This window comes from Caretta caretta, chromosome 24 (genome assembly GCF_965140235.1).
Source record: "Caretta caretta isolate rCarCar2 chromosome 24, rCarCar1.hap1, whole genome shotgun sequence".
NCBI lineage: Eukaryota > Metazoa > Chordata > Testudines > Cheloniidae > Caretta > Caretta caretta.
This window is the reverse complement of record NC_134229.1, coordinates 17909650-18048326: the sequence shown is the minus strand read 5'-3', so window position 1 is coordinate 18048326 and position 138677 is coordinate 17909650. Positions and strand designations below refer to the sequence as shown.

The 138677-nt window shown below is 50.4% G+C and overlaps 7 protein-coding genes and 1 long non-coding RNA gene across 8 annotated transcripts; 6 read left to right on the top strand and 2 right to left on the bottom strand.

Moving 5' to 3' along the window:
• Nucleotides 1–5684: 5684 nt before the first annotated feature.
• LOC142069988 (uncharacterized) lies at nucleotides 5685–11403 on the bottom strand. Its single transcript, XR_012665946.1, has 2 exons — nucleotides 11319–11403; nucleotides 5685–6047 (listed from the first exon to the last, which is right to left on the bottom strand). It is a non-coding gene; the product is annotated as an uncharacterized LOC142069988 (long non-coding RNA).
• A 67-nt stretch (nucleotides 11404–11470) lies between these two features.
• On the top strand, nucleotides 11471–15456 carry LOC142068335 (phospholipase A2 inhibitor and Ly6/PLAUR domain-containing protein-like). The gene is made up of 5 exons (XM_075122861.1): nucleotides 11471–11553; nucleotides 11994–12110; nucleotides 12570–12722; nucleotides 13147–13287; nucleotides 15140–15456. Exons 1-5 carry the CDS (start codon nucleotides 11505–11507, stop codon nucleotides 15280–15282), a joined length of 603 nt encoding a protein of 200 aa, XP_074978962.1. The 5' UTR covers nucleotides 11471–11504; the 3' UTR covers nucleotides 15283–15456.
• Nucleotides 15457–24522: 9066 nt separating this feature from the next.
• On the top strand, nucleotides 24523–28530 carry LOC142069987 (phospholipase A2 inhibitor and Ly6/PLAUR domain-containing protein-like). Its single transcript, XM_075122863.1, has 5 exons — nucleotides 24523–24627; nucleotides 25068–25184; nucleotides 25644–25796; nucleotides 26221–26361; nucleotides 28214–28530. Exons 1-5 carry the CDS (start codon nucleotides 24579–24581, stop codon nucleotides 28354–28356), a joined length of 603 nt encoding a protein of 200 aa, XP_074978964.1. The 5' UTR covers nucleotides 24523–24578; the 3' UTR covers nucleotides 28357–28530.
• Nucleotides 28531–37549: 9019 nt separating this feature from the next.
• LOC125625593 (phospholipase A2 inhibitor gamma subunit B) lies at nucleotides 37550–41743 on the top strand. The gene is made up of 5 exons (XM_048827862.2): nucleotides 37550–37710; nucleotides 38151–38267; nucleotides 38727–38879; nucleotides 39304–39444; nucleotides 41417–41743. The coding sequence occupies exons 1-5, from the start codon at nucleotides 37662–37664 to the stop codon at nucleotides 41629–41631; spliced, it is 675 nt and encodes a 224-aa protein (XP_048683819.2). The 5' UTR covers nucleotides 37550–37661; the 3' UTR covers nucleotides 41632–41743.
• Nucleotides 41744–44502: 2759 nt separating this feature from the next.
• LOC125626078 (uncharacterized) lies at nucleotides 44503–79683 on the bottom strand. Its single transcript, XM_048828768.2, has 9 exons — nucleotides 79325–79683; nucleotides 77970–78164; nucleotides 74211–74287; nucleotides 72830–73183; nucleotides 71570–71908; nucleotides 70731–70930; nucleotides 70122–70227; nucleotides 67843–68527; nucleotides 44503–48971 (listed from the first exon to the last, which is right to left on the bottom strand). The coding sequence occupies exons 3-9, from the start codon at nucleotides 74266–74268 to the stop codon at nucleotides 47759–47761; spliced, it is 2955 nt and encodes a 984-aa protein (XP_048684725.2). The 5' UTR covers nucleotides 74269–74287; nucleotides 77970–78164; nucleotides 79325–79683; the 3' UTR covers nucleotides 44503–47758.
• Nucleotides 79684–87009: 7326 nt separating this feature from the next.
• Nucleotides 87010–93950, top strand: LOC125626079 (uncharacterized). Its single transcript, XM_048828769.2, has 5 exons — nucleotides 87010–88322; nucleotides 89617–89669; nucleotides 90992–91195; nucleotides 91773–91881; nucleotides 92503–93950. The coding sequence occupies exons 1-5, from the start codon at nucleotides 87032–87034 to the stop codon at nucleotides 93948–93950; spliced, it is 3105 nt and encodes a 1034-aa protein (XP_048684726.2). The 5' UTR covers nucleotides 87010–87031.
• A 13102-nt stretch (nucleotides 93951–107052) lies between these two features.
• Nucleotides 107053–110882, top strand: LOC125625605 (interferon-inducible GTPase 5-like). Its single transcript, XM_075122864.1, has 2 exons — nucleotides 107053–108161; nucleotides 108613–110882. Exons 1-2 carry the CDS (start codon nucleotides 107408–107410, stop codon nucleotides 109194–109196), a joined length of 1338 nt encoding a protein of 445 aa, XP_074978965.1. The 5' UTR covers nucleotides 107053–107407; the 3' UTR covers nucleotides 109197–110882.
• A 14992-nt stretch (nucleotides 110883–125874) lies between these two features.
• LOC125625602 (hyaluronan synthase 1-like) lies at nucleotides 125875–129562 on the top strand. Its single transcript, XM_048827874.2, has 4 exons — nucleotides 125875–126576; nucleotides 127444–127669; nucleotides 128120–128252; nucleotides 128877–129562. The coding sequence occupies exons 1-4, from the start codon at nucleotides 125875–125877 to the stop codon at nucleotides 129550–129552; spliced, it is 1737 nt and encodes a 578-aa protein (XP_048683831.2). The 3' UTR covers nucleotides 129553–129562.
• Nucleotides 129563–138677: the final 9115 nt, after the last annotated feature.

Below are 138677 nucleotides of genomic sequence, written 5' to 3'. Positions count from 1 at the left end.
TCTAACCTATATGCAGGGGCGGCGAGTTGTATGGGCTCATGGTGCCTGGGCTCCAGCAATATTCAGGGCCTGGGGGCCCGGCTCCACCAATGTTCGGGGCCGGGTCTCTCTCCCGGCCCCGTCTGCCGCCCCCACGCGCCTCCCCCGAGTGTCCCCCGGCCCCCAATTGCTGCCCCTGCGCACCTTCCCCGGGGCCCTGGGCGTCCCTGCCTCTCGGCTCTGCCGGCTCCCGGCATCAACTGCGGCCGCAGGGTTCCCGTGCCCCCCATCCTCCAATGTCGGGGCAGGCTGAGCCGAACCCCGCCCCTCCGCCTGGGACCCTTCCCTTGTCCGGTGGGACCCTCCCCCAGCACAGGGCCCCGCCCCGCCCCCCGCAGTCACCGCTCCTGCCCCACGCCGGGCAAGGGGCAGCCCCATCCCTCACCCCCAGTGAGGCTACAGTGAGGGGCAGCAGCAGGGGAGGAGGCCACGTGTGATGGCAGCCCCCCCAAACCGGCAGCCCCCACAGGGGAGGCGAGGGGACTTCCTGGACCTGAGAGGGGCCCTAGGAGCACATGCAGTGACAGTGGTGTGGGGTGAGGGTGCTGCTGGGGGGGGTGAGGGGGGCCCCTCCCCCAGAGGTGACTGCTGCCGTTGGGGAGAGGGCTGGGGGGAGTCCTCCTCTCTGGCCCCAGCCCTGGGGCAGCCTGCCTGCACCCCAAAGTCATCCTCAGCCCCGCCCCACCCCAGAGCCTGCACCCCCAACCCTCTGCCCCAACTCTGAGCCTCTCCAACACCCCAAACTCCTCATCCCCAGCCCCAGCCGGAGCCCTCACCCCCCTGTGCCCCCACCCTCTGCCCCAGCCCTGAGCCCCCTCCTGCATCATGAACCCCTCATCCCCAGCCCCACCCCACAGCCCTCACCCCACACCCCAACCCTCTGCCCTAGCCCTGAGCCCCCTCCCACATCCCAAACCTCTCATCCCCAGCCACACCCCAAACCCCTCCCTCCGCACCTCCTCCCACCCCCAACTCCCTCCCAGAGCCTGCACCCCCTCCCACCCACAAACTACCTCCCAGAGCCTGCACCCCTCACCCCCTCCTACACCCTCACCCCCAGCCCAGAGCCTGCACCCCAACTCCCTCCCAGAGCCTGCACCCCCCACACACACCCTCTCCAGCCCCCAAACTCCCTCCCAGAGCCTGCACCCCCCACACACACACCCTCTCCAGCCCCCAAACTCCCTCCCAGAGCCTGCACCCCCCCACACACACCCTCTCCAGCCCCCAAACTCCCTCCCAGAGCCTGCACCCCCACACACACACCCTCTCCTGCCCCCAAACTCCCTCCCAGAGCCTGCACCCCCCCACACACACACCCCCTCTCCAGCCCCCAAACTCCCTCCCAGAGCCTGCACCCCCCCACACACACCCTCTCCTGCCCCCAAACTCCCTCTCAGAGCCTGCACCCCTCACCCCCTCCTGCACCCCCACCCCTTGCCCCAGCCCAGAGCCTGCACCCAGCACCCAAAGTCCATCCCAGAGCCTGGACCCCAGACCCCCTCCCCCACCCAAACTCCCTCCCAGAGCCCAACCTCTCACCCCTTTTGCACCCAAACTCCCTCCCAGAGCATGCACCCTGCACCCCTCCTGCACCCGAATCCCCAGACCTCCTCCCCGCACCCAAACTCCCTCCCAGAGCCTTAGGCAGGTGGGGGGCAGAGTTGGAGGGTGTAATGTGGGCACCACCAAAATTTCTACAAACCTGCCACCCCTGTGTATATGGATTAGCTAACAGGACCCTGTTTTGTGCTGTGATTATTATTAAATATTTAATTTAATAACGATTTTATATTATTTTACCAAAGTGATCTGTAACGCAGAGGTAAGAGCATTTGCCCGAGACTTATACTGTTTTAGCAAACTCCGTAAGTGGCAATGCACAATGAATGCAGGTAAAACGATCACTCCCTAAACGGGAAGAGGCGTTAGTAGCCAGGAATAGCCACTGCGTGACACACGAGGAAGAGCAGAAATTTGGAGTCGTGACAGTACAAGTAAGTTTTTTATCCCCGAATGTCTGATTATGGGCTATCACAGACTGCTACCGGTCACGCTGATAGTCAGTGACGTGACCACCCTTTGGGTCGTTATGAAATGTAGCCCACAGAGCACATAACCAATGGCGGTTAGCTTTATTGCGCTAAGCCCATAAGGAAACAGGGGAAATGTTCAATACGATCCCATCACATTGTTACATTTACCTTATAAAAAAGGGGGATTTCCAGAGTTCCACCCTTGTAACAATCTATTTATACTCGTCCTGTTTACAGGTACAAAGTACAGTTTGCACCCATCAAACGTAGAGTTAACCCTTCGCTTTCCCCCTTTTTTCCCTGGTACCATGGGGTCCCCCTGACCTCTGCGTTCCACTCACCTGCATTGCAGCTGAGCCCCCTAGGTCTGCACAAGGGTAGAACAATCGGTGTCTTGCCCTCTTCCTATGGGCCACTCCGGTGCAGGCCTGTGAGAATAGCTCCCGACCTGCTGCTATGATACAATACTCCTCCGCCCTAAGCCTGGCAGCTCTCCTGTCTCCTTCAGCCAAAGCGAACTTCAGCTAACGCACGGAGCTGTGGGATCCTTCGCGCAGGTGAGCAGGGTCACAGGAAAGGTGGAGGCCAGTTTAGGTTACGCAACTGCTGTAATGTTTGTGCTTAATGCTATTTGTGCATGATGCATGCTAATCTGTATCTATAGATATAGTGCGTAAAGCACCCATTATTAACAAGGGATCTATATCTGTCTATCTATCGCTGTAGCTGTATCTACACTAGCCAGCATATATTGGTTAACAGGACTGCCCCTCCGTACTACAGGTCACCCTCACTACTAGGCCTCACCACTTTTTAAGCTTCTTAAGGCCGGCATAAGGACCAGCTGGCTCCTCTGTCTCATTGTACTCGTCCTGGCCGTCATGGCGACCCACTGGAGTTGCGATGTCAAAAACCATGTGCTGACACGTCTTGCTGCCCCCCCCAATGGTAGAAGAAGCCACACGTGGTACCCTCCATGTTTGCGTGGCTGAAAGACCAACACGTATTGGTGGCATATCTGGGCCCTACATTGTTCGCCTGCATCCCAGGCTTCCGAGAGCTTCTGCAACTTTGACTTAAAGTCATTCCCAGCCTCACCTACATTCAGATCCTCGAGTTCTTCGGGCCAGTCCACGTCCCGAACTAATTCCCTTCAGTTTGCCCTTTTGAAATCAGGGGCCCCCATGGTAGCCCTGTGTTTGTTTATCCTGCCACTCTGTTTGAACTGAATTAGTTGATCACTCAAAGCAAGCTGTTTTCTCCACCCAGTTCTTCTACGAGGTCCTCTCTACTCACCGGTATTTGAGATAGGTCCTTGTAGATGCCATCTTCCGGGTATCCTACTGAATGGACAGTAATTGACTTATTCCATATTTGTAGTGTCAGGATCCCATATTGGTAAAGACACATACACGGAACCCGGATTGAGCACGGTTGTCTTGACTAGCATGAGCTGGTGGTGCCATTGACCCCAATGAGGAATTGGGCTCAATGGACTTTGTTTGTATGATTTAATGCATTGCCCATTCACAATAGTCTCTGCTATACACCGAACAAGACCGCTTGGCTAATTGCTCATCTTTAATAAGATCAGACAAGTTTCCTTTTTCGTTATCCCCTGATGGGCTGGCTATGGTCATTAGCAAATAACTCCCATAAGCACCTCAAATAATTTCTCTGATGACACAATTTATCTTTGACTTCACCTTATTTATTATAATTAATTTGTTATTTTTTACCTGGGTTTGGTTAAACGGCTTAGCAATGTCATGCGTATTATACACCATCCTCGTCCTCAGTAGCCAGCGCCTCAAGGCCATCAGTGTTCGAAATAGTCAATGTGCCTTTTGATATTTTCCACATCAGCCCTGTCCCAAATGGACATCCAAGATCCACATCGTCCTGAAATGGAACCAATAACTCCACGTGAAATTTGGAGTCACATAGCAAAGAGGAACCAGACTGTGGAATAATCTCTTGCCCTTAAATTGAGGTTTGTGCTGGTTCCTGATAAGATGCTACAATATTAATTAATGAAGAAGTATAAAACCATGACACATTTCCTTTTCCACAATAACCCAGTTCATCCACATTCCAATGCAAGCAATTTAAAACCACAATTCTATGCATAACCTCACTGTGCTTCATAAAATACATTTAAAGAACAGATAGACCTGTGTTTATAGTTGATTGCATTCTTAATTGTCCATACATGGTCGGTTGAAATGTAGTTGAGCATCTGTTATTTGTAGGTTTATTTTTCCTTCTTTCAATGCCTGGAGATTTCTTCCCAGAGATTACCATCCAAAATCCAAAGGACCAGGTCACTACTCAGTTCCAGCTGGTGTGTCTAATACTGGCTAATAGTCTCCTAGCCGGCTTGCCAATTATTAATTAAAATTAGGCTTGAAAGGATTTGATTTGTGTCGGTAAGTGTTGATAAAAATCTATTGCAGTGTACACACATAAACCGACAAATAATATTTCCACTGGGCATAATCAAAATGTAAAGGTACGTGGAGTACAAACCTGCTGCTTGGTTTAGATTTTTAAATCAGATTTTTTATAAATGGACCAGTGAACAAATAGAACAAACAGGTACAAGTTCGTGATTTAAGGCTATTTGCTTTGTGTATTTTGACATGTGATGTTGCCAATTTCTGTTTGAACAGTTATGACTGTTTTAACTTTTTAAATCTCAGTGTCTATTGTCATGAAACAATTGTCTGATCTCCCATTATTTCCCTCAACTCTGAACATTTCAACCCATTAACATGCTCAGGCTTCAGCTGATGGCCATATTTGGGGTTGGGAAGGAATTTTTCTCCAGGGAAGATTGGAAGAGGCTCTGGGGGGGTTTCGCCTTCCTCTGTAGCATGGGGCATGGGTCACTTGCTGGAGGATTCTCTGCACCTTGAAGTCTTTAAACCACGATTTGAGGACTTCAGTAGCTCAGACACAGGTTAGGGGTTTGTTCCAGGAGTGGGTGGGTGAGATTCTGTGGCCTGCGTTGTGCAGGAGGTTGGACTAGGTGATCATAATGGTCCCTTCTGACCTTAAAGTCTATGATTCTATGAAAAAATGACGTCCCACTCCTCCATTTCTGTCCCCTCCCCCTCCCCATTCTTTAGCCACAAACTGGGGGGGGGGGGAAAACAAGAAAAAAAATTTTTTTAACCCCACATTTTTTTACCCCAATTTTTCAAATCAAAGCACTTATGCAAAATGTCAAAGAAACCAAAAAGTGTGTCCCTTCTTGAGACTTGCACGACTATTTCACAAAAAAACATTTACCAATTTTGAACCTTGTCTGCTGGGCTAAATGGTGCTGTCACCAAGCTCTTGTGTCACAGTCTTCATGGGTAGATCCCGAAGCACTTGAGAAAGGGAGAGAAGTATCGTATCACCGTTTTATAGATGGGGAAACTGAGGCACAGAACAGTGATGCAACTCATCCAAGGTCAGCCAGCAGGCCAGTGCCAGAGGCAGGAATGGCAGTGACGTGGGCTGGGGCTCAGTTTATTACTTAACTCACGAGATCAAATAATACAATACAGCTAGTTATTATTGCTGTATTACTTTATGAAGGAACAAAATATGGACACCGTGTAGAATCAAGCATGTGGGTTTATTACACACAGCGCTGGCGGAGTCTCACCGTGCTTATTAGGCTCAGAGACACCGCCAAACAATTGATTACAATGGATTATATGGATTTTCCATGGGCGGAGGGAAATGACGGGGTAGGCAGTCCCAAACCCCTGGGTAGGTCTAGCAGCAAGAGAAGATAAGCACGGTAGCCAATGGTCAAAAGATTACATAATGTCTCCGCCCACAGTCTCAAGTTGACAAATTAACATTTAGCATTTAATTAGTACTTTAATAAATGTATTAGTATAAAATATATGTTGAATTCTGATTTGGGGTCCATAGGAAGGAAGTAGCTCCTTTGATTGTCCAACAGATACATATCTAGGGGTAAAAGCAAAGAAACAGTGAAAGTATATGGCAATAAAGATTGTCTTTCAAGTTGCTTATTTGTGTCTTAAGGCAGGCATTGGTCCCTGGTTTTTAACCATCAGAGGAGTGAAATTTTGGAATAGCCTTCCAAGGGAAGCAGTGGGGGCAAAAGATCTATCTGGCTTTAAGATTAAACTCGATAAGTTTATGGAGGAGATGGTATGATGGGATAACATGGTTTTGGTAATTAAATATTCATGGTAAATAGGCCCAATGGCCTGTGATGGGCTATTAGATGGGGTGAGATCCGAGTTACCCAGGAAAGGATTTTCTGTAGTATCTGGCTGATGAATCTTGCCAATATGCTCAGGGTTTAGCTGATCGCCATATTTGGGGTCGGGACGGAATTTTCCTCTAGGGCAGATTGGAAGAGGCCCTGGAGGTTTTTCGCCTTCCTCTGTAGCATGGGGCACGGGTCATGTGCTGGAGGATTCTCTGCTCCTTGAAGTCTTTAAACTATGATTTGAGGACTTCAATAGCACAGATTTAGGTGTGAGGGTTTTTTTTTGTAGGAGTGGTGGGTGAAATTCTGTGGCCTGCGTTGTGCCGGAGGTCAGACTAGATGATCATAATGGTCCCTTCTGACCTAAATATCTATGAATCTATGAATCTATGGTTTAAAGACTTCAAGGAGCAGAAAATCCTCCAGCACGTGACCCGTGCCCCATACTAAAGAGGAAGGCGAAAAACTTCCAGGGCCTCTTCCAATCTGCCCTGGAAAAAAATTCCTTCCCGACCCCAAATATGGCGATCAGCTGAACCCTGAGCATTTGGGCAAGATTCACCAGCCAGATACCCAGGAAAGAATTCTCTGTAATAACTCAGATCCCACCCCATCTAACATCTCATCACAGGCCATTGGGCCTATTTACCATGAATATTTAAAGATCAATTAATTGCCAAAATCATATTATCCCATCATACCATCTCCTCCATAAACTTATTGAGTTTAATCTTAAAGCCAGATAGGTCTTTTTCGCCACTGCTTCCCTTGGAAGGCTATTCCAAAACTTCACTCCTCTGATGGTGTGACGAAGTGGGACTGTTCTTAACGTTTCCTCTGAATAGTGTGGGGTGCCTCAGTTTCCCCTAGGCAGTTCTTAAGTATCTAGGGGGTGGGGTAAGGGTGTATGATCATTGCAGAGCCCTAGAGGGCAGGGGTGTGCAGGGGTCTGGACACAGAGAATGGCCGACACCCTGTTTCCTGGCAACTGATGGCCTGGGCCCTTCCCCCCTGCAAGGTGAGAGCTGAAGGGTTGGAGAACAAAGGAATCAGGTGACCACCTGGCCCGGGAAAGGAACATAGCCCAGAGGAGGAGGGGCTGGAGGGGGTTTTTCAGTTTGGGGCTGGCTGGGACATGGAGTGAAGTGCAGACGTGGTTGTCTGGCTCACTGCCCCCCAAAATGGACCCAGCTGAGGGGTCCCATTCTCTGCACCTGCAAGCTCTGTTTTAGACCATGTTCCTGTCGTCTAATAAACCTTCTGTTTTACTGGCTGGCTGAGAGTCACGTCTGACTGCGAAGTTGGGGTGCAGGACCCTCTGGCTTCCCCAGGACCCTGCCTGAGCAGACTCGCTGTGGGAAGCGCACGGAGGGGCAGAGGAGGCTGAATGCTCCGAGGTCAGACCGGGAAGGTGGAAGCTGTGTGAGCTGTGTGTCCTGAAGACAGGCTGCTCACAGAAAGGCGACTGCCCCAGAGTCCTGCCTGGCTTCATGGGGAGCAGTTCCAGAGCATCGCCCGGGGACTCCGTGACAGATGGTTAGAAACCTTCACCTAATTTCAAGACTACACTTCCCAATGACCAGTTTATATCCATTTGTTCTTGTGTCCACATTGGTACTGAGCTTTAATTCCTCTCCCTCTCTGGTATTTGACCTTCTCCGGGGGTGCAGCAGTATGGGGGACTTGAACCTATGATCTCAGGCTGAATAATCACGCACATGGCAACGATTCCAGCTAAAACGTCCGCTTTAAGAACTGTTCTTCCACACCTGTTATATGATAGAGCCACTAGAAGGTGCTAGAGATCACCAGCGTGATCTATGTTGGTTTGGGAGGGTTTGATTTGTATCGGTAAATGTCGATTTCACCGCACACACATGCATGCCCCTCCCGCAGCGGAAAAATATTTCCATCGATGATGACAGACATTTACAGCTCAGTAGAGTGAGGGACATGCTGCTTGAGAGAGTTGGATGTTTTGACACGTGATGTCGACAATTAAAGGGCCTAATAAAGCTCTAACTTTCCGAATCTCAGGGTCTGCTGTCATTAAATATTCATTGTTGGACACCACCCCTGGTTTTCCCGCAGCTGTGGAAATTTAAATGGATTAAAAATTGAAATCAAAAATGCTTAAAACACCCTATCATTTCCCACAAGCATGAACATGTACGTGGACAAAAATTTAAAAAGAAAATGCTTAAACCCCATAATTTTACACAGCTGTGGAGATTTTAATGGAATCAATGCCTAAAAATCCCATACGTTTGCACAACTGGGAATTTAAATGGATAAAAATTGAAAAAAGAATGCTTAAAACAATACTTTTGCACAACGGTGGAGATTCAAATGAAAAACTGCTCCACACCCATAATTTTGCACAACTGCAGAAATTTCAGTTGCTAAAAATAGGGAAACATGCTGAAATATAAACATTGATATGATCCATCGAAACAATCAAAATAATGAAAATCCAGTTTGCCGGGCCCCTGTCTGTGTCCCAGCTCCCACTGTGTGCCCCAGCTCTGGACTCGAACCTGCTGCCAATGGACCCGCTGCAGTCCTGCCTTGATTTCCCTCGGCATCGGAGCCTACAGGTCTCTTCACAATCTCCTGGTGCAGAGCAGCCGCAAGACAGGGCGAGAGCCCCCGAAGGGTTAACATGGGTCCCGCTCCCCCAAGGGCTGTTTGCCCTGTGGGTCAGTGACCGAGGGCAGCTCTGGGAATGACGCCACCAGCGCCTGGGACTGACCCCTGTCCTGTCCAGAGACGGACACAGCACGCCTAGGGCTGGTGCCAAAGGGGCAGGGCCCAGTGGTGGGGGGATAGCGGCTCCCTAAACCCCTCCGCAGGAACCAGCCCCTCGAGGGGCCAGCGCCCCCCTGTGGCCTGCACCCGGGAGCCTGCCTTAGCCCCACTGCGCTGCCAGACTGTTAGTGGCCAAAAATCTCCCGGATTGGTTGCCGGAGCCTCTGGGAGGTCGAGCCCTATTCTGGGAGACTCCCAGCCAAACCGGGAGGGTTGGCAACCCTGCCATCCCCCAGCCACCAACGTTTCAAGGACCCCCTGGTACCCCCCGAAGCCAGGGGTCTGTGTGCGGAGCTGATAACCAGCCCTACACACTGGGGCGAGCTGAGCCGTAAACACCGAGCGCGAGTTCGCGACTGTCCCGCCCCCCTACAACAGCCGACATGGAGGGACAAGGGCCGAACGGGGAGTGGGAGACGAACGAGCCCAAAGAAAATGGCCCCCTGATGCATCTCAAGGGCGGCGTGAAGATGGCGCCCGGGAACTGTGCCCAGCATCAGCCCGTGAGTCAACGCCCTGCGCCCGGCGTCTCGGACACGAGGGTTAATCGGCGGGCGAACCAGCCGGGGGGGCCAGGCTGTTAGCCCCACCGCTCCCTCTCGGGGTCCTGAACCGAAGGGACCCTGGGGAGAGAGACCGGCCACCGGACTAAGCGTCACGGCCTGACTGTCTGCGGGGATCTCGTGTGCCAAACCCCCACCCTGCTTCACACTGGTTAATGCTGGACAGTGACAGGGTGAGGCCAATAGAGCAGGGCCCCCTTTCCTCCCATGCCAGGGGATCTGTCATGCCCCCAGCCCCCCTTCCCCCATGCCAGGGGCTCTGTGCCCCCCGCATCTCCCCTTCCCCCAATGCCAGGGGCTCTCTGCCCCCCCCCATTCCTCCTCTCCCAAATGCCAAGGGCTCTGTGCCCTCCCATCCACCCTCCCCCCAGTGCGAGGGGCTCTGTGCCCTCCCATCCCCCCTCCCCCCAATGCCAGGGGCTGTGTGCCCTCCCATCCCCCCTCCCCCCATGCCGGGGCTCTGTGCCCCCCATTTCCCCTCCCCCCAAAGCCAAGGGCTCTGTGCCCTCCCATTCCCCTCCCCCCAATGTCAAGGACTCTGTGCCCTCCCATCCACCCTCCCCCCAGTGCGAGGGGCTCTGTGCCCTCCCATCCCCCCTCCCCCCAATGCCAGGGGCTCTGTGCCCTCCCATCCCCCCTCCCCCATGCCAGGGGCTGTGTGCCCTCCCATCCCCCCTCCCCCCATGCCAGGGGCTCTGTGCCCCCCATTTCCCCTCCCCCCAAAGCCAAGGGCTCTGTGCCCTCCCATTCCCCTCCCCCCAAAGCCAAGGGCTCTGTGCCCTCCCATTCCCCTCCCCCCAATGTCAAGGACTCTGTGCCCTCCCATCCCCCCTCCCCCCAGTGCGAGGGGCTCTGTGCCCTCCCATCCCCCCTCCCCCATGCCAGGGGCTGTGTGCCCTCCCATTCCTCTCCCCCCAATGCCAGGGGCTCTGTGCCCCCCATTTCCCCTACCCCCAGTGCGAGGGGCTCTGTGCCCCCCATTCCCCTCCCCCCCAGTGCCAGGGGCTCTGTGCCCTCCCATCCCCCCTCCCCCCAGTGCCAGGGGCTCTGTGCCCTCCCATCCCCCTTCCCCCCAGTGCCAGGGGCTCTGTGCCCTCCCATCCCCCCTCCCCCAGTGCCAGGGGCTCTGTGCCCTCCCATTTCCCCTCCCCCCAGTGCCAGGGGCTCTGTGCCCCCCATTCCCCTCCCCCCAGTGCCAGGGGCTCTGTGCCCTCCCATCCCCCCTCCCCCCAGTGCCAGGGGCTCTGTGCCCTCCCATACCCCCTCCCCCCAGTGCTAGGGGCTCTAGGGTTCCTACCTCTGAGATACAAAAACCCAGGACACCCGGGATGATCCTCAGCCCGTGTCACCAGCCACTTGGGCGCTTGCACAGAGCGTCCTGGCAGATTTCCCGGGGACAGCTACCCCAGAGAAGGGGCCAGCCTGGGCAAACCTGGCACCCCTAGGCTCTGCATGCCCCCGCACTCTCCCCAGTGCCAGGGTCCCCCTCGTCCCACTCCACCGTCACCGCCTCCCAGGTGCCGGGCGCCACCCTGGCCCACGGCGCGAGTGCCCCAGGCCTGAGTCAAACCCAGGGCCGTGCACTGAGCAGCCCCCGGGCGTGTGACGAACACAGCATCCAGCCCTTACCTTCCTGGGGGGCCTCCGTGTTGACAGCCCAAGGCCATCAGCCAAAATCCTCCCCGCTTCCCATTTTGGGCAGGTTGACACCAATTGCAACATCGCCCCCGCCTCTGTCGATAACTGCCAAGCCCCGGCCTTTGCTGCGTCAGAGACCCCCGGCTCTTAGCACCGTCCGGCTGCGTCCCCGGCACCATGAGGACACCTCTCCTCTTCTGCCTCCTCTCGGCCCTGCTGGAGACAGGTGAGAACGGGCTCTCGGGGGTCTTGGACCCCTGCCCGGTGCCGACAGAAAAAGATCCACCCTGGAATAGCCGCTCTGGAGGGGAGCAGCTCTCCTCCCCGGAGTGAAATATGCCCCAGCACTGAGATCTTGCCCCTAGGCTGGGGGGCTGCTCACCACCTGTCCCGTGTGGAGGAAATTCTCCCCACCGATCTTCTCTGGGGAGATGGGGACCTCCAGCTCCCACCGAGCTCGAGGAGAGGGAAAGATTTCTCCCCCTTTCTCAGCTACCTCACTCGGTTTTGCAATGGAGGGACAGACGACATTGGCACAAACCCAAGAAATTCAGGGCCAGATCCCGGCTGGGGTCAATGGCCCGTAGCTGCACTGGAGTCAATGGGGATGGAGAGAGTGGAGTGAGGGCTGTGCCCAGGTGCATCGTGTTGCCTTTCCTTCCACAGGGACCTGTGTTTCGTGCGAGGTTTGCATCAGCGCATGTCACAGCTGTACGGGCAGTGTCCAAGTCTGCAGTGAAGATACGAATTCCTGTGGGATCATTAAAACAGAAACCGTAGTAGGTGGGTGCACCAGACCTTGACCCAGCCCCGAACACAGTCTCATTCGGAGTCAGCACTCCTTCATTCTCTTCCTAGTACCAGGAGGTGGGCATGATCTAGTGGGTTAGAGTAGGGGGCTGGAAGCCAGGACTTCAGTACTGCTTCGATCCCTGGCTTTGGGAAGGGACTGGGGTCTGGTAAATCAGAATAGCAGGGGCTGGGAGCCAGGACTCCTGGGTTCTATCTCCAAATCTGGAAGGGGAGAGAGATCGAGAGGGTTAGGTTGAGGGGTGGAAGGAGCAGTGGGTATCAGCACTCCTGGTTCTATACTGACCTTGGCTGAGTCATTCCTTCTGTATGCCATGCCTCAGTTTCCCCATCTTTAGCTTGATCATGATCACACACGTGAAGAGTTGCGATGGGGAGGCGGAGACGACGACACCAGGGAATGAAGCCTCATCTCCTCTTTCTCCCATGCAGGCGAGATTAAGAGTCCGACCTTTATGAAGACCTGTGTGTCCTCCAGCCAGTGCGGCCTCGATCCTGTTTTAATGACTTTGGGGAACGGGATATCCACGAGCACGAGCACCGCCTGCTGTATGGGGCAGGCCTGTAATACAGCCTCCTTTCCCGGTACCCAGCTCCGTCTCCGTCTCCCTGCTCCTTCTCCCTCCAGCTCTTCCCCTTCCTCACGTCCCCTTCTCCTCCTCCTGACCCCTGCAGGGGTCTCTTTGGGAGGATGGAAAAAGGATTATGAAAGAATCCTTTGGGGCGCCCCATGGACTAACACTGAGCCCCTGGCTGGGTGGAGTTTAGTGGGCGGGGCTCTAGGCTGCCCCCAGGTGTCAACCCAGCTGGCCCCACCCGGGGCGGGGTCCAGGGCTCCCTGCTGCAATCCCCTCCCCTGCCCCTGCTGCCCCCGGCTTCCTCGGAGTTACAGCGCCCCCTGGAGGGGGCCCCCGGGGCTGAGCTGTGCAGCCCCCAGCTGCTCTCCCGGCCCCGACCCGTCCTGGGTCCCGTCCCCCGAGCTGACTGCGTTTGCTCCGCTTCTTCCCAGTGCCCCCGGCTAACACCACCCTGAACGGCCTCCGCTGCCCAGCCTGCTACTCTTTGTTTTCCCATCACTGCAGTGAAGAGATCATCGACTGCCCAGGAGCCCAGACCCACTGCATCCACGTCAGCGGCACCATGAAAAGCGGTAATTGCCAATCGACTGTTTCTCCGCTCAGATTTCCCCATCCAGGAGGGAGCCACACACATGGGCAATCTCCTGCCATGGGGAAGAATTGGGCAGAGTCTCGGCACACCTGGATACTGTCCCCATGATTTCTCCTCACTGTACCTCAGTTTCATTTTAGAATTCATGAGGGTTTGAAGACAGCTGACAAGGAAGGTCTGGAAAAGCCTGCGGAGAGAAGGGGAACCAACTGAGGCTATTTTTCCTTGGGAATAAGAGAGGCGACGTGATAGAACATATGAAATTATGATTGTGATAAGGGAGATAGATAGATACATAGATAGATAGATAGATAGATAATTTAATTCTAGACCAACACCAAAAGATTAGGAGAAAATAGTTGTTTCGGGTGAAATCAAAATTAATTTTTGGGCGGCACTTTCAACAAACTGAAAAGTCAGAAAAAGTTTCATTTTGGGTCAAACGAAACATCTGGTTTTGATTTTGAGGGGTTGTTAAAGTTGTTTAAAATTTTTTTAAAAAATAAAATGTCGGAAGGAAAAGTTGTTTTGAACCAAAAGAGGGAAAAGTTTCTATTTTTTCCCCCAGAGTTTGTTTTTTTATGGGGGTTTCTTCCAACTGAAACAATTGGGCGACTTTGAATTTGCAAAATGTTCCCAAGTGGTCACATTTGCATTTTTCACTGAAAAAAAGTTTCAGCTGAAAAATGTCACTGACCACTAGAGCGGGGAGATCGAGGACTCCTGCCTGCCTGCTCTCACAGGACAGGATGTAAGCGAATGTTCAATGAAATTGAAAAGGGACAAGTTCATTCTGATGAAAGGAAACACATTTCCCAGTCAATAAACCATCAGTCCATGGAACTCCCCAGCCAAGAAATTGCTGTGGTCAAGAGTTGAGCAAGATTCGAAAAGGGATTGTGGGCTAATCAGAGAGATCAGAATAAATGATCGTAAAAATGTTGGCGGGGATAGTGGCCCTCCTCTTTCAGGTCGTGAGGGGAGCTCTAGCTCTTAGCAATCGGGACGAGACCTAGAGGAGGAGGAGATTATCCCACACGTTGGGCGGTTTTGATCCTTTCTCTGCAGAATCTAGTGCTGGCCACTGGCGGAGACGGGATACTGTCCTATGCACAGCACCCTGCACAATGGGGCCCCAAACTGCCATGCTGTCTCCAGAGCCTGCTGTTCTACAAATCAAAATAATACAGGAAAAGTGATGGCACAAACACCCTGTCCCTGGGACTCCTGCAGAAATCCCCCAGCTGGTTTGATCTGGAGGTCCCAGAGAGATTTCTTTCTTACTGGTTGTGGAATGGTACAATAGATGCCCCAACTGAGATCGGGACCTTTTTGATCCGGATGTTGCACAGACCCCTTGGCTGAGACGGGGATCCCCGCTGTGCAAGGTGCTGCATGCCCCCCCACCCTCCGGCTGAAATTGGGAGTCCCAACATGCCAGGTTCTGTACAGACCCCTTGACTGAGAGCTTCTTAGGGATCCCAGTGCTGACACCATCAGTGAGCTACACCATTGCCTGGTGAATGGTGGGGCTAACACAGGCCTGCTCCAAAGTTCATTAGGGATCAGGGCCCTACATAGAATCATAGAATCTCAGGGTTGGAAGGGACCTCAGGAGGTCATCTAGTCCAACCCCCTGCTCAAAGCAGGACTTGCCCAGGTGTCCACAGAGTGAGACTATATCAGAGCTGGGGGGGGAGACTGTTGGGGGCAGGTCTAGATGGGCAGCAGGGAGTGGCGCAGAGGAGGAGGGGGAGGGTGTTTGTATAGGGTCAGAGCCGTAAGAGGTCATAGGTCGCTAGACACTGACCCCGCTGTTTGGTCCCCCACAGGTGGGACAACCATACACACCACCATGAAAGGCTGCGCCACCGAGTCTGCCTGCACCTATAGTCAACCGTACAAACCCTTCAGGGGGTTCAGTATGAATTTCACCACGGCCGAATGCAGACCAGCCTCCCGTGTGGCTCCATAACCAACCGGACTCGTCTCTCCCAGCCCTCGTGACCGTCCTGCTGGCGAAGGTCCTCTCCTGATCCACACACCGCAGGGGGTGGGCGGGTGCCCCCCTGCCAAAGGCTCCCACGCCCCACTCGGATTCACTTCCCCTTTCGTGGGATTAACGGAATAAAACAGACAGGAGAAAATGGTCGTGTGTGGGTGTGTGTTTGTCTGTAATCATGTTGTTGGGCTCTGTGTGTATGCGTATAGTCCTGAGTCCTGGATTGTGTGTGTAACCGGGAGTCTTGGATCATTTGTCTGTGTGTGAGATCGTGAGTCTGTGCATGTGTGGGTGCGTGTCTGGGATTACATGTGTGTGTTTGTGATGATCGGGCTGATTTCTCCTGTGTTTAATTCTAGCAGGGGTCGTGGGGCTATCAGAAGCCGCACCCACCCTCCTACGGGCCCTAGAGTCATTTGGAAAAGGGGGTTTGTTTATTTGGAGGGGGGTATTTCTTAGAATATTCCAGTTTTTTTGTCATCAAACTGAAAAATGTTCAGCTGAAAAACCCGGGTTTTTTTAATCATAATTTTTTTTTTGTGGCAGAGCCCACCAACCAGGGCTGCAGACCTTAAAGGGTTAAAGAAGCTTCCCCTTCCCCCTACGCCTGGGGATGCCAGGTCAGCTCTGCTTCCTGAACAGAGCAGTTGTTGGAAAGATACCGGGCACCAGGACTGAACCTTGGACTTGGGGGGAGGACGAGCGGTGAATAAACGCAGGAGTGTTTAACCCTGGAATTAAAGGAGACACATGTGCGGCATAGCAGCTCCCTAAACCACTTTCCAGGATCCAGCCACTAGAGGGGGGAAAGACACACACTGGTATGGATCCGGGTTACATTGGTGCTACAGTAAACCACCCCACCGAGAGGGTGGGGGGAAAGTGAGTGAGCCCTCCCGTATCAACAGAGACCCACCCACCTAAGATCATGTGGCCGACCCCCTGTCCCTGCGGTGCTGCCCCTTTAAAACCTTAGATTTAAAGAAGAGAAATGATAACTTTTTTCTGTTGAGATGGCGTTAACCTGCAGAACTCCCTGCCACTGGAAACTGCCAGTGCCAGGATTCAGACATGATTGGCCATTTGGACAGAAAATGAGAGGATCTACAGTCTCATTAGAGAGATGGGTGTAAAAGGGTCACACGCCTGCCTTTTTCTGAGCCCACTGATTGCTGATTGAGGAGGTAGGAAGGAGCCCACCTGCATGGCCCAGATTATTCCATCAGTGACCTCTAGGAGGAGTCATGCACCATCCCATGGAGGAACTGGACCTGGCTTCCCGTCAGAGCTGGGTCCGGACTAGTGTCCTCCACTCACTTGCTCTGCTCTGGGATTACCCAGAAGGGGGCAGGTATGTAAAATATAGCCAGATCCCAGCGGGGGTCAATGGGCCATAGCTCCATTGGAGTCAATGAATCAGATGGGTGTGTCTGGGCTGAGCGAGAGAGAGAATAATAGACGGTCAGGTGTATATGTAATGGAGAGATAGAGGGGTCTGTTTGGGGATAGATAGATAGATAGATAGATAGATAGATAGATAGATAGATAGTGTGACAAAGTTCCTTCTCTACCTTGGTGGGTCTTGCACTTACTGGCGGATTTGCTCGCCTTGGAGCTTCACGGTAGCCCTCAGGTTGGCCGTTTTTCTGAACCCACAGTCCAGGTCAACTCTGGGCCAGAAGAATAGTCTCAGGACCCGTGCCAGGGTCTTCTCTACCCCCAAATGCCCCCCAAAAAGATGACTATGGGCCAGACTTAATCCAGCATTCCGGTGTTTTTGAGGTACTAGGATCTGCTGTACCTTCTGCCCCTGTACTGGTGCAAGCTGGTAGAAGAGATTCTTCTTCATTATGAAGCAGGGTCCTGGTCCCTGGGTTTTCCCTTCCACGAGGACCCCATCTATTTCGGTCACCTCCTTCCTAATGTTGTCGTATCTTGGGTCTTCAGCTTGGTCCCTGGTCAAAATTTCCTCTCTTGGGGTTAATCTGCCTGAGATCTAGGGGGCCAGTCTCTATTGCCTCTGCTGGTTCAGAGGTGTTAGGGTGTGGGTCAGACTCGGGTGCTTCTCCCTCCTGGGTGGCCTTCTTTTCAGCTGCTCAGGTCCGCCTACCTATGAGAGCGACCCTCTGGCTTTGGGCCAGTATTCGGGTTCTCAAGGCCTTAGCTGCCCTTCTTTCCCTTTTCCTCTTTCTACGCTGTCTGGGAGTGGAGAACAAATCTGGGGATATTTCAGAGAAGGTTGGGCGTTGATAGTCTACTGTGGATGCCTCACTACTTTCAGGGCTTCCCCCTTTCTCCAATTCCCCTACCGGGAGTAAGTCTCCAAACCCTAGGAAGTCCCTCCCTATAAGCACCAGGTATGGGAGTTTAGGGACTACCCCTGCTGCTACCTCAGTGGTGTTCCCCTAAATTTCAATTTTTACTGGGATGGTGGGGTAATAACCAACTGTCCCATGGACGCACGTTATCCCCGTACGCTTAGCCCACAGCAGCTGACTACGCTTCACGAGCTTCCCCGAGACAAGCGTGATAGCACTCCCCGAATCAACCAGTGCCGTGGTCTCTACCCCCTTTAGCTTTACTGGTCTGGTGTATACCTGTGGGGTTAGTGAGACCCCCACAAGGTGGATTAGGAAGCATGGGTCTGCCCAGTTCCCCAGGTTACACTGCATAGGCTCCTCGGTACTGGGACACTGTGCAGCTATGTGTCCCCACTCCCCGCAGGCGTAACATCTGTATGGAGCCCTAGGCCTTCCCCGGTCTCTTGGTCTGGTCAGTCTAACATCACGATCCTCTTCCCCTTCAGTGCTCCGACTCTTTGTGGCTTCTGGTGGGCCTTCAGCCCCTCTCTTTTTCCACCTGGGCTCTCCTGGTGGCCCAGTCACCTGAGCTCTAGGGCTTGGTGCTGCTACTGTAACCCGGGGTGCTTCTTCCTTAACTGGTCGGGTCAGCTCCCTCGCCGTCCTTCGCCTGTCTACCAGCGCGACAACCTCGTCGTAGGTGGAGGGATCGTTCTGGCTTACCCAGGTGCGAAGGTCTGGCCGTAGTCCTCTCCTGTACCGGTCAATGACCAGAACCTCTAGTATCTCCTCCGGACTCCGGGACTCAGTTCATAACCACTTTCATGCGAGATGGAGGAGGACATATAATTGGGACCGTGGGGTTTTGTTTTCGTGGTACCTCCACTCATGATATCGCTGGGCCCTCACTGCGGTCGTTACCCCAGATCTCTGCTTTCAGCTGGGGGTAGTCTGCCGCAGCCTCTTCAGGCAAATCATAGTAGGCCTTCTGGGCCTCCCCACACAGGAATGGAGCGAGGAGGACAGACCACTGTTCTCGGGGCCAAGCCTCCCGCAGGGCTGTCCTCTCAAAGGCCAGGAGGTATGCCTCCACATCATCCTCCCGCGTCATTTTCTGCAGCCAATTGCTGGCCCGCACGATCTGCGTCCCATCATGGCCGCGGTTCAGCTCTGTAAGGGCCTTGACCTGGTTTACCAGTTCCCGCAACATAGCCCGGTCTTGAGCAGCCCTGGTCCATCAGCAGGCGATTAGTCGCTTGCTGCAGCCGCACGGCCTCCTGTTGGGCGGGTGCCTGGACCCGGGGAGCCTCCTGCTGGGCAGCCGTGGCTTGTTCCAGTGCGCACACTACCTCCTCCACTGTGGTGGAAAAAAATAAAAATAGACCCTCTCCCCCCCCCTTTTTTTTTTTCAAACACCCTCCTTCTTCCGCTGCGCTGTGTACACCAAATCCCACTCCTGACACCAGTTGTGACAAAGCTGTGGGTATAGAGGCAATATGATATTTTCTGTGTTATTATCTATCCCCGTCCTAATGGTTCCCAACATTCTGTTCGTTTTTTTCACGGCCGCTGCACATTGAGTGGGTGTTTTCAGAGAACTCTCCACACTGACTCCCAGATCTTTCTTGAGTGGTAACAGCCAATTTAGACCCCATTATTATAGATGTGTAATTGCGATGATGTTTTCCAATGGGCATTACTTTCCATTTATCAACATTGAATTTCATCTGCCATTTTCTCGGCCAGTCACCTAGTTTCGTGAGATCCCTTTGTAACTCTTCACAGTCGGCTTTGGACTTAACTATCTTGAGTAATTTTGTATCATCTGCAAACTTTGCCACTTCCCTGTTCACTCCCTTTTCCAGATCTTTTATAACTAAGATGAACAGCACTGGTCCCAGGACAGGACAAATCCCTGGGGGACCCGGCTATTGACCTTTGTCCACTGTTAAACTGACCATTTACTCCTACCCTTTGGGCTTGTCTCCTTTTGAAATACTACCGCAGTGCATACTGAAAGTGTACCAACTGAAATAGTTACAGTCGCACTCGTGTCGCGCTTCTGTGGATGGAGGGGTTCTCCTGTGGGTGTATCGTAAACTACAGACTGCTTCAAAATTTTAGTACATTGCAAGTCCACTTGTCTTTTCTTTCAAGAAAAAGTAATCACAGCAATAAACCAGGATGGCCTCTTTACGCCTTTTGGATTGCGTACAATTTCTCTCAGTAAAGACAGTCCTTTCCACAAATAATCCCTCACCATTTGTCACAGAGCATTGCGGAAGTTGGTTGATGACACGGGGAGTAATTGGGATGAATTTCTCGGTGACCTTTTATTTTCTTTGCGATCAAAACCAAACACGACAACCAAAATGTCACCCTTTCGACTCCTGTATGGCTTTGAAGCAACATTCCCAGACCAAGTCTCAGACAATTACACGGCAGGGGTCTTTAAGAACCATCCGCTTTCAGGTGCATATGTTACTCTGTGATTGTCCATTTTACACACACAACGCCTTCTCTGTTTGTTTCCCAAGCCAACAGATTTTGAGGAACTCGATGAACAATCCTACAAAGAGTGCATCATAAATATGAAATCTAGACATGCTGTCGACATTGAATCGGCTCTTACTCATATTCCTAAAGCCCAAGAAAAGCAACAGATACAGTAAGCCAAAACTAAGACTCGTAAACATGGGAAAATAACATTGGAGGTTGGGGACAGTGGCATGTTACTGAATGCGAGAAGGAAAACAAGAAAGGGAGGGCCGCTGCCACCTACCTACCGTGGACCATACAAAGTCACCACTGCAGAGGGTAAAAGAGTTAAATTAGAAACTATCTCAGGGAAACTTTTAGGATCTATGTACAGAATCTCCCACTGAAAACTATTTAAAGAACCTCCAACAGTAACTGCTGAAAACAGATTACAGGAAAACATGGAAATGGAAACGGCTGTGGATGACACTATGAAAAGTCACCCCAGAAGAGGTAGGACAAGTGGGAGGCGATGTGTCTCACAAGTAATAAAGGAGGAGGTCACACACACAAACGAAGAGGAGTGTTTTTTGGCAGAAGTTGCAAGCAGTGATCCAATCCAAACTATGATCCCTCTCCCCCCCCCCCCCCGCCTGAAAGGAAAAGTATTTGCAAACAAGTTAATTTTTTTGGAGTAATTGACGGTAATGAATAAGTCAAGATTTCTATTTAGTTTTGGTCACAATGCAACCATCATTTGACAACATTGTACTGATTTTTTCAGAGAGCATGGAGGACTACTGCTTATACTTGAATTATGTGACTTGCAAAATAAATAAAGATGACATGATGGTAAGAAACACAAAATGGGGTATGAGAAACACACACCATCTCTCCAATGAGATATTACCCCAGGAGCTTGCTGGAATCTACCCTCCCTTTGATCAGAAACCTTTCTCAGTCAAGGCAACAGGACAAGTGCATTGTTCCCTGTGCCTGCCAAGTTGATGAACTGTAATGGTCAGAGATAGCACCAGCATAGAAGGACCTTGAAGGCGAACCCTAAGGAAATTAAGATTTTAAATTCTCCTCCACAGGTCCTGTGTCCCACGACAACGAATCCAGGCAGGGTCGTTTGGAAGCTGAACACTTGATGCTTCCGTCCCACATCACTGTCAAGTTTTAGCAAATTAGGACAGGTCAGCACATCAGAACAAGCATATGTATCCGTAAGTGCTAATGGTAACACTTCACTAACTCTTCCTACTCCACATAACAAATTCCTACAGAGAGCAGTTTCACACACCCTCGAGGGGATTAGCTACATCAGATAGTTTCTTGCAAAGTAGGACCTGTCACTGCTCCTGGTAGCACATTCCTACAGTTAGCAGTTTCACACACCCTGCGGTGCAAGAACCTGCTATCTGCAGGAATAAGCTACATCAGAGAGCAGTTTTTAAGCAAATTAGGACCCGTCCTGCTACAGGTAGCAAATTCTTCTACGTAGCAGTTTCTTACGCCAAAGGGTGTGTGAAACCTCTCTGTAGGGATTAGCTACATCAGAGAGCAGTTTTTACCAAATTAGGAGAAGTCAGCAAATAAGAACAACCTCATGTTCTTGGTGGTGATGAGGGACTTCAACTATCCAGACATCTGATAGGAAAATAACACAGCAGGGCACAGATTATCCAACAAGTTTTTTGACTATATTGGAGACCATTTTTTATTTCAGAAGGTGGAGAAAGCCTTTAGAGGAGAGGCTGTTCTAGATTTGATTTTGACAACAAAGGAGGAACTGGTTGAGAATTTGAAAGTGGAAGGCAGCTTGGGTGAAAGTGATCATGAAATGGTAGAGTTCATGAGTCTACGGAATGGTAGGAAGGAGAACAGCAAAATAAAGACAATGGATTTCATGAAGGCGACTTTAGCCATCTCTGGGAGTTGGAAGGTAAGATCCCCAGGGAAGCAAGTCTAAGGGGAAAAGCAATTGAAGACCACTGGCAGTTTTTCAAAGAGACATTATTAAGGGCAAAGTATACCACAGGAAGTCTGGCCAGAGACCACCCTGGCTTAACCAGGAGATCTTCAATGATCTAAAAATCAAAAGAGTCCTACAAAAAGCGAAATTAGGTCAAATGACAAAGGATGAATTTGAACAAATAACACAAGTCTGTAGGGACAAAATTAAAAACGCCAAGGCACAAAACGAGATCAAACTAGCTAGAGACATAAAGGGTAGGAAGAAAACATTCTGCAAATACATTTGAAGCAAGAGGAAGACCAAGGAGAGGGTAGGCCCATTACTCAACGAGGGGGGAAACAATAGCAGAAAACGTGGAAATGGCAGAGGTGCTTAATGACGTCTTTGTTTCTGTTTTCTCCAAGAAGGTTGGTGGCGAGTGGACGCCTAGCATGGTGAATGCCAGTGAAAATGAGGTAGGACTAGAGGCAAAAGTAGGAAAAGAACAAGTTAAAAATTACTTAGACAAATTAGATGTCTTCAAATCACCAAGTCCTGTTGAAATGTGTCCTAGAATACTCAAGGAGCTGACTGAGGAGATATCTGAGCCCTTAGCAATTATCTTTGAAAGTCACGGAAGAGACTCCAGAAGACTGGAAAAGGGCAAATCTAGTGACCATCCATAAAAAGAGAAATTAGGACAACCTGGGGGAATTATAGACCAGTCAGCTTAACGTGTGCACCTGGAAAGATAATGGAGCAAATAATTAAGCAATCAGTTTGCAAACATCTAGAAAAAAAATAAGGTGATAAGTAACAGCCAGCATGGATTTGTCAAGAACATATCGTGTCAAACCAACCTGATAGCTTTCTTTGACAGGGTAACAAGCCTTGTGGATGGGAGGAAGTGGTAGATGTGGTCTATCTTGACTTTAGTAAGGCTTTTCATACAGTGTCACATGATCTTCTCATAAACAAACTAGGGAAATACAACCTAGATGGAGCTATTATAAGGTGGGTGCATAACTGGATGGAAAACCTTTCCCAGAGAGTAGTTATCAGTGGTTCACAGTCAGGCTGGAAGGGCATAACGAGTGGGGTCCCGCAGGGATCAGTTCTGGGTCCAGTTCTTTTAAATGTCTTCATCAGTGATGTCGATCATGGCACAGAGAGTACACTGATAAAGTCTGTGGATGATACCAAGCTGGGAGGGGTTGCAAGTGCTTTGGAGGATAGGATTAAAATTCAAAATGATCTGGACAAACTGGAGAAATGGTCTGAGGTAAATAGGATGAAATTCAAGAAGGACAAATGCAAAGTCCTCCACTTATGAGGGAACAATCAGCTGCACACATGTAACATGGGAAATGACGGCCTAGGAAGGAGTACTGCGGAAAGGGATCTCGGGGTCACAGTGGACCACAAGCTGAATATGAGTCAACAGTAACGCTGCTGCAAAAAAACGGAACGTCCTTCTGGGATGTATTAGCAGGAGTGTTGGGAGTCAACGCCCTGCGCCCGGCGTCTCAGACACGAGGGTTAATCGGCGGGCAAACCAGCGGGGGGGCCAGGCTGTTAGCCCCACCGCTCCCTCTCGGGTTCCCAAACCGAAGGGACCCTGGGGAGAGAGACCGGCCACGGGACTAAGCATCACGCACTCACCGTCTGTGGGGATCTCGTGTGCCAAACCCCCACCCTGCTTCACACTAGTTAATGTTGGACAATGACAGGGATCGGCCAACCCCTCCAGCCTGCTTAGTCTGTCTAAATTAATAGAGCAGGGCCCCCTTTCCTCCCATGCCGGGGGATCTGTCATGTCCCCAGTCCCCCTTCCCCCATGCAAGGGGCTGTGTGCCCTCCCACTCCCCCTCCCCCCAATGCCAGGGTCTCTATGTGCCCCCATTCCCCTCCCCCCAGTGCCAGGGGCTCTGTGCCCTCCCATCCCCCCTCCCCCCAGTGCCAATGGCTCTGTGCCCCCCATTTCCCCTCCCCCCAGTGCCAGGGGCTCTAGGGTTCCTACCTCTGAGATACAAAAACCCAGGACACCCGGGATGATCCTCAGCCCGTGTCACCAGCCGCTTGGGCGTGTGCACAGAGCATCCTGGCAGATTTCCCGGGGACAGCTACCCCAGAGAAGGGGCCAGCCTGGGCAAACCTGGCACCCCTAGGCTCTGCATGCCCCCGCACTCTCCCCAGTGCCAGGGTCCCCCTCGTCCCACTCCACCGTCACCGCCTCCCAGGCGCCACCCTGGCCCACGGCGCGAGTGCCCCAGGCCTGAGTCAAACCCAGGGCCGTGCACTGAGCAGCCCCCGGGCGTGTGACGAACACAGCATCCAGCCCTTACCTTCCTGGGGGGCCTCCGTGTTGACAGCCCAAGGCCATCAGCCAAAATCCTCCCCGCTTCCCATTTTGGGCAGGATGACACCAATTGCAACATCGCCCCCGCCTCTGTCGATAACTGCCAAGCCCCGGCCTTTGCTGCGTCAGAGACCCCCGGCTCTCAGCACCGTCCGGCTGCGTCCCCGGCACCATGAGGACACCTCTCCTCTTCTGCCTCCTCTCGGCCCTGCTGGAGACAGGTGAGAACGGGCTCTCGGGGGTCTTGGACCCCTGCCCGGTGCCGACAGAAAAAGATCCACCCTGGAATAGCCGCTCTGGAGGGGAGCAGCTCTCCTCCCCGGGGTGAAATATGCCCCAGCACTGAGATCTTGCCCCTGGGCTGGGGGGCTGCTCACCACCTGTCCCGTGTGGAGGAAATTCTCCCCACCGATCTTCTCTGGGGAGATGGGGACCTCCAGCTCCCACCGAGCTCGAGGAGAGGGAAAGATTTCTCCCCCTTTCTCAGCTACCTCACTCGGTTTTGCAATGGAGGGACAGACGACATTGGCACAAACCCAAGAAATTCAGGGCCAGATCCCGGCTGGGGTCAATGGCCCGTAGCTGCACTGGAGTCAATGGGGATGGAGAGAGTGGAGTGAGGGCTGTGCCCAGGTGCATCGTGTTGCCTTTCCTTCCACAGGGACCTGTGTTTCGTGCGAGGTTTGCATCAGCGCATGTCACAGCTGTACGGGCAGTGTCCAAGTCTGCAGTGAAGATACGAATTCCTGTGGGATCATTAAAACAGAAACCGTAGTAGGTGGGTGCACCAGACCTTGACCCAGCCCCGAACACAGTCTCATTCGGAGTCAGCACTCCTTCATTCTCTTCCTAGTACCAGGAGGTGGGCATGATCTAGTGGGTTAGAGTAGGGGGCTGGAAGCCAGGACTTCAGTACTGCTTCGATCCCTGGCTTTGGGAAGGGACTGGGGTCTGGTAAATCAGAATAGCAGGGGCTGGGAGCCAGGACTCCTGGGTTCTATCTCCAAATCTGGAAGGGGAGAGAGATCGAGAGGGTTAGGTTGAGGGGTGGAAGGAGCAGTGGGTATCAGCACTCCTGGTTCTATACTGACCTTGGCTGAGTCATTCCTTCTGTATGCCATGCCTCAGTTTCCCCATCTTTAGCTTGATCATGATCACACACGTGAAGAGTTGCGATGGGGAGGCGGAGACGACGACACCAGGGAATGAAGCCTCATCTCCTCTTTCTCCCATGCAGGCGAGATTAAGAGTCCGACCTTTATGAAGACCTGTGTGTCCTCCAGCCAGTGCGGCCTCGATCCTGTTTTAATGACTTTGGGGAACGGGATATCCACGAGCACGAGCACCGCCTGCTGTATGGGGCAGGCCTGTAATACAGCCTCCTTTCCCGGTACCCAGCTCCGTCTCCGTCTCCCTGCTCCTTCTCCCTCCAGCTCTTCCCCTTCCTCACGTCCCCTTCTCCTCCTCCTGACCCCTGCAGGGGTCTCTTTGGGAGGATGGAAAAAGGATTATGAAAGAATCCTTTGGGGCGCCCCATGGACTAACACTGAGCCCCTGGCTGGGTGGAGTTTAGTGGGCGGGGCTCTAGGCTGCCCCCAGGTGTCAACCCAGCTGGCCCCACCCGGGGCGGGGTCCAGGGCTCCCTGCTGCAATCCCCTCCCCTGCCCCTGCTGCCCCCGGCTTCCTCGGAGTTACAGCGCCCCCTGGAGGGGGCCCCCGGGGCTGAGCTGTGCAGCCCCCAGCTGCTCTCCCGGCCCCGACCCGTCCTGGGTCCCGTCCCCCGAGCTGACTGCGTTTGCTCCGCTTCTTCCCAGTGCCCCCGGCTAACACCACCCTGAACGGCCTCCGCTGCCCAGCCTGCTACTCTTTGTTTTCCCATCACTGCAGTGAAGAGATCATCGACTGCCCAGGAGCCCAGACCCACTGCATCCACGTCAGCGGCACCATGAAAAGCGGTAATTGCCAATCGACTGTTTCTCCGCTCAGATTTCCCCATCCAGGAGGGAGCCACACACATGGGCAATCTCCTGCCATGGGGAAGAATTGGGCAGAGTCTCGGCACACCTGGATACTGTCCCCATGATTTCTCCTCACTGTACCTCAGTTTCATTTTAGAATTCATGAGGGTTTGAAGACAGCTGACAAGGAAGGTCTGGAAAAGCCTGCGGAGAGAAGGGGAACCAACTGAGGCTATTTTTCCTTGGGAATAAGAGAGGCGACGTGATAGAACATATGAAATTATGATTGTGATAAGGGAGATAGATAGATACATAGATAGATAGATAGATAGATAATTTAATTCTAGACCAACACCAAAAGATTAGGAGAAAATAGTTGTTTCGGGTGAAATCAAAATTAATTTTTGGGCGGCACTTTCAACAAACTGAAAAGTCAGAAAAAGTTTCATTTTGGGTCAAACGAAACATCTGGTTTTGATTTTGAGGGGTTGTTAAAGTTGTTTAAAATTTTTTTAAAAAATAAAATGTCGGAAGGAAAAGTTGTTTTGAACCAAAAGAGGGAAAAGTTTCTATTTTTTCCCCCAGAGTTTGTTTTTTTATGGGGGTTTCTTCCAACTGAAACAATTGGGCGACTTTGAATTTGCAAAATGTTCCCAAGTGGTCACATTTGCATTTTTCACTGAAAAAAAGTTTCAGCTGAAAAATGTCACTGACCACTAGAGCGGGGAGATCGAGGACTCCTGCCTGCCTGCTCTCACAGGACAGGATGTAAGCGAATGTTCAATGAAATTGAAAAGGGACAAGTTCATTCTGATGAAAGGAAACACATTTCCCAGTCAATAAACCATCAGTCCATGGAACTCCCCAGCCAAGAAATTGCTGTGGTCAAGAGTTGAGCAAGATTCGAAAAGGGATTGTGGGCTAATCAGAGAGATCAGAATAAATGATCGTAAAAATGTTGGCGGGGATAGTGGCCCTCCTCTTTCAGGTCGTGAGGGGAGCTCTAGCTCTTAGCAATCGGGACGAGACCTAGAGGAGGAGGAGATTATCCCACACGTTGGGCGGTTTTGATCCTTTCTCTGCAGAATCTAGTGCTGGCCACTGGCGGAGACGGGATACTGTCCTATGCACAGCACCCTGCACAATGGGGCCCCAAACTGCCATGCTGTCTCCAGAGCCTGCTGTTCTACAAATCAAAATAATACAGGAAAAGTGATGGCACAAACACCCTGTCCCTGGGACTCCTGCAGAAATCCCCCAGCTGGTTTGATCTGGAGGTCCCAGAGAGATTTCTTTCTTACTGGTTGTGGAATGGTACAATAGATGCCCCAACTGAGATCGGGACCTTTTTGATCCGGATGTTGCACAGACCCCTTGGCTGAGACGGGGATCCCCGCTGTGCAAGGTGCTGCATGCCCCCCCACCCTCCGGCTGAAATTGGGAGTCCCAACATGCCAGGTTCTGTACAGACCCCTTGACTGAGAGCTTCTTAGGGATCCCAGTGCTGACACCATCAGTGAGCTACACCATTGCCTGGTGAATGGTGGGGCTAACACAGGCCTGCTCCAAAGTTCATTAGGGATCAGGGCCCTACATAGAATCATAGAATCTCAGGGTTGGAAGGGACCTCAGGAGGTCATCTAGTCCAACCCCCTGCTCAAAGCAGGACTTGCCCAGGTGTCCACAGAGTGAGACTATATCAGAGCTGGGGGGGGAGACTGTTGGGGGCAGGTCTAGATGGGCAGCAGGGAGTGGCGCAGAGGAGGAGGGGGAGGGTGTTTGTATAGGGTCAGAGCCGTAAGAGGTCATAGGTCGCTAGACACTGACCCCGCTGTTTGGTCCCCCACAGGTGGGACAACCATACACACCACCATGAAAGGCTGCGCCACCGAGTCTGCCTGCACCTATAGTCAACCGTACAAACCCTTCAGGGGGTTCAGTATGAATTTCACCACGGCCGAATGCAGACCAGCCTCCCGTGTGGCTCCATAACCAACCGGACTCGTCTCTCCCAGCCCTCGTGACCGTCCTGCTGGCGAAGGTCCTCTCCTGATCCACACACCGCAGGGGGTGGGCGGGTGCCCCCCTGCCAAAGGCTCCCACGCCCCACTCGGATTCACTTCCCCTTTCGTGGGATTAACGGAATAAAACAGACAGGAGAAAATGGTCGTGTGTGGGTGTGTGTTTGTCTGTAATCATGTTGTTGGGCTCTGTGTGTATGCGTATAGTCCTGAGTCCTGGATTGTGTGTGTAACCGGGAGTCTTGGATCATTTGTCTGTGTGTGAGATCGTGAGTCTGTGCATGTGTGGGTGCGTGTCTGGGATTACATGTGTGTGTTTGTGATGATCGGGCTGATTTCTCCTGTGTTTAATTCTAGCAGGGGTCGTGGGGCTATCAGAAGCCGCACCCACCCTCCTACGGGCCCTAGAGTCATTTGGAAAAGGGGGTTTGTTTATTTGGAGGGGGGTATTTCTTAGAATATTCCAGTTTTTTTGTCATCAAACTGAAAAATGTTCAGCTGAAAAACCCGGGTTTTTTTAATCATAATTTTTTTTTTGTGGCAGAGCCCACCAACCAGGGCTGCAGACCTTAAAGGGTTAAAGAAGCTTCCCCTTCCCCCTACGCCTGGGGATGCCAGGTCAGCTCTGCTTCCTGAACAGAGCAGTTGTTGGAAAGATACCGGGCACCAGGACTGAACCTTGGACTTGGGGGGAGGACGAGCGGTGAATAAACGCAGGAGTGTTTAACCCTGGAATTAAAGGAGACACATGTGCGGCATAGCAGCTCCCTAAACCACTTTCCAGGATCCAGCCACTAGAGGGGGGAAAGACACACACTGGTATGGATCCGGGTTACATTGGTGCTACAGTAAACCACCCCACCGAGAGGGTGGGGGGAAAGTGAGTGAGCCCTCCCGTATCAACAGAGACCCACCCACCTAAGATCATGTGGCCGACCCCCTGTCCCTGCGGTGCTGCCCCTTTAAAACCTTAGATTTAAAGAAGAGAAATGATAACTTTTTTCTGTTGAGATGGCGTTAACCTGCAGAACTCCCTGCCACTGGAAACTGCCAGTGCCAGGATTCAGACATGATTGGCCATTTGGACAGAAAATGAGAGGATCTACAGTCTCATTAGAGAGATGGGTGTAAAAGGGTCACACGCCTGCCTTTTTCTGAGCCCACTGATTGCTGATTGAGGAGGTAGGAAGGAGCCCACCTGCATGGCCCAGATTATTCCATCAGTGACCTCTAGGAGGAGTCATGCACCATCCCATGGAGGAACTGGACCTGGCTTCCCGTCAGAGCTGGGTCCGGACTAGTGTCCTCCACTCACTTGCTCTGCTCTGGGATTACCCAGAAGGGGGCAGGTATGTAAAATATAGCCAGATCCCAGCGGGGGTCAATGGGCCATAGCTCCATTGGAGTCAATGAATCAGATGGGTGTGTCTGGGATGAGCGAGAGAGAGAATAATAGACGGTCAGGTGTATATGTAATGGAGAGATAGAGGGGTCTGTTTGGGGATAGATAGATAGATAGATAGATAGATAGATAGATAGATAGATAGATAGATAGATAGTGTGACAAAGTTCCTTCTCTACCTTGGTGGGTCTTGCACTTACTGGCGGATTTGCTCGCCTTGGAGCTTCACGGTAGCCCTCAGGTTGGCCGTTTTTCTGAACCCACAGTCCAGGTCAACTCTGGGCCAGAAGAATAGTCTCAGGACCCGTGCCAGGGTCTTCTCTACCCCCAAATGCCCCCCAAAAAGATGACTATGGGCCAGACTTAATCCAGCATTCTGGTGTTTTTGAGGTACTAGGATCTGCTGTACCTTCTGCCCCTGTACTGGTGCAAGCTGGTAGAAGAGATTCTTCTTCATTATGAAGCAGGGTCCTGGTCCCTGGGTTTTCCCTTCCACGAGGACCCCATCTATTTCGGTCACCTCCTTCCTAATGTTGTCGTATCTTGGGTCTTCAGCTTGGTCCCTGGTCAAAATTTCCTCTCTTGGGGTTAATCTGCCTGAGATCTAGGGGGCCAGTCTCTATTGCCTCTGCTGGTTCAGAGGTGTTAGGGTGTGGGTCAGACTCGGGTGCTTCTCCCTCCTGGGTGGCCTTCTTTTCAGCTGCTCAGGTCCGCCTACCTATGAGAGCGACCCTCTGGCTTTGGGCCAGTATTCGGGTTCTCAAGGCCTTAGCTGCCCTTCTTTCCCTTTTCCTCTTTCTACGCTGTCTGGGAGTGGAGAACAAATCTGGGGATATTTCAGAGAAGGTTGGGCGTTGATAGTCTACTGTGGATGCCTCACTACTTTCAGGGCTTCCCCCTTTCTCCAATTCCCCTACCGGGAGTAAGTCTCCAAACCCTAGGAAGTCCCTCCCTATAAGCACCAGGTATGGGAGTTTAGGGACTACCCCTGCTGCTACCTCAGTGGTGTTCCCCTAAATTTCAATTTTTACTGGGATGGTGGGGTAATAACCAACTGTCCCATGGACGCACGTTATCCCCGTACGCTTAGCCCACAGCAGCTGACTACGCTTCACGAGCTTCCCCGAGACAAGCGTGATAGCACTCCCCGAATCAACCAGTGCCGTGGTCTCTACCCCCTTTAGCTTTACTGGTCTGGTGTATACCTGTGGGGTTAGTGAGACCCCCACAAGGTGGATTAGGAAGCATGGGTCTGCCCAGTTCCCCAGGTTACACTGCATAGGCTCCTCGGTACTGGGACACTGTGCAGCTATGTGTCCCCACTCCCCGCAGGCGTAACATCTGTATGGAGCCCTAGGCCTTCCCCGGTCTCTTGGTCTGGTCAGTCTAACATCACGATCCTCTTCCCCTTCAGTGCTCCGACTCTTTGTGGCTTCTGGTGGGCCTTCAGCCCCTCTCTTTTTCCACCTGGGCTCTCCTGGTGGCCCAGTCACCTGAGCTCTAGGGCTTGGTGCTGCTACTGTAACCCGGGGTGCTTCTTCCTTAACTGGTCGGGTCAGCTCCCTCGCCGTCCTTCGCCTGTCTACCAGCGCGACAACCTCGTCGTAGGTGGAGGGATCGTTCTGGCTTACCCAGGTGCGAAGGTCTGGCCGTAGTCCTCTCCTGTACCGGTCAATGACCAGAACCTCTAGTATCTCCTCCGGACTCCGGGACTCAGTTCATAACCACTTTCATGCGAGATGGAGGAGGACATATAATTGGGACCGTGGGGTTTTGTTTTCGTGGTACCTCCACTCATGATATCGCTGGGCCCTCACTGCGGTCGTTACCCCAGATCTCTGCTTTCAGCTGGGGGTAGTCTGCCGCAGCCTCTTCAGGCAAATCATAGTAGGCCTTCTGGGCCTCCCCACACAGGAATGGAGCGAGGAGGACAGACCACTGTTCTCGGGGCCAAGCCTCCCGCAGGGCTGTCCTCTCAAAGGCCAGGAGGTATGCCTCCACATCATCCTCCCGCGTCATTTTCTGCAGCCAATTGCTGGCCCGCACGATCTGCGTCCCATCATGGCCGCGGTTCAGCTCTGTAAGGGCCTTGACCTGGTTTACCAGTTCCCGCAACATAGCCCGGTCTTGAGCAGCCCTGGTCCATCAGCAGGCGATTAGTCGCTTGCTGCAGCCGCACGGCCTCCTGTTGGGCGGGTGCCTGGACCCGGGGAGCCTCCTGCTGGGCAGCCGTGGCTTGTTCCAGTGCGCACACTACCTCCTCCACTGTGGTGGAAAAAAATAAAAATAGACCCTCTCCCCCCCCCTTTTTTTTTTTCAAACACCCTCCTTCTTCCGCTGCGCTGTGTACACCAAATCCCACTCCTGACACCAGTTGTGACAAAGCTGTGGGTATAGAGGCAATATGATATTTTCTGTGTTATTATCTATCCCCGTCCTAATGGTTCCCAACATTCTGTTCGTTTTTTTCACGGCCGCTGCACATTGAGTGGGTGTTTTCAGAGAACTCTCCACACTGACTCCCAGATCTTTCTTGAGTGGTAACAGCCAATTTAGACCCCATTATTATAGATGTGTAATTGCGATGATGTTTTCCAATGGGCATTACTTTCCATTTATCAACATTGAATTTCATCTGCCATTTTCTCGGCCAGTCACCTAGTTTCGTGAGATCCCTTTGTAACTCTTCACAGTCGGCTTTGGACTTAACTATCTTGAGTAATTTTGTATCATCTGCAAACTTTGCCACTTCCCTGTTCACTCCCTTTTCCAGATCTTTTATAACTAAGATGAACAGCACTGGTCCCAGGACAGGACAAATCCCTGGGGGACCCGGCTATTGACCTTTGTCCACTGTTAAACTGACCATTTACTCCTACCCTTTGGGCTTGTCTCCTTTTGAAATACTACCGCAGTGCATACTGAAAGTGTACCAACTGAAATAGTTACAGTCGCACTCGTGTCGCGCTTCTGTGGATGGAGGGGTTCTCCTGTGGGTGTATCGTAAACTACAGACTGCTTCAAAATTTTAGTACATTGCAAGTCCACTTGTCTTTTCTTTCAAGAAAAAGTAATCACAGCAATAAACCAGGATGGCCTCTTTACGCCTTTTGGATTGCGTACAATTTCTCTCAGTAAAGACAGTCCTTTCCACAAATAATCTCTCACCATTTGTCACAGAGCATTGCGGAAGTTGGTTGATGACACGGGGAGTAATTGGGATGAATTTCTCGGTGACCTTTTATTTTCTTTGCGATCAAAACCAAACACGACAACCAAAATGTCACCCTTTCGACTCCTGTATGGCTTTGAAGCAACATTCCCAGACCAAGTCTCAGACAATTACACGGCAGGGGTCTTTAAGAACCATCCGCTTTCAGGTGCATATGTTACTCTGTGATTGTCCATTTTACACACACAACGCCTTCTCTGTTTGTTTCCCAAGCCAACAGATTTTGAGGAACTCGATGAACAATCCTACAAAGAGTGCATCATAAATATGAAATCTAGACATGCTGTCGACATTGAATCGGCTCTTACTCATATTCCTAAAGCCCAAGAAAAGCAACAGATACAGTAAGCCAAAACTAAGACTCGTAAACATGGGAAAATAACATTGGAGGTTGGGGACAGTGGCATGTTACTGAATGCGAGAAGGAAAACAAGAAAGGGAGGGCCGCTGCCACCTACCTACCGTGGACCATACAAAGTCACCACTGCAGAGGGTAAAAGAGTTAAATTAGAAACTATCTCAGGGAAACTTTTAGGATCTATGTACAGAATCTCCCACTGAAAACTATTTAAAGAACCTCCAACAGTAACTGCTGAAAACAGATTACAGGAAAACATGGAAATGGAAACGGCTGTGGATGACACTATGAAAAGTCACCCCAGAAGAGGTAGGACAAGTGGGAGGCGATGTGTCTCACAAGTAATAAAGGAGGAGGTCACACACACAAACGAAGAGGAGTGTTTTTTGGCAGAAGTTGCAAGCAGTGATCCAATCCAAACTATGATCCCTCTCCCCCCCCCCCGCCTGAAAGGAAAAGTATTTGCAAACAAGTTAATTTTTTTGGAGTAATTGACGGTAATGAATAAGTCAAGATTTCTATTTAGTTTTGGTCACAATGCAACCATCATTTGACAACATTGTACTGATTTTTTCAGAGAGCATGGAGGACTACTGCTTATACTTGAATTATGTGACTTGCAAAATAAATAAAGATGACATGATGGTAAGAAACACAAAATGGGGTATGAGAAACACACACCATCTCTCCAATGAGATATTACCCCAGGAGCTTGCTGGAATCTACCCTCCCTTTGATCAGAAACCTTTCTCAGTCAAGGCAACAGGACAAGTGCATTGTTCCCTGTGCCTGCCAAGTTGATGAACTGTAATGGTCAGAGATAGCACCAGCATAGAAGGACCTTGAAGGCGAACCCTAAGGAAATTAAGATTTTAAATTCTCCTCCACAGGTCCTGTGTCCCACGACAACGAATCCAGGCAGGGTCGTTTGGAAGCTGAACACTTGATGCTTCCGTCCCACATCACTGTCAAGTTTTAGCAAATTAGGACAGGTCAGCACATCAGAACAAGCATATGTATCCGTAAGTGCTAATGGTAACACTTCACTAACTCTTCCTACTCCACGTAACAAATTCCTACAGAGAGCAGTTTCACACACCCTCGAGGGGATTAGCTACATCAGATAGTTTCTTGCAAAGTAGGACCTGTCACTGCTCCTGGTAGCACATTCCTACAGTTAGCAGTTTCACACACCCTGCGGTGCAAGAACCTGCTATCTGCAGGAATAAGCTACATCAGAGAGCAGTTTTTAAGCAAATTAGGACCCGTCCTGCTACAGGTAGCAAATTCTTCTACGTAGCAGTTTCTTACGCCAAAGGGTGTGTGAAACCTCTCTGTAGGGATTAGCTACATCAGAGAGCAGTTTTTACCAAATTAGGAGAAGTCAGCAAATAAGAACAACCTCATGTTCTTGGTGGTGATGAGGGACTTCAACTATCCAGACATCTGATAGGAAAATAACACAGCAGGGCACAGATTATCCAACAAGTTTTTTGACTATATTGGAGACCATTTTTTATTTCAGAAGGTGGAGAAAGCCTTTAGAGGAGAGGCTGTTCTAGATTTGATTTTGACAACAAAGGAGGAACTGGTTGAGAATTTGAAAGTGGAAGGCAGCTTGGGTGAAAGTGATCATGAAATGGTAGAGTTCATGAGTCTACGGAATGGTAGGAAGGAGAACAGCAAAATAAAGACAATGGATTTCATGAAGGCGACTTTAGCCATCTCTGGGAGTTGGAAGGTAAGATCCCCAGGGAAGCAAGTCTAAGGGGAAAAGCAATTGAAGACCACTGGCAGTTTTTCAAAGAGACATTATTAAGGGCAAAGTATACCACAGGAAGTCTGGCCAGAGACCACCCTGGCTTAACCAGGAGATCTTCAATGATCTAAAAATCAAAAGAGTCCTACAAAAAGCGAAATTAGGTCAAATGACAAAGGATGAATTTGAACAAATAACACAAGTCTGTAGGGACAAAATTAAAAACGCCAAGGCACAAAACGAGATCAAACTAGCTAGAGACATAAAGGGTAGGAAGAAAACATTCTGCAAATACATTTGAAGCAAGAGGAAGACCAAGGAGAGGGTAGGCCCATTACTCAACGAGGGGGGAAACAATAGCAGAAAACGTGGAAATGGCAGAGGTGCTTAATGACGTCTTTGTTTCTGTTTTCTCCAAGAAGGTTGGTGGCGAGTGGACGCCTAGCATGGTGAATGCCAGTGAAAATGAGGTAGGACTAGAGGCAAAAGTAGGAAAAGAACAAGTTAAAAATTACTTAGACAAATTAGATGTCTTCAAATCACCAAGTCCTGTTGAAATGTGTCCTAGAATACTCAAGGAGCTGACTGAGGAGATATCTGAGCCCTTAGCAATTATCTTTGAAAGTCACGGAAGAGACTCCAGAAGACTGGAAAAGGGCAAATCTAGTGACCATCCATAAAAAGAGAAATTAGGACAACCTGGGGGAATTATAGACCAGTCAGCTTAACGTGTGCACCTGGAAAGATAATGGAGCAAATAATTAAGCAATCAGTTTGCAAACATCTAGAAAAAAAATAAGGTGATAAGTAACAGCCAGCATGGATTTGTCAAGAACATATCGTGTCAAACCAACCTGATAGCTTTCTTTGACAGGGTAACAAGCCTTGTGGATGGGAGGAAGTGGTAGATGTGGTCTATCTTGACTTTAGTAAGGCTTTTCATACAGTGTCACATGATCTTCTCATAAACAAACTAGGGAAATACAACCTAGATGGAGCTATTATAAGGTGGGTGCATAACTGGATGGAAAACCTTTCCCAGAGAGTAGTTATCAGTGGTTCACAGTCAGGCTGGAAGGGCATAACGAGTGGGGTCCCGCAGGGATCAGTTCTGGGTCCAGTTCTTTTAAATGTCTTCATCAGTGATGTCGATCATGGCACAGAGAGTACACTGATAAAGTCTGTGGATGATACCAAGCTGGGAGGGGTTGCAAGTGCTTTGGAGGATAGGATTAAAATTCAAAATGATCTGGACAAACTGGAGAAATGGTCTGAGGTAAATAGGATGAAATTCAAGAAGGACAAATGCAAAGTCCTCCACTTATGAGGGAACAATCAGCTGCACACATGTAACATGGGAAATGACGGCCTAGGAAGGAGTACTGCGGAAAGGGATCTCGGGGTCACAGTGGACCACAAGCTGAATATGAGTCAACAGTAATGCTGCTGCAAAAAAACGGAACGTCCTTCTGGGATGTATTAGCAGGAGTGTTGGGAGTCAACGCCCTGCGCCCGGCGTCTCAGACACGAGGGTTAATCGGCGGGCAAACCAGCGGGGGGGCCAGGCTGTTAGCCCCACCGCTCCCTCTCGGGTTCCCAAACCGAAGGGACCCTGGGGAGAGAGACCAGCCACGGGACTAAGCATCACGCACTCACCGTCTGTGGGGATCTCGTGTGCCAAACCCCCACCCTGCTTCACACTAGTTAATGTTGGACAATGACAGGGATCGGCCAACCCCTCCAGCCTGCTTAGTCTGTCTAAATTAATAGAGCAGGGCCCCCTTTCCTCCCATGCCGGGGGATCTGTCATGTCCCCAGTCCCCCTTCCCCCATGCAAGGGGCTGTGTGCCCTCCCACTCCCCCTCCCCCCAATGCCAGGGTCTCTATGTGCCCCCATTCCCCTCCCCCCAGTGCCAGGGGCTCTGTGCCCTCCCATCCCCCCTCCCCCCAGTGCCAATGGCTCTGTGCCCCCCATTTCCCCTCCCCCCAGTGCCAGGGGCTCTAGGGTTCCTACCTCTGAGATACAAAAACCCAGGACACCCGGGATGATCCTCAGCCCGTGTCACCAGCCGCTTGGGCGTGTGCACAGAGCATCCTGGCAGATTTCCCGGGGACAGCTACCCCAGAGAAGGGGCCAGCCTGGGCAAACCTGGCACCCCTAGGCTCTGCATGCCCCCGCACTCTCCCCAGTGCCAGGGTCCCCCTCGTCCCACTCCACCGTCACCGCCTCCCAGGCGCCACCCTGGCCCACGGCGCGAGTGCCCCAGGCCTGAGTCAAACCCAGGGCCGTGCACTGAGCAGCCCCCGGGCGTGTGACGAACACAGCATCCAGCCCTTACCTTCCTGGGGGGCCTCCGTGTTGACAGCCCAAGGCCATCAGCCAAAATCCTCCCCGCTTCCCATTTTGGGCAGGATGACACCAATTGCAACATCGCCCCCGCCTCTGTCGATAACTGCCAAGCCCCGGCCTTTGCTGCGTCAGAGACCCCCGGCTCTCAGCACCGTCCGGCTGCGTCCCCGGCACCATGAGGACACCTCTCCTCTTCTGCCTCCTCTCGGCCCTGCTGGAGACAGGTGAGAACGGGCTCTCGGGGGTCTTGGACCCCTGCCCGGTGCCGACAGAAAAAGATCCACCCTGGAATAGCCGCTCTGGAGGGGAGCAGCTCTCCTCCCCGGGGTGAAATATGCCCCAGCACTGAGATCTTGCCCCTGGGCTGGGGGGCTGCTCACCACCTGTCCCGTGTGGAGGAAATTCTCCCCACCAATCTTCTCTGGGGAGATGGGGACCTCCAGCTCCCACCGAGCTCGAGGAGAGGGAAAGATTTCTCCCCCTTTCTCAGCTACCTCACTCGGTTTTGCAATAGAGGGAGGGACGACATTGGCACAAACCCAAGAAATTCAGGGCCAGATCCCGGCTGGGGTCAATGGCCCGTAGCTGCACTGGAGTCAATGGGGATGGAGAGAGTGGAGTGAGGGCTGTGCCCAGGTGCATCGTGTTGCCTTTCCTTCCACAGGGACCTGTGTTTCGTGCGAGGTTTGCGTCAGCACACATGGCAGCTGTACGGGCAGAGTCCAAGTCTGCAGTGAACATATGAATTCCTGTGGGATCATTAAAACAGAAACCGTAGTAGGTGGGTGCACCAGACCTTGACCCAGCGCCGAACACAGTCTCATTCGGAGTCAGCACTCCTTCATTCTCTTCCTAGTACCAGGAGGTGGGCATGATCTAGTGGGTTAGAGTAGGGGGCTGGAAGCCAGGACTTCAGTACTGCTTTGATCCCTGGCTTTGGGAAGGGACTGGGGTCTGGTGAGTCAGAATAGCGGGGGCTGGGAGCCAGGACTCCTGGGTTCTATCTCCAAATCTGGAAGGGGAGAGAGATCGAGAGGGTTAGGTTGAGGGGTGGAAGGAGCAGTGGGTATCAGCACTCCTGGTTCTATACTGACCTTGGCTGAGTCATTCCTTCTGTATGCCATGCCTCAGTTTCCGCATCTTTAGCTTGATCATGATCACACACGTGAAGAGTTGCGATGGGGAGGCGGAGACGACGACACCAGGGAATGAAGCCTCATCTCCTCTTTCTCCCATGCAGGCAAGATTAAGAGTCCGACCTTCATGAAGACCTGTGTGTCCTCCAGCCAGTGCGGCCTCGATCCTGTTTTAATGACTTTGGGGAACGGGATATCCACGAGCACGAGCACCGCCTGCTGTATGGGGCAGGCCTGTAATACAGCCTCCTTTCCCGGTACCCAGCTCCGTCTCCGTCTCCCTGCTCCTTCTCCCTCCAGCTCTTCCCCTTCCTCACGTCCCCTTCTCCTCCTCCTGACCCCTGCAGGGGTCTCTTTGGGAGGATGGAAAAAGGATTATGAAAGAATCCTTTGGGGCGCCCCATGGACTAACACTGAGCCCCTGGCTGGGTGGAGTTTAGTGGGCGGGGCTCTAGGCTGCCCCCAGGTGTCAACCCAGCTGGCCCCACCCGGGGCGGGGTCCAGAGCTCCCTGCTGCAAACCCCTCCCCTGCCCCTGCTGCCCCCGGCTTCCCCGGAGTTACAGCGCCCCCTGGAGGGGGCCCCCGGGGCTGAGCTGTGCAGCCCCCAGCTGCTCTCCCGGCCCCGACCCGTCCTGCGTCCCATCCCCCGAGCTGACTGCGTTTGCTCCGCTTCTTCCCAGCGTCCCCGGCTAACACCACCCTGAACGGCCTCCGCTGCCCAGCCTGCTACTCTTTGTTTTCCCATCACTGCAGTGAAGAGATCATCGACTGCCCAGGAGCCCAGACCCACTGCATCCACGTCAGCGGCACCGTGAAAAGTGGTAATTGCCAATCGACTGTTTCTCCGCTCAGATTTCCCCATCCAGGAGGGAGCCACACACACGGGCAATCTCCTGCCATGGGGAAGAATTGGGCAGAGTCTCGGCACACCTGGATACTGTCCCCATGATTTCTCCTCACTGTACCTCTGTTTCCCCTACGCACCCGTTGGGGTTTCATTTTAGAATTCATGAGGGTTTGGAGACAGCTGACAAGGAAGGTCTGGAAAAACCTGCGGAGAGAAGGGGAACCAACTGGGGCTATTTTTCCTTGGGAATAAGAGAGGCGACGTGATAGAACATATGAAATTATGATTGTGATAAGGGAGATAGATAGATACATAGATAGATAGATAATTTAGTTCTAGACCGACACCAAAAGATTGGGAGAAAATAGTTGTTTCGGGTGAAATCAAAATTAATTTTTGGGCGGCACTTTCAACAAACTGAAAAGTCAGAAAAAGTTTCATTTTGGGTCAAACGAAACATCTGGTTTTGATTTTGAGGGGTTGTTAAAGTTGTTTAAAATTTTTTAAAAAATAAAATGTCGGAAGGAAAAGTTGTTTTGAACCAAAAGAGGGAAAAGTTTCTATTTTTTCCCCCAGAGTTTGTTTTTTTATGGGGGTTTCTTCCAACTGAAACAATTGGGCGACTTTGAATTTGCAAAATGTTCCCAAGTGGTCACATTTGCATTTTTCACTGAAAAAAAGTTTCAGCTGAAAAATGTCACTGACCACGAGAGCGGGGAGATCGAGGACTCCTGCCCGCCTGCTGTCACAGGACAGGATGTAAGCGAATGTTCAATGAAATTGAAAAGGGACAAGTTCATTCTGATGAAAGGAAACACATTTCCCAGTCAATAAACCATCAGTCCATGGAACTCCCCAGCCAAGAAATTGCTGTGGTCAAGAGTTGAGCAAGATTCGAAAAGGGATTGTGGGCTAATCAGAGAGATCAGAATAAATGATCGTAAAAATGTTGGCGGGGATAGTGACCCTCCTCTTTCAGGTCATGAGGGGAGCTCTAGCTCTTAGCAATGGGACGAGACCTAGAGGAGGAGGAGATTATCCCACACGTTGGGCGGTTTTGATCCTTTCTCTGCAGAATCTAGTGCTGGCCACTGGCGGAGACGGGATACTGTCCTATGCACAGCACCCTGCACAATGGGGCCCCAAACTGCCATGCTGTCTCCAGAGCCTGCTGTTCTACAAATCAAAATAATACAGGAAAAGTGATGGCACAAACACCCTGTCCCTGGGACTCCTGCAGAAATCCCCCAGCTGGTTTGACCTGGAGGTCCCAGAGAGATTTCTTTCTTACTGGTTGTGGAATGGTACAATAGATGCCCCAACTGAGATCGGGACCTTTTTGATCCGGATGTTGCACAGACCCCTTGGCTGAGACGGGGATCCCCGCTGTGCAAGGTGCTGCATGCCCCCCCACCCTCCGGCTGAAATTGGGAGTCCCGACATAGAATCATAGAATCATAGAATATCAGGGTTGGAAGGGACCTCAGGAGGTCATCTAGTCCAACCCCCTGCTCAAAGCAGGACCGATCCCCAATTTTTGCCCCGGATCCCTAAATGGCCCCCTCAAAGATTGAACTCACAACCCTGGGTTTAGCAGGCCAATGATCAAACCACTGACATGCCAGATTCTGTACAGACCCCTTGACTGAGAGCTTCTTAGGGATCCCAGCTCTGACACCATCAGTGAGCTACACCATTGCCTGGTGAATGGTGGGACTAACACAGGCCTGCTCCAAAGTTCATTGGGGATCAGGGCCCTACATGACTTGCCCAGGTGTCCACAGAGTGAGACTATATCAGAGCTGGGGGGGGAGACTGTTGGGGGCAGGTCTAGATGGGCAGCAGGGAGTGGCGCAGAGGAGGAGGGGGAGGGTGTTTGTATAGGGTCAGAGCCATAAGAGGTCATAGGTCGCTAGACACTGACCCCGCTGTTTGGTCCCCCACAGGTGGGACAACCATACACACCACCATGAAAGGCTGCGCCACCGAGTCCGCCTGCACCAATATACAACGGTTCAAAGGGGCCTTCGGGGGGTTCAGTATGGATCTCACCACGGCCGAATGCAGACCAGCCTCCCATGTGGCCAGCATGGCTCCAGAACCAGCCAGACTCGTCCTCCCAGCCCTTGTTACCGTCCTGCTGGCGAAGGTCCTCTCCTGATCCCCACGCCCGTGCCACGTGGCCCTGGATAACCACACCGCAGGTGGCGGGCGGGTGCCCCCCTGCCAAAGGCTCCCATGTCCCGCTCGGATTCACTTCCCCTTTCGTGGGATTAACGGAATAAAGCAGACAGGAGAAAATGGTCGTGTGCGTGTGTGTTTGTCTGTAATCACGAATCTCAGATACTGTGTGTCTTTCTGTGTGTAATTGTGAGTGTTGGACTCTGGGAGTATGCAAGTATGAGTCTCATATTGTGTGTGTCTGTGTGTGATCATGAGTCTTGGACTGTGTGTGTGTAAGTCTTGGACTCTCTGTGTGTGTGTGTGTGTGTGTGGTGTTGTTGGATCATATTAAAGAAGTTCTGTATGAAAATCACAAATGAGTTTGATTCCCCATAGTTTAAATTCTGCAGCTCCCATTGTCTGGGAACCATGGCCAATGGGAACTGCAGGGGCAGCGCTTGCAGATGGGGGCAGCACGCAGAACCCCCTGGCCGCCCCTACACCTAGGAGCCAGAGAGACATGCTGCCGCTTCTGGAAGCTGCCTGAGGTCAGCCCCGCCTGGAACCTGCACCCCTCATCCCCTCCCACACCCCAGCCCCATGCCCCAGCCTGGAGCCCCCTCCTGAACTCCAAACCCCTTGGCCCCAACCCGGAGTCCCCTCCTGCACCCTAATCCCCTCATCCCCAGCCCCACCCCCCTACCCCAACCCAGAGCCCATACCCCCTCTCACAACCCAACCCCCTGCCCCAGCCTGGAGGCTCCTCCCACATCCTGAACCCCTCATTTCTGGCCTCACCCAAGAGCCCACAGTCTCAGCCCAGAGCCTATACCCGCTCCCACACCCCAACCCCCTGCCTCATGCCGCAGCCCCCTCCTGCACTTCAAATCCCTTGGCCTCACCCCCAGCCCAAAGCCCCCTCCTACACCTCAAACCCGTCATCCCTGGCTCCAATCTGGAGCCCTCATGCCTTCCTGCACCCTGAAAATGAATAAGTGAGCAAGGGTGGGGGACAGTGAGCGACAGAGGGAGAGGGGATGGAGTTAGCAGGGGGTGGGGCCTTGGGGAAGGGGACGGGGCAAGGGTGTTCAGTTTTCTGCCATCAGAAAGTTGGCAACCCTAGCGCTGAGGCAACCTGGACCAGCCCTGGTGGGAATTTGTCCAACCTGGTCTTAAAACCATCCAGTGATGGGGATCCCACAGCCGCCGTTGGAAGCCAATTCCAGAGCTGAACTGCCCTGACGAAGTGGGCTCCAGCCCATTAAAGCTTATGCCCAAATAAATTTGTTAGTCTTTAAGGTGCCACAGGACTCTTTGTTGTCTTTGCTGAAACAGACTAACAGGGCTACCCCTTTGAAACTTGTCACCTGAGAGTTAGAGATTTTTTCCTACTATCCAGCCCCCAGTTCCCTTGCTGCAGATAAAGCCTGTTGTACCTTATATTACCTTCAGTGGACATGGAAAACATTTGATCCCTGGCCTCTCTGAACCAGCCTTTAACATATTTGCAGCCTGGTCTCAGGTACCCCCTTGGTCTTCTTCTCTCCAGACTGACCATGCCCAGTTTCTGTAACCTGTCCTCACAGGTCGGGTTTTCTGAACCTTTGATCATTTCTCTTGCTCTCCTCTGGACTCTCTCCAGTTTGTCCCCATCTCTCCTAAAGCGCGGCACCCAGAACTGGGTCCAGTTCTCCAGCTGGGGCCTCCCTGGTGCCAAGCAGAGCGGGACAATGACCTCCCATGTCCGACCTATGACACGCCCATTAATACACCACACAGTGATAACAGCCTTTTTCACAACTGTGTCAGATTGCTGGCTCCCAATCAATCTGTGATCCACTCTGATCTCCATTTCAGTGGTACAACCGTGCGGTCAGTTATTCCCCAGCTTGTAGCTCTGCACTGAAGTTTTCCTTCCTAAGTGTCATACTTTGCACTTGTCTTGACTGAATTTCATTTTGTCTCCAGGGGCCCTGGACCTTCTTCACCCCAATCCTGAGAGATGCCCTGACAAAGCGGGCTAGAGAGGGGGGTCCAGATGACAATGCCACCTCCACCAGTTCCAGCTAACTCCTGAACACCACTTGAGATGTGAGACTTCATCTCCCCTTTCCCCCCTTACCCCAGTGTGCCATTTTTCTTCCCTGCCTTATCTTTTCTCTGTCCAGCCTCTCTCCCTTTGCTATTTGTCGAAGAAAAGCATGGTTTAGCAATCCAAGGCTGTATATTATTTATGCAACACTGCTGTGAGTTTATTACCAGCTGAAAGCAGCCCAACGCTGGTATGAGTTTGCCAGGTCTCAAAGATCGTGGGCTGGGGCAGTGTTTTTCCAGCGGTAATATTGCAAAAGAGAGTCACCCCAGAAACAGAAGCTGGATTTTCTCCTTTGCATCTGGTCCCTGGGAAGCAAGGGGGATGTTTTGGGACTGAAGGACTGGGAAGCAGAGCCCCAGGGGATTGTGCAATAGTGTTGGTGGACTTTCCAGACCCAAGTCTGATGACCCATGTGCCTAGGTACCCCACACTGAAAATGCCAAGGTCAGGGCAGGCTTCAAAAAAAGGAGTGCAGATTCTCCCAAGACTGGTGGTTAACTCTGTAGTTAGATTCACCAGCCAGTCACAAGCTGTGCGCCTGATCCCCCACACGGGTTATCAAGAAGCCAAAAAAAAAAGAAAAAAAAAATCTCACAGCCCCCTTTATTGCATTCCAGTTTCAGCCTCCCAGTCAGCAAATAGGTCCAGTAAAGTGAGAAGTTACTTAAAACTGTTCACTATACAAAATGTTCTTCTGATCCCCAAAAGGCCAACCAATTCCCAGATCAATACTAGTTTGGATCTTACCCAAAATACCATGCTGCCAGCCAATCCTTTCGTATCTAACAACTAAAGGTTTTATTATTAAAGAAAAGAAAGAGAAGAGAGTTGTTAAAGGGTGAAAGAAATCAGATACGTACTTATGATTTCTAAGTCCAGAGATCAGGTTCCTTGCAGCACTGGCGAGTTTGCTGGCTTGTAAAGTTCTTCTGGAACACACCCAAAGTTTGGATGGGCCTGACAGATCTTTGTTCAGAGCTGCAGCGTGCAGAGAAGTTGCTCCAGAGGTGAGAAGCCGTGTCGAAGCCAAAATGGAGAAGATACAGCTGCCTTTTTATATCCTTTGCCACGTGTCTTGTACATCCTCTGTCCCAAACACAAGCTCCGAGCACATGGGCATGGAAAAGCTCTTGGAGTCCCCTGTCCACAGGCATCTCCTTACATGTCCTGCTGACTCCTAGGCATAGCCCCTGGCTTCTCTCAATGGGCTCATTGTCCAGCTGATGGCCCTTGATGGGCCATTAAGAAGGCTGGTAGTGCTGATACCAATGTGTCTTGGGGTGTCAGCCAGATACACAGCACAGGTTTGAAAGATATCAATATACCACACATATTTACAACCCACGATACGAAGATGATAATATATATAAACAAGCTTTATCATATTTAGCAAATGGTATCTTTTCCACGGATGCCTTACATGGCATATCTTTTATAAGATTCTTTGTGATTTTGTAAAATTGGTATCATACATTATAAATGGTCACCCACATTCCATACTGCGTCACAACCCAGACTTTAGCTGTGTCCACACTGCAAAATGACAGGGCTTGGACCTGAATCCTGCATTTGCTCTTCTAGCTGCTCCCTGGAAGCCAGCTCCAGGTCCCACTCTTGTCTCTGCCCCCTTTCCCGCCACCACAGATCCCAGCAGAGACACCCAGCCTGGGGGCAGGGCAGGAGCACATATGCCAGCTAGGAGCCAACAGTGTAGGGTTGGGGGTGGGACAGAGCACAGGCACTTGAGCAGGGGGTAGGGGATACCAATACACCAAGCACCAGCTGCCCAGGAATAGGATGCCCTTTCCTACTCTGGAGCAGGCACCCCCTTAGTGCCCCAGCCCTGAGTCTCAGGAGGTCCCCCGCTCCTGTCCTGCTGCCCCCCAGTTCATAGGGAGCTCCCATCACTGTCTCCTCCTCCCCAGTTAATTTGAAATGGGGATGCATCCACATGAAACTAACAGGAATATCATTTATTCCAAACCAGAGTCACTTCTAAAGTATAAAAAAAAAAAATCCTTTGTGTGTGGACACATGGTAATTTATGCTGAAAAAAAAAAAACCTAAAGATATACAAAAATACCTTCCCCATGTAGACCTTTACACCTGTATAACAGCATCCACACTGGGGCATTGTACCACTGTAACTACACCAGACTCGTTTGGCTTGGAAGGATTCGATTTTTATCAGAGTTAATGTCGGTAAATATCAATTTCACTGTACATACACAAGCCAAGGAAAAATATTTCCGCTGATAATAAACGGAAATGTAAAGAACTTACCACAGTTTGATTCCAGGATATTTACTTTGTATATTTTGACAAGCGATGTTCACAATTTGTGTTTTGAATCTCAGGAACTTCTGTCATAATTAATGTCTGCCCCGATTGACCCACCATAACTTCCCTCAATTGTGAAAAATTAAAGAGATAAAAATGAAAAAAAAAGCTTAAAAATAACCATTGGCATTGCCAATTTAAATGATACAAAAATTAAAATTGAATACTGCCAGGCTGGAGTATAAAACGCTCTCTAGAACATGTGAGGAAAGAACCAGTTTGCTTTCTTAAACTAACAAACTAAGAATTCTCTGACAAAAATCTACCTTACCCTGGGTTACCTTAACTTTGCATTATCTTGTGTCCTTCCAGAACATCAAGTTCAGCTGAGCTCAAACCTCTAAAAACCAGGATATACAAAGTTAAGATTGCCAATGAAGCTGCATTCACTGGGTTAGGTAGTGCTGTCCTGAATGGTGGAGGTTGTGGATAACGCTCAGAAAAGTTAATGAAAATCAAGTAAATGAGCGAAGTCCCCGTGCATAAGATAAAGTGTGTTAAATGCCCATGTGGATGATCTCATTCAGGAGTAAAGTCACTTTAGTTTTCTGTAACTAATTAGTCTCGGGCCTAGTCTACACTTAAAAATTAGATCAAACATCATGCAGGGCTGTGAAAAATGTTATGCCCTGTAGTTAGGTTGATATAACTCCCAACGTAGATGCAACTAGGTAGACAGAATTCTTCTGTCCTGTCCACCTAGCAACTGCCCGTTGGAGAGGAGGATTTACTACATTGATGGGGGGGTGGGGGGGGCGGGAACCCTTCCCTCGCTGTAGGAAGCATCTACACTATGGCACCGCAGTGTCTGCCACTGTAGCACCCATAGTGTAGACGGGGCCTTAATCCTCTTTCAGTGTAACTGAAACAGGCTGATTGACGTCCATCCGGTTACTCCTGGCTCACACCAGCTTGTAGAACACAGAGTGGGTACAATTTGTGTGGTTTACACAATGATATACCAGTAACGATGTGCACATATAGTACAAGACAGCTGAAGAATCAAGCCTGCCATATATGGTACACCTGTATTTCAAAGTCTGACAAGATGACAGGCTACCTATGTAAAGGCATCAGTGATAAAGATTTGTAGATCGGGCATTTGAAAGTTCTTACAAAACATATACAAGCAGAATCCATGTATCAATATTGGTAATGAGTGAGAGAGCAACAGGGTGTCTATGAATATGGTTCTTATACTAACCAGAAAAATTCACCGCAAGTTGCCATAAAATACACTAGAGGATCACATGTTTTGTTGTTCCTATTGGCACAACTCATTGTACACACCAAGGGCTTGTTGTACCCCCTCATTTCCCCTCACAGGCTCCCTGGGTGACATCCCAGACTCCTCTATGTCAGGGACTCCCTAAAACACCCACACCCTCTCATGTCCCATACCAGGTCCCTGACTCTATCCCTAGGCCAGGGGCAGCTGTGGGCATGACACCAGATCCCCAGGTGGTTTGAATTGGCCGTCTCTCCACGGGAATGCCCAGTTCAATAACAGTGTTATAGGGGCTGGTTTGGCTGCCTTTATACGCAAGTCCTGCTATCCACCACATGTTCTACTGATATTTTTGGCCATACCTTATTTCTGGGTATTTCCTGCCTTTCCTAAAGATAAGAACCAAACAAACTAAGGGCAGCTGGGTAGCTGAATCTGGGAAATGGAAAGTCAAGTTTTTGGCTAATTGACTTTTTTTGAGGACTCTCTTTCTCTTTCTGTAGCTAGAAGCTCACGTTCCCAAGCCGTTCTCCGCACATTTTTAGCATCTTCTGCAGCATCTTCCAAAAATGACTGCAGTGTTCTGTAGGAAGCTTTATAAGAAATCCCTGCACATATGACAGAACCAATGACAGGTACCCACACAAAGGCAGAAGACGCTATCGCTAAAGCAAAACTGGCCAGTAATGTGATGACAAAAGACTGGGTTATCTCTTCAGCCATTCGTGTTTTTATAATAGCTCTTTCCAGTTCCTCCCTGGGTTTCTGTGTCCGTTTTGAGAGCCTGGTGAAGGAGTCTCTATCCAGACCAAAGTTCCTGCTGAAAATCCTGAGGTATTTTACTAAGACAACAACATTGCAAACAGCAGAGACACCTGGAATAGGAACAAGGGCTCCAACACATGATGCAGCAGCTACCTGCCAAATCCCGTGCTCCAGGGCTTCTTTCTTCTTTTGTATGATTTTTTCAGAGTAGTTGGGCAGGGCAAGAACAAGAGAGTGATTTTTGTCACTGGAGAGCTCTTCCACCAAAGTCTCCTGCAGGATGTGAAAATCATACTTGCCTAAATACCAGACAGAGATGAGGAAAACTTGTGGGTTCCTCAGCCCTTCCTCCTGCAGACATTTGCAGCAGTATTCTCTGATCTCCTGCAAGATCCTCTCTTCATTGTAGCTGGATGGCCGGCGTCGTATGGCAGAGTACAAATCCACATCCACTTTGGAGCGCACAAAATAACACTTCTTTCCCATCCCCTGGATCTTCCTGGCCAGGTCGGCATGGCTGAAGCTGAACCGTTGCGAGGTAATGAGGATGAAGATGTCATAGCAGCTGAAATTCACCTGCTGGAGGCAGCCGCCTGCCGGAAAGGTTGGGCTCCCAATTGGCGGCAGTTCCCATATGGTCACATTAGGGTGTGTGGGAAATGGATATGGAACTGGCTTTTGTGTTGTTTCTACAACTCCGGTTATTGCAGCATTCTCATCTTCATCATCCAGGTCCCGGATGGCGTTGATGAAGGATGATTTCCCAGAGCCGCACTCCCCGATGACGGCAATGTTGAGCTCAGCATTTTCGGAAAACGTCAAGGCTTCTCTCACGGCAGAAGCCATATCTCTTGGCCTTCCAGCTCTCACAGTAACCTTAAGTATTTCTATATCAATGGCATTTTGTCTGCTTCAAAAGAAAACAGTATCTCAGGAATTGTTCCTATCTGTTGTTATTATTATTATTACTTGTTATTTACACAGACTTTTACACTGATAATTAAGGAGGCAGCCTTGAAAGCATGGAAGTAACTTATTTCAGAAAATGTTTATAGGAAATTACCAGTTTAGAATTGGTTTTGTTTTTTCAGGTTTTGGTCCTTTGTTGCTAGGGCTGTTTTTGATGCCTCCCCCTTTTTACAATTTGTCCCAGAAAAATGGGAGTTGGGAGAAGAGAACGGGTAACTTTAAAAATTCAACAATTTCCCCCCTCCCGGTTGTTTTGTTTGCCACATTCATTGAAAAAAAATCCAAAACATTTCACATATATATACAAATTTTCATTTTAGAAAAATGGCCAGTTTTTGATGAAAATATTTTGTACTGAAATATATTAACCAATGCTGTGTGTAACGTTATTTTACAGAGAGGTTACTATTGCTACAAGGTTTTGTGTTACAGTGTACATTTATGCCTTGTCTAAGGGCCCTTTATTCAATCAGAGCTATTTAAAGAGGCCTCTGTGAACATAAGAATTTAAGGCATTTTTTACAAAAAAAAAAAAAAAATCACAGCTTTCTTAGTTCTAGTTCTTCCTTGTGCCCCCAAATTTAGCAATGAGTTACTATATGCCTGTACCACAGTTTAAAGTTTCTCTCTTTTAAAACAAAATATTTTTTACGCGGTAGGAAAAGTGTTTTTATAATGCAGAAACAGCTGAAGGGATGTGTCTTAAAAATAAAAACTGTCACTCCCTGGGATAACTAAGCATGGATCATTTCTGTACCCCCAAAATTCAATGGTTCGGAACGTCACAAAGGTCTGAAAAGAGGAAATTAGAATGGAAAGTATTGTGCAACATGACGCACTTGAACCTGAATACCTTAGAACAGCGGTTTTCAAAGTTTTTAGGCTGCGAACCCCTTTCCAAATAATGTAGTTTATGCATACCTTCAGCTGAGATAGGGTCATAATATATCTGTGATTAGATTGCCAAATCTTATTAAACAAAATACGCTGTCCGCCATGACAGGATTTTTCTGACCTACCCTCTCACGAGAGCTCGTGTACCTTAGTTTGAAAACCACTGAAGATCTGACCCTAAGTTAAATAAGGTTGCCAGCCCTCTGGGATTGGCCTGGAGTCTCCCGGAACCAGCATCGCTCTCTCGGTGACTAGTGAAAGAAGTCCGGGAGATTTTAATAGGATATTTTAAGAAAATTACATTATGTCACGGGGGGGTCTCGTGGAATAGCTTCAGTCAGAGTTGGAAATCCTAAAGTTAAATCATTCTGGTGCTTTTGAACATTTTACCCCTATTGCACACAGAAATAGGATACCCACACAACACACACACCCAGCTGGTTATTTTGACAAAATCTAACAAGATGGAAGATTCAACAGCAGGCCCCAGCTGTGTATTCAAGAGCAGGCTTCAGAGCTGTGAAATCCATAGTGTGTGTTCACACTGGGCAGCCATTTTTAAGGGCCACGCAGCCATTTTAAACAAACCCTTCAGCTTTTAAGCAAATAACAGCAAGTGATTAAATATAGTAACAGAATCATTTTAAAAGGCACAAACCAGAGGAGATGGTCTTACCTTCCAGTCTCAAATGCCTCTGTTAGTCTGAGCTACATGGAGAAGTAAAGCAAATGAACACAATGTTGGTTTTCGGTCTCCTTCTTTCTGTCTCTGCCCTCTGTGGCTTTCCGTCTGAGTCAGAATGGAAGTGAAAGCACAAACGTCTCTTGCAAATTGTCACGTATCAGAGTCCAGATCACAATTCTGAACGTGCATTCCCTAGTTACAGCAGCAAGATGGGACCAACGCAAAGCCAGATTCTTGAATGTTAAAAATAGCTTGACCAATGCCTGACTGACCTCGGGCACAGTCAGGTTCTGAGAAAAGTGAGTTTGGTTGGATTGTTGTAAAAGTACTCTGAAAAGATTTCCTGCAGCAACTTTGAATTTAATCAAATCAGCTCTCATAAGATAAACAGGATTGGGCAGAGTCAGAGTACAGACACAGATCTCCAAGAAAAACATAAGCACTTCACTAGGGTGCACTATAATTGCAAGGTCTGCCCTCACGTGCTCTATCCCATGAGACCTCCAAGATCTGGGGAGAGAATCCAGGAGTTCTGACTCCCACCCTGCTGCTCTAACCACTAGTCCCAACTCTGCTCCCAGAGTTGGAGAACCCAGGAATCCTGGCTCCCAGCAGGGGTGCCATTTAAGGGACCCAGGGGAGGTCTCCTGCCCCCCCCCCCCCAGTTTCTTACCACCAGCTGAAGCAATGTTGCTCACTCAGGAAGGACTCGCTCCTCCCCTCCCCTGCCCGAGCAATGTTGCTGGCTCTTCTCCCAGCCCAGCCCCTCTCCTCCCTGGCTATTCTCTGCTCAGCCAAGAGGAATGCAGAGGTGGATCTAGCAGAGCCAACAGCAGGGCTGGGACCTTCTGCAGCAGTTTCTCAGATTCATTCCTGGCACAAACACACTCAGGGAGTGGTCAGGGGAAGAAGCTCTGGGCTTAGGTCAGGAGATGCCTGCTGCAGATTTCATCATGATCTGCCCCCACCTTCCCATGGCGACATGTACAAAGGCAGGAGCAGCCCCTTGGCACACCAGTAGACACAGAGCTGCTCAGGCAGGGGAGGGGGGGGGGCTGCTCCAGGCACATTCAGGGGTTAAATATCCCCACAGCCAGCCCCACTTTGGGGGTTTCTGGCTGCAGGAGCAGTGCTGCAGAATGACCACCTGGAACCTCTCCCTGCTGGGAAGAAACAAACGTGCTGTCACACCACAAATAGTGTTTAAATTACACTCAACCTTTCCCATGTTTTCCAACTCGCTATTTTTGCAGTGAATGGCAGTACCCCAGTGTGGCCCTTTATTCTACCATTTAGTCCCACGTGTCTGTGGGAGCTATTCCTGTGCCAACAATGGGCTTTGGGTCAGGCCCATAGGCTGTGACACAGAAACACTGATTCCCCTGTGAATGTCAGGATTTTACCAACTCTCCCCAGAGTGGGGTCATGCTTTTATGGGACCTTTTTCCCAGATACCTTTTCAGGAGCTGCTACCCCTCAACTTATTACCAGCAGGAGAGTGGGGTGTGAGGAGGCATCTTCTCATGCTTTGTCTGTATATAAAAAGATCTTGTAGATTCTCTACAGAATGCATCCGATGAAGTGAGCTGTAGCTCATGAAAACTTATGCTCAGATAAATTGGTTAGTCTCTAAGGTGCCACAAGTCCTCCTTTTCTTTTTGCGAATACAGACTAACACGGCTGTTACTCTGATACCCCTCAACTGCTACCCTCAAGCAGCCTGTCATGGTTCCTTCCCCCCTCTGAACTCTGGGGTACAGATGTGGGGACCCGCATGAAAGACCCCCTAAGCTTATTTTACCAGCTTAGGTTAAAAACTTTCCCAAGGCACAAATTCCACCTTGTCCTTGAACAGTATGCTGCTGTCACCACCAAGTGATTTAGACAATCTGGGAAAGGACCACTTGGCATTCCTGTTCCCTAAAATATCCCCCCCCCCAAGCCTTTTCACCCCCTTTCCTGGGGAGGCTTGAGAATAATATATCAACCAAATAGGTAAACCAAACCCTGGGGTTTTTAGGACACTAAAAACCCCAATCAGATTCTTAAAAGAAGAATTATATTTAAAGAAAAGGTAAAAGAATCACCTCAGTAAAATCAGGATGGAAGATAACTTTATAGGGTAACAAAAGAATCACAAACACAGAGGAACTCCCTCTAGGCTTAGTTCAAAGTTACCAAAAAAACCAGGAATAAACCTCCCTCTTGCAAAGGGAAAATTCACAAGCTAAAACAAAAGATAATCTAACACACCTTACCTGGCTTTACTTACTATTTTTGTAATATTAGAAACTGGTTCAGGATTGATTTATAGGAGAAGGAGTTTTCTGACCTGATGCTTCTCTGCTTCCCAAGAGAACACACAAAACAAAGCCTCCCCCCACCCCAGATTTGAAAGTGTCTTCTTTCCCCATTGGTCCTTTTGGTCAGGCGCCAACCAGGTTATTTGAGCTTCTTAACGCATTACTTGTAAGGAGGAATTCTAGGCTATGATACAGCCATTTTGCAGCTTTCTGCTGTATCTCCTTCTCTTCCAGCTGGTAAATATTCTTATCTCCTGTTGTACTTATTGTTTAACATTTCTGAAGGGGGCAGAATCTCACGAACTTGAATATCATTAGTAAAAAGAAAAGGAGTACTTGTGGCACCTTAGAGACTAACCAATTTATTTGAGCATGAGCTAACGAAAGCTCATGCTCAAATAAATTGGTTAGTCTCTAAGGTGCCACAAGTACTCCTTTTCTTTTTGCGAATACAGACTAACACGGCTGTTCCTCTGAAAAATATCATTAGTGAATTTCCTGGAGGTGATGTTTACTCTCAAATCCTTACAGCAACACAAGAAACCTCCTTCCAACTTAATCTTTTGTATTTATCATAATTAGTTGTATAAACCCTTCAGTGAACATAACCCTAAGCCAATCTGAACAATTTGGCTGCCAAAATCTGTTTGTTATAGATCTATGCTGCTAACATCCATCATTTAATTATATTCAAGGGAATGATTCTTTTTAAAGGAGTAGACCGTAGTGTTAATAAAAAATTTGTTTACATAAATAGATTGGGCTACTTGGGGGCTAGTTATCCACACACACACACACATATATATATATATATATATATATATATATATATATATATATATATATATATATACCCATATCCACAGAGCCAGTTATGTTTGGAATCATTAGGAATCATTAGGAAAGGGACAGATAATAAGACAGAAAATATCATGTTGCCTCTATATAAAGCCATGGGATGCCCACAGTTTGAATACTGCGTGCAGATGTGGTCGCCCAAGCTCAAAAAAGAGATATTGGAATTGGAAAAGGTTCAGAAAAGGGCAATAAAAATGATTAGGGGGATGGAACAGCTTCTGTATGAGGAGAGATTAATAAGACTGGGACTGTTCCGCTTGGAAAAGAGATGACTAAGGGGGGATATGATTGAGGTCTCTAAAACCATGACTGATGTGGAGAAAGTAAATAAGGAGTAAATGTTTACTCCTTCTCATAACTCAAGAAGTAGGGGCCACACAATGAAATGAATAGGCATCAGGTTTCAAACACACAGCAGGAAGTATCTCTTCACAGTGGAACTCCCTGTTAGAGGATGTTGTGAAGCCCAAGGCTATAACAGGGTTCAAAAAAGAACTAGAGAAGTTCATGGAGGATTGGTCCACCAATGGCTATTAGCCAGGATGGGCAGGGACGGTGTCCCTGGCCTCTATTTGCCAGCAGCTGGGAATGGGCAACAGGGGATGGGTCACTTGATGATTCCCTGTTCTGTTTATTCATAGAATCATAGAGTATCAGGGTTGGAAGGGACCTCAGGTGGTCATCTAGTCCAACCCCCTGCTCAAAGCAGGACCAATCCCCAATTTTTGGCCTAGATCTCTAAATGGCCCCCTCAAGGATTGAACTCACAACCCTGGGTTTAACAGACCAATGCTCAAACCACTGAGCTATCCCTCCCCTCCCTCTGGGGCACCCGGCACTGGCCACTGTCAGCAGAGAGGATACTGGCCTAGATGGACCTTTGCTCTGACCTAGCATGGCCGTTCTTATGTTCCGTTCTGTGTCTTGGTAAATAAACTTTCACTAATTTTCGCTATAAATGTGTCCAGGTGCTGGGTGTTCAAGTGGAGCTGTGAGCTGAGGTGGAACTGGTAAGCTGGGGTGTTGCTGCTGCTTTGGAAGCAGCAGATTGCAGAATCCTGCAAGCATCCAGTGGACCCGGGGCTGGATGTTCCAGGGGGGGTGCTCAGAAGGCTTAGAGATTGGGATGTGCCTATTGCTAACCTGTAAATAACAGCAGGGCTTGCAAGGCCTAGAGAGGAGAGCTTATGTTGCCTGTTGGTGGAGGAGTTGGGGAGCTGACCACTGGCAGGAATAGACAAGGCTCCCTCATGCTGATAGCGAAGTGACTCACAGCCCTGGGTACCCACGGAAAGCATCACCGGGCTCTGCCAGCATAGCGCTACCAATATTGTTGTATTGGCAAAGCCTTTCTTGGGTAGACAAGTCCTTGGGTGCCTTATTCTTGTTCAGTGTTGCTGCATCCATCATACTACAGGCAGCATCCCTCCAGGGATGGATTCAGGCTCTCAGCAAACTCTGGCAGATGTCACTGCACTTGGCACACTCAAGCCATCTCTTTGAGGTTTTCTCTGCACCCAGAGCAGCCAGAGGCCAACTTTTAAAAAGAATTGAAAGCTGAACTTTGAGAGAGGTGTGTAAATCAGGAGTAACTCCATTGGAGTCAATGGGGCCCAATTCCCCTCTAAATCAGGAGTAATTCCCATTGGAGTCACTGAAGGAGAATCAGCATTTATTTCACAAGTCATATGACATAATATCATGGCTCATTCAGGAGAAACTTATATTAGGACCCCCTGTTCCTGATGTTTATCTACACGGAAGACACCAATTCATTCATACAGCGTAGACAACGACTTTGCTGAGCTCCCCCGCAGGCACAGCACCCCCTACAACTGCGCTGGGATGCTGGGGCCAGCTCTTAGGGGCGCCATTTCAGATTTTGGTGTGTGTGTGTGGGGGGGGGAGACTTTAACCATGATTCCCGGAGCTATTTTCTACTGCTTCAATAGTCCACAGTCACTTAAAACTAACCTGCTTGCTTGCCTATGTGTATTTTTTCTTATGGATTTCTTATTTCCTTTTGGTTTTGATTACTTGTTTTATTATAATAGATTACAATAGGTTTATATTAGAGTATATTTGGCTGTAACGCAAGGGACTTACAGGCCATATCCTCTATGTTGAGCTACGGCAAAGTTAGGGTACATATGTCTGGGACATTTCACCTAGATAGCAAAAAGAAAAGGAGGACTTGTGGCACCTTAGAGACTAACCAATTTATTTGAGCATAAGCTTTCGTGAGCTACAGCTCACTTCATCAGATAGATGGTGATGAGCTAAAGCATAAGGTCCACATGTGATGTGTTAAAGCAGGTTGTCAGAGGGGCTTTCCTAAGTTTCATACCCTTCTCAACTTAATGGGTACACCACAACTTGGAAAAACCCAGAATAGTCGGTTAGGACAGAAATAACAAATGTGATACCTAACCACAAAAGGGCCATGGTAACGAACTGAGGCATATGATGATAAGTTGAGATCAATGATATACTGACCTATAGGAAAAAGACACTCCAACATTAGTAAAGTGAGGAAATACAAATAAGGAAAAGGGGAAAATCCCCTTCTGAATATGCATCAAGCATAATGGCGTTGGCATAACATTGTATAAAAGATGGCCACTGGTGACGATGAGGAAGGTGAAGGTGATGATGAAGATGATGGATAACACTTCAGGTTGTTCTATAAGGGATGATGTGAGCATATGGAAGTGCAGATGTAAAGCTTTTGATACGGTTTCCCACAGTGTTCTTGCCAGCAAGTTAAAAAGGTATGGCTTGGATGAATAGACTATAAAGTGGACAGAAAGCTGGATCAATCGTCTGGCTCAACGGGTAGCAATCAATGGCTCGATGTCTAGTTGGCAGTCCCCAGCAGTCAGTCCTGGGGCCGGTTTTGTTCAACATCTTCATTAATGATCTGGATGATGGGATGGATTGCACCGTTGGGGGAGAGGTAGATATGCTGGAGGGTAGGGATAGGATCCAGAGTGACCTAGACAAATTGGAGGATTGGGCCAAAAGGAATCTGATGACGTTCAACAAGGACAAGTGCAGAGTCCCGCACTTAGGACGGAAGAATCCCATGCACCGCTACAGACTAGGGACCGAATGGCTCGGCAGCAGTTCTGCAGAAAAGGACCTAGGGGTTACAGTGGACGAGAAGCTGGATATGAGTCAACAATGTGCCCTTGTTGCCAACAAGGCTAATGGCATTTTGGGCTGCATTAGTAGGAGCGTTGCCAGCAGATGGAGGGACGTGATCGTCCCCCTCTATTCGGCACTGGTGAGGCCTCATCTAGAGTATTGTGTCCAGTTTTGGGCCCCCACTACCGAAAGGATGTGGACGATGAAGGGCCAAAATCCATATGTATGTAAAAACCTGACACAGGCCCAAAGTCCTGAGCTTGACCAAAGATCCAGAGGCTGAGGCATAACAAACAGAGAACAATATTTGCTTAGAGAAGCAGAACAAACAAGAGACAACCTTGCTTTTTTACTAAGATAAGCATGGTCAGCAAAAGGCCAGGTGGGAAGCAATAATTGGGGCCTTTATCTGAAGCTGCAAACAGACCAAAGGAGCTAGAGAGGCCCTATGTCTGAATCTGTGTATACTCCTCGGCAAGAAGAGATAACCATGCTCTCCTCACATGCCAACCTCAAGTTCATGGAAAGGTCCAAGCATGTCAGTATGAGATATGACATCCTCCCTCCCAGATACCGGTGTCTGCCTTTAGAAACACAAATGAGCAACTGAAAAACAATTTCTATTGACAAGTACTTTTCAATGTTTCTTTTCTTTTAATCCCCAGGTATGTATCTGTTGGACATCAGAGAAGCTACTTCATTCTATGGACTCCAAATCAGAATTCAATATATATTTTATACTAATATACTTTACACATTGTTTAAAGAAAAACACCTGTGTACTAATTGTATCATATGTTAACCTGAAAGCATGGGCGGAGACATTAAGTAATCGTTAACGATTGGCTACTGTGCTTGTCTTATCTTGCTGCTAGACCTACCCAGGGGTTTGGGACTGCCTACCCCGTCTCTTCCCTCCGCCCATGAAAATCCATATAATCCATTGTAATCAAATGATTGGCAGTGCCTCTGAGCCTACTAAGCAAAGTGACTCCCGCCAGCGCTGTGTCGTAATAAACCCACGTGCTTGATTCTACACGGTGTCCATTTTCATTCCTTCAGACAAATTGGAGAGAGTCCAGTAGAGGGCAATGAAAATGATTAGGGGGCTGGGGCACATGACTTATGAGGAGAAGCTGAGGGAACTGGGCTTATTTAGTCTGCAGAAGAGAAAAATGAGGGGGGATTTGATAGCAACCTCAACTACCTGAAGGGGGGTTCCAAAGAGGATGGGGCTCAGCTGTTCTCAGTGGTGGCAGATGACAGAACAAGGAGCAATGGTCTCCAGTTGCAGTGGGGGAGGTCTAGGTTGGAGATTAGGAAACACTATTTCACTAGGAGGGTGGTGAAGCACTGGAACAGGTTCCCTAAGGGAGGTGGTGGAATCTCCATCCTTAGAGGTTTTTAAGGCCCAGCTTGACACAGCCCTCAACTCAGAAAGGATATACTGGCATTAGAAAAGGTTCAGAGAAGGGCAACTAAAATGCTTAGGGGTTTGGAACGGGTCCCATGTGGGGAGAGATGACTGAGGCTGGGACTTTGCAGCTTGGAAAAGAGGAGACTAAGGGGGGATATCATAGAGGTCTATAAAATTATGAGTGATGTTGTCACGGAGTCCCTGGGCGATGCTCTGGAACTGCTCCCCATGAAGCCAGGCAGGACTCTGGGGAAGTCGCCTTTCTGTGAGCAGCCTGTCTTCAGGACACACAGCTCACCCGGCTTCCACCTTCCTGGGTCTGACCTCGGAGCCTTCAGCATCCTCTGCCCCTCCGTGCGCTTCCCACAGTGAATCTGCTCAGGTGGGGTCCTGGGGAAGCCAGAGGGTCCTGCCCCCAACTCCGCAGTCAGACGTGACTCTCAGCCAGCCAGTAAAACAGAAGGTTTATTAGACGACAGGAACACGGTCTAAACCAGAGCTTGTAGGTGCAGAGAACAGGACCCCTCAGCTGGGTCCATTTTGGGGGGCAGTGAGCCAGACAACCATATCTGCACTTCACTCCATGGCCCAGCCAGCCCCAAACTGAAACTCCCTCCAGCACCCCCTCCTCTGGGCTTTGTCCCTTTCCCGGGCCAGGAGGGTACCGGATTCCTTTGTTCTCCAACCCTTTAGCTCTCACCTTGCAGGGGGGAAGGGCCCAGGCCATCAGTTGCCAGGAAACAGGGTGTCGGCCATTCTCTGTGTCCAGACCCCTACACACACCTGCCCTCTAGGGCTCTGCAGTGATCATACACCCTTATCCCACCACCTAGACACTTAAGAACTGCCTAGGGGAAACTGAGGCAGTCCCACACTATTCAGAGGAAACATTAAGAACAGTCCCACTTCGCCACAGATGTGGAGAAAGTGAATAAGGAAAAGTTATTTATTTGTTCCCATAATATAAGAACTAGGGGCCACCAAATGAAATGAATGGGCAGCAGGTTTAAAACAAATAAAAGGAAGTTCTTCTTCACACAGCGCACAGTCAACCTGTGAAACTCCTTGCCTGAGGAGGTTGTGAAGGCTAGGACTATAACAGGGTTTAAAAGAGAACTGGATAAATTCATGGAGGTTAAGTCCATGAATGGCTATTAGTCAGGATGGGTAAGGAATGGTGTCTCTAGCCTCTGTTTGTCAGAGGGGGGTGATGGATGGCAGGAGAGAGGTCACTCGATCATTACCTGTTAGGGTCAGTCACTCTGGGGCACCTGGCATTGGCCACTGTCGGTGGACAGGATACTGGGCTGGATGGACGTTTGATCTGACCTAGTACAGCCCTTCTTATGTTCTCATGATTTAGTTGGGATTGGTACTGCTTTGAGCAGGGGGTTGAACTAGATACCTCCTGAGGTCTCTTCCAACCCTGATCTTCTATGATTCTGTTCACTTTTTTGACTGCCACTGCACATTGAGTGGATGGTTTCAGAGAACTGTCCACAACGACTCCCAGATCTCTTTCTCGAGTGGTAACAGCTAATTTAGACCCCATCATATGTATAGCTGGGATTATGTTTTCCAATGTGCATTACTTTGCATTTATCAACACTGAATTTCATCAGCCATTTTGTTGTCCAGTCACCCAGTTTTGTGAGATTCCTTTGTAGCGCTTCACAGTCAGCTTTGGACTGAACTCTCTTGAGTAGTTTTGTATCATCTGCAAATTTTGCCATGCCATTGTTTACCCCTTTTTCCAGATCACTTATGAATATGTTGAATAGGACTGGTCCCAGTACAGGCTCCCTGGGGGACACCACTATTTACCTCTCTCCATCTGAAAACTGATCTTTTATTCACATCCTTTGTTCTCTTTTAACCAGTCACTGATCCATGAGAGGACCTTCCCTCTTATCCCATGGCAGCTTACTTTGCTTAAGAGTCTTTGGTGAGGGACCTTGTCAAAGTCTTTCTGAAAATCTAAGTACACTATAGCCACTGGATCCCCTTTGTCCACACGCTTGGTGACCCCCTTCAAAGAATTCTAGGAGATGGGTGAGGCACGATTTCCCTTTATAAAAACCATGTTGACTCCTCCCCAATAAATGGTGTTCATCTATGTGTCTGATAATTCTCTTCTTTACTATAGTTTCAAACATTTTGCCTGTTACTGAAATTAGGCTCACTGGCCTGTAACTGTGGGGATTGCCTCTGGAGCCTTTTAAAAAAATTGGCCTCACATTAGCTACTGGTTTCCCATGGACCCAGAAGAGGAGGAGCACGTCTCTACACTCTGGTGGGCAGAGCCACAGCAAACTCCCTCCGCTCCCCGCCCCCTCCGAAACCATGGGGCGGGACCTGAAATATAAAAGGGCAGAGCAGAAGGCTCAGTTGGAGCACAGCCACCGGAGGGGACAGACCCTTCCCCTGAGCTCCCGCGCTGGGAGGCTCCAGTAGATTGGGAGGAAACAGACGACTGACCCAGACCACCCGGACCACTGACTGACTGGACCCCCGTGGAGCTGCTTGCGGTCACAGACATCCCCGTCGTTGGCACCCCCGTTGTTGGCTCGGCCCTGGCTACAGGCCTGAGCAGTGTCTTTCCAGGCAACGCTAATTCCCCACATAGAGCGATGCCTAGAGACGTAGTGAGGCGGGCTGGCTCCCCACGGACCCAGCAGGGGAGGAACACCCCCATAACCTAATATAGCTACCCCCCCGGTCATCTGGTACAGAAGCTGATTTAAATGATAGGTTGCAAACCGCAGGCCTGCAATTTCACATGTGAGCTCCTTCAGAACTCTTGGGTGAATCCCATCTGGTCCTGGTGACTTATTGCTGTTAAATTTATCAATTTGTTCCAAAACCTCCTCCGATGACACCTCAATCTGGGACAGTTCCTGAGATCTGTCACCTGAAAAGAAAGGCTCAGGTTTAGGAATCTCCCTCACGTCCTCAGCTGTGAAGATGGATGTAGAGAATTCATTTAGTTTCTCTGCAATGGCCTTATCGTCCTTGAGTGCTCCTTTAGCATTTCGATTGTCCAGTGGCCCCGCTGGTAGGCTAGCAGGTTTTCTGCTTCTGATCTGCTTAAAATTTTTTTTTGCTATTACTTTTTGAATCTTTGTCTAGCTATTATTCAAATTCTTTTTTGACCTTCCTAATTATTTTTTTACACTTCACTTGCCAGCGTTTATGCTCCTTTCTATTTTCCTTAATAGGATTAAACTTCTGCTTTTTAAGGATGCCTCTTATTCCTTCTTTTACTTTGTTGTTTAGATACAGTGGCACTTTTAAAATCCTTTTACTATGTTTTTAATTTGGGGGATAGATTTAATTTGAGCCTCTTTTATGGTGTCTTCAGGGGTGAAAGTAGATGCCGGGACTTACTGGTGCACCCTGTACTGGGCCTGACGTCCTTGGCGGGGGGGCAGGGGCAGCTCTGGGCCCCCCGGAAGGGGTGGGGTTTCAGACTGACGGGGTGGGTCTGGGGGCAGATTGCCCAAGCCACTCCTTCATGGCCTCTGCTTCTGCAGCGGCCAGGAGCCCTGGGCCCTTTTAAATCTCCGGGCCCCGTGGCAGCTGCCCCTTTTGCTCCCCGCCTTTTGGCAGCCCTGCTGGTAGGGTCTGGCAGCGGTGCCATGGCAGCGCTTTAACATCGGGTGTGTGCGGGCTGGTACCAGCGGCATACCGGCCCACACCGGCCCACTTTCACCTGTGGGTGTCTTTAACCAGTTTCCATGCAGCTTGCAGAGATTACACTTTTGGCATTGTACCTTTTAATTTCTGTTAAACTAACTTCCTCCTTTTGTGTAGTTCCCCTTTCTGAAATTAAATGCTAGTGTTGGGTTGCTGTGGTGTTTTTCCTGCCACAGGGATGTTAAATTTAATTATATTATGGTCACTATTACCAAGCGCTTCAGTTATATTCACCCCTTGGACTGGATGCTGTGCTCCACTGAGCACTAAATCAAGAACTGCCTCTCTCCTTGTGGGTTCCAGGACTAGTTGCTCCAAGAAGCCGCCACCTAAGGTGTCAAGAAACTTCATCTCTGCATCCCGTCCTGAGGTGACATGTACCCAGTCAATATGGGGATAGTTGAAATTGAGCTTTTGATTTTTGTTATTACTGAGTTTTTTATTTTGATAGCCTCTCTAATCTCCCTGAGCATTTCAGTCACAATCATCATCTTGGTCAGGTGGTCGGTAATATCTCCCTACTGCTATAGTCTTATTATCAGAGCGTGGAATTTCTATCTATAGAGACTCTATGGTACAGTTGGGTTCATTTAAGATTTTTACTTCATTTGATTTTACCCTTTCTTTCACAAATGGTGCCACTCCCCCACCAGCACGACCTGTTCTGTCCTTCCGATATGTTTTGTACCCTGGTATTACTGTGTCCCACTGATTATCCTCATTCCACCAAGTTTCTGTGATGCCTGTTACATCGATATCCTCGTTTAATATGAGACACTCTAGTTCACCCATCTTATTCTTTAGACTTCTAGCAATTGTATATAAGCACTTTAAAAACTTGTCACTTTTTAGCTGTCTGCCATTTCGTGATGTAATTGAATAGGACTTTTTTCATTTGACTGTTTCTCATCAGATACTACCCGTCTTTTATCTTTCATCCTCTCCTCCTTACTAGGACATAGACAATCCCCATTAATAGATCATCTGCTAAGGGATGTCTTTGTTCAAACTATATGCTTCTCTACACCTGTCAACTTTCCCCCAGCCCTTAATTTAAAAACCACTCTATGGCCTTTTTAATTTTAAGTACCAGGAATCTGATTCATTTTGGTTTAGGTGGAGCCCATCCTTCCTTTATAGTCTACTTCTTTCCCAAAAGTTTTGCCAGTTCCTAATAAATCTACAAACCCCCCCACCCCACCCCCCCACACACACCATGGTCTCATCCACGCATTGTGACCTTGCAGTTCTGCCTAACTGGCCCTGCGTGTGGAACTGGAAGCATCTCAGAGAAGGGTACCATGGAGGTCCTGAATTTCAATCTCGTACCTAAAAAGAAAATGAGGACTTGTGGCACCTTAGAGACTAACAAATTCATTTGAGCATAAACTTTCGTGAGCTACAGCTCACTTCATCGGATGCATTCAGTGGAAAATACAGTGGGGAGATTTATATACACACAGAACATGAAACAATGGGTGTTACCATACACACTGTAAGGAGAGTGATCACTTAAGATGAGCTATTACCAGCAGGAGAGCGGGGGGGAGAGGGGGGTATTCTATCTGCTACCCAAGATCCATAAACCTGGAAATCCTGGGCGCCCCATCATCTCAGGCATTGGCACCCTGACAGCAGGATTGTCTGGTGATGTAGAGTCCCTCCTCAGGCCCTACGCTACCAGCACTCCCAGCTACCTTCGAGACACCGACTTCCACAGGAAACTACAATCCATCGGTGATCTTCCTTATAACACCATCCTGGCCACTATGGATGTAGAAGCCCTCTACACCAACATTCCACACAAATATGGACTACAAGCCGTCAGGAACAGTATCCCAGATAATGTCATGGCTAACCTGGTGGCTGAACTTTGTGACTTTGTCCTCACCCATAACTATTTCACATTTGGGGACAATGTATACCTTCAGATCAGCGGCACTGCTATGGGTACCCGCATGGCCCCACACTATGCCAACATTTTTATGGCTGACTTAGAACAACGCTTCCTCAGCTCTCGTCCCCTAACGCCCCTACTCTACTTGCGCTATATTGATGACATCTTCATCATCTGGACCCATGGAAAAGAAGCTCTTGAGGAATTCCACCATGATTTCAACAACTTCCATCCCACCATCAACCTCAGCCTGGACCAGTCCACACAAGAGATCCACTTCCTGGACACTGCAGTGCTAATAAGCGATGGTCACATAAACACCACCCTATACCGGAAACCTACTGACCGCTATTCCCACCTACATGCCTCCAGCTTTCATCCAGACCACACCACACGATCCATCGTCTACAGCCAAGCTCTGCGATACAACCGCATTTGCTCCAACCCGTCAGACAGAGACAAACACCTACAAGATCTCTATCAAGCTTTCTTACAACTACAATACCCACCTGCGGAAGTGAAGAAACAGATTGACAGAGCCAGAAGAGTACCCAGAAGTCACCTACTACAGGACAGGCCCAACAAAGAAAATAACAGAATGCCACTAGCACCTTCAGCCCCCAACTAAAACCTCTCCAACACATCATCAAGGATCTACAACCTATCCTGAAGGACGACCCATCACTCTCACAAATCTTGGGAGACAGGCCAGTCCTCGCTTACAGACAGCCCCCCAACCTGAAGCAAATACTCACCAGCAACCACACACCACACAACAGAACCACTAACCCAGGAACCTATCCTTGCAACAAAGCCTGTTGCCAACTGTGCCCACATATCTATTCAGGGGACACCATCACAGGGCCTAATCACATCAGCCACATGATCAGAGGCTCGTTCACCTGCACATCTACCAATGTGATCTATGCCATCATGTGCCAGCAGTGCCCCTCTGCCACGTACGTTGGTCGAACTGGACAGTCTCTACGTAAAAGAATAAATGGACACAAATCAGACGTCAAGAATTATAACATTCATAAAGCAGTCGGAGAACACTTCAATCTCTCTGGTCACTCGATCTCAGACCTAAAAGTGGCAATTCTTCAACAAAAAAACTTCAAAAACAGACTCCAATGAGAGACTGCTGAATTGGAATTAATTTGCAAACTGGATACAATTAACTTAGGCTTGAATAGAGACTGGGAGTGGATGGGTCATTACACAAAGTAAAACTATTTCCCCATGTTTATTCCCCCCCCCCCCCCCCCACACACACACACACACACTGTTCCTCAGACGTTCTTGTCAACTGCTGGAAATGGCCCACCTTGATTATCACTACAAAAGGTTTTCTCCCCCCCCCCGCTCTCCTGCTGGTAATAGCTCATCTTAAGTGATCACTCTCCTTACAGTGTGTATGGTAACACCCATTGTTTCATGTTCAGTGTGTATATAAATCTCCCCACTGTATTTTCCACTGAATGCATCCGATGAAGTGAGCTGTAGCTCACGAAAGCTTATGCTCAAATAAATTGGTTAGTCTCTAAGGTGCCACAAGTACTCCTTTTCTTTTTGTGAATACAGACTAACATGGCTGCTACTCTGGAATCTTGTACCTAACAGCCTAAATTTGGCCTCTAGGACCTCTCTCCTATCCTTCCCTATGTCACTGCTACATGTACCATGACCACCGGCTCCTCCCCAGCACTACACATAAGTCTGTCTTGATGTTTCGAGAGATCCGCAACCTTTGCACCTGGCAGGCAAGTCACCATACAGTTCTCCCGGTCATCGCAAACCCAGCTCTCTATGTTTCTAATGATCGAATCTCCCATTACTAACACCTGTCTCTTCCTAATAACTGGAGTTCCCTCCCGCTGGGAGGTATCCTCATCTGGAAGGAGGGTCGCAACTATGGGATCGTTTCACTCTGCTCCAGTTGGATGTTCTCCTTCTCTGAGATTTTCATCCTCCTCAACAGCACAGAGGCTGTCAGACTGGGGGTGGGACAGTTCTACTGTGTCCCGGAAAGTCTCATCTATTTACCTCTCTGTCCCCCTTAGCACCTCCAGTTCAGTCACTCTGGTCTCCAAAACCCGTACACGGTCTCTGAGGACCAAGATCTCCTTGCACTGAATGCACACATATGCCACCCACCCATAAGGCAGGAAATCACACATGCTGATGTTGTCAGATGTTCGGCTGTGTGTTTGGGTTCTTTCTGTGTGCTAGACTGGCTCTGGCCAGATAGCCCATACAGCAGGCTCCGGTTGAACTTCCCAATAAGATCATAAACTTTGTTTAGTAGTGAAGGCATCTGGGTAGGTTATTGCTGATGAAGAATGGTGCTAATGCCCCAGTGCAATGGTTGCAGGTACACTAACACAGGTATGCCCATAACAACGAACCAGCTCAGGCAGTGGTGGGATTTTCCACTGCCTTAGGCCAGACAAAGGGTTAAGGCAAGGTATTCCAAAATTTATAGACTGAGACAAACAAACAACTTGAGATAAACTTACATATCCCCTTATGCATTTCCTGACATTTTTGTTACCTCCCCTTGTACTTTCCTCCCAATGTTTCAGACAAAACATCTCTATTCATCACTTCTGTCAAACCATTTTATCGTGTGCGAGGTTGGGGTGTTCTTGTGCTGGCCTGCTGGAATGCTAGCAATACCGGTGCCGAGTTTGTGTCCCGGACATCGACTTGCAGGCAAACAACAGCTTTTGACAGGGCCTGACAGTTGCTCAGAGCATAACTTGTACTTACTCTGGTTCAGGCCTCAGGCTTTGCACCAGGCCCATGCCTCAGGCTCTCTCTTTCTACTACAGATGTATTCAGTGCAATTAACTGGATAGCCCCCCAGTCTGTTGCTGGTCGTCTGCCTGTGTTCTCTTTTTACTCCTGCAGTGGGTTCTTTTGTTGCTGTTTTCTTTTCTTAGTAGGGAGGGTTTATTGCCTTAAGTGTAAAGAATGGTAATGAAGTATGTCTAGCCCCTCATTCTCAACTCCCTCACAAAACTCCTGTTAGCTGCTCCTGGTTGCTGTCTCCTCTGGTGGCTTAGGAGTGGGCTTTTGAAACCTCTGTTCTTCCTGAGTAACCCTGCTGCCTGGTTAAGGGTTGATGGGTGCTAAAGAGCTTGGGGATCAAAGCCTCATTAAGAAGCTCTCAGTCTTGCCTAGCAGGCCATGAGGCTCAGCACACAGTCCCCCAGACAAACAGACCACATTATGACAATAAGTTACATGCAAAGTAAAATTACAACACACATTCTAGAGTCTAGACTTAATTAACAAGGTACTCGCACGCCTTGGAAGAGTGCTGCTCACCCAAAATCTCTGCAGCTAGGCTGGCTGGAACACCCCTTTCCTGAGACAAGCATGCTGTCAGTTTGCCTCCATGGTGAAGAATTCATTATGTCCCTTGGCCTCCCTATATATGCCCAAACAATCCTTTGTCTGCATTAAAAAAACAGGACACCCTCTGCCTGCTGTTTGTTTCATCGTCCTGATTTCCTTTCTTGTAGATTTCACAAGCTCTTGATTAGTGCCAAGCATAATATGCAAATAGTCTCGAAGTGCAAGGTAGATGATACACACACGGCCAGACAAGGAGACAGCTCTCTGTTACCTCAGAGGTGTTCCTTTCAGACAGGAAGAATGTGACTTCCTGACGACCAGCCCTAACTCCAAGAACATAATTTCCAATATAGGTAACTCCTTAAATATTATCTGCACACACATTTCACCACCTGAGTGACTGGTTCCTGGCACAGACCTCACATGCTGCCCTTCAGTGAATTATTATGCATAGATCTGACCCAGGGGATTCTCTGTAAAACCCTATGCACCTGTTGGCACCAAAAGTTCCCTGGGACACAAGCCCCCTAATGGAGACACAATTCAAGTCTCTAGGCACAGCCAAGTTCTTCTGCTAGACAATGAAAGTCATGCTGGTCGTATTCATTGTGAGAAAGGAGAAAAAGCCGTGGGGTGTGGAGCCCTTCTCTTTCCAGGCATTCTATGCAGGTGTTCTTGATTTGCTCCAGGATTCTTGACTCACTGAAGTTTCTCTTTCTTCTGTTATTGTACAGGTCCACATCCACCTTGGAGCGCACAAAATAAACCTTCTTTCCCATTCGTTGGATCTCCTGGGCGAGGTTGGCATGGAGGGTTGTAAAGTTGTCAGAGGAGAAGATGAGGAACACATCAGACTTGCTCAATTCGATGTCCCTGTCCAGTGAAAACTTCCCCAGGATGATTCCTGGCATGTCCCATATCGTTACGTTTGGGTGTTTGGGATGCTGATAAGACTTCCTCTTCTTTGTTGTCTCAATCACCCCAGTTCGGGCAGCATTGTCATCTTCATCTTGCAGGCCCCGGATTGCGTTGATGAAGGAGGACTTCCCACAGCCTGTCTCTCCCAGGAGAGCAATATTAAGCCCAGTGCTTGGTAGTGACTCATGAGAACCAGAAACTGAGTCTGAAAGGTCTCCTGTTCCAGAAGCAGCCCCTAGTTCTTCACCACCATCTTGAGAGAGATTGGTGCTGTCTCCGTCAGGACATAGGAGTCGTTCCTTGGGCTCCAGCAGACAGTCTTCAAAAAGGAGGAGAAATATTTTGGTTACTCTTTGCTTTAAAGTTACTGGTTGAATACTAAACTCTCTGCACAAGCTACAGCCTTCAGCATCGTTCTCTGGAGGCTAGAGGTGAGTTGCAGCAAACTATGAAACAGTCTGTTAAAGGAGTTTGATAACAACACCTTCCCGATCCCCCACAAAAGCACAGTTTCCACTAACTCGGGAAGTCTTGGGCTCACAGGGTCAGATCCCAGGCTCTTTGCTCTGCTCTGGTTGCATCAAGGAGTCACAAAACTGCCCTCATTGGGCAGCTGAAGATACCCCCAAGTTTTGTGGAGCTACCGTTGGTGGCTCTATGCCACCCCACTCCCAACACCCTGATGGACAAGCCTCTTAGAGTGTGCCCAGGGCATCAGATGTGCATTGCCGTGATCTGGCTATCCTCAACCAGCATAACAACCCCTTGGGGTCAGTTAGCAGAGAACATAAATTAGGACAGCCTTAGGGCATTTAGTTGCCACAGGGTTCAGGGAACACAAATATGGCATATAGTCACTTTTGCCCCCATCTCGGGTTCTGTGCCAAGCACTGCTTGGCTGTACCTTTGGATTGGGCAATTAATTACAAAACACTGGGCCCAGATGATGTAACATGTAATTTATCACTCATCTTTTGCTGCTGGAGTGATATAAAAGGGTTTAAGTGTCACTGATCAGGTCCACTGAAATCACATGCAGTTAACCTTGTTTATGAGGGCTTCGCTACAGGTCAGCCCAGACTTGCAAAAGACTTTGCAGTCTCTTCACGTTCATAAAGCCATGAACAAGGCCAGGTTTGCCTGAAGAGTTGCAAAGCCTTTTACAAGTCTTTATGAGCCATGGACCACTGTCACGGATCAGCTTGCAGGACTGGGGCCATATATTTCCAGAATTAGGGCCATATTATAGAGAGACAGTGCCAGAGGGCTTCCAATCTATTTAATGTGTCCTTTAATTATCTAGAAGAAGGGAGGAAACTGCATGTTATTTAAATTCACAGGCCATTCTAACTCAATGTTGAGCTGCAAACACCGATGAGGACATAGGAATAATGCAGTGTGACCTAGAGAAATTAAAAACATGTGCTGGTCTATGAAAATGCACAGGAATATTGGTGGGGAACTAACACACCATGAACTGTGCTGCCTTCCAGCTAGCTGGACAATGGATAGGTGTAAAATAATATTTCAAATAAAAGGGACATTTCTTGCAATGTTTATGTGTCCCAAAATCCTGATGTCTGTAATTCAAGAAGGATGTTGATAAGGGGGTGAGAGAAGAGCCACAAGAATGATTCTGTGTGGGCAACAAATATTGGATAACGGGCTTTTCAGTCAAGCAGAGGAAGGTCTGACACAATCCAACGGCTGGGAGTTGAAGCTAGACAGATTCAGACTGGAAATAAGGCATCAGTGTTTAACAGCGAGGGAATTAACCAATGGAATAATTTACTCGGGGTCATAGTAGATTCTCCATCACTGACAGGTTTTAAATCAAAATGCCTCAATGCATCTTTGAACTAGCTTTTCTTCTTGCACCCAAACACACCTTCTTCCATACAGAATTATTTTACCTTCTTCTCTGGGATTCAGTGTCCCCCTTTCATGGTCCCCTGCTTCAGACCTACTCTGGATGATTCCATGGCTTTCAGGTCTTGGATTTTCATTCCTGGCTGGCCTCTAGAAAAGATTCATATTTGAAGAGGAAGAAAATTGGTTATTGTTAGGAACCAAAGAATATTTCCAAGGCTATGTCTACACTACACAGCTTTTAGCAACAAGGCTTTGTCAACACAGCAGTGTAGCCGCTGTTTGTTGGCACTTTCGCTGACTAAATACTTCTACCCTCCACGAGCGGCGTTCGCTTTGTTGGCAGGGTCTTTCGCAGGGAGTTTTGTTGCTCAATTGCAAGTGTAGACATACCCTAATAGTAATACCTAGAAGAGCAGGTCCCCTCAAGCTGTTTACCCTTAGCCACTGGGTACATCTATACTGCGGTTTAAAGCCTGTGGCAGTGAGTCTCGGCGCCCGGGTCTACGGCACTAAAAACAGCCGTGTAGATGTTGAGGTCAGACTTCTTCACAAATCAGTTGTCCTCCTGGGTGGTGTTACTGGGGCTCTGGAACAGGGCCCATCACACATACACAAACAAAGAAGGAAATACAAATGGTCTGGAGAGTTACCTGGAGGCAGTCATCAGGGGGGTGCGGGGCTGTGGTGCATACTCCTGACTTCTGGGTTTCCCAGGGTCTAAATGGCTGCAGATTCTTGAGTGACTGCAGCAGGGAAGGATAGCGGCTCTTAAGGATAATATATATTAATGGTGGAATGGTAACACAAAGCAGAAGAAGCCAGAGCCATGATGAGTGGGCATTCTCAGGAGCTGTAAGAGACAAAAATAATTGCAAGAGATGCCTAAAAACACAACTGAGAGAGGGGAAATTTCAAAATCCTTCCCTTTGAAATACGCAAGGAGCTCTGCAGCATCTTCATATCATAGAATATAATAGCCAGACTGGCAAATGGAAATATCCCCTCCCGTTCCCGCTCCCATCCAGCCTCTCCACTCTCCCCTCCCATTCGCCCCCACACTTAGCCCCCATGCCCTCCTCATCCCACTCCCCCACCCTGCCTGGCCCCCCGTTCCCACATCACCCACCTCCCCCACCCTTCCCTCCCATTCCCTTGTCACCCAGCCCTCATCCATCTTACTCAGCCGCCCTCCCCTCCCATTTCCCTCCTTGCCTAGCCCCACTCCTCTCTCACACCATCCCCCCAACCCTCCTCTTCCAGTTCCATCTGGTCTCCGCATTGTGCATCCCCATCAAACCCTCCATTCCCCAGCCCCCACCTCCAGTGCCATTTACAGCTCTACAAGATCCCTGTGCCTACACTGAGCTGTCCAGGTCTTTTCCCTGAGTAGTTATGGCTAGTTCAGAACCCAGTGATACGTCTGAGTTGATCAAATGGTCCTGGCTACCAAGCTTTGGGATTTTGCTGCATTCTGAAAGTGGAGCCCTACCTTTCTCCACGGTCACTCTCATTCGCATGGAAAACCTGCCCAGTTCCGGCTTGACGTGGCAGGTGTAGAAACCCTTGTCCTCCAGCCGGACGTTCTTGAGTCTCAGGGACGCATTTCCCTCATGGAATCTCTCCGGATACAGCTGGGTCCGGCCCCGGTAAGCCTCATCCTGTGTTTCCAGCTGGTCCAGCTGAGAAAAATAGCTGTGAACCAGGAGATCTGATCCCTTCTTCCAGGTGATGTTCAATAGTTGAAGGTTTGACACAGGTCCGAAGGAGCAGTTCATGATGACGTCCTCCCCTTGCTGAGCGCTGATGGTCTCCTCTACTTGAATCTCCCCTTAGAGAGAAGAAAGTTGGGATTATTCATCCCAGCTCCACCCACACTTTTTGCCAAATATTTTTGTTTAATTTTTCAGAAAACTTCCACCAACAAAACACACAAAGAACCTTACTCATCACACACACAACAGCCCATAAACAGATTTTCCATAATCTAAGAAGAATTCACAGCATATTATTTCTCTGTCAATATTTTCTCTAGGGAAAAATATGTTCTTCACCCATGTTCCTCCACCCCAAAATTTACTACTATAAAAATGTGTACAACAACCATGCCAGCCACCCCACCATTGGGATATCAGTGGGGATGGGACCTCGACACTTTCAGTGCCAAAAACATAAGTTTCTACTGCATGAGCTAAAAGAGTAACTCCTTTACCTGGCAGCAGTAGTTGGTTGTTCTCATTTTACGTGGAACAGGCACTAGAGGGGGGATAAAGACACTGTGGGATAGTGTGACCTACACTTGTGTGGAAAGGCAGAGTTTCACAGAGTTTAAGGGAGATCATCTAGTCTAATCTCCTGTATAGCACAGACCATTAAATTCCACCTAATTACCCCCATATTGAGCCCAGTTACTCTAATTAGACTAACACGTTTCAGTTCTCATGCAGAGAGCAGGAGAGCCAATTATTTTCTCCGCCGGCACAACTGGAGATGTGCAAGGTGCCTCCAAATGCCCAGGGAGTGGTCCAGCACTACACCTCCTCTTGCAATGGGCGGTGTCTAACAGGCACAACTGGTGTTGATTTATGCAGCACCATCAATGATTTATGCCACAACTTTTCCCAGAGGAGAATTATACAGCCTCTGACACAGCCATGTAATCATAGTGCCCGGGGCCGTGACAGGGCGAGTCCGCACTGGAGAATGGAAGCTCGTCAGATGCTAGGAAAGTGCACAAGAATCACCATCATACTTATCACTGAGAGTGGCATCGTTCTAGAAGTTGAGTTCAGTTCAGAGTTGACATAGCAGCAGTACGATCCCTCATCCTGCATGCGGACACTATGGAGTTGTAAGGATGCATTTCCTTCAGGGAATCGCTCTGGGAAAAGCCGTGTGCGGCCCTTGTAATCTTTGTCCTGTTTATATAGTTGGTCCATCCCCCAGTAGTATTTGTGGACCAGCAGACCTGGTCCGTTGTCTCTTTCCTTCTTCCAGGTGACAATCAAGCGCTGAAATTTCACCCCAGATATGAAAGGGAAGGTGCAGTTCAGGATGACGTTCTCTCCATACTGAGCAGTGACGGGTGACTGAGCTCCAGCAACCCCTTAAAGGCAAGCAAAGGTGCCAGAATCTTTTAACTTCAGCCTGTTTCCCCTCTCTCTCCCCAGATATTTGTACAAGTTCTTTGAAAAACCTACCACACAGGTGAAAGGTCTGTTCCATTTCCTACAGAGACACGGTGGTTACATAGTTCATTATTAATAAATAATATATTGTTAAAAATCACAATACAATATTCCTCTGTTCTAAATACCAGTTGTTAGTTGGACCTCAGCTGCTGAGTAGATTAGTGGATCTGGTCAAAAATGTCTCTCCCTCCCCCTATGGAAATATTCTATAAAAAACAAGGAAAAATAGTTTCCACCAAAATTTTCAACTGATGCCTCATTGAGTCCTGGACATGGTGCATCATGGAAGATGTAGTCCAGCTAGGGAGCTTGGCCCATACAGGAAAATGAGGACGTGAGGACAACAACTCCTATGAGGCATCACGAAGCATTTTCAGCCAAAAACCAGAAACGTTTCGGGTTTTAGACATTCAGTTTTTCTAAAACCAAAATGCAAAATTCTGTTCTTTGCTTTCTGAAATCTGGAAAAATCAAAAAGCTTTGGGTGAAAATGTTTTGTTCAAAAATTTTCATAGAGGGGAAAAAATGTTTTTTTTTGTTTTGTTTTTGCTTTTTTGACCAGTCCTTAGTATACTTAAGAAGTCACACTGGAGATTTTTACAATTAATGCATTGTTATTGATCCAATTTAGGCCTTTTAAAGGTGCCCAGATACCACAGTAGTGGGCATCTTGTAAATACTTAAGATAAACTCCTTTGGAATGGTTAGTTATTCTTCTGTATTGTATTTAATCTCCCTGAAAAGGCCATTTTATCTTTCAGTTGTGACAAAACCAGCAGAGTAATTTCTGCAGCACTATCATCAAAGATAAGGACTGACTTCAGGATAGGAAGGAGGCACATGGCAAGAAAGCTGTGGGTGTGCGTGAGCGTGTGTGTGTGTATAAAGAAGACTATATTAATCTCTTAAGAGATGCAGAAGAGCAAAGCAGGAAATACGTACCACCGAGAGTCCACAATGTAACCAAGCGAATCAACCAGCGGGGCTCCCACCTCATCATGCTGCAGACAGGCTGGCATCTGCAAGAGAGAGAGTAAGAGGTTCTGTCCAAAGCACCATTAACTTCAGAATTGTAACCCCAAGATCTGATTCCCCTTTCTCTCACCCGGGAGGTGGTGGTGCTCCCCATAAAAATCAGCAAAACCTGTTCAGTCCATGGGATGGACTGAGAGTGGAGGAGGGCTGTGTGGTGAACCAGGCTATTGTCTGTAGGACCCCTGTCTTATGGAAGGTGTATAGTGACTGAGGCAGGGGATGTCAGAAAGAGAAAAGCTGGCACCCTGGTTGAGGAACCTGCATGCCAATGCTGGAGAAGTGGATTCTATCCCTGCCACTGTCCCAGAGCTGATCAGGGAAATGCAGTTTCCATCCTGCAGGAAATTGCAAGTTCTGAAAAGTTTTGATTCAGACACCACAGGATGTTAAAATTAAGAAGTGAAAAAAATGAAAAAAGTCAAGCACACTGGAAAACCTAATCCCAACTACACATATACACTGATGGGGTCTAAATTAGCTGGTACTACTCAAGAAAGGGATCTGGGAGTCACTGTGGACAGTTCTCTGAAAACATCCACTCAATGGGCAGCGGCAGTCAAAAAAGGGAACAGAATGTTGGGAATCATTAAGAAAGGGACAGATAATAAGACAGAAGATATCGTATTGCCTCTATATAAATCCATGGTACGCCCACAGCTTGACCACTGCATGCAGATGTGGTCGCCCCATCTCCAAAAAGATCTATTGGAATTGGAAAAGGTTCAGAAAAGGGCAACAAAAATGATTAGGGGGATGGAATGAGGAGAGATTAATAAGACTGGGACAGTTCAGCTTAGAAAAGAGATGGCTAAGGGGAGATATGACAGAGGTCTATAAAATCATGACTGGTGCAGAGAAAGTAGATAAGGCAGTGTTGTTTACTCCTTCTCATTACACAAGAACTTGGGGTCACCAAATGAAAGTAATAGGCAGCAGGTTTAAAACAAACAAAAGGAAGTATTTCTTCACACAACGCACAGTCAACCTGTGGAGCTCATTGCCAGAGGATATTGTGAAGCCCAAGACTATAACAGGGTTCAAAAAAGAGCTAGATAAGTTCATGGAGGATAGGTCCATCAGTGGCTATTAGCCAGGATGGGCAGGGACAGAATTTGGGAATAGGCGACAGGGGTCACTTGATGATTTCCTGTTCTGTTCATTCCCTCTGAGGCACCTGGCATTGGCCACTGTGGGAAGACAGGACACTAGGCCAGATGGACCTTTGGTCTGACCCAGTCTGGCCACTTTTATGTTCTTATGCCAGATTGGCTCAAACCCACAGCTCATGTAGTCCAGTGCCCTGTCCCTAACAGAGACTCTCACCAGACGTTTCAGAGGAAGCTGCACGAAACCCACAGCTGTGGATGGTCTGCCCGACTTGTGCAGTCTCATGCTAATCTTTTATAACTCGAGATTGGTGTAAGCATGTGGTTCAGTCTCACTTCCAAAATGTTTGTTAGCATTAAGTCCTCTAACTTTGGATCTCCCTGTTATGCAGATAACCGTCCAATCCCTCTTCAGATCTTGTCCAGGTCCTGGGCTCAACCACATCATGTGGCAGGGAGTTCCACAAGTTCACTGTTCCATGAAAAAGTACATCCTTTAGTCAGTTTTGAACATGCTGCCTTTTCATTTCTTTTTTCCTCTGGTTATTTATTAGCAGAGCCAATAAATTGTTACAAAAGCATTCATATAACTAATGTCACAGCCCTGAAAAGACAAGGTTTGGTGTACTTACAAGACCTGGCCTTCAGAAAACAGTAAAACTAGGATGGTGGCCAAGCAGTAAGGTAGCAGTTTAACACTTCTTCGCTCCCTCCTTAGTATTCAAAGAATGTCGGCCCAACTTGCAGGCTGGGGGCCTCTCTCCTGGGGAGCAGGGACTCTGAAAATGATTTAGGGGTCATGGTGGATAATCAGCTGAATGTGGGTTCCCAATGTGACTGTGTGACCAAAACAGCTGATGTAATCCTGGGATGATTAACAAGGGAATCTCAAGCAGGAGCAGGGAGGAGATTTTTCCTCTGGATTTGGCCCTGTTGCCATACTGTGGGCGTACCATAGAATCATAGAAGATCAGGGTTGGAAGGGACCTCAGGAGGTCATCTAGTCCAACCCCCTGCTCAAAGCAGGACCAACCCCAACTAAATCATCCCAGCCAGAGCTGTGTCAAGCCGGGCCTTAAACACCTCTAAGGATGGAGATTCCACCACCTCCCTAGGGAACCCATTCCAGTGCTTCACCACCCTCCTAGTGAAAAAGTTTTTCCTAATATCCAACCTCAACCTCCCCCACTGCAACTTGAGACCATTGCTCCTTGTTCTGTCATCAGCTACCACTGAGAACAGTCAAGATCCATCCTCTTTGGAACCCCCTTTCAGGTAGTTGAAAGCAGTTATCAAATCCCCCCTCATTCTTCTCTTCCACAGACTAAACAATCCCAGTTCCCTCAGCCTCTCTTCATAAGCCATGTGCTTCGGCCCCATAATCATTTTTGTTGCCCTCTGCTGGACTCTCCAATTTTTCCACATCCTTCTTGTAGTGTGGGGCCCAAAACTGGACACAGTACTCCAGAGGAGGCCTCACCAATGCCGAATAGAGGGGAATGATCACGTCCCTTGATCTGCTGGCAATGCCCCTACTTATAAAAATGCTGTTAGCCTTCTTGGACTGCAGACTTATATCCAGCTTCTCATCCACTGTAACCCCTAGGTCCTTTTCTGCAGAACTGCTGCCTAGCCATTCAGTCCCTAGTCTGTAGCGGTGCATGGGATTCTTCCGTCCTAAGTGCAGGACTCTGCACTTGTCCTTGTTGAACCTCATCAGATTTCTTTTGGCCCAATCCTCCAATTTGTCTAGGGCCCTCTGTATCCTATCCCTACCCTCCAGCATATCTACCTCTCCTCCCAGTTTAGTGTCATCTGCAAACTTGCTGAGGGTGCAATCCACACCATCCTCCAGATCATTTATGAAGATATTGAACAAAACCAGCCCCAGGACCGACCCTTGGGGCACTCCACTTGATACCGGCTGCCAACTAGACATGGAGCCATTGATCACTACCCGTTGAGCCCGACAATCTAGCCAGCTTTCTGTCCACCTTATAGTCCATTCATCCAGCCCATACTTCTTTAACTTGCCGGCAAGAATACTGTGGGAGACCTTGCCTGTTATCCCATGGCAACTCATTTTGCTTAAGAGTAAACTGTTCTGTGCTTAAATAGCACCCAGCACAATGGGGCTCTGGTCTGAGACTAGGGAATTGTGGTGCTACCGTAATACATAGCAATAATAACATATGCCCCCTAGTCTTGGGCCATGATTGGGGTGCCTGGATGCTACCGTAATACACCTAATAAATAGCAATAGTAATGCACAGCACTGAGCACAATGGGGTCTTGCGCCAGGGCTGGGGTACTTGTGTGTTACCGTGATACACCTAATGAATAGTAATCATAATGTATCGTGCCGAGCACCTTGGGGTCCTGGGCCTGGATGGGGTTCCAGGGCGCTGCCATAGTACACCTAATAAATAGCAATCAGAATGTACCACACCGAGCAAAGTGGGGTCCTGGGTTGAGACTGGGGCTCCTAGGCACTGAAGTCGTTATCAGCAGCATCATGAGTCATCAATAAGACAGAGGCGAGCAGAGCTGGAATACTGACCGCAGAGAGTCCACTGCACTCTCGTCATGGAGCAGCCTGCGTCTGCCAGTGAAGGCAGGACAGTCTGTGAAGAGCTGGCTCCTGCCCCAGGCGATCCGCTGAACATCAGGAACGAAGGCACAGGGCGCGATTCCCCTCTCGCTCACCCCCGTAGCGCTCAGGCGTAACTCCCGGCTGGTTCCAATCTCTCATATCCTATGTAATTTAATAGCCAGGAAAGCAAAGGGGTTGCAGATGTATTTGGCAGGGTGCTGTGGAAACGCCTTTAAAAAATGCAGACCTGGTTTCTCATTGATGCTCACACCCCTTTCCCTGGTGTAAATGACATTGAATGCAATTCCGTAGCAGGAATCCAATTCTCTCCGGCATCCCAGGGGAAGCCGAAATGAAGCACCAGCCCTCTAGAGCAGACTACTGTACCCCTTTTAGCAGGGGTTCTCAAATTGGGGTTGGGACCCCTGAGGGGGTCACTAGGTTATTTCATGGGGGGTCATGAGCTGTCAGCCTTCACCCCCAAACCCAGCTTTGCCTCCAGCATTTATAATGTGTTTAAAAAGTGGTTTTAATTTACAAGGAGGGTTGCACTCAGAGGTTTGTTATGTAAAGGGGGTCACCAGTATAAAAATTTGAGAACCACTTCCTTCCAGGAGTCTGATTTGTCTTGTGTACCCCCAAGTTTCCCCTCACTTAAAAATGACCTGCTGACAAAATCAGACATAAAAAGACCAAAGTGTCACAACAGCCACACTATTACTGGCAAATTGCTTCCTTTCTTGTAGTTAGCATATAATTATAAAATAAATCGATTGGGATATAAATATTGTCCTTACATTTCAGTGGACAGTATATAGAGCAGTGTAAACACATCATGGTCTGTATGAAATTTTAGTTTGCACTGACTTCGCCAGGGTTTTTTATGTAGCCTGTTGTAAACCGAGGCAAATATCTAGCTGAGTTAATGTACCCCCGGAAGACCTCTGGTTACCCCCAGGGATACACGTATCCCTGCTTGAGAACCACTGGTCTAGAGAAAGGGGATCATTTTCTATTACAAATAGAAAATGGAGGGGGGGGAGGATGTTTCTGTGCTGGGAACTGAGGGCTTGTGCCTCTCCCAGAGAACGTGTCCTCCCGATCAGACCGGAGAGCCTCCCCCATGGCCACATGCTGCCCAGCATCCTGCATCGAGTGGCCTGACCCTGGCTAACTCGATGGCCCGTGTGGAGCGTTAGGAGCAGAGCCCAGCTCAGGACACCTAAAATGGCAGTTCGTCAGCAGCTGCTACAGTGCCTCTTTGGCCTTCAAACAACCAGCTGCTGACAAAACAAGGCCCAAAGCCAAGAAAGGCCACTTACCGGCTTCCCTCCCAGGTGCCCCGACTCTGCAAAGAGCTTACAGAGTGATTTGTGTTCGGTTTCCCATCGCTCTCATGGCTCTCTCCCACCATCACCGAGCAAGGTGAATGATCTGGAAAGTGAAAGCAACTGGCAGGTTTTTTTTTCTCCTGTTTCACTTTGAAAGCAGTGAGCAAACAGCCCAGTTCCAGCGCTGCCGGCTCCCCAGCCGACGAGCCGGGAAGCCGACCCGCACCAAGAATCCTGAACGTCACAGACGGTGGGAGATTAGGGGCAGGTCTGCACTAGAAATGGACATCGGCGTGGCTGCAGCACCCCCTCGCACATCTGGGGAGACGCTCTAAGCCAACGGGAGAGAGCTCTCCCCGTCAGCTTCGTAACTCCACCTCCGTGAGAGACACTCTCCCATCCACATGCAGCTGTCTACACTGCAGGTGTGTGGATTTGTCACACACACACACCCCCAACCCCCCTGAGTGACACAGTAAGTGTGTAGTGCAGCCCTGGCCAAAGAGCTGAAGGTGACGCTGCCAAATTTCCTGGGAGGACGCTCTTTGACTCTTGCCAGAGGGTTTACACATGCCCTAATGGAGTCCCCTGGCAGAGAGCTGGGTTAGCATGCCCCAGGCCAGTGCTAGGGGGCGCTGTGCTGCAGGGGGCAGGGCAGGGACTCTCCCCTGGCACTCAGGGCTAGCCCCGATGCCCCAGCATGGTGCTAGGGGTCACCAACCTCCTTTCTGTGGTGTTTCCAGAGAATCATGGCCATGTCAGGCTGGATGGGATCATGACGTCCAGCCCCCTGCGCCAAGGCAGGACCAAGTAAACCCAGACCTGCCCTGACTGGGTTTCGTCCAGCCCCAGCAGGGCTAGATGACCTTGCTAGATGTGTCATTTGTGGGTTGCAGTGGGTGGCCAGGAGAGGTGGCAGGGAATTGTCACTCTTAGCTGACCAGTTGGGCACTTGTGTGCTCCCCACCTTCTTGCCGTGGCTTTAGCTCTCTCTGGAGTAAGGCCAGATAGGGGTAGTCCCCTAGTCCTGGGGGACTGACGGGGAGATGCTCATGAACTCCCTCCCGAGGGGTCACGGTTTCAAAACCCCATGAAGCTCTTTGGGGAATTGGATAATATCCAAATAAACAAGAACCAGGAGTAAACATTTCAAAAGTGCCTTAGGAGCTAAGGGCTGGATTTTCAAAGGTATTTAGGTGCCAGAGGATGCAGAAAGGCACCTAGTGGAGTTTTGGGAAGTGCTCCAGCAGGGTAGCCACCCAACTCCCATTGATTTCCAACCCCTCTTTGCATCTTTAGATACCTAAATAGCTATGGAAATATAGCCCTCAGTCACTTATCAAAATAGAACTTTGGTGCCTAAGTCCCTTAGGCTTTGCTATGACCTGAGTTAAACAGTCTCCATTATCTACGTGCTCTCTCTGAGATGTCTCCATTGTATCCAGTTCCTGGGAAAGTCTTTGGGAGTGTGGATTCCCTTTAGTAGACCATCAGTGCATCTGGCTCCTCCGTTGCTGCACCTGAGAGGCTGGTTGTGGCTGTTCCCAATAAGGCAGCCCTCCCCAGAAACCTTCTGGAAAGGATTGCAGAGAACCTTCATGAAAGTTTCCTCGAGATCTCCATGGAGGATTCCTGGGCCATCATTGTGCACATAAACATCCTTTTTGGGAGAGAACCCTCTGCGTAGTTGGGGCGGCCACTGGGAATCAGCTACACACTGCACCTCACTTTTCCTTCATATTAAACATAAAATATAAGAGCATGTAACCCCTACAGTTTCATTGGAATTGCATCCCCACAAGAGGTGCCTTCCCTGGCATTACACCTGACCACGATGCTGTTCTGGGAATGGCTGGACTGCTCTGGGGTTAAAAGTAGCTCCTGGCTCTCAGGAAGAATGGATCCCCCGCTCGCCTGCCTTCCATTCTCCTTCTCCTGCTCTTTGTCCACAGTGTCCTCCTCGTTGTTGCCTGAGGTAGAATCATAGAATCATAGAATATCACAGTTGGAAGGGACCTCAGGAGGTCATCTAGTCCAACCCCCTACCCAGAGCAGGACCAATCCCCAACTAAATCATCCCAGCCAGGGCTTTGTCAAGCCTGACCTTAAAAACTTCTAAGGAAGGGGATTCCACCACCTCCCTAGGTAACACATTCCAGTGTTTCACCACCCTCCTAGTGAAAAAGTTTTTCCTAATATCCAACCTAAATCTTCCCCACTGCAACTTGAGAGCATTACTCCTTGTCCTGTCATCTGCTATCACTGAAAATAGTCTAGATCCATCCTCCTTGGATTCACCTTTCAGGTAGTTGAAAGCAACTATCAAATCCCCCCTCGTTATTCTCTTCTGCAGACTAAACAATCCCAGTTCCCTCAGCCTCTCCTCATAAGTCATGTGTTCCAGTCCCCCAATAATTTTTGTTGCCCTCTGCCAGACATTTTCCAATTTTTCCACATCCTTCTTGTAGTGTGGGGCCCAAAACTGGACACAGTACTCCAGATGAGGCCTCACCAATGTCGAATAGAGGGGAACGATCACGTCCCTCGATCTGCTGGCAATGCCCCTACTTATACAGCCCAAAATGCCATTGGCCTTCTTGGCAACAAGGGCACACTGTTGACACATATCCAGCTTCTCGTCCACTGTCACCCCTAGGTCCTTTTCTGCAAAACTGCAGCCGAGCCATTCGGTCCCTAGTTTGTAGCGGTGCATGGGATTCTTCCGTCCTAAGTGCAGGACTCTGCACTTGTCCTTGTTGAACCTCATCAGATTTCTTTTGGCCCAATTCTCCAATTTGTCTAGGTCCCTCTGTATCCTATCCCTACCCTCCAGCGTATCTATGACTCCTCCCAGTTTAGTGTCATCTGCAAACTTGCTGAGGGTGCAATCCACACCATCCTCCAGATCATTAATGAAGATATTGAACAAAACCGGCCCCAGGCTCTTGGGGTACTCCACTTGATACCGGCTGCCAACTAGACATGGAGCCATTGATCACTACACGTTGAGCCCGACAATCTAGCCAACTTTCTACCCATCTTGTAGTGCATTCATCCAGCCCATACTTCCCTAACTTGCTGACAAGAATACTGTGGGAGACCATGTCAAAAGCTTTGCTAAAGTCAAGGAATAACACGTCCACTGCTTTCCCTTCATCCACAGAACCAGTTATCTCATCATAGAAGGCAATTAGATTAGTCAGGCATGACTTTCCCTTGGTGAATTCATGCTGACTGTTTCTGATCACTTTCCTCTCGTCTAAGTGCTTCAGAATTGATTCCTTGAGGACCTGCTCCATGATTTTTCCAGGGACTGAGGTGAGGCTGACTGGCCTGTAGTTCCCAGGATCCTCCTTCTTCCCTTTTTTAAAGATGGGCACTACATTAGCCTTTTTCCAGTCGTCCGTGACTTCCCCCGATCACGATGGGTTTTCAAAGATAATTGCCAATGGCTCTGCAATCACATCCGCCAATTCCTTTAGCACTCTCGGATGCAACGCATCCGGCCCCATGGACTTGTGCTCGTCCAGCTTTTCTAAATAGTCCCGAACCACTTCTTTCTTCACAGAGGGCTGGTCGCCTCCTCCCCATGCTGTGTTGCCCAGTGCAGTAGTCTGGGAGCTGACCTTGTTCGTGAAGAGAGAGGCAAAAAAAGCATTGAGTACATTAGCTTTTACCACTTCCTCTGTCACTAGGTTGCCTCCCTCATTCAGTAAGGGGCCCACACTTTCCTTGGCTTTCTTCTTGTTGCCAGCATACCTGAAGAAACCCTTCTTGTTACTCTTAACATCTCTCGGTAGCTGCAACTCCAGGTGTGATTTGGCCTTCCTGATTTCGCTCCTACATGCCCGAGCAATATTTTTATACTCTTCCCTGGTCATTTGTCCAATCTTCCACTTCTTGTAAGCCTCTTTTTTGTGTTTAAGATCAGCAAGGATTTCACTGTTAAGCCAAGCTGGTCGCCTGCCATATTTACTATTCTTTCTACACATTGGGATGGTTTGCCCCTGTAACCTCAAGAAGGATTCTTTAAAATACAGCCAGCTCTCCTGGACTCCTTTCCCCCTCCTGTTATTCTCCCAGGTGGACCGGGACTCCTGGGAGGTAGCCATGCTGCGTTTTGGGGGTAGCGTTGGGGTCGCTGCTGAGAATCGCACGCAGCTCGTTGTTGAACCAGAATGATTGTTTGCCTCCCTTGTCTTCTGATACCCCTGCCTGCTGAAGTGCTTTGGTTTTCACACGGCACTGTTGCATGTCCCGGGTGTAGCCTGTGTCCCCCATGCCCCACGCGATCTTTGCGTAGGTGTCGACATTTCTTTGGCTGGATGGGAGCTCTGCCTCCACAGACTCTTCTTCCCACACGGCAATAAGATCCACCGCCTCCTGTGTACTCCACGCTGGGGCAGATTTGGGGCATTGAGTCACCATGCTCAGCTAAGCTGTCGACCCATCAACATCAAATTAATTAAGTAATTAAGTCAATGCTACAGGCGGGTTAGGTTGGCGGAAGGGACCTCCTACTGTAGACGCAAAGGCGGCTTCCTTTGACCTAACTTTGTCGTGTAGACCAGGCCTTAATTAATTAATACAACTGGAGCTTCATCGCCGCTCATCAGCAGGTCTGCACTGCCCTAGCGAGATGGCCCAGAGGGCAGCTCACAGTCTGGCCTGGGATCCAGGCCACTGGTGGGTGGGTGTGTTACTGGCCGATGATGGGGCCCAGCTCTTGTCGGGACGGAAAAGGGAATGGAGCCAGAGATCAGGGCGACAACATAGAGTCCAGAGAGAGACAGTCAGTATGTGAGGGTGAAGAAACGAGGGGCTAGGGGCAGCAGGGATGGGCAGGAGGGGTCTGGGACAGTAAAAGGGGCAGTGACATGGGGGGATGATTTGGGGCAGGTGGGGGGGATGGATTGTTTTTACATGTGGCAATTTGCACCCCTCCCCGGGAGCAGGTCAGGGTTAGGAGTAAGGGAAGGAATGCTGGTGGGTTGGAAGCCAGGCCCCCACGCTCTGTCAAATGACAGGACCCCTTGTTCAAGGAGACTCTGAAGAGCCAGAGGGGAAGCTGTGGCCGGGGCTTCACAGAGCAGGGAGCTCCTGCCTGGGATGCTTCACTCTGAGGAGGGGTGTTTGAATGGAGAAACTCCTGTGTGTGGTGTTCGGTGAGGAGCCCTGAAGAAGGGAAACTGAGACAGGGTGCTGTGGAGCTGCTATGCCCACAAGGGGGCGCTCAGTGGGCAGCTGGACTGGTTACCTGGAGGCTCTGGGTGCAAGGAGAGAGCACAGAAGTTGCAGAGGGGAGTTTTGGTGGTGCTTTGGTCGCAAGGCGAGGTGAATGTCTGAGCAGCCACGTCCCCTGTTCTCTTACTGCGTTCACCACCAGCTGCAGGTAACTTCCAGACGGTGCTTGTGCAAAGCTGAAGCACTGGCCTGGCTTGGTCAGTGTTGCTGACTACTTGCCAGGCGGGGTGTGACCCCGATAACAAAACACCTGCACTTTGCTCCTGCCTCGTCACAGAAGAAAGCTGGGAGCTGCTGTGGCTGCAAGGCGGAGGAAGCTTTGAGGTAGCTGGGGCGGGGAGGGCGTTGAGGGGCGGGGAAGGGGGGCACAAGGGGAATGATGGGGAGCCCTGGAGGGCCCCTGAGGGGCCAGGTGGGGCAAGGCAGAGTTGTGGAGCTCTGAGGTACCGAGCGGGGCAATTATAGGGCGGGGGGAAGATACCAAGGAACTAGGGAGATTCTCAGTTACACTAAATCCCCTTCATGCCGCCCGAGTGGTGAGATGAAGCTTAACTGAGATTTCGGACCCCGCATTCCTCTCCACAAAACCCAAAGGCTGTTTCTGTCATTTACAAGGCCCGAAAACGAGGCATTAAAGAATGTGAGAAATCTCTCACCCGCCACAGAATACACATAAAAATACAACCACCAGTTTGGGCTGTTTAATCTCCCAGAGATTTAAACCCTGGAGCTGGACTGGAACCAGCGCTGTGGAGGAGAAAGGCCCATAGCGAGGCCTGGCAGAATTTGTATTTTTATTTGATATCAATGTTTGGTTTTAAGCATTTGTTTTATTTGTATTGATTTCAGTTTTCTCAGTTGTGCACAATTATGGGCTTTAAGCATGTTTATTGATTTAAATGTTCACAGTTGCGGGAAGCCAGGGAAGGTCAGACAATCATAGAATCATAGAATCATAGAATATAAGGGTTGGAAGGGACCCCAGAAGGCCACCCAGTCCAACCCCCCGCTCGAAGCAGGACCAATTCCCAGTTAAATCATCCCAGCCAGGGCTTTGTCAAGCCTGACCTTAAAAACCTCTAAGGAAGGAGATTCTACCACCTCCCTAGGTAACGCATTCCAGTGTTTCACCACCCTCTTAGTGAAAAAGTTTTTCCTAATATCCAATCTAAACCTTCAATCGGGGGGGTCAGACAAGAATGACAGTAGACATTGAGACTCAGAAGAAGTTGAAACTTTGCAGCTTTTAAAACACAAACTGTCAACGTCGCATGTCAAAACTTTGACCTTAAATCGAATTCTAATCAGCTCTGAAGCAGCATTTCCCGTACTTGGCTGATCTGTCAGTTTCAGTTATCGATGGGAATATTTTCCATTCCCAGCTCCCGTGAGCCAGCCAACGCCCTGGAGAACACAACGCAAACAGGAGCACGTTCTCTTGGCCCTTCCTCCTATGACAGTGGGCCAGCACCCGCAGCTCTGCTCAGTTAAGATTTAGACCACCTTTCGGTATCTTCTAAGTGCTCTAAAGTCTGCATAGTTAATTAGATCACCTTGATCCAGGGTGTGCCTCATGGCTAGGGTTACTGATCCAAATGTGGGGTCATTTAAGCCAGGGATTCCCAAAATCCAGTGCTTTCCCTCTTCTCCCCCCCCCCCCCCAAAAATCCTTTTCTTAAGGATCACGGGTTCTACCAATGATTATTTGGTGCCAGACCTGATGAACTCTGTGAAGTTTGCAAGCTTGTGTCTCTTCCACCCAGAAGCTGGTCCCATAAGGATATTCCCGCACCCACAAGGGCGGCGAGATGTATGGAGCACGGGGGGGCCAACTCCACCAAAGTTGGGGGCCAGGTCTCTCCCGCAGCCCCGCCTGCCGCCCCCGCGCACCTCTCCTGGCCTGTCCACCCTGTCCCCATGCCTGCCCCCCATGTGGGAATCGGGAATTAGGAGCGCTTCGATCTCGTGGAGTGGTCTGAGCCCCTCTCCCTCCACCCCTGTGCCTGTCCTGGGTGGTCCTTGGCTTTCACTCCCATCCCCAACTCATCCCCAAAAGCAACACGTACTCCAGACATCACCAGACACCCCTCCTGGCAGAGCAGCACATCTGACGGCCCCATCGACTACTCCTGGGAGAATTCTGCTCCAAAGTATTAAAAATATGCACAGCTCGTTAATTACGTGCACAGTAGCGCAGAATCCCCCCAGGAGTAACAGTCCGTGCACCGGGGAGGTTCCCCAGTATTTACAGTGCTTCAGGTGTCTGCACCGTGGGGACGGGGATGCAAGTTCCAGCACACGTGCTGGTGGGGGTGAAACCAGCCCCACGGCTGCAAGTCTGTACGTCGCTACCTGAACCGGTTTATTTTTTTAAGGCTGCATTTACACTAACCGAAACGTGCCGTTTCCTTTTCTTGTCTTGGGAAGAGGGAATCTCTTGTAGGTGCCACGGATATGGAGCTGGTCTCAGCGCTCACGAAGGGTATGGAGTCCGTCTCAGTGCTCATGAAGGGTATGGAGTCCATCTCAGTGCTCATGGAAGCTCTGGATCTAAGCTCGAACCCAAAGGAATTCTTCGATGGCTCCATAAAGGTGTTTGAGGAGTTCATGGATCTTTTCAAAGACAAAGGACAGGCTGAAGTGGCTTCCACAGTGCAGGTGGAGCTGGAGTCGTTCAAATCCACCAAGCTCGACATCGCAGTCACGGGGGAGACGGGTGCCGGGAAATCGTCCTTCATCAACGCCCTCCGGGGACTGACCGCTGAGGATGACGGGGCTGCCCCAACTGGGGTGACAGAAACGACGACGGAGCCGACTGTTTATCCCTATCCAAACCACCCCAACGTGAGCCTGTGGGACCTGCCCGGCATTGGTGCCCCAGATTTCCAGCCAAACACGTACCTGCGGCAGGTGAAGTTCAAACGCTATGACTTCTTCGTGATCATCGCTTCGGAGCGCTTCAAATGCAACCACGTGGCCCTGGCCCAGGAGATCGAGAGGATGGGGAAGAGGTTCTATTTTGTGCGCTCCAAGGTGGATGAAGACTTGCGCAACGAAGAAAGGGATCACCCTAGAACATTCAGTCAGGAGAGCATCCTGGAGCGACTCGGGATGGACTGCAGGAAACACCTGCAAAAGATAGGGATGAGCAACCCAGAGATTTTCCTTCTCTCCAGTTGTGAATTCACTAAGTATGATGCTCCTGCCCTGGTCAAGACTTTGCAGGATGATCTCCAAGGTCTGCAGAGACTTGCCTTTCTGCTCAGTCTGCCAAACCTGTCTGCAGAAATCATAGAGGAGAAGAAAGCTGCCCTGCAGAAGCTGATATGGCTAATCTCTGTCGCATCGGCTTTAGTCAATGTCATTCCAATCCCGCAGCTCTCTGTTGCTTGTGATATTAGCATCCTGCTGGGATCCATGATTGCCTTCTACAAGCACTTCCGCCTAGATGAGGGCTCCTTGGCTAATCTGGCCAGGCAGACTGGGAAACCGATAGCAGAGTTGAAGGCCGTTATCACATCTCCTGGGGCAAAAGAAATAAACAGAGATGTTGTAATCAAAATGCTTCTAAAGGAGGAGAAGGGTTTACCTAGATTAACTGCAAATCTGCCAGTGCTTGGTCCCATGTTAACTGCGGGAATCTCTTTTTTAACCACCTACTTCATGCTGTTGAGCTTTCTCGATAAAGTGGCTGAAGATGCCGAAAGGGTTCGGAAGACTGCTTTGAAGGAAGACGGGAAAAAGCGTAAATGATCAGCAGACCTGTTCATGAATAAGAGACCCAATCCCAGCTGGAGATTGGGCCACCTCACCCCCAAATGTTAAAAATCAAGCCGAAAAGAAGCGGCTCTTTCATTCTTTAATTTCCCCCGGTGAGTCGGGTTTCTAGTCTTTCTGTTGGACTTGTTAGGATAGCCAAACCGTTTGTCTAAAACGGGAAAACCAACAAAATAAACCAAGATCCTCAACTAATGTAAATCAGTGTCGCAAACAACTTTGCCATCAGCTGCTGTCTCTTTCGTACCTGGCCTGCACGACCATCCAGCCACTGCCTACAGCAGACTCTGTGCACCTTCTAAACAATGCCTTTGATCTGAAGAAGTGCAGACCATGGCTAGTTTGTGTGCTAGCAGCCGGGTTACAGATGAATGAGGGTGCTGGAACAAGCATTTCCCAGCAATGTCACTGCAAGCATTCAGAAATCACCACTCAGGCCCCTCAAAATCATGAGATTTTTAAAAATGTTGTTTTTTTTTTCATTTGCCTCCTGTTTTGAGGGTTTGCTGGTCACCGTGTGCTGCTGTTCTGCACAGCCCCTGAAAACCAGGGCCAGAAACTTCTTTTTTTAAATAACACCTGAGAGTCTCCCATGACCACATGATGCCAGGAAGCTTTACAGGGAACTACCAATAACTGCACGAATCACAAGAGTTTGCAACGCTCATATAGCGACTGTAACCAAGCTGTGTTTTGCATCAGGTGATCCGAGGAGCAATTTAATCATAGCATGATCCCAACAGCCCGGGTGAGCCCTTGGACAATCCAGCGTATTGCTACGAGTTGGATATAGAAGCTAAATTCTATGTCGGTGGTTTTCAACCTTTTTTTCTGGTGACCCCGTTGAAGAGCATTGTTGATGCCCGCGACCCAACAGAGCTGGGGATGAGGGGTTTGGGGTGTGGGAGGGGCTCAGGGCTGGGGCAGAGGGATGGGATGCACAGGTGAAGGCTGTGGGGTGGGGCTGGGAATGAGGGTTCAAGGTGTGGGAAGGGGCTCTGGGCTGGGGCAGGGGGTTGGGGTGGAGGGGGGGTCAGGGCTCTGGGCTGGAGGTACAGGCTCTGGGGTGGGGCCAGGGATGGGGGGATTGGGTGCAGGAAGGGGCTCCAGGTTTTGGGGGGGCTCAGGTCTGGGGCAAAGGATTGGGGGGCACGGGTGGGGCACGGGCTTAGCTCCGGGGGCTCCCGGTCAGCGGCGCAGCAGATGTGCTAGGGCAGGCTTCCCCACTGTCCTGGCACCGGGGACCGCGCTGCACCCGGAAGCGGCCAGCAGCAGGTCTGGCTCCTCGGTGGATCTGCGCAAGCAGGTGCTCAGGGTAGGGGCAGCACATGGAGCCCCGTGGTTCCCCCACCTAGGAGCCGGACCTGCCGCTGGCCACTTCCTGAGCTCAGCGTGGTGTCAGAACAGGAAGGGACTAGCCTGCCTTAGCCGGGCAGCACCACCCACGGGACCTTTAACGGCCCAGTCGGCAGTGCTGACCAGAACCGCCGCGACCCAGCGCCTTCCGTTCCGCGACCCAGTGCTGGGTCATGACCCACGGTTTGAAAACCACTGCCCGATGTAATCTATGGCCAGTGCAACTGCATTCATGCTGTATCAATAATTAGTGTGCTTGTTTCTTTATGATTACTGCTCGTGCATATATAGTCATCTCATGTAATAAATTCAATTATAACCTGAATTAAGCCTCTGTGTAGATCATGACGACAATGGTCAGAGAGAAAAACCCAGTGGTAGGGAGTCCCATGGGTTAACCCCAGTAATTCCCATTGGCAGGGAGTCCCACTGGTTAACACTGTTAATGCCCGGTGGCAGGCAGTCCCGTGGGTTAACCCCTCTAATTCCCAGTGGGAGGAGTCCCACTGTTTAACACTGCTAATTCCCAGTGACAGAGAATACCACTGGTTAACCCCACTAATTCCCAGTAGCAGGGAGTCCGGTGCGTGAACCCCACTAATTCCAACTGGCAGGAAGTCCCACTGGTTACACCACTAATTCCCAGTGGCAGGGAGTCCCGTGGGTTAACCCCACTAATTCCCATTGGCAGGGAGTCCCTCTGGTTAACACAGTTACTGTCCAGTGGCAGGGAGTCCAATGGGTTAAAACTGTTAATGCCCAGTTGCAGGGAGTCCTGACTGCAACAAAATGCTTAGGCAACCCAGGGATGAGGGGTTTGGGGTGCAGGAGGGGGCTCTGGGTTGCAGGGGGCTCAGGGCTGGGGCAGGAAGTTGGGGCTCGGTGTGTGTGTGGGTGTGTGTGTGTGCGTGAGTGCTGCCCCCTGCTGGAGGGGCTGAGCCCTGCATTGCGTGTGTGTGTGTGATAACTGCACACTGTCACCCCCTGACTGCATGGCAACATTTAGAGCTGTGTCCACCAGGAAATGGGCTGGGGGGCTGGGGGCCTACACTCCAGGCATGGCAAGCCAGCCTGGGCGATGTTGCTCAGCCCCCTCCAGCTGGGCTGGAGTCTCTGGAGTGAAAAGTTACTGTGACTCCTGGTGACGAAGGCGTGCCCCTGACAGCAGGTCTCCTCGTTCCACCCGTGCAAACTGCGGGCTCCCCCACTTTGCAAGCAGCTCGGCCCTGTCCCTGCCTGGCTCCCGCACTTGGGCCCTGAGTGACGGGCTCCCGCCCACAGGCCAGGGGTGCAGCCGCCCTGCTCCTGCGGCAGGTCTCGGCAGCGTTTGCCGCCGTGCTACCGCCTCCGAAGGATGGCTCCGGCCTTTCATCTCTGACCGAAGCCCAGGGCCATTCTGGGCAACGACTCCGCAGCCGCGAGGGCTCCCGTCTCCTGGGGCTCATCCCCTCCCCTCCCCATTCAGCAGCTGCAGGAAACCGGCAGGTGAGCGGCCCAGATGCCCAGGCGGAGGGGCCAGCAGAGCACAGACCACACCTAGCTTTGCTCTGGCTTCGTGGCCAACGTTACCTGCCCTGTCTCCCAGGCCTCTCGCTGCCTGGCCAACGTCAGCAGTGGGGTGAGAGGAGCAGCAGCAGCCCCCCACACGAGGCGGAGCTGATTCTGGCAGTGAGAGGGGACTACTTTGGAGAACTCTGCCAGAGAAACCCCTTCCCTTGGCCCTAGACAGCTCGAGGGGCGCCTGGCCTTGGGCACCTCCTGGGCTGGTTTACCTGGAGCGGGTGTCCCTGTGCCAGGCTGTGTGGACACTCCTGCCTGGGAAGCAACGTGGCTAGAACGGAGTTAGCTAAATTGGGTTTGTTACCAGCCATCCCTGACTCCACCCTGAGCCAGGTTTGTTCCAGAGTCAGACCATCCACACAGACCTGCAGCAAAATACCCGCATCACCACTCGGCATCCCGTTTAGGGAACCGTCTGCCTCTGCGCAGGCCAGGCTGATTCTGCCCCGCTCCTGCGCACTCCCCCAGCGGAACACCCTCCCATCTGTCTGCATCCGGCCAGCCGGTCACCGCTGCTGAGCGGGCCGCGAGTTACGGGAAAGGCCCTGATAAGGCAGCTGCAGTTTCCTGTCTTCAGGAAACGAGGCCGAGCTCTGAGAATGCGCCGCATGGTTCACAGTGCGGCAGCGTCTGCCCAGCCCCACGGGCTCCCAGGGACACGTTGTCCGGGTCTTCGCTCTTCGCTCTGGCTCCCCACTGAACACCGCGTTCGGGCTCCTTGCCCTCGGTTTCAAAGCCCCGCATGACACTGGCCCCACCTGCCTGAGATACCGGCTTTCTTCCCCCTCCGCCATGACTTCCCACAACAGCTGCTAACTGACGGGGGAGACCGACAACTGGGTTTGACAGAGTCCTCACAGGAACCGGACCCAGGCGATGCAGCTCGCTGGCACGGGAAACCCCAGCCTGGCTGCCTTCAAAGCCGATGCAAACCCCGTCACTGTGGCCAGCACCACACTCCTCTGCTGCCTGGCACAGCGGGCTCCGATCTCAGTCAGGATTCATATGCACTATTATACAACAAATAATAAATAATGATTAAAACCAAACAACTCCTGTTTTTCCCATACTTCCCCTGCCTCCTTCAGTGCCCGGGCCAGATACGCAAGGGGAAGAGTTATGGTTGCATAGGCTACCATAAATATGCCTTTTCCTAACTTTTGAGTGCTTGACGTTGCCACCATAAGTAATCCGCTGTCGGCGTAGGATTTTCCAGAGGTAGCAATAACTAGGAGCTGAAATGTTTCTTCTTCTCTGCAGTAGATTGAGCACCATGGCTCTCGATGGGTTCAAAGCCGCTGTCTATCAAGGGAGCCTAACAGAAGCTATTTCTAATGTGCAGGATTTTTACAGCCACACCCTCAGCATTGCCGTTACAGGGGAGTCAGGGTCCGGGAAGTCCTCCCTCATCAACGCCATGCGGGGGCTACATGCTGGTGATGAAGGTGCTGCTGAAACCGGGATGCTGGATGTCATGAGGGAGCTGATGGCTTATCCAGATCCTGTCCTTCCAGGAGTCACCCTCTGGGACCTACCAGGGGTGGGGGTGTCCTATTTCCCTCTAGACATCTACTGTGAGCGGTTCAATTTGAGCCAATTTGAGTTCTTCATCATTGTCGGCTCCCAGCGCTTCTGCTCCGACCACGCCAGGCTGGTCCGTGAGATCCAGAGACTGGGCAAGAGGTTCTACTTTGTGCGCTCCAAAGCCAACGTGGACCTGGACACTTCCAGGAGGCAGCGTTCCTCCAGCGACAATGGGGAGAGGATCCTGCAGCAGATCAGGGAGGACTGCAGGAGAGGCCTGGGAGCAGAAGGAGTGGGCCACCCACAGGTTTTTGTCGTGTCCAGCTGGGAACCCAACCACTACGATTTTCCCCTCCTGAGGCAAACTTTGCAGACGGAGGTGCAGAGCCTGAAGAGACACGCCTTCCTGCTTAGCCTGCCTGCTATCGCCTTGCCCATCGTCAAGCAGAAAAAAGCCACCCTGAAGGGGCAGATTTGGGAAACAGCCCTTTTCTCATGTCTTCTCACTGCCGTTCCTGTCCCAGGCCTCTCTTTCTTGTGCACCTTCTTCATCTTCAGGAAACACCTGTTCCGATACTATAGCAGCTTCGTCGTGGACGACAGGTCCCTCTCTGCTCTCGCCCAGCAGGTTGGGAAGCCCATAGGGGAACTGACGGCCGTGATGACGTCCTTGGGAACGACCCTCATGATGGCTCTGAAGCTGCTGTCGGACTCGGTGGGGGCCACCGTGATGGTAGCAGAATATTCATGGAAGCGCCTCCCCGTATTTGGTGCCATGGTGCCCGGAGGGGTGGCGCTGCTTACCACGTTCTTCGTGCTGCAGCAGTGTTTGGCCTCAGTAGCTGACGATACCCAGCGGGTTCTGAGCAAAGCGCTGGAGGCAGAAGAGGAAACACCATCTAGGATTGGATGTCGTGTCGGATGGGCCTGCTGCTGTCTAGCAGACATGGTCTTGGACTTCAAGCAGGAAAGCTTCATGCTTCTCCATCCAGGAGTCCCATGTCCAGTCCCCATAAACCATTTAGGGGTGTTGTTGCACATGGGTCAAAGTGCCCATAACGAAGGAGACAGACTCAGCGACAGCTCAACGCTCCTGAGGTTTCGCCCCACAAGGAAGGAGGCAGCTTCCTTCTTGACATTCATACAACAAAAATAAAATTATACTGAATCCAGTTCTACCTACCTGTGTCCCTCTGTGCTCCTCCATCACTTCGGTATATGAGCACCTTACACACATCAACGGACCGGATCCCCACACTGGGGCAAATCGGCTGTAGCTCCATTGGGGTCAATGGGAGAGACCCCCAGCTGGGGTCAATCGGCCGTAGCAGAATGGGAGTCAATGGGGCCAGATCCTCAGCTGCGGGCCATTGCTCCATTGAAGCTTAGAAGCTGAAGGTCTTGTCCTCATGGGAAACTTTTTCGGTAGAACGTAAGCTGTGAATTTGAACGGACAGAATGACCCTGGTGTAACCTCCTGTGTGGACGCTCTCACTCCGGCAGAAGAGTGGCTTTTTTCAGTTTTGTTTATGTCACTTGGGAGAGGGTTTAAGCTGAGCCAGAGAATGTCACTGTTCTACCGGCACAAGAAGACAAGGCAAGGTCTTGAAGACAAGGCCTTGAAGACAAGGCCTAAAAGCCTCATTAAAAGTCAATCCACCCGAAGCTCACCAATCATGTGGGACGATCCTGCCCTGTGAATCTTGTCAGTTGCCTTTAGCTGCAATGCTGGGGCAGTGGGTTTGCTGTGTTTGCTTTTTCATGCTGATCAGTATCGTCTTGTTGTTTCCTTGCGCTTTTTCTCGGCCTGTTTGTTGAATCTACGTATTGCCAATAGTCTTCCGCTTAGATTGAAAGCCCTTCAGGGCAGGGCCTGTCTCTTTGTTATATCTTCGTACAGTGCCTGGAACAATGGGGCCTTGGTTTCTAGATGCTACCGTAATACAAACATCTCACAATAATTTGCCGGGTATCATGTGCCATCGCTGTATCAACAGGCTGACAGTCAGTATCGATTCTAATCACGTCGTCTTGCAATCATGTGATGCTTTATTGACTCATTCACTCCCTGACGCAGATCATGTTTAACGTAATAACGCCATTAGATTCCACACCCGCCAGCCAGTGCCTATCCACATTTACCTTCATTCACTAATCTTGGTATTTGTTGTGTTTGTGTGTGTGTGTGAGAGAGAGAGAGAAAGAGAGAGATTGTGCGCGTTTGTCTGTAATCATGAATCTCAGATGCTGTGTGTTTTTCCATGTGTAAAAGTGAGTGTTGGACTCTGGCTGTGTGTAATCATGAGTTTCATATTGTGTGTGTGTGTCTGTGTGTGATCAGGAGTCTTGTACTGTCTGTGCGCATCTGTGTGTGTGATAGCAAGTCTTGGATCACGTGTGTTTAATGATGTCTTGGATTGTGTGTCTGTGTAAGTCAAGGGTGGGAAAACTACGGCCTGGGGGCCACAACCGGCCCTTCAGATGTTTTAATCTGGCCCTTGAGCTCTCGCTGGGGAGTGGGGTCCGGGGCTTCTCCCACCCTGCATGTGCCATGGCTCCGCACGTCTCCTGGAAGTAGAGACATGTCCCCGCTCCGGCCCTACACTTAGGAGCAGCCAGGGGGCTCCGTATGCTGCCCCCACCGCAAGCGTCACCTGTGCAGCTCCCATTGGCCAGGGTTCTTGGCCAATGGGAACTGCAGGGGCAGCACCTGCAGACGGGGCAGAGTGTGGAGCCGCCTGGCCGTGCCTCCACATAGGAGCCGGAGTGGGGACATGTCGCTGCTTCCGGGAGCTGCTTGAGGTAAGTGCTATCTGGAGCCTACACCTCTGACCAACTCCTGTGCCCCTTCCCTAGCCCTGATCCCCCTTCTGCCGTCTGAGCCCCTCAGTCCCCAGAGCACCATCCTTCACCCCCAACCCCTCATCACCAGCCCCACCCCAGAGCCTGCACCCCCAGCTGGAGCCCTCTCCCACCCCAACCGCCTGCCCATCCAGAGTCCCCTCCTACACCCTGAACTCCTCATTTCTGGCCCACCCCAGAGCCTTCACCCCCTCCCACACCCCAATCCCCAATTTTGTGAGCATTCATGACCTGCCATATAATTTCCATACTCAGATGTGACCCTCGGGTCAAAAACGTTTGCCCACCCCTGGTGTAAGTCTTGGACACTGTGTGTGTGTGTGTAATCCTGAGTCCTGGATTGTGTGTGTAACTGTGAGTCTTGGATCATGTGTCTGTGTGTGAGATAGTGAGTCTGTGCGTGTGTGGGTGTGCATCTGGGATTATGTGTGTGTGTTTGTGATGACTGGGCTGATTTCCCCTGTGTTTAATTCTAGCAAGGGTCGTGGGGCTATCAGAAGCCGCACCCACCCTCCTACGGGCCCTAGAGTCGTTTGGAAAATGGGGTTTGGTTGGGGGGGGTATTTCTTAGAATATTCCATTTTTTTTTGTCATCCAACTGAAAAATGTTCAGCTGAAAAACCCGTTTTTTTTAAAGCGTAAATATTTTTTTTGTGGCAGGACCCACCAACCAGGGCTGGAGACCCTAAAGGGTTAAAGCAGCTTCCCCTCCCCGCTACGCCTGGGGATGCCAGGGCAGCTCTGCTTCCTGAACAGAGCAGTTGTTGGAAAGATACCGGGCACCAGGACTGAAACTTGGACTTGCGGGGAGGACGAGGGGGGAATAAACGCAGGAGTAAATGCATTTAACCCTGGAATTAAAGGAGACGCATCTTTCGCTGTGCGGCATAGCAGCTCCCTAAACCACTTCCCAGGATCCAGCCACTACAGGGGGGAAAGACACACACTGGTAGGTTTCAGAGTAGCAGCCGTGTTAGTCTGTATCCGCAAAAAGAAAAGGAGGACTTGTGGCACCTTAGAGACTAACCAATTTATTTGAGCATAAGCTTTCGTGAGCTACAGCTCACTTCATCGGATGCATTCTGTGGAAAGTGTAGAAGATCTTTTTATACACACAAAGCATGAAAAAATACCTCCCCCCACCCCACTCTTGAACGGACTGCCTGACCCACAGACCGTGTGGCCTGGTGGATCTGGGGTCCCCACCCTCAAGGGCACTCAGTCTGAGACCTATGGCTGTGCTGGAAGCAAATAATAATTATTATTGATCCACTGACTGATTATTGGGGTGCAGAAGAGTGCACCTCGTCTTCTGGTGGAGACTCAGATGGGCTGGGGCCAGGGGAGCAGAGGGGCAGGGGGAGGCTGTAGGGGCCCACACAGGTGGGGTGCGGGGATCGGAGGGGCAGGGGGAGGCTGTGGGCGTCACACAGGTGGGCGCAGGGGGGGCCACACAGGGAAGAGAGGGGGAGGCCGTGCGCCAGCAGGTGGATGTGACATTTCTCATCTGAGCCTCCCCGTTTCTTGCCGCATGATATAATGCCCCCTCTCCCCAGGCTGATCTTTTGCGGGGGGTGGCTGTATCTCGGGAACTGCTGGCTTAAACAACCCCACGTTTGGAGCTCTAACCCTCTCCACGGCCCCACCCAGGGGACAGCGATTTTCTAGCGGGTCCCATTCAGCACGTGGATATTAGACAAACTTAGAGGCTCTGGCCCGTCAACAGGAAGCAGGGCCTCAGACACATAACCAGAGCTCGAGCAGGGCTTTCACTCAGCTAGTGTAGGTGACATAACCTCTCTGCAGCAGCTCTCCCGTCTCGGGGGGCCTCTCCCCACTCTGTCCCCCACCACAGGCAGGATCTTCCTCTTTCATTTGTTTTGCTCAATAAAACAAGCCGGTGAGAGAGAGAGAGAGAGAGAGAGAGAGAGAGAGAGAGAGTCCCATTTATATCAGAACTCCTGGCTCTAGCTTTGGGAGGAGGGTGGGGTCTAGTTGTGCTGGATGCTGCCCGGACACACAGTGAGAGTCAGCCCCTGTACTGAAGAGCTTACAGACCGCACAGACAATGTGGGGTGAGGGGAAACTGAGGCACGGGGTGGGTGGAAGGATGCCACTTGCACGAGGGCAGCAGGAGAACCAGGACTAGCACCCAGGAGTCCTATTTATGTCTCTCTACAAAGAAAGAAAATTCCTAGGAACTGACTTGGGAAGTTGTCAGGGTCTGAAAGCAGGGGGTGAAGAACAGAAGACGTTTGGGAAGGTCAGCTCCAGCGGGCACGTCCGGGTGGCCCGAGAAGAGGGAGGCTTCGGCCGCATCGGTAAGGTTGCTGGACCCAGACTGACCCGGTGGTTCTGTCCATCTCGAGCGCCGAGCCCGCACGGCGTCACCTCCCCACGAGGAGATGGCAGCCACAGAATGTGACTTGCTCAGTCTCTGGTGATGCCCCAGGAGAAACGAATCAGAGGGTACGGATTTTATTTTTGTTATTAATATTGGGGGGTCTCACACTTCGGTGCACCCATTGGCAGAGAGCATTGCCCACCCCAGGGGCTTGCCTCCATGCCCTTCCTCATGCCAGGGGCTCTCTGTGCCCCACATCCCCCTTCCTCTACATGCCAGGGGCTCTGTGTGTGACCCTCCCCTTCTGCCCCCCATGCCAGATGTCAGTGTACCGTTGTGATAACTGAGCCTACAAATTTACCCTCATTGTGAGCCCAGCCGTAAAAAGTGAGTGAAAGATTATATATGTCCCTAGAACAACCAATGTGGCTGGGAAAAGTGGGAGGTGAGGGGGGACAGGACAACGGAACAAGCCCAAAGAAAACAGCTGCCTGATACAAGTCAAGGGCAGCATTAAGATCATGTCTGGTAACCACAAACAGCGCAAGCCTCCAAATCAATGCACCACAACTGGATGTCGGAAATGAGGGCTAATCGGTGGATGAAATATCGAGGGGATGGGCTGTTCCACCCACCGCTCCCTTTTGGGGTCCTGAATGAAGGAGATTTGGGGGTGAGACTTGGCTTGTTTGACGGCAGCTGCTGGCTGGGAGGTGGGTGGACCGGAAGGAGTGAGTTTCACCATCGTAGTTTCCATCCCCACAGTCTCCTGGGGCTCTGGGCTCCACCACGACGCCGCTGGGGGAGGTCGAGGGGCGGGGGGGGGGAAGGTGGAGGGGGGGGGGCAGCAGCTCTTGGTTCTGCACCTACCTTGTGTGTCCTTGAGTGAGTCAGCGATATCGGCGAATGAAGCCTCAGCTTCACTTCCTCCCATGCTGACCTCCCAAGCCCCAGCTGCATGGGGCTGACCGCCCAAGCCCCAGCCACCCAGGGCTGACAGCCCGAGCCCCAGCCACCCAGGGCTGACCCCCCAAGCCCCAGCTGCATGGGGCTGACCGCCCAAGCCCCAGCTACCCAGGGCTGACAGCCCGAGCCCCAGCCACCCAGGGCTTACCCCCCAAGCCCCAGCTGCATGGGGCTGACCGCCCAAGCCCCAGCTACCCAGGGCTGACAGCCCGAGCCCCAGCTACCCGGGGCTGACCTCCCAAGCCCCAGCCACCCAGGGCTGACAGCCCGAGCCCCAGCCACCCGGGGCTGACAGCCCGAGCCCCCTCCCATCTTAAAATAAGGGATAGAAAGCGCTTTGCCAGTTCTCCAGATTATCTGATTTTTTAGTATCCGGTCTGGCCCTGTCCCAGTGAGATCAGACAAATGGGGTTCCGCTGTAATGATCAGAGTATTGTCATGCCCCCATATAACCATACTGTGCGGCATAGGCACGGACTCCATGGGTGCTCCGGGGCTTGTGCACCCACCGGCAGCCCCACAGATCAGCGCCTCCCCCTTCCCTCCCAGCACCTCCCACCCACCAGCGCCCCACTGAGGAGCTCCTTCCCCTCCCTCCCCGCACCTCCCGCCCACCATGATCAGCTGTTCAGCAGCATTCAGCAGGTGCTGGGGAGGGGAGCGGGGTCAGGAAGAGGCAGGGGGAGGGGTGGGGTGGAAAGGGGTGGAGGCTTGGGGGAAGGGATGGAGTGGGGGCAGGGCCTGGGGCAGAGCTGGGGGTTGAGCACCCCCTCCCCTGGAAACTGAGGAAGTCAGCGCCGGTGCCATGGGGACACTCTTATTTTGGTGGAAGAGTGGCTTTTTTTCAGTGAAGCTTTCGCTGCATCCCAAGCAACATGAGCGAAACTGAAAAATGTCCACTGTTATATCAGCAGAAAAGCCTTTCTACAGATCACAAGTTTTCCCCCCTCTCACAATAGCGGTATTGATACAACCCCTCAAGGGTGGAGTCAGTTATATTGCTATAAAGATGCTTATACCAGGAAGGGGAATAAACTATACTGATATCGGGGACCAGTAGAGCAGGACCATACTAGAGGTTGTCACAATAGAACTAAATTGGTATAAAAATCACACCCCTAACCAATGTCATTATATTGGTACGACTTTCTACCGCAGGCGGTCTTCTTCTTTCCTGGGGCTTAAACCCAGCACGGTTACATGTGGTGTGGATCCAATTGATCGCTTCCAGTGATGTGGCGTGGGTGGCCCAAGGTACCGGGATATGACATTTGAGCTGTTGGCCGATGAGGGGTGCCATAGTTTGAAGTGTTTCCGCTGCAAGCAGGGCTGTGTTTTGTTCCCATTTCCTGAGAAGGTAGGTACGTCTGCCATGGGACGTGTGGATGCAGTTCCAAGTAGATCATATACTTCATGGGAGTGGAAAGCCACCCGTGCAGGAGATGACAATCTTCTCATGGTCTGCCCTGTTACGTGCCAAGGCAGAGCCAATGTGATCAACGCAGCATCTGATGTTTGTAAATGTTGCCCGTAGTGTATACGTAGAGCCCCTGCTCTGCCTCCCGCTGCACTTTGATCACAAGCTGGGGAAAGCAGCTTTCACCTCACTGAAAAACCAGTGACCAGGTCCATCCCTCCTGACTCCATGCCCCAGGCTTTCCTACCAGTTCGGCTGCCGGTGAGCTGCTATCACTGACCAGCATGTATATTGCAGAAGCACCTCTTGAGACAAAGGTCCTGTTGTGCTGGGTGCTGCACGTGTCACAAGTAAGGAGGTTAAATTATGTGCCACTCATATTACTCCCCTTCCCCTTAACCTCCGTAACAAGCCTCACATGAGGCTCCCATATCTAGCCGATTCCACTTCATTTGCCCGTCACCAGGCTCCCACAAGCTGCAATTGCCTTTAAAAACAACCCCACACTAACTGGCTTCATCGCAGACTCTCCAGACTCATCTCAGTTACACTAAAGCCCCTTTACTCTTCTCTGGCACAAGTAAATCCCAGGACATCTGTGCTTCCAGTGCAAGGGAAATGGGCCTGAATGTAACAGCACTGGTAGGAACCATTAGGAAAGGGAGCGAAAATACGACATAAAATATCATAATGCCTCTATATAAATCCATGGGACACCCACACCTTGAACACTGCCTGCAGTTTGGTTGCCCCAAAATTGGAAAAGTACAGAGAAGGGCAACAAAAATTATTAAAGGGATGGACCAGCTCCCATATGGGGGGAGGGATAGCTCAGTGGTTTGAGCATTGGCCTGTTAAACCCAGGGTTGTGAGTTCAATCCTTGAGGGGGCCATTTAGGGTTCTGGGGCAAAAATTGGGGATTGGTTCTGCTTTGAGCAGGGGGTGGGATTAGATCCCTCCTGAGGTCCCTTCCAACCCTGATATTCTAAGATTCTCTGATATGAGAAGAGATTAATAAGACTGGGACTGTTTAGCGTAGAAAAGAGATGACTGGGGGGTGCGGGGAAGTGACAGAGGTTTATATAATCATGACTGGTGTGGAGAAAGTGAATAGGGAAGTGTTATTTACTCTTTCTCATAACACAAGAACCAGGGGTCACCCAATGAAATTAATAGGCAGAAGGTTTAAAACAAACAAAAGGAAGTATTTCTTCACACAACACACAGTCAACCTGTGAAACTCCTTGCCAGAGGATGTTGTGAAGGCCAGGACTATAACAGGGTTCAACAAAGAACTAGGTAAGTTCCTGGAGGATAGGTCCATCAATGGCTATTAGCCAGGATGGGCAGGGATGGTGTCCCTAGCCTCTGTTTGCCAGAAGCTGGGAATGGGTGACAGGGCATGGATCACTTGACAATTAGCTGTTCTGTACTACTTCTCACAATGCACAGTCAACTTGTGGAACTTCTTGCCAGGGGATGTGGTGAAGGCCTAAAGTATAACTGGGATCACAAAAGAATTCAGTGATCTCCTGGAGGATATGTTCATCAATGACTATTAGCCAAGAGGGTCAGGGATGCAACCTCCTGCTGTGGGTGTCCCTAAATCTCCGAGTACCTGAGGCTGGGACTGTTTGACGTGGGATGGATCACTCGATGATGACCTGTTCTATTCGTTCTCTCTGAAGTACCTGGCATTGGTGTGATGTTGCACTCCATATGCTTTATGAAAATATGCTTGTAAATATGCATTAGTTGGGGGACTAGCCACCCCGCACCAACAACAGCATTGGTCCTCCCCACAACAGTGCTGTTGTTTGCAGTTCCCTCGTCTGCAGCTACAAAAAAATCCAGGGAGGGGAGCTGCCCGCTCTCTAATGTTTAGGGGCAGGCTTTTCTGGCAGGCCCTTTTGCTGAGTTATCTGAGCAATCCACCGCTTGGGCATGGGGGGGAGGTAAATATTGGAGATGATGTGGGGAACCCCCTCTCCCTCCCTTATTTAACATATTCCACCTGGGATAATGTGACAGCCCTCGCCCTACGTTTTTCTAAACAACTTTAAGAATTTTTCACATTTTCCAGTTGAAAAGTTGTTGTTTTTTTACTGAAATGTGGAAAGGTCTTCCCTTCCCCCATCCACATGTTTGCAGACCTTGTAAACATTTTCCCCCAACTCTTTAACTGTGCTCCTGGACCCCACCCCCAGGGACAATTGGTCCTCCCTTCATGATCCCCCTTTGCTTCAAGCCATCCCTGCTCCCCTATGCTTCTGCCCTATAACCTCCCTGACCCCGGGCAACCCCTCACCCCCTGCACTCCTGTGATGAATATGGGGATCTGATTTCTTTATTTTTTACACGTTGCTTCAGGGGCATGGCCTGGGATCTAACCTTCCTCCACAACTCTGGCCCTGCCCAATGCCCGGCTAACACATCAGCACATGCTGTCCGGGGCATGGATCTGTACTGTGGAAGCTGTTAACAGCTCCACCCCACCACTCCAGCAGGGAACCCCCACCCTGAAACAGTCCCTCCCTTTTCTCTCATTGCATCAAACAGACAGCTGTGACCCCCAAATAACAACTGCAGATAACAAAAACCACATCAAATATTCAATCAAAATTGCTAAATTTGAATATTGTCTGATTTTCTGGGTAGACTCTTCTGGAGACCCCTTTAGGGTCTTGTCTGCGCGATCCAACACACGGGCGTGGCCGGCAGAGGTAGAACATCAAGGGAAAGGGGGGTTTCCCTACTTTCTCTTGGATTTTTCTCACCTGGGGAAATGTAAGAAAATGATGCTAAAGTTTAAGAGAGAGACGAGGTGGGTGAGCTAATATGTCTTATTGGATCAACTTATGCTGAGGAAAGTGACGAGCTTTCAAGCTGTTGTTGGATGGATGCCGGCTAAATAGCTCCATATGCCAGGCCCATGCCTGTGTTTCCCTGCAACAACTAAGAGCTGTAGGAATTTTGTTTGCAATTTGCAACTCCACCTCCCAGCTTCCTCCCATCTCTGGGGAAAGGGCAGCTCAGCCTGTTGCTTTTGGTCTCCAGGAACACAGAGTCGAAACCAGCTCCTGAGACTCTCACGAAGCTGTTTGAGCGACGAGAGATTCTCCATCGCCTGCACCTTGCAGACTCATTCACACCAGTGCAAAGTGGGTGTACTGAGCTATTGATCCAGAATAGCAGCATTCTGGACCCATTTTGCACTGGTGTAAATGACAGCACAACATGGTGGAGAATCACCCCAGTGCCTGATCTCAGCATATCTCCCAGATGGTGAGACAGTTTGGAAGGGGAACAATTTCCCATGTTTCTCTTTGTGCATCAGGCAGGGGTTGAGGGCGGAGAGTTCAGGGTTTCAGGTATGTGCTGTACTTGACAGTGGGCTGAGGAAGGGGTTACCAGGCTACCCTGGGGAGAAAAGAAGAGGACCTGCAATAGCCGCAGATGGAATGATTCGCTCTGCAGCTGTGGGGAGAGAACGGGGAAAATAACAGAAAAAATTAGCTTGGTTAATTTAGGATCTTTTCCCAGTACGGGAGGGATTGAATCCTGTCCCACCCCTGGCTACAGGAAACATCTCCCTGCTCAGCCCAGACCTCTGCCTCGCTAAACCAGGAAACTCTTTAACCATTAGAGAAAAGTCCATCCCTTCTCTTCGTTTCAGCCCCTGAAGCAAAGTCCAGGAGAGTTTTCACCTAACAGCTGATTTTGTTCCAGCCGCAAAGGTTGGTTCCCCCAACCCACCGGTCACTCCAGCACCAGGAAGGACGGTGAATCAGCACAGGCTGCGTAAGGTACGTCCCCAGATTGGTTTCCTCTGGCTTTACACACAGGCAGTGTCAGCCCGTCCCCTGTCCCCCCTCCCAAATTCCCCTGGGGACCAGCCACCCCCATACATGGGGGCTTCTGTTTGTGCTTCCCCTGCCTGGGGGAGCAAGGGGCGGTGAGGGAGGGATTGTGGCCCATTGTCTGATTTTATGGGGAGGCTTTTCTGGGGAACCCTTTTGTTGAATTGTCTGAGCGATCCCACACATGGGTGTGGCCAGCAGAGAGATAAAATTGAAGGAAAGGGGGCTTTTCCCACTGTCTCTGATCTTTTTTTTTTTTTTTTTTTTACATTTTTTCACATGGGACAAGGTGAAAAAAGTAAGAAAATGATGCTAAATGCCAGGAGACTGTTGGCCCCTCACTGAAACTTCCTGGGGTGATTTTTTTTGGTCAGCCCTTTCCTGATACCAAAACAATGGGGAAAGGCTGAAGAGGAGTCAGGATCCTGAGACTGACAGTCCCTGGGGCCAATGAGGAGAGGGCAACGCCCCAGGTCAGTGCGCTAGATAGTGCAGCAGGCCAATGAGAGAGTCAGGAGCCCACGGTCCAGTGCTCTGTGTGAGCTGGGGCTGGCTGAGCCAGGGCAGGGCAGAGTTAAGGAGACAGCAGTGGCCCGGGCTGAGCTGGGGGCAGAGCAGCAGCCCTGAGCCAGAAGATCTGGCATTGGGGAGCTGGGGCAGCACAGGCCAGCCATGTGGATGGGGAGCCAGGCCCAAGCTGCAGCTGAGAGCTGCGGCTCCAGAGCTGGGAAAGCAGAAGCCAGGAAAGTTCCCCACGACTGCAGGACCATCCTCTGCTTACATAACGTTTATGAGAGAGCTGAGGTGGCTGAGCGAATATATTTATTGCTGACCAACTTCTGTTGGGGAGAGAGACGAGCTTTCGAGCGGCTGTCGGATGGCTTCCCGCTAAACAGCTCCACATGTCAGGACCTCGCCTGGGTTTCCTTGCAAGAGTTAGGGGCTGGAGGAATTTTCTTGGCAGTTTAGTGCCACAGAGCCAGCCCCGCTTCCCGGATTCCTCCCATTTCTGGGGAAAGGGGCTGCTCAGACTGTTGCTTTCGGTTTCCAGGAACACAGGATCCCAATCAGTTCCTGAGACTTTCACGGAGCTCCTGTGAATCAGACAGGGCTGTCTGAGCGATGAAAGATTCTCCATTGCCTGCACCTTGCAAACTCATTCACTCCCATGAAAAGCATATACAACACTTTGATCCAGACTAGCATCATTCTCGACCCATTTTCCACTGGTGTAAATGACAACACAACATGGTGCAGAATCAGCCCAGTGCCTGATCTCAGCATATCTCCCAAAGGGGGAGACAGCTTGGAAGGGAACAATTTCCCATGTTTCTCTTTATGCACCGGGCAGGGGTTGGGGGCAGGGAGTTCGGGTTTTCAGGTATGTGCTCTACTTGACAGTGGGCTGAGGAAGGAGTTACTAGGCTGCCCTGAGGAGAAGAGAAGAAGGCCTGCAATGGCTGAGGATGGAATGATTTGCTCCGCAGCTGTGGGGAGAGAACGGGGTTAATCTAGGATCTTTTCCCAGAATGGGAGGGACCAAATCCTGTTCCACCCCAGGCTACAGGAAACCTTTCCCTGCTCAGCCCTGACCCGTGCTCACTAAAACTGAAAAATCTTTAATCATTAGAGAAAAGCCAGTCCCTTCTCTTCGTTTCAGCCCCTGAAGCAAAGTCCTGGGGAGTTTCCTCCCGCAGCTGATTTGGTTCCAGCAACTTTATCAAAATAAGGTCGTTTCAAGAAAGCCCTGTGGATATTTTCATAACTAATTATTTTGGAATTTTTGTTATATGGGAAATTTCAAAAATTTGAACTGATTTGGGACAAATAGAAATTTTGAAATGTCAGAATTTCCTGCCGAATAGAAATTCTGAGTTTCAGCCAACTAGCAAACGCTAAATGAAATTTCCCTTTTTCCTCTTCATCCTCTGGGCCAGATGACATCTTTCAAATCTCTCATGGAGTCTATGGAGTCTCTCTCTGCACTCATGAAGGATGTGAATATAGAGTTAGACCCAAAGGCATTGTTCAATGCAGCTACACAAGTATATGAAAAATTCATGCATCTCTTCAAAGATGGAAGCCCTGAGGTAGCTGCTTTGGAAGCTCAGGAGGTGCTGGAGTCATCTATCTCTCCCTATTATAATGTAATGGCAGGCAATTGTATTATGTATATCACTGTAACTGAATTACTTGTTTCAGAGTAACAGCCGTGTTAGTCTGTCTTTGCAAAAAGAAAAGGAGGACTTGTGGCACCTTAGAGACTAACCAATTTATTTGAGCATGAGCTTTCGTGAGCTACAGCTCACTTCATCGGATGCATACCGTTACTTGTGTATGCAAAGGAAGTAGAATGTTATCTTCAGAGCAAGGGTCATTGTGTTCAACAATGGAAGTTCACAACTCAGGCTGCAGCTGCTACTCATCAAAACTCATGTGGGTGAAGACCTTGTTCAGATTTTCTTCTGTGAGCAGGATCTATAAATATTGGTTTGAAGGAATGATCCTGTATCTCTGAACTGTTTGGACACTCACAAGGGAGCACTCCAGATGCAAGACAGAGATCCCCAAAATTATTTTGGGTACCCTGAGAGACTTATGCAAAACTAGCAGATTACTACATCTCTGCTGTCATTTTGGATTTACAATCTTAGACTCACCAGTTAATGTAATTTACCTGCTTTAACCTCTCAATAATGTTCATTTCTTTTCTTAGCTAATAAACTTTTAGTTTACTAGAGAAATAGGCTGCCAGCGTTGTCTTTGGTGTGAGATCGAGAGTATCCATTGATGTGGGGTAAGTGACTGACCCTTTGGGGTTGGGAGTAACCTAATGTGATGTGATATTTGGTATAAAGGACCATTATCATAAAGTCCAGTTTGACTGGGTGGTAATATTGGCTGGAGAGTCTCAGGGAGTCTCAGGGGAATGTCTGTGACTCCATGGTATGACTGATATAGTGATCCAGGAGTTCACATTTATTACGGGCTTGGTGAAATCTAATTATAGAATAGAGGACCAGTTTGGGTGAGTCTGCCCTGTTTTCTGACAGTCTGACCTGAGATTGACACTCTCAGTGGTGAGTCACTTCAGACAGTGTGACACTGATAATCAAACATTACTCTTGATACATTTTCTCTCTATTGACATTATAATAGCCTTATGAAGAGGCAGGAACAAATCTGGACTCATGAAGTTCTTTTTAATGCCAATTTCTGTTTTCCCCAGCTTGCCTTCCCCTTTTCTATCTACACTGACTGGCATCCTTCTCTTTTTTCCCCCAGAAAGATGGCATTACCAAGAGGTGCTTTGGATGGTAGATTTCAGGATACGGATTTCAATCTCTCCACTATGCCCAAAGAGGATCTCAAAGAGCTAAAGGCTGCTGTTGAAAGAGGGAATCTTTCAGAAATGGTTTCTAAAGTGCAAGAATCCCTAGAGCAGTTGAAAAACATGAAGCTCAACATCGCCATCACAGGGGAGTCGGGATGTGGGAAATCATCCTTCATCAACGCCATGCTGATTCTGGATGATGATGACGAATATGCAGCCAAGGTTGGCGTGACAGAAACGACAATGGAGCAAACTCCTTATCCTCATCCCAAACACCCAAATGTTACCATATGGGACCTTCCGGGAATTGGGACACCGAGTTTCCGGCCTGACAGCTACCTCCGGCAGGTCAATTTTGCCTACTATGATTTTTTCATTATCATTGCTTCTGAGCGGTTCAAATCCACCCACCTTGACCTGGCCCAGGAGATCCAAAGGATGGGGAAGAAATTTTACTTTGTGCGCTCCAAGGTTGACATAGACTTGCAAAATGAAAAAAGAAAGAAAAACTTCAATGAGGAGACCACCCTGCAGAAAATCAGAGACGATTGCATGACGAGGTTGCAGGGAACAGGGATAGAATCATAGAATCATAGAATCATAGAATATAAGGGTTGGAAGGGACCCCAGAAGGTCATCTAGTCCAACCCCCTGCTCAAAGCAGGACCAATTCCCAGTTAAATCATCCCAGCCAGGGCTTTGTCAAGCCTGACCTTAAAAACTTCTAAGGAAGGAGATTCTACCACCTCCCTAGGTAACGCATTCCAGTGTTTCACCACCCTCATAGTGAAAAAGTTTTTCCTAATATCCAATCTAAACCTCCCCCACTGCAGCTTGAGACCATTACTCCTCGTTCTGTCATCTGATACCACTGAGAACAGTCTAGAGCCATCCTCTTTAGAACCCCCTTTCAGGTAGTTGAAAACAGCTATCAAATCCCCCCTCATTCTTCTCTTCTGCAGGCTAAACAATCCCAGCTCCCTCAGCCTCTCCTCATAACTCATGTGTTCCAGACCCCTAATCATTTTTGAGCGCCCCGCAGGTTTTCCTTGTCTCCAGATGGGAGTTTGGCAAGTACGATTCTCCCCGACTGCAGGAAACTCTGGCAGATGAGCTTGACTCTCACAAGAGTCACGTTTTCCTTCTTTCCCTGACCAGTATTTCCAGACCCATCCTGGAAAGGAAAAAGAAAGCCCTGCAGGATCAGATCTGGAAACACGCCCTGGTGTCCTGCATCATTTCTGCACTTCCTATTCCAGGTCTTTCTTTTGCTTGTGATGTTTGTCTATTGAGCCACTGCATGGCAAGTTACCGCAAGAACTTTGGTTTGGATGATGACTCCCTGGTTAAGCTTTCCAAGATGGTTGGGAAGCCCATCGCAGACTTGAAGGCAGTGATAAAGTCTCCACTAGAAGAAGAAATGTCACACAATTTTACTGTACATCTTCTGGACAAGGCTGAAGATCATTACATGACGTTAACTGAGCGCGTCTTCCATAAGATATTGCTATTGGGTACCCGTGTAACATACGCCACCCTGCAGCGCTGTCTAAATGATGTTGCTGAAGATGCCCAAAGGGTCCTGACCAAAGCTTTCGAGGTAGAAGAGAAAAACTAAATGTAACCCCATCAAAAGTTGGGTACTGCCCAGGCAAAGAGATCAGATGCCGAAGGCCCCATCCACTGGAGAAAAGGCAGCATCTCAAACCTGATACCACTATGGAAAAAGTATTGGATTTGAGGCACATGCAGTGCGTGTGAAATCTTTGACTACAGCACTCACGCTTTCTGTTCAAGCAGCAGGAACGTAGGAATACATACAGGACCCATCTGTCAGTCATACAGGACCACTGGGTCCATCTGCTCCAGTATCCCGTATAAGCAGGGGTGCAAATTGAGTGCCACTAGAACACAAACATACCAGGAGGGGGGTTTCTGCTTTCTTACACTGTGCTCTGTTTTCTATTCCCTTCTTTGTGGCTTCTCCTCTTGATTAGCAAGGGGAGTGGCAGGTGGTCCCAAACACGGGTGGGATTCTGAACATGGGGGATGTTACTAATCTAGGCCAGTTCCCCTGGAGTGGTGGTGTACGAAATGCCGAACTGGACAGAGGGTGCATGGCAAGAAATAGGGGTTGATGGTGGAGGTGAACTGGCATCTGGGAGCTGGATGGGCAGATCAATAACCGGGAGTGATCATCTGTAGGGCCTGTGGTGTATTAAGGACTCCATTGGAATTGTAAGCTATCACTTTAAGAGCGGGTGGGGGGTACCGCTGTCCTGCTTGCAGCTAAGGGGCTCTGTATTAAAGTGTGAGAGCACAGTCAGTTTTCAGACAGCCAGTTTAAAGCAAGGTCGGATGTGCTGTGCCTACTTGTTTAAGGCAGCCGGGTTCCTGTGTGTTCTGAAATTGAAGAAACAAAGTTATGCCGATTTTCTTTATCTAACTTCTCTCTGTGCGTGCTGTGAACACAACAGAGCCCAGGGCTTGAGATGTTTGCTTGGTGCTCAGAGGACACTGAAGGCTAACGTCCTGTTTTCTAGCTCAGGTTCTCATCATTGAAATCAGGACTGTTAGGGTATGCCTGTGACAGTCTGTATCCGTACGTTCTCCATTTTTACAAAACTATGATACATTTAGTACAAAGTCTGCCTTGTGAGGGATCATTTGAAAACTCATAATCTGCTGATTATTATTGTCCCGGTGAAATATGTGTGGCAACACTGTATGTGAAATTATAAGATTCTACTATATGGCAATACTTATTTCAAGTTTAGAAAAGGAGGCAGAAATCAGTTCTTCAGAGACAAAGACAAACTGACGCCTCAACCAGGTGTCAACTAAACCAAATAAACTATCACCTGGCTAAGCAGCCCTTCTTTGGAAGGAAGGAGAGAGTGATTGAAATCTACATGTGAGAAAGAACTCAGATATCCGGGCTCCCAGAGCCCAGCTGGAAATGACTCTTGGACAAGAGAGAGGGCTATAAAGGGACACAGCAATGGCCCCAAGTGACCTCTCTCCCCTCACCTCTACTCACGGCATCAACAATGTATGAAAGACAAAGGAAACATCCTTGAACTGGGGGAGAGGTCCTGCCTGAGGGAACTCAGCCAGCCTGCTGTATGCACATGGTGAGAGAGACCTTTTTGCTTTAAATTCACTTAGCTCATTAAGTGAGGTATTAGTCTGTGTTTTACCTTTTATTTCTTTGTAACCAATTCTGACTTTTATGCCCCATTACTTGTAGTCCCTTAAAATCTTCCTTTCTGTAGTTAATAAACTTATTGTGCTGTTTTATCTACACCAGTGTGTTTGAAGTGTTTGGGGACCTTCACTTGGGATAACAAGATGCGGGTGTATCATTTCCTGTTATTGAAATGACAGACTTTCTATGAGCTTGTGTTGTCCAGGAAGATGCTGGGCAGTACAAGATGCACATTACTTAGAGGTTTTTAAGGCCCGGCTTGACAGAGCCCTGGCTGGGATGATTTAGTTGGGGTTGGTCCTGCTTTGAGCAGGGGGTTGGACTAGTTGACCTCCTGAGGTCCCTTCCAACCCTGAGATTCTAGGATTCTATGATTACTGGGGGAAAATCTGGGACTGGGAGCTTGCTGGTGTTGCCCTGTAGTATAAGCCACGAGTGGCCGGCTTTAGCACTCAGACAGTATAGCTGGGAGTAATTTACCTGCTGGAAGCCGCGTGTGCGCAGAGCAGAAATGGCTGTTCTCACAGCAAAGCAATGTCAAAGGCACTCCACGTTAGAGGCTTGAGGGGACACAGCAGTCCAGGTTATACCCTGGGGGATGCCGCACCACCTGCACTGCAATAAAATGCCCAGTGGCTGACCCATCTCACCTGCCTCGGGCTGCGCAGTTATAAATTATCAGTGTAGATGTTCAGGCTAGGGCTGAATCTCAAGGGCCCCGGAGCTCAGGCTCCAGCCCAAGCGCCAACATAGCCCCCCAGTCCGAGCCGCGTGACCCCAGGTCAGATGACACAGGCCAGCCCAGGTGTAGGCGTACTCTGAATGAGACCAGAGGCTTGCTGTCATCTTGTCATTAGTGGCTGGAGCATAACACGTGCTCAGGAGGAGGGCAGGGGTAAAAAGGAACGCTGGTCTTCAGTTAAACTGGTGCAGACCTCAGTGTGAACATCCGTGTCTTGGTTTGAAAGTAGCTTCTTTCAGTTGAGTTTAAACCAATTCCCAGCTGATTTTAACTAACCAGAATAAGCCACTTCTACATCAGCATAATACTGTTCACACAAGGGTGTGTCCTCCTTTATTTAGATTAGTTTGAACAGATTTCATTAAACTAGTGTAAATTTGTATGTATTTGTATATTATAAATCCAGAAGAAACCATTGTAAGCATCCAGTCTGACCTCCTGGATAACACAGACCATGGGATTTCCCTGAATTAATTCCTGTTTGAACCAGGGCAGATCTTTTAACAAAACATCCCATCTTGATTTAAAAATTGCCAGTGATGGGAAGTCCACCATGACCCTTCATAATTTGTTCCAATTGTTAATTACTCACTGTTAAAAATGTGCCCCTTATTTCCAGTCTGAATTTGTCTCGTAGCTTCAGTTACCAGCCATTGGATCTTGTTAGACCTTTGTCTGCTAGATTGAAGAGCCCATTATCTAGTTTTTGTAGACAAGCTCTTCCTTTTGCCCAACTTTTCCCTGTTCTAACTCATTAAGAAAAGAGTAGGGTTCTCTCTCCTTCCTCATATTCTTTTTACCCATTCCACTGGGAGAAGGGAAGAGAAAATTAAAATATAAGAAAAAATGAACAGCCAAATATGGGAACTAGAAAACCAAACTGTTACGAGTTTCCGAACACGAAAAAAATCAGAAATTTTCATTGAATATCTAAAATAAATTTTTTATTTTGACATTTCCTGCCGACAAAAGGAAAACATGCATCTGAATTGACGTTTTCCCATGAAAAAGAGGGGCAGGGCAGGAGGGGAGGTGTACGGCAAGGGAGAGAACTTACGAATGTCCATACCGGGTGTGGCAGTCTGTACCTCTGAGTAGCACCCTGGGATCCCCATATTCACCTGGGTAATGAACTGACACTGGCCAGGCTTCTGACCTGCGCAGGACAGCACAGCTCTGGGGTGCAGGGCTGGGGGGAATTGGCTGGAGCCTCCCTATTGTTGGTTCATGAGTGGCTGGGAGATCATTCATGTAACTCAGTTGGATGTTTCTGGGGATGGTGGTGTAAGTGCAGCATCTGCCAGAGGTCTGTAGCTTGGCACAGCATCCCAGGGTCAGTGTGCTGCTGGGACAGGGGGCTCAGCGGTCCCACAGTTCAGGTGGCACCCCGAGAACCCCTTCACATTGAGTCAAACCAATGGTCCACCTAGCCCAGTGTCCTGTGTCTGACAGTGGCCAATGCCAGGTGCAGAACAGGGAAGTTATCCAGTGATCCATCCCCTGTCATCCACTCCTAGCTTCTGGCAGTCGTAGGTTTAGGGACACCCAGAGCATGGGGTTGAGTCCCTCACCACCCTGCTAATAGCCATGGATGGACCTATCCTCTATGACCTTTTATAACTTACCTAAGTAGTTATGCTCTGCAGCCGGGAGGTGATTCACCGATTGCCTCGACCAGAGGAGACAGAGCTCAGCTGTGTAAAGAACAGAGAGCGCGGGGCTGGAGGGGAGACCCCACTCCCTGGGAAAGGCCTGGAAGAAGGGCCAGTCACTGGGGTTGGCTGTGGCTAGAAAGCAGAGCTTCAGGAACAGGTGCAGCTCCTGGGGCAGGGCCTTAGAGCGGAGAGGACTAGGGCCCGAGCTAGGGTCTGTGAAGACCAGGGAAGGAGGTAGAAGCCCAGGAGGGGCAGAAGGTTGGTTTAGGTGGTACTTGGTTTGGGAAATGCTGGGGGTGGGGGGTCAATACCCTGACAAGGGGAAGGGGCTGAACTCTTAAGTCAAGCCCCAGGAGGGATGAAAGAAGCTTTTTATTCAGAACTGAGCCCAGGCAGGGCAAAGGACCTTGTATTTCTTTACAGCTGGATCCCGGAAGGCAGCTTGGGCTGTTGTGTGACTTGGCCACAGAAGACCCAGCAAGGCAGCCCGGAGAAGGGACCAGCTGGGACTGACCATCGCAGCCGAGGAAATGGCAAAGTCCCCTGCAACACCGTGGCTGGGCAGGAGGGAGCAGCCTAGAGGTAACATCCACAGGAACGTGCAGAATGGAGTCACATCCACTGGGACGCAAACAATGAGAGCAGCTTCCCATGAAACCCCAGAACCAGGCTCCCCACAGAGCCCGAGTAGAGATGTTTAATGCATGAAAGGGACTCAGGGGGCTGGTGTCTCCCCTGCAACATCCTCACTGAGCTCTTCACCCCAGGGTGGGCTGGATTGCATTTCCCCATGCAGGTCCCAAGCATTGAGAGGGGTCCAGGGGAAACAGCTTGGGGGATCCCGGGACGCAGCAGGGGGAAGTGGCCCGGGGGCTCCCTGGGCTCAGTGTGGGGAAGCATCTTCTTCCTAAAAGATCTACTCCTGTTCAAACAGGAATTAATTCAGCCAGTTCTATGCCCCATGCTATACAAGAGGTCAGACTAGAGCCACAGTTTCAGGGGAAGTGCACAGAACAGGGCAATTTTGGAGAGAGCCATCCCTGACATCCACTCCCAGCTTCAGGCTGTCAAAGGTTTAGGGTCACCCTGTGCATGAGCTTGCATCCCTGACCATCTTCTTGGCTAATAGCCATTAATGGTCCTATCCTCCATGGACTTGTCTAGTTCTTATTTGAACCCAGTTATACCTTTGCCCATCACAGCATCCCATGGCAATGAGTTCCACAGGTTAACTGTGTGTTGCATGGGGAAAGTACTGTCTGTTCTTTGTCTATTAATTTCATTGAGTGACACCTTGGCAGATGTGGGTGGTGGGGGCAGAACTCACATGGGGATGGGGGCGACACACAGAATGAATTAATTTAAATGTGGGGCTGGGAGGGTGAATTGATGCAGAGGATGGGAGGCGAGGGAATGGGTAGATATAGTATTTGGGGAGCAGCATTATCTGAGGAGATGGGGGCCAGCAGCTGTGGGGCTGGAGGGACACAGCATTCATGGGAATGGTGGGGCTCGCGGTGGAGCTGGAATCTCTGCACCGTCTGGCAGCATTTTATACCAATAGTTGCACTTGGAGCTCAGCTGGGTCCCTCTAGCGAAAGCTCTTGCAACGAGGGTCAAAAAAGTTAGCAGAGTTGGCAACACACATCTGTGGGCATCAAACAATCATATGACAGACCAAAAAGCACCAGCTTGGCCCTACAGAGGGTGGGCTGGACTGGATGCAAAGTGGGGAGAATGTGGGGGGCTGGGTGCAGGCAGGATGGGCTTTGGTGCTAAGGGATCTTTCTACGTACAAGGACTTAATTGCTCTTTCTGTTGAGCCTGACAGAGCTTGCTTGGTGCACCCACTGGACATAGGATTCCAGCAGTGATCGCGTCAGTGCCAAATACAGAGGTGAGCTCGTGATTCCACTCTTTATGCATCTGTGACGTAGTCTAGACTAGTGAGTAACTAGGTCAGCCCTGCACTCGAGCCTGGTGTGCCCTTTACACGGCTTTGCTGCTGTAGCCTCCTGGCCGGCCAGCTCACAGCCTCCAGCGTGCAAGCCACGCCCAGCTGTGTTCACTTGCAAACTGTCAGTCACGCCTGGGCTTTTACCAGCCTGAATTACCCCACAGGGTGACCCCAGCACACTCCCAGTCCCCGAGTTTCCCCAGAAATGTACATCCTGTACTGCCCAGCTCTCTCCTGGCTAATACAAGCTCCTATAAAGTCCCTCTGTTTATTAATAGAAAACATGTGCACAAACCTTGTTATCTCAAATGGGAGTTTCCCAAACACTTCAGTTCAAACATGCCGGATTAGTTACAAAAATAAAACAAGTTTATTAACTGCCAAGAGAGAGATTTTAAATGAATACAGATAATGAGGCACTACAAGAAAAATAAAGATGAAGATGTAGAGCTGGTGCCTAACTTCACAAATGATGTTCAATTCCAAAGAAAGTTTTTTCTCATCGCATGTTCTCAGCAGTCTTACTGGCCAAACTCCTTAGGCCAGGACCCCTCCAGCTGTGTAGTGGCTGTGTCCCTTCCCCTTCTCACGCAGTGAATGGATGACCAGAGCGAGTGAAAGAGGAGGGTGTGCCTGGGGGTGTTTGTCACCCTTTGATAGGGTCAGTCCCTCCCTTGGACAACACATCCGGCTGAGATTAAGGAGAGAGAGGCTCTACAGGAGAGGATATTTCCTGCACTTTTTCCTCACCTGCGTGTTTCTTTGTCTACCCTTCCTGCTTGATGACTTTGTTGACAGCTTACCTGTGAAGCACACCTCCTTTGGTTTGCAGCAGACCTGTTTGCCAACTGCTGTGTGGGCAGGGCTGTGTTTGGAACATGTGTTAACAGCACCATCCAGTGGAATCTTACACCTTTGCATGCAATGTTGCCACACACATTTTACCAGGATAATAATGGCTAGCTGGTTATGAGATCTCAAATGATACCTCAGAGGCATGCTTTGTGGACAGATTATTATGATAGTGAAGGTAGGCTACATTCTGTCACAGCATCCCAGGATCGCATTCGCTCTCTTGGCCACAGCGTCAAAGTGGGAGCTCGTGTTCCACTGATTATCCACCATGACTCCCAAACCTTTGTTCCCAGCTGTAAACATTGGCATTGAGCCCTATTCAAACACATATTGTCCGCTTGTGCCCAGCTTGTCGTGTGATCCAGATTGCTCTGTATCAGTGGCCCATCCTCTTCATTTACCACTCCCCCAGTCTGTGTGTCATCTGCAAACTTTACAGTGAGGATTTGATGCTTTCTTCATTGATTAAAAAAATGTTAAATAGCATAGATCCAAGAACCGATCCCGGTGGGGAACCTCGCTAGAAACACACCTGCTCAAAGTTGATTCCCCATTTACTATTACATTTTGAGAGCTGTCAGCCACTTTTTAATCCAAATAACGTGTGCCATGTTAATTTTCTATCATGCTAATGTTTTTTAATCAAAATGCCATGCGGTACCAAGTCAAATGCTTTACAGACGTCTAGGTATGCTTACACGTCAAAAGATTAGTTTTTTATGAGTAAATGTTGGTAAGTATCTATTTCACCGCGCACACACACAACCCAGTGAAAAAATATTCCCATCCATGGTCATTGAAATGCACAGACAGGCAAAGCAAGAGAAATGCACTGTGAGAACCTATTCGGGTTTGATTTATGGCTATTTACTTTGTATATTTCAACAGGGGTTGTTGATAGTGACCATTCCTGTTTTAACGGGTTATTAAGCTTTAACTTTTTGAATCTCAGCAGCTATTGTTATGAAATAATTATTATCTGAGTCCACCCCCCATAATCTCCTGAAAACGTTAAAATTTTGATTAATAAAAATTGGGGAAAATGCTTAAAAATAAACATGAATCTTATCCAGGAAAATTATAAAAAAATAAAAATCAAATTCTGCCGATCCCGGTATTATGACATCCGCACTGTTACTTTTGTCAACCAAACTAGTCATCTCTCTCCATTTCTCCTGGTGAAGCGGTTCCACTTTGTATAAATCTTTGACTAGACTTCGGAGCATTGTGGAGGTGACACTCTGCCAGCTCACAAGACGCGGAGCCCAGCTAGCTCGCCGGGATGAGCAGTGTAGGGACTGCCCTTTTGGGTGATAAACAGCCTATTAGACAGGAAGAGAACCTGTTAATCAGTTTAGGCTGTAGGTGGGGTTTTACAGTCTTCTGCGTATGGGTCTGATCCTTAGACTTGCCTCTGTTGGAATCTTTATTTTTAAGCTGTGTCTGATAAACGTCTATTTGGTTTTCCTCTAGACACAGCTAAGCGCTGGGAGCTGAGGAAAGGGTTGAACTGAGGGGAAGCTAGTGCACTGGGGACGCAGGTTGCCTGGAGGCAGCGCATCCATGCCCAGAAGTCAAGGGACCTATCCCCTGGGGCCAGAGCTTCGCTCTGGGGGTAACTAGCTCCACAGATTTAGCCCCGGGTTCTCTGCTCTGCCCCACGGACCCACTCCAGGAGCCTAAGCACTGGGGTGTGTGGTAGCGATTCATCCTGTGCCCTCTGGATAATGCAACCCAGGAGAGGGCCCCTGGCTGTGAATCCCATGGAGAGGGAGGAGCCTAACTCCTTTAGGCCACACCCCTCTTCTCCGCATTTCCACCACTCAGCAGGTTGGCTTCTGTGAGTCCCACTCTCAGGCCCCCTCTCCCCGTGTGCTGCATGGAGAGCCTGGGGGTGGCAAGGCTTTGCAAGGCTGAGTCTAGCCCAGAGTGTGGATTTTCCCCAGTGGAGCAGTGAGTCAGTGGCCGAGCTGGGAGTAGATTTGAAGAATGCTGACCATCTTTCCCCTCCCCCCCGCTATAACCACTAGACCATAATCCCCTCTCTATGGAACCCAGGAGACCTGACTCCCAGCTACCCCCTGCCTCCTGGATTAACCCACCAGACCCCACTCCCCTCCCAGATCTGGGATAGAACTCAGGAGTCTTGGCTCCCATCCCCTCTGCTCTGACCATTAGACCCCCTCACCCCTTGCTATAGAACCCAGCAATCCTGATTCCCAGCTACCCCCTACTCTAACCACTTCATCCCACTTCCCTCCCAGGGCTGAAAACAGGACCCAGGAGTCCTGAGTCCAATTCCTTACCCACAAGGCCACTCCCTTCCCAACGCCAAAGGAGAAACCCAGGGGTCCTGGCAGCCTGCTCAAAGCCAGGACTATCACCCAGACTCCCACTCGGACTTTCTATTGACTCGGTCACGTGGCCTCTGTACCACACCCAAATCATCCAGTGTAGCAAGTGAACACCTGGAATTATATTTAAGTGGAGTTGTAGCTATAAATACGTGGGTGCATTCTTTGGTTAGCTTGACTGGCACTCAATGGGGCTTATCATGCCAACTTCTGGAGCTGCCCCCACTAAAACAAATAGTTCTTTAGAGCCGACAACAACTTCTGTGCTCTGGGAAGCTTTGTCTAAGTAATCAAAAGGTGATTTGTCTAAGTAAGGCGGTCAGCTGACCCCGATGGTCGCTGCATCGTTCTCGGTGAGAGCTGGTTGGGAAATGGAGAGGGGTTCCGCAGAAAATGTGTGGTTTGCCTCAAATCCTTCAGCCTAAATCTACCTAACACTGAAATATTTTCAGATTTCAGCCAAAAATCTTCAGTATTCAATTTTCCTGGGGGTGGGGTGGGGAGAAATCGAGAAAAGAAGACACTTTCCATGAGAATTTTTGTGTTTATTATTATTTTTATTATTTATTACCTGTATTATGGTAGCACCCAGGTCCTCCAGTCATGGCCCTGGATCCCACTATTATGGGATTATTATTATTATTATTATGGCTATTTATTAGGTGTATTACGGTAGCACCCAGGAGTTTCGGTCACAGACCAGGACCCGCATTGTGCTGCCCAAACACAGAAAAAAATACGGTCCCTGCCCCAAGATCTGTGACACCCTGAGCGTAAGACAAGCGGTGACGGACGGAGACAGACGGAGGAGCCCAAGGAAACGATAAGACAATATGGGACAGCGTTAGCGCTGGGTGAAATGTCTTGGCCAGAAAGTTCTTTGTTGAAAAATGCAGATTCGGTTTGACAGAAACGCTTAACGAACGCACGTCAATTTCCGCGAATTGTTTCGGTCACACCCAAAACCCCCTTTACAAATGCCAGAAAGGTCGAAACGTTTCCTTTAGGTCTTTTTCTGAGCCACCCGCAAACTAAGCAATCGATGATCCGCACCACGCTCGTCAGTGTGAGAGCCGGGGAGTTTGAGCACGCCTGCTTCCTCACCACTGTCAGGCTCTTTGTAGGCACGATGCCAAAGGAGAGTGTGAAGATAGGAGTGAAGGGGGATAATTTGCATGTGTGTACAAAGGCCAGTTTCTCTGGACACACTATAAATAAACAACAGGAGTCAGTTTCCTGCCAGGCAGTCTCATGTTATATGTATGTTACCTAACCACGTCTGTACCATTTGTGGATGGATTCCAGTAATTCCTAGTGTCAGGACGATTATTTCTGGCTGGATGCTGACATCTCAAGCATTGCCTCTATTGGCATAATACGCAAAGCGGATAATCTGCACCACTGAACCGTTTCTATTTTGCTGTTGCTGGCAAACCGGTTTGAAGCTCTCCCTCCATTGACAGTGATCTGTAACATTACAAAAAACCGAGGAGTCCTTGTGGCACCTTAGAGACTAACAAATGTATTTGGGCATAAGCTTTCATGGGCTAGAACCCATTTCATCAGATGTATGAAGTAAAAAATACAGGAGCAGATATAAATACATGAAAGGATGGGGCTGCTTTACCAAGTGTTAGGTCAGTCTAACGAGCTAAATCAATTAACAGCAAGATACCAAAGGAGGAGAAATAACTTTTGAAGTGGTAAGAGAGTGGCCCTTTACAGACAAAAAGAAAAGGAGGACTTGTGGCACCTTAGAGACTAAAAAATTTATTTGAGCATTTATTTGGAAATTGTTGAAATCTTCCTGAAAACACCATCCTGCCCTCTATGGATGTAGAAGCCCTCTACACCAACATCGCGCACAAAGATGGACTACAAGCCGTCAGGAACAGTATCCCCGATAATGTCACGGCAAACCTGGTGGCTGAACTTTGTGACTTTGTCCTCACCCAGAACTATTTCACATTTGGGGACAATGTATACCTTCAAATCAGCGGCACTGCCATGGGTACCCGCATGGCCCCACAGTATGCCAACACTTTTATGGCTGACTTAGAACAACGCTTCCTCAGCTCTCGTCCCCTAACGCCCCTACTCTACTTGCGCTACACTGATGACATCTTCATCATCTGGACCCATGGAAAAGAAGCCCTGGAGGAATTCCACCATGATTTCAACAATTTCCATCCCACCACCAACCTCAGCCTGGTCCAGTCCACACAAGAGATCCACTTCCTGGACACTACGGTGCTAATAAACGATGGTCACATAAACACCACCCTATACCGGAAACCTACTGACTGCTATTCCTACCTACATGCCTCCAGCTTTCACCCAGATCACACCACACGATCCATTGTGTACAGCCAAGCTCTACGATACAACCGCATTTGCTCCAACCCCTCAGACAGAGACAAACACCTACAAGATCTCTATCAAGCATTCTTACAACTACAATACCCACCTGCGGAAGTGAAGAAACAGATTGATAGAGCCAGAAGAGTACCCAGAAGTCACCTACTACAGGACAGGCCCAACAAAGAAAATAACAGAACGCCACTAGCCGTCACCTTCAGCCCCCAACTAAAACCTCTCCAACGCATCATCAAGGATCTACAACCTATCCTGAAGGACGACCCATCACTCTCACAGATCTTGGGAGACAGGCCAGTCCTTGCCTACAGACAGCCCCCCAGCCTGAAGCAAATACTCACCAGCAACCACACACCACACAACAGAACCACTAACCCAGGAACTTATCCTTGCAACAAAGCCCGTTGCCAACTGTGTCCACATATCTATTCAGGGGACACCATCACAGGGCCTAATCACATCAGCCACACGATCAGAGGCTCGTTCACCTGCACATCCACCAATGTGATATATGCCATCATGTGCCAGCAATGCCCCTCTGCCATGTACATTGGCCAAACTGGACAGTCTCTACGTAAAAGAATAAATGGACACAAATCAGACGTCAAGAATTATAACATTCAAAAACCAGTCGGAGAACACTTCAATCTCTCTGGTCACTCGATTACAGACCTAAAAGTGACAATTCTTCAACAAAAAAACTTCAAAAACAGACTCCAACAAGAGACTGCTGAATTCCTAACGTTCCTCAGACGATCTTGTCAACTACTGGAAATGGCCCATCTTGATTATCACTACAAAAGGTTTTCTCCCTCCCCCACGCTCTCCTGCTGGTATTAGCTCATCTTAAGTGATCACTCTGGTTACAGTGTGTATGGTAACACCCATTGTTTCATGTTCTGTGTGTATACAAATCTCCCCACTGTATTTTCCACTGAATGCATCCGATGAAGTGAGCTGTAGCTCACGAAAGCTTATGCTCAAATAAATTGGTTAGTCTCTAAGGTGCCACAAGTCCTCCTGTTCTTTTTGCAAATACAGACTAACACGGCTGCTCCTCTGAAACTTTTACAGACAGTTGACAAGAAGGTGTAAGTAACAGTAGGGAGACGTTAGTATGCGGGAAATTAAGTTTAGGTTTTGATAAATAATAAATTTGTTAGTCTCGAAGGTGCCACAAGGACTCCGAGGTTTCTTTGCTGAAACAGACTAACACGGCTACCATTGAAACCTGTAACATTACAGACATTCAGCAGGTCTCGTGTTCCGAGCGTTAACGGCTAACTCAGCACTGCCAGCCGAAGGCCACGATTTAAATTTGGGGGGGGCCGCATGTTTGACATGCCTGTGTTGAAGTATAATTAAATCAACATTGATTTTTAAACATTTCCTCCAGTATACAGGCTTTTGATACTGGCTCACATGACCGTCTCATAAGCAAACTAGCGAAATACAGCCCAGAGGAACCTATTATAAGGTGGATGTACAACTGGTTGGAATACCGTCCTCAGAGAGTAGTTATCAATTGTTCACTGTCAGGCTGGAAGGGCCTGTCGAGTGGGGTGCCAGAGGGATCTGTTCTGGGTCTAGGTCTATTCAATATCTTCACCAAGGAATAATGATTACAGCATTCCGTCCCTAAAAGGGTAACGGGTGCCAGATGCCAGCAGGGTTGTGTACAAAGGGGAGTGGGGTTCAGTGGTTAAAGCAGGGAGGATGGGAGCCAGGGCTCCCCAGCAAAGCCCAGCACTTGCTTTCAGGCTCAATGAAGACAGCAATTAAGTCTCTTTGCTGTAGCAGAGACAGCTGCAAACAATGGAGGCCTCTGACCAGGGCAGTAGGGCGTGTGGCAGGTCAGAGCTGAACCCTGTGGACTGTGGGGTGCGAACACAGGGGCTAGGAGATCGGTAGCCACCTTAGCCTCCTCCCTGAAACTGGCAGTACCCACTGGGGCTGGTGGAGCAAGGGTGGTGCCAGAACCTGAAAAGAATGTCGCAGTTAGCGCCGTGTTTTCCAGCAGGGCCGTCCTCAGCATACGCAGAATATGCAGCTGTGTAGGGCACCTGGAAATTTGGGGCTTAGTGCCCACCCTCCCAGCTCTTCCTATCCCTGCTCTGACCCTTCCTGCAGGCTCCCACCGCTGGCGGCTGCAGCCTGGCGAGTCTTCCTCCGGCGGGGATCTCGTAACTTACAGGTGAAAAAGCCTCCAGCCTGCCAGCCCTATTAGCACAACACTGACGCTGCCAAAGAGCCGTTCAAGGGGGAATGAAGCCATTTCACGGGCATTTGCCAACCCCCAGGAATATACGGTTAGTATCTGAATTTACTGGCAAAACCAGCTGGGCATCACTGTCATATTTACTCTGAAGATGTTAGTCTACAGGACCTGAGTTTAAAATTTGCTTTAAAAACATATCGAAGAGATGCACTAACCCGGGGGTGGCCAGCCTGTGGTTCTGGAGCCACACGCGGCTCGTCAGACGTTAACACGCGGCTCCTTGTCTAGGCACCGACTCCGGGGCTGGAGCGACAGGCGCCAACTTTCCAATGTGCCGGGGGGGCTCCCTGCTCAACCCCTGGCTCTGCCGCAGGCCCCGCCCCCACTTCACCCCTTCCCGCCCCCTCCCTGAGCCTGCCGTGCCCTCGCCCCTCCCCCTTCCCCCCCCCCCCCCCAGAGCTTCCTGCATGCCCCAAAACAGGTGATCGGGAGGTGCGGGGAGGGAGCGGGAGGCGCTGGGGGCGGGAGCGGGGGAGCTAATGGGGGGCTGCTGGCGTATTACTCTGGCTCTTTGGCAATGTACATTGGTAAATTCTGGCTCCTTCTCAGGCCCAGGTTGCCCCCCACTCCCCCCGCACTAACCTGTCTAGCACGGCCCCTTTCCTCTCTATATAGTCCAAAGACAGAATCGGATTCACATACACCTTGGGAGTAACCGTGAATGATTTACTGAAATGTCATTAATTGCACGACCCTCATGCCTGGGCACTTCCTCTTTAAATACAATTCAGACTGACCCTTTCTCAGCCCACCAGCTTGTATGTTACTGAATTTGTCGCATACTGTCTGCAGGTTTGTGCCACAGAGCGAAGAGGTGATACTCAGCTCAGTCACAAGGGTAGAGGTGCGACTCTTTCCACATGAGAGATGTTTAGCCAGATGGTATAAATCATACAGTGACTCCAAAGGAACTACGGCCGATTGACCCCAGCTAGAATCTGGCCCCGATGGCCGATTCGCACCAAATGGGGGTCTGGTGAAACTATTAAGGAAACTAAGGATGCCGATGGGTTGATTTCATTATGACAGCTCCGCTGCCACTCCCAGACCTGTTTGCTAAATTCCTCCTCATTGACTTCTGCAAATATTTATTGGTGACACATTTTCTTATCCACCCCATACCAGTGTCAAACTGGGTCTCATAAGCATCACACTGCACCTGGCTGGGGGAATTTAATTATAGAGTAACTGAGCAGAGAAGAGTGTGTCGGCCTTCATTGCATTCCAGGCCAGGTTTGCTCCCTAAGGTTGTCGAGATGGGTAGGGGGCTTCCAGACAGAATCCAGGAGTTAGGATCTCCAGGAGTTGAGAGAGAGAAGCAGATGGCATAGATACTGGTTTGCTATGAATGTGCTAATGTACAAGAGGCATAGGACAGGAACCCTGAGAGAATAAGAGACCAAACAACATACACGGCCCTTGTGTATTTCAAGAGCACAGGGAAACAACTGAAAATAAATGACCAGCATGCGGGGGAACAAACAGGGCTGGAGTGGGGAAAAGAATCATAGAATCATAGAATAGAATTATAAAATCATAGAATATCAGGGTTGGAAGAGACCTCAGGAGGTATCTAGTCCAATCCCCTGCTCAAAGCAGGACCAACCCCAACTAAATCATCCCAGCCAGGGCTTTGTCAAGCTGGGCCTTAAAAACCTCTAAGGATGGAGATTCCACCCCCCACCCAAGGGAACCCATTCCAGGGCTTCACCACCCTTCTAGTGAAATAGTGTTTCCTAATCTCCAACCTAGACCTCCCCCACTGCAACTTGAGACCACTGATCCTTGTTCTGTCATCTGCTACCACTGAGAACAGTCTAGAGCCATTCTTTTTGGACCCCCCCCCCCCCCCGTTCAGGTAGTTGAAGGCTGATATCAAATCCCCCCTCACTCTTCTCTTCTGCAGACTAAGCAATCCCAGTTCCCTCAGCCTCTCCTCGTAAGTCATGTGTCCCAGTCCCCTAATCATTTTTGTTGCCCTCCGCTGGACTCTCTCCAATGTGTCCACATCCCTTCTGTAGTGAGGGGACCAAAACTGGACACAATACTCCAGGTGTGGTCTCACAATTGCCAAATAGAGGGGAATGATCACTTCTCTTGATCTGCTGGCAACACTCCTACAAATACAGCTCAATGTGCCATTGGCCTTCATGGCAGCCAGGGCACACTGCTGACTCATAGCCAGCTTCTCTTCCAGTGTAATGCCCAAGGCCTTCTCCGCAGAACTGTTGCTTAGCCAGTTGGTCCCCAGCAAAGAAACAAAGAAAGAAACAAAGAAAGACAGATGGGGAGGGGCTAAGCTGGGTGGAGGAAAAAGACATTAACCTAAAGTTGGGGAGGAACCACCAAACCTGACGTAGACACAGGGTGTGCGTCATCCCCAGACCACTGATCAAAAACTCCCCCAGACAGAGTAAGGGAACCAAAACAAACGGCAGCTGCAGCACCAGCAGGGAGAAAGAGCCCGGCACCAGGTAAGGGCAGTGGGGTCTAGTGGTTAGAGGGGGCAGGCTGGGAGCCAGGACTCCTGGGTTCTATCCCCAGCTCTTGGAGAGGAATGGGGCCTGGTGGGTCACAGCAGTGGGGGCCAGGAGCCAGGACTCCTTGGTTCCCTGCCTGGTGCTGACAGGAGGAGTGTCGTGCTCTGTGTGGGTCGTTTATTTATTCAAACAGACCTTTTCGGGTGCCAGTTGCCGTCATCCCGACAACGCCCTATTCCCAGCCCGGTTTAATTATTTTTGTGGCCCTGCCCCAGAGCTCCTGCCAGTTTGGGCAGCCCCAGGCGGTGAATCCCCACTATTGCTGAGACCTGCGGGGGTCCAGTCCACACCCACCCAACTGCATCTCACCCCATGCCCGACCCTTGCAGAGATGGACCCCAGAAAAGCGCCTAAATGCCTCATCTCTGCCGGGCGCCGCATCCTCACCATCGCCTTTGCCCTGCTCATCTTGGGGGTCCTGACATGGGCTTACGTCGCTGGGATCCAGCTGGTGGCCGACCAGTATCGGATCATGGCCTTCGGCCTCTATGGAGTCTTCCTCGCCGCCCACCTGGTCATCCAGAGCTTCTTCGCCTCTCTGGAGCACCGGCGGATGAGGAGGGAGTCATTGGCCTGTAGCTACACCAAGACGGTGGCGTTGACCATCTCGGCCTACCAAGAAGACCCCTCCTATCTCCGGCAGTGCCTGGAGTCGGTGCGGGCCACCCTGTACCCCCCAGAGAAGCTGCAGATCCTCATGGTGATCGACGGCAACAGCCCCGACGACCGCTACATGATGGACATGTTCCAGGAGGTCTTCGCCGGCGAGGACGTGGGCACCTACGTCTGGGAGAACAACTACCACCAGCTGCCCCCGCGGGAGGGCGAGGAGGGGGGCGGCGGCTCCCAGGGGGCAGGAGGGGAGGAGCCTGGGCCCTACACCGAGGTGGAGATGGTGGACCCGGGCCAGCTGGCGGTGGAGGAGTTGATCCGCTCCAGGCGATGCGTCTGCATCATGCAGCGATGGGGCGGGAAGCGGGAGGTGATGTACACGGCCTTCAGGGCGCTGGGCAACTCGGTGGACTATATCCAGGTAGGAGCAACCAGCTGGCTACCCTCCCCCCACCCCACCCCCCAGCACAGCACAGCGCCCCCTACTGCCGTTCTGGGCATGAGGGTCTGCCCTGCCTGCCAGGGGAGAGGCCTGTCCCCACCCCGTGCAGTACAGGCCCCCTAATACCACCCTGGGGCATCGGGCCAGCCCTGCCTGCCAGGGGAGAGCCCCCCACCCTGCCCCCTACAGCACAGCGCCCCCTAGGGCCGCCCTGGGGCATCGGGCCAGTCCTGACTGTCAGGGGAGAGTCCCCACCCCGCCCCCTACAGCACAGCGCCCCCTAGGGCCGCCCTGGGACATCGGGCCAGTCCTGACTGCCAGGGGAGAGCCCCCACCCCGCCCCCTGCAGCACAGCGCCCCCTAGGGCCGCCCTGGGGCATCGGGACAGTCCTGACTGTCAGGGGAGAGCCCCCAGCCTGCCCCCTACAGCACAGCGCCCCCTAGCACCGCCCTGGGGCATCGGGCCAGTCCTGACTGCCAGGGGAGAGTCCCCACCCCGCCCCCTACAGCACAGCGCCCCCTAGCGCCGCCCTGGAGCATCGGGCCAGTCCTGACTGCCAGGGGAGAGTCCCCACCCCGCCCCCTACAGCACAGCGCCCCCTAGTGTCACCCTGGGGCATCGGGACAGTCCTGACGGCCAGGGGAGAGCCCCCCACCCTGCCCCCTGCAGCACAGCGCCCCCTAGGGCCGCCCTGGGGCATCGGGACAGTCCTGACGGCCAGGGGAGAACCCCCCACCCTGCCCCCTGCTGCACAGCGCCCCCTAGTGATGCACTGGGCATAGGGCTCAGCACAGCTCCCCCTGGGGGGTCTCCGCAAGTAACACCCCCTCCTCGGCCGCCCCCAGGTGTGCGACTCAGACACCAAGCTGGACCCCAGCGCCACGGTGGAGATGGTGAAGGTGTTGGAGGCCAACAAGCGCTACGGAGCCGTGGGGGGCGACGTGCGGATCCTGAACGTCTCCGACTCCTTCATCAGCTTCATGAGCAGCCTGCGCTACTGGATGGCCTTCAACGTGGAGCGCGCCTGCCAGTCCTACTTCGACTGCGTCTCCTGCATCAGCGGGCCCCTGGGTGAGCCTGCCAGGACGCCTGGGTTCTCCCACGCTCTGGGAAGGGAGGGAGGTCTAGTGGCTAGAGCGGGGGGCTGATCAGGGGGGCTGGGTGTCAGGACTCCTGGGTTCTCTCCCCGGCTCTGGGAGGGGAGTGGGGTCTAGTGGCTAGAGCAGGGGGGCTGGGTGTCAGGACTCCTGGGGTCTCCCTGTCTCTGGGAGGGGAGTGGGGTCTAGTGGCTAGAGCGGGGGGCTGGGTATCAGGATTCCTGGGTTCTCTCCCCGTCTCTGGGAGGGGAGTGGGGTCTAGTGGCTAGAGCAGGGGGGCTGGGTGTCAGGACTCCTGGAGTCTCCCCGTCTCTGGGGTCCAGTGGCTAGAGCAGGGGGCTCTATCCCGGCTCGAGGAGGGGCCGGGAAGGGACCGCTGGGAATTCCGGCTTTGCTGACCCGCGCTGCCTGCTGCCCCCTGCAGGCCTGTACCGGAACGACCTCCTGCAGCAGTTCCTGGAGTCCTGGTACAACCAGAAATTCCTGGGCACCCACTGCACCTTCGGCGACGACCGGCACCTCACCAACCGCATGCTGAGCATGGGCTACGCCACCAAGTGAGTGCACGGCCCAGCTGGGCCCGGCCCTCCTGGGGGCTGGGGGCCCAGACTCCTGGGTTCTCTCACGGGCTCTGGGAGCAGAGTGGGGGGTAGCGGTTAGAGCGGGGGGAATGGGAGCCAGGACTCCTGGGTTCTCTCCCTGGCTCTGGGAGGGGAGTGGGGGCTAGCGGTTAGAGCAGGGGGGTTGGGAGCCTGGACTCCTGGGTTCTCTCCCTGGCTCTGGGAGGGGAGCGGGGGCTAGTGGTTAGTGCAGGGCGATAGGAGCCAGGACACCTGGGTTCTATTTCCGGCTCTGGGAGGGGAGTGGGGCTAGTGGTTAGAGCATGGGGACTGGGAGTCAGGACTCCTGGGTTCTCTCCCTGGCTCTGGGAGGAGAGCGGGGGCGAGTGGTTAGAGCAGGGGGGCTGGGAGTCAGGACTCCTGGGTTCTCTTCCCAGTTCTGGGAGGGGAGTGGGGGCTAGCGGTTAGTGCAGGGGGTTGGGAGCCAGGACGCCTGGGTTCTATTTCCGGCTCTGGGAGGGGAGTGGGGCTAGCGGTTAGAGCAGGGGGACTGGGAGTCAGGCCTCCTGGGTTCCAACCTCAGCTCTGCATTAGCTAAGCCCCCCGCCCGCCCCCCTGCAGGTACACGGCCCGCTCCCGCTGCTACTCAGAGACCCCCGCCCAGTTCCTGCGCTGGCTGGCCCAGCAGACCCGCTGGACCAAGTCCTACTTCCGCGAGTGGCTCTACAATGCCCTCTGGTGGCACCGGCATCACCTGTGGATGACCTACGAGGCCGTGGTGGCCGGCGTCTTCCCCTTCTTCGTGACGGCCACCGTCCTGCGCCTCTTCTACGGCGGCAGCCTGTGGGACGTGCTGTGGGTCCTGCTCTGCGTCCAGCTGGTGGCCTGCATCAAGGCGCTCTACGCCTGCTGGCTGCGGGGCAGCCCCCGCATGCTCTTCATGAGCCTCTACGCCCTGCTCTACATGGGCGGCCTCCTGCCAGCCAAGTACTTCGCCATCGTCACCATGAACAAGAGCAGCTGGGGCACCTCCGGGAGGAAGAAGATGGTGGGCAACTTGATGCCCCTGCTGCCCGTCTCCATCTGGGGGTTCCTGCTGCTGGCGGGGCTGGGCTACACCATCTACCAAGAGGCCCTGGCCAAATGGACCCGCCTGGTCAAGCAGGCCGAGCTGAGATACCTGGTCATCGGGGTGGGCGTCTACCTGGGCTACTGGGCCGGCATGGTGCTGCTGTACTGGGTGTGGATCCGGCGGTGCTGCCGGAAGCGGGCCGATCACTACACAGTCCAGGTGTGAGGCCCGGACACCAGGGTTCCTTGTTATTCTCTTCCTACCTCACCCCCCAGCCTGGCTGTGGGGAAGCTGGAAGGCCGGATTAGACTGGGAAGTGATGGCTAGTGGGGAGAGAAGGGAGCAAGGGTGCCAGGACTCCTGGGTTCCATCCCCTGCTCTGGGAGGGGAGTGGGGACTAGTGGTTAGAACGGGGAGGGGGAAGGGAGCCAAGGCTCCTGGGTTCTTTCCCTGGCTCTCTGTGGGGAGTGGGGGCTAGTGGTTACAGCAGCGGGGTTAGGAGCCTGGACTCCTGGATTCTAGCCCTGACTCTCGCAGGGGAATGGGGTCTAGCACAGGGAGTCTCAAACTGGGGATCATGGGGGTCACAAGGTTATTATGTGGGGGTCATGAGCTGCCACACTACGGCATCGCGGCCGGCATCCCGTGCTCATCTAAACGGGGCTGATCCTGGTCCCCACGCTCCCTGCTCCTCCTGGTCTGCACGACAGACTTAGGTCAACGTGAGGCAGCTCAGGGGGACCTAACTGTGTCCGCGTCCACACCCCTGCCATGCGCCCGCCGACGGACGTGCCCTACCCCAGTGACATCGCAACTGGGGGTCGCGCGGGTGACCTTGCGTCCGTGTAGACCCGGCGTCACTTACACCGTGGCTGTCAGCTCACCCGTCCCAGGCTCTGGCCACACTGCAGTGACGCCGGGGGTCAGACTCCGCTCTGGCGGTGCCCCCCCCGCCCTCAGGCACTAGGGGGCCAGCATCACCCCCCTGTTTCGGTCACATCGCCCCTGTGAGTCCGGCCCGCAAGGCCTCGTGCCAGGTGACATCTCCCTGCGCTGGGCCCTCTGCCCAGGTCCCCATGCGGTGCCGGTGAACGTGGGGCTGGGCCAGGGCCCGCTGTCCCGGCTCTGGGCCCACGGCTCCCCCTGCAGCTCGGCCCTGGCTCGCCATCAGCGCGACTGGTCTGCGCTGCCCCGGCTCCCGGCTCCCCTTCCTGTGCCCCAGCCCAGCTCATCCTGCTGCTCTCCCCTTAACTCTGCCCTCCCCTGCCTCAGCCAGCCCCAGCTCACATGGAGGATGGGCCCTGCGCTCCTGACTCCCTCACTGGCCAGCCTCCCTGTCAGTCAGGTCGACCTGCAGCGATGCCCGCTCCCCATTGGCCCTGGGGACTGTCCTCCTCTTCGACCCGTCCCCTTTCTTTTGCTACTGGGAGAGGGCTGACCAAAAACCCAGCACCACGTTTCAGTGAGGGGCCAGCAGCCCCCAGACACCCTCAGGCCTGGTCTACACTTAAAGTTCAGGCTGTTATAGCTACAGAGGCCAGGGGCGGGGAGGGATCCACACCCTGAGCACCGCACTGAGGCCGACCCAACCCCTGGAGTAGACGCAGGTCGATGGGTGAATCCTTCCCTCGCTCGGGGAGGGGAATTCCCACAGGGATGGAAAAACCCCGTCCATTGGGACAGGCGGCGTCTTCACTACGGGGCTCTGCCGGCCCAGCTACAGCGCTGGGACACGACAGCAGCCGTAGTGTAGACAGGGCCCTGTACCCCACACAGAGCTAATCCCCCCTTCCCTGCACATGCTGGATGTTCCCCTGACTGGGGATCCGGGGGGTATAAAGGGTCCAAGCCCAGGCAGGGTTAGACGGCCACAGCAGCGGGTGACTCACCTTGTCCACTCGTAGCTAGGAGAGCAGGGAGAAGGCAGAGGAGGAAGGAAACCGTCCTGGTGCTGGGAGGCCCACGGGGCTGGGCTCAGAGCCGAACGGGGCCTTCTCCCGGCTGACACAGCGAGCTCTGCCGGGGGAGGAGGAGAGAGTCAAGCCCGAAATGAGGCGGGAAAGGGACTTCCAGCCCAGATTCCAGGGGGGGTGGGGGGAACAGGCAACAGAACTGCACAAATAACCGATTATCTGGTTCACTGGCAGTTCTCAAACATCGGGGGGAAAATCGTTCTGGGCTGACCCAATTTCTCGTCCAACTGAAAAGCCGAATGAAAAATGGTTTTGGTTCATTTTCAAGCATTTAGAAACATTTCTAAATTGGTTTCTAAAGGAAAAGCGCCGTCAACTTTGAAATGAAAAGATACTTTGAGTTGAAAAAAATTAAAAGGTTTAATTCTGGAAATGTCCAGACAAAATGTCTCTCTTTGTCAGGGTGTTGGTTTGGGGTTTTTTCCGGCTGAAGCAATGCAGCGAAATCGACACAAATTCTGGAAACGTTTCAGTCGCCCCAAAGCTGCATTTTTCAGTGGAGAAAAGTTTCGGTTGGAAAATTTCTCTCAGCTCCCCCATGGCCCAGACACGCCTCGCCGTAGCAGAGCGGGGGCTCCGGGACACCGGAGAAGGGCGCTCCGCGGGGCAATCCTCGTCATAGTCGTGGCTCCGGATGCAATTGTGGTGACCAGCAAAGCGCAGATGTCAGATGGAGCCAGTGACAGTCACGGGGACACGACCTGCCCCTGCCTCACGTCCTGTTACACCAAATCGCTTCAATGTGGAAGGAGACAGTTAAACAGCAAGTCAGCCGCAGCCTGTGTGCTTATTGCCAGACGGCCAGGGCCCCAGCAAGCCTACGGGTCCATTGACTTCAACAGTTACACTGGTGTAAACCGGCTGGGATCTGCCCCATTGACTCCAATGGAGCTACGGCCGATTGACCCCAGCTGGGGATCAGGCCCAGTTTTCACTCCCTCCTCCGTATTTGCTCCATGTCTGCACCGTCCCTTCTGACATGGGGCGACCGGCACGGCCTTGGGGCGCCAGGGTCAGAGCATCCTGCCGATCTGCAGAGGGGCCCTACAGTGTTTCCACATTATCTCCACCCTCTTGGGCGGCCCAACGGCTTCTTCGCTTTCCTCTTCTGCAGCGAGCTGAGGTGTCCATTGATCCTCCTGCGGGGACGCTCCGGTCCCTTCCCTGGATCAGCCCGGTTCAGTTAGAACCTGTCAGGTCTCGGAGGCCTCAGACCCCCGCCCTGCCCATGTGCGTTACTTTGCATTGACCAAAACTCAACTTCATCTGCCATCGCGTTGCCTGTTGACCCAGCTCCGTTCGATCTCCCTCAAGTTCCCGACTAGCCTCCATACGTTGCCTTCTCCGTAGATTTCACCACCTCCTCGCTCACCCCCCGTCAGATCATCTGAGTACCGTGAACGCTGGGTCTAGCACAGAGCCTGGAGGCCTCCACTTTTAAGCTTTTGCCATCACACAAAATTCCCTTGAATTCCGGCTCTGTTTTCTTGAGACACCAGGTGGGGGGAAGAGACGAGCTTCCGAGTGACACCGAGCTCTGCTGCGGTCAGCGGAGCTCGACAGCTCGTGTCTCTCCCCAGCAGAAGCTGGTCCAATAAAAGCTTTTCCCTCCCCCACCTTGTCTCTCTAATATCCCGGGACCCGCACGGCTACAGGAACGCTGCAAACTCCTGTTTTCCGGCTGTTGTCCTGCTTCTGCCCCATGACCCTGGCTGCCCTTAGGCGTAGGCAGAATACGCAGCGGTGTAGGGCAACTGAACATTTGGGGCATCACTGGGTCTTCGTGTCCCCCTCTCGCCGGCTTTCCTATCCCTGTTCTCACCCTTCCTGCAGGCTCCCACCGCTGGCTGCTGCAGCCTGGTGACTGTTACTCCAGAGGAGATCTAGTAACTTGAAAGTGAAAAAGCCTCCGGCCTGCCAGTCCTATTAGCACAACACTGAAACTGTTAAAGAGACATTCAAGCAGGAATGAAGCCATTTCACGGGCATTTGCAAAACGCCGGGAATATACGGTCCGTTTCCGCGTTTACTGACCAAACCAGTGTTCTGTGCATCACTGTCATATTTACTCAGAACATGTTGGTCTACAGGACCTTATGTTGTCAGACGTCACCGGCGTGGCTCCAACAGTCGGCTGCGTGCGCGTGTTCCCTCTGTGTGCTGCCCTGGCTCCGCAGATCGCTGGCACTGCAGACCCCTAGAGCACCCCGAATGACCACAGACTCCGATAAGGTACGAAGGCAGCCGGCCAGGTTTATTGTCAAACGAAGCCCAGTGATAGTTCCCCGCAGACTCTACCGGACATACTACGAATATTTGCCCCCAACAATGGACTGGCTCAGTCCGTGGCGGGACGCTCCGTTGTCCCCTAGGCCAGACACAGACAACCCCTCAGGGATGCATTCTCATACACAGGTGCAATCAGGTTACACATCACTCATGACGCATTGAGGTACAGCCCCTCTACGCATTAGGGCGCTGCCTCTCCCCAGTACAGGTTGGTTTGAACAAACAACTCTATCCATCATATTGTCCTTCTGACCCTGTCTTGAGGATGGCTCAGCCTGTTCCTTGTTATCTCTGTGGGATGTGTTCATACCGGAGTGTTCTGCTGCCATCCTGGCACACGCTCATCTCATTAGTGCTCATATGTGTGTAACCCTTCTGCACACAGTTCACAGGGGTTCCCTCTCATCCAAGCAAATGCAAAACTGGCTCGAGCCCCCACCCAGTGACCTGGGAAAATCTTACACACCCCCTGGGCGCCTCAAAGAGGCAATACTTCCCCTCTTGCAAGCACGGAGTCTCGGTGTAGCAGAGAATCTTTAATAACATGAGGTAAACGACATCAGCATTAAATTGGGGAAACACCACAACTAGTGTTCATTAACCAAACCATGAGCAAAGACCCACCCCAGCAAATTGGGCCACATCAGTTCTCCGACTGGTTTATGAATGTCGGAGAACACTTCAATCTCTCTGGTCACGCGATTACAGACATGAAAGTTGCTATATTACAACAGAAAAACTTCAAATCCAGACTCCAGCGAGAGACTGTTGAATTGGAATTCATTTGCAAATTGGATACAATTAACTTAAGCTTGAATAGAGACTGGGAGTGGCTAAGTCATTATGCAAGGTAACCTATTTCCCCTTGTTTTTTCCTACCCCCCACCCTCCTCAGACGTTCTTGTTAAACCCTGGATTTGTGCTGGAAATGGCCCACCTTGATTATCATACACATTGTAAGGAGAAAGAAGAAAAGGAGGACTTGTGGCACCTTAGAGACTAACCAATTTATTTGAGCATAAGCTTCCGTGAGCTACAGCTCACGAAAGCTTATGCTCAAATAAATTGGTTAGTCTCTAAGGTGCCACAAGTCCTCCTTTTCTTTTTGCGAATACAGACTAACACGGCTGTTACTCTGAAACCTGTCATTGTAAGGAGAGTGATCACTTTAGATAAGCTATTACCAGCAGGAGAGTGGGGTGGGGGGAGTTATTTTTTCATGCTTTGTGTGTAATAAAAGATCTTCTACACTTTCCACAGTATGCATCCGATGAAGTGAGCTGTAGCTCACAAAAGCTCATGCTCAAATAAATTGGTTAGTCTCTAAGGTACCACAAGTCCTCCTTTTCTTTTTGTGAATACAAACTAACACGGCTGTTACTCTGAAACCTACCTGTAGCAAGACTCTTAATAGACCCAAAATTAGCTCTGACATTCCACAGTGGAGAGAGACAAAGGTGCAACTGGTATTTCAAACCCTCACAAAGGTCCCACACCACCAGGTACTAATACCTATCTCAAGCCATTCTCAATTCACAGAGTTTTGGAACCCATGTCCCTTGCCTAGCGAGTGCTACTTAGTTGATGGTGAGTCCCTCCATCATAACAAAAGGCCAAGTACAGTTCCAAGCACAGTTCCCATAATCAGGGTAATAACAATTTATTCTTCCTGCCCCAGTAACAGAGACATTGGGGATCCCACAACAGCCAAAGTGACCATTTGGGCAGCTATGGTCTCATTCTAGGCAGGGTGGGTGTTCCTATGGAAATGAGATCAGCCCCTAAAGTTCTTTTCCACATCTTGCCACACCTCACCACCAGATGTCAGGGTGTAGCTCATCCTGGCTCTGCTTACATGTGTGTTCTTACTTTTAGCAGCCCTCTTCCTGCCAACTTCTGTGAGCAGAGCCTTCCTCTGGCTCCGTGCTTAACTTGGCTTTATGTTCGCAAAGACTTGACCATTACTTCAGTTCAGGCCTCAGGTCTCATACCGGGCCTCTGATACCAAGGGCTTATGTTTCAGGGTCTCATCTTACTACACTTAGTTTTAAATTTGCTTCACAAATATTTCATTAGTGAGTTGAAGATTATAAAAATCACAACTCTAAAAAATCCTTGCCTAGATTTTAGATACGCAAACATCTTTAGCCTTAAATGCTTGGATCTTCAAAAATATAGTTTTTAAATAAATCCTTCAGAAGACCACCCTTATCGAAAATACATACTTTAATTTTAATTACTATAGTAAAAAAAAATTGCTTCCAAAGTCTTCCCATCCTTTCTGTCCATCCCTTTCTCCCTTCACCCCCCCGCCCCCTATTGAAGAGAGTCCTTAAAGGGACAACACCCCTTTCTTTCCAGATAGCTGGACAAAGAGTTTCCCTTTCTTTACTTCTGACTATCTGATGAACTGGTTTTAAGAGAGCCCTCCAGCAAAATCAGTACCTTAGTAAGATATAAAATCCTTTGTTATGCCTAAAATCTTTGGAAACATATTTTTTAAAGTTGATGACATTTCATAAACATGTCTATTGTTATGGAGAGCACGCAAAGTAAATGAGTGTTCCCTTTTTCAACAAGCAATGAACATTGTTTATGAACACACGAAACCTCTGTGACTGTTTAATTTAAAATAATGTCTGAAGTCGCGCACCACTGTAGCTGTTCCTCTCCCGGCTCTCTTGCTTACGTGCGACGTTGGCATCCTGGGGGATAACATGAGACAGTACTGGGAGAGCTTTGGGCTAGATGACATTTCCCTCAATGCACTCGCTATCCAAGCTGAGAAGTCTGTCGCTGAGCTGAAGGACGTGATCAAGTCCCCATTGGCCAAAGAGATCTCAAAAGAAACGGCAGAGGAGCAGCTGACTAAGGCTACAGGGGCGGGTCTAATGGTAGTTAAACATTTTGTCAGCATGATACCGGTGGCCGGGACCGTATTTGCTGCAGAGAAGTCTTTCCCCGTGGCTCACAGAATGCTGAACGGCTTGGACAACGTCACTGAAGACGCCCAAAGAGTCCTGACCCAGGCATTGGACTGAGAAGAGGGAACAAGTGAATAACAGCAACAAAAGACCAATAAGCTGGATACACGCCTCCGGCAGATGGAGCTTGGAGCCAACCAGAAGACAATGGCCAATTCTTCTGTACTCAGAGCTAACGCAACAAAGGAAAAAAATATTAAAAAGCAAAGATGTATTTCCAATGCAGGGGGCCAGGCAAAATGGGGGTTCAGGTCCCTGGTCCCACAATTTTTTTTAAGCCAGGCCCCCAATGGGAAAGTTGAGGGGCAGCAGCAGGGCAAATACCGGCTCAAAAAGCCCTGATCTAGGTTAACGAAAACCATCAGGCAAGATTTTTTAAAATATACTTTAACTTTCTCTGTATAAATCAGTGGAGATTCCTTGAGTCCCATGGAGCGCTTGAAACCAGCTGAAGATGTGGCCTATTGCGTGCTGTGTAAACCGGTGCAGAGTCGGACCGTGAGAAACCAGCTGAGCTGTTATAACCATGCAGACGTGTGATCAGAAAACAGTGAACCCAGAACCAGCTCCTTCCAGCTGTTGTTCTTTCCCTGAGTCCTTTTCCCTTTGCCATTAAATGCTGGGATAGACCCGTTCCACCCCGAGCATGTGAAGACAATTAATTCAAAGGAAACCATTAAAAATAGACTTCTGAGCAGTAAGAGACCTACCTGAGACCTGGAACCTGCTCTGCTACCATGGACTCAGCTCTCAACTCAACTCTGCCCGAGGGAAACAGACTCGATTAGAAACCCCTTAAGCACAGATCCCCAGCTGGTGTAAATGGACCTAGCTCCTTCCAGGCACATCCATTTAACTAGTCTCTTAGCAGAGGTTAGCTAAAGATTATTTTCTCCATCTGCTGTCCTTACGCTAGGGGCTGTTATTAGCCCTGTAACTCAGTTGTACCCTGAGTAGGGTTTGGAAGCATCTGGCTGCTAAACCCGTTTCAGAGGCTTACTAGTTAAATCACTGATGTCTGTGAGATTTTTCTTATGGCCCCGAGCTGCAGCTTGAGCTGCTGCTGATGGTGTTTTTGGTGCTGAGTTGCTTGTTTGATGCAGAGTTTAGGTTGGCCTGGGGTCTGGGAATCACCGACACCACTCAGACTAATTTGGGATTTGCGGATTGTAATCACGTTGTGTGGGGCTCTGAGGACGATTGGCTCATATGATGCCACTCGCCAGCCACGTGCGACTGATTCGCTCTATATTTCACAGTCCGTAATCCACGCAGTGGCGTCTCTTTGCTCTGGGTATTCACTGCTTGCAGTTTTATCATTACTGCCGATCTTAGAGAAATACGTTTGTCTTTTAATAAACTCCCAGTCAGCTGGATCTGACACTGTGCATCTGATTTGTATTGCTCTTAGAAAAACATGGAGCAAGGGGCATCGGCTGGACCTCAGCTTTGACTCCATCTCCCCCTCAGCCCTGCAGATTTGGACTGGATAGGTCTGTGGATATCAAGACGATCCAGAGTTGGAGTTAATGCTAACAAAAACATAGGAAAGGCTCTTAAACCACCTGCTTTTGTGTTTAAGCCAAACGCTGGCTCTTAGAGACCAGGGGGAGATTGTTACAACGTGACCCTGTCACCCACAGTGCAGCCAGGGGTCTGTCATGAGTAGACCCAACTGCCGAGTCCCCCCATGTGTTTGTGAGCCAGCTGGGACTAGTTAAAGTCCGATCACTGCTTCTGGCTCGGGACTCTAGGGTGCACTACCAGACTCAAACCTCTTGTCATGAGCCACCCTAGACCCCCGAAATCAGTGACTGAGTCCTCCTGAGTGCTCCAGTCACTTATACACACTCCCCTGGAGCACCTAGGTTGTGGGGGCTCTGGGCTTTTTAATGGGAGCGAGAGTAATTAACAATCAGAACGACTTACTCCATCGCTGGCAACTTTTAACTCAAGATGAGAAGTTTTTCGAGAAGATCTGCTGCAGGAATTATTTTGGAGACACTTTCTTCTTATTATTATTATTTTTGAGTCTCTCAGGACCCCTCCACCCCGGCCAGGGCCATAGTGGGGAGGTGGCCGGCTCTCAGCCCCACCCCCAGCA

Bases quoted from the DNA above. Each gene is read 5' to 3' on its own strand.
- LOC125626079 (XM_048828769.2), top strand. From the start codon at position 87,032: ATGGAGCTGGTCTCAGCGCTCACGAAGGGTATGGAGTCCGTCTCAGTG. The intron at 88,323-89,616 runs GTAAATGATCAG...TGCACCCGGAAG, and splicing joins GAAGGAAGACGGGAAAAAGC to CGGCCAGCAGCAGGTCTGGC. The intron at 89,670-90,991 runs GTAGGGGCAGCA...TCCCGCCCACAG, and splicing joins TGCGCAAGCAGGTGCTCAGG to GCCAGGGGTGCAGCCGCCCT.
- LOC142069987 (XM_075122863.1), top strand. From the start codon at position 24,579: ATGAGGACACCTCTCCTCTTCTGCCTCCTCTCGGCCCTGCTGGAGACA. The intron at 24,628-25,067 runs GTGAGAACGGGC...TTCCTTCCACAG, and splicing joins CTCGGCCCTGCTGGAGACAG to GGACCTGTGTTTCGTGCGAG. The intron at 25,797-26,220 runs GTACCCAGCTCC...GCTTCTTCCCAG, and splicing joins TAATACAGCCTCCTTTCCCG to TGCCCCCGGCTAACACCACC.
- LOC125625602 (XM_048827874.2), top strand. From the start codon at position 125,875: ATGGACCCCAGAAAAGCGCCTAAATGCCTCATCTCTGCCGGGCGCCGC. The intron at 126,577-127,443 runs GTAGGAGCAACC...GGCCGCCCCCAG, and splicing joins ACTCGGTGGACTATATCCAG to GTGTGCGACTCAGACACCAA. The intron at 127,670-128,119 runs GTGAGCCTGCCA...TGCCCCCTGCAG, and splicing joins CTGCATCAGCGGGCCCCTGG to GCCTGTACCGGAACGACCTC.
- LOC125625593 (XM_048827862.2), top strand. From the start codon at position 37,662: ATGAGGACACCTCTCCTCTTCTGCCTCCTCTCGGCCCTGCTGGAGACA. The intron at 38,268-38,726 runs GTGGGTGCACCA...TCTCCCATGCAG, and splicing joins TAAAACAGAAACCGTAGTAG to GCAAGATTAAGAGTCCGACC. The intron at 39,445-41,416 runs GTAATTGCCAAT...GGTCCCCCACAG, and splicing joins CAGCGGCACCGTGAAAAGTG to GTGGGACAACCATACACACC.
- LOC142068335 (XM_075122861.1), top strand. From the start codon at position 11,505: ATGAGGACACCTCTCCTCTTCTGCCTCCTCTCGGCCCTGCTGGAGACA. The intron at 11,554-11,993 runs GTGAGAACGGGC...TTCCTTCCACAG, and splicing joins CTCGGCCCTGCTGGAGACAG to GGACCTGTGTTTCGTGCGAG. The intron at 12,723-13,146 runs GTACCCAGCTCC...GCTTCTTCCCAG, and splicing joins TAATACAGCCTCCTTTCCCG to TGCCCCCGGCTAACACCACC.
- LOC125625605 (XM_075122864.1), top strand. From the start codon at position 107,408: ATGAAGAGGCAGGAACAAATCTGGACTCATGAAGTTCTTTTTAATGCC. The intron at 108,162-108,612 runs CATAGAATCATA...CATTTTTGAGCG, and splicing joins GCAGGGAACAGGGATAGAAT to CCCCGCAGGTTTTCCTTGTC.
- LOC125626078 (XM_048828768.2), bottom strand. From the start codon at position 74,268: ATGATGAGGTGGGAGCCCCGCTGGTTGATTCGCTTGGTTACATTGTGG. The intron at 71,909-72,829 runs GTATGATGGTGA...CTTCTCTCTAAG, and splicing joins GATGCCACTCTCAGTGATAA to GGGAGATTCAAGTAGAGGAG. The intron at 70,228-70,730 runs GTAACTCTCCAG...AATCTTTTCTAG, and splicing joins CCCCTGATGACTGCCTCCAG to AGGCCAGCCAGGAATGAAAA.